This window comes from Strongylocentrotus purpuratus, unplaced genomic scaffold, assembly GCF_000002235.5.
Source record: "Strongylocentrotus purpuratus isolate Spur 01 unplaced genomic scaffold, Spur_5.0 spur5_scaffold_3, whole genome shotgun sequence".
Lineage (NCBI taxonomy): Eukaryota > Metazoa > Echinodermata > Echinoidea > Camarodonta > Strongylocentrotidae > Strongylocentrotus > Strongylocentrotus purpuratus.
This window is the reverse complement of record NW_022145609.1, coordinates 16,519,103-16,650,479: the sequence shown is the minus strand read 5'-3', so window position 1 is coordinate 16,650,479 and position 131,377 is coordinate 16,519,103. Positions and strand designations below refer to the sequence as shown.

The window sequence follows — 131,377 nt, the reverse complement described above, 5'->3', positions numbered from 1 at the left end:
TTCATTGCTACATCAATACAATTACAGTCTTGCTCCGTAATAGAGTAGAAAGTGCACCGAATGCTCGATTTAAAAGTTTGTAGGGAGAAAGGCCATGATGAGGGAAAATAGAACTTAAAAGGTAATGACATTAAATTGTTGTCTGGGTATGGAAAATGACAACCCCCCCCCCCCCCCAAGAAAATAATATAAGGAACATTTACTCTATCTTTTGAAAGGTCTTCAGGGCAAGATGCTTACATTGATAGGGGTCCAAACTCAAAAGGAACCCCCCCCCCTCCCATATCAACCAAAAACTGCTAAAAAGTTCATCAGGGGCCTGGGGCACATGGACTTCTACAATTTTGCCCAGAACCATAGGGGAAAATTACATCGTTGAGCCCTAATAAAAGAGCACCGAAGTAATTATATTATTAATTGGTTTTCCTAATTACTTAACTTTTTTAATGTCATGTACATACAATTATGGAAAGCAATTTGGGGGGAAATATAAGGGATTTTCTAGGTAGCCATGCATGGATTGCAAGTTTTAATAGGCACAAATACAGAAATGTATCATGTTGTGCAGAGGCCGTTACTAATTCTAGCCCCTAATAACTCCATTTAGCTGATAATTGGCCCAGTAACCCCCAGTTTGCTGACCTAATCAACAAGGATTATCCAGTCTGATCCTGTGGAATCTACTTTATCATTGTTTAAACAGACATATATGTATAAATTGGACATCAACAGTGCATGTTCTTGTGCACGTTTCATCTTTTCCCATCCGAACACAACACAGATAACAATCTTGAAACGCACACTTTACCTGAGAAGCATTCACACGTGCATTATAAACGTGGCTAGACAAAGGGATTACCAGTAGCTTTACAGACTCATTACAGGAGTGAATACAGTGTTCCATCCTCTTTGATGGGGGCCAATTATACCGATCTATTGAGAGCCAATGAGGCGTGTTTCCACCACGTTTAGCACCAAAGCGACTTTTAGTTACAGCCCGTTTAATACTGTCTGTGTCTGTTTCGGAGCGAGCATCGTATGATGATGGATGATATGGAAGTATTTGTATCTTCTGCTTTCAATACATGAAATATTCCACAGACAGAAATTTGAATGAAATATTGTTACAGTACATTAGCTTTTGAATGGGATTACACTTGACAATGTACATGGTAATATTCCCATGTACTGTTACAGTTTTCAACAAGCATACTGAATATCTTCATTGGTATGATGAAATGATTAATTCGTATATATTTGATGGATTTGTCGGTAACTAAAAATGCAGGCAATATGTCCATATATGATCGATAACTTGCAATTATACCTTGAATATGTACAATTTTTCAATTTTCAGAAAGGCAAAGAGTAAAATATTTCAAAAAATTAAAACCTAAGGTTATTCCATCATTATATATTCAGTTAGAAGTTCTAGCTACAACCCCTCAAAATATTTTTGTGTCCAAATTGTGGTTACTTATTATTAGGATGTGCCAGAATGTGTGACCTCACTTTTAAATTGATATGATTTAATTTCGACAGCCTACTTACTGGTTGTAAATAAATGACGTGTGCCACAGAAACTTTTCTTACCTTGTATACAAGCAAGGATGGAATTTGAACAAATTGCTCCAAATATATGTAAGGTCCACTGCTTTTGATAATTCCCAGTACTGCTTCTGTAACAAAGAGAGCAAAAGGAATTTTTTAAATCATCAAAATTTCATCAGAACTTAACTCTATTTGATGTGGGTATATTATTTTTCTTCACAATAATACATATTGACAATTTCTGAAATTTGGCGTTTATTAATATTACCGGTAGTACTGAAATAATGAGGCCACTTTTGAATGTTGGACATTGTATCGACTGAAATGTAACGTGCATGTCTTAACAAAGAATGGTTCAAATTTGTCAAGTTCCCAATACCATACAATCCTTAACCATCACGACACTTTTTGTTCAGTGCTATTGATAAGGATAGTTTGGCCAACCTCGGCCCTGTTTTATATAACTAGTTATCAATAACAAATGTTAAAATTTCTACGACAAACTAGCTCTCAGCCAATTGGATGCCATGATTTCAGAAGCTTATAAAACTTATTGTGACTTGTTATTGATCTAGAAGTTTATGAAACTGGGCCCAGATTGGGCACAATATGGAAAATACTGCTATGTAAGACAAGCACAAAACAGAAAAAAATATGCAATTTTGTAATGAACTGAAAATGAAACAAAACCAAGTTGGCTAAACTTTCTGTGTATACCTGTAAATGTATGTGTACATGTAGGTGGTTCTGGCAAGGTTTGTCATTATCTGGTTTCAATTTGTCAAGCTACCAATACCATAGTCTCACCTGACCACTACATGTACAGTATGTGGAACCATGGGTCATTGGCTCACCAAAATCTTTGGTCAAGTGATTCATGCTTCTTGGGGTAACGCAAACACAAAAGGACAATAGATTACATAACAAAGGAGTAAGTAAGTACAGGTAAGAGGTGTGAGTGAAGGGGGTCACCAAATCCCTTATTTCATATGGAGAAGGGGTATAATCTACCCCCTCTCAATGGATCAATAGGGGTATTGAATTGATATGGGCACTTTTCAGCTTAGAATTCTTCCCTTTCTCAACTCTTATTTGATCCCCTATAAGAGTTTGAAGATATTTCCGGGCAGGTGAGGGACTCTCTTGTGGGGGTTCGGCCAGATTCAGTTGTGGATAGCACATGGGTAATGCCAGTGTTCAAAATATAAGAATATGCAGTATGTCCCATGTAAATTTAGTTCTAAAATGCACAAACTGTGGGTTTTGCAAAACATGACCCTACATTAAAGGGGGATTAAAGGTATTAGCTAGAAATGGTCTTTAAAAAATGGATGGACATTCCTAGAAAAGTTCAGTTTTACAGATTTTTACCTTCATTTGACTGACGGCATATATAGTTTACACCTGTATGCACACAAAGTATTTTAGTCCATACATGTACAAGATACATGTCATTTAAAGTATTTTATACAATAAACTTGAGAGTACAAATCGAATTATTTTTCTCCAAATGACATACTGTGAACTTTACAAAACAAAACAAACAAAATTCAATAGTACATTATTACAGGTCATTCTGCTGGGCAGGGGGCCATATTAAGATACGGTAAGCTTCAAATGTAAATGGTACATTTGATAAATGTACAGTATACACATGTATTTCCACTGAAGTTCCATCACAGAAGTGGCATACAATGTTGAATCTAATCCAATCTAATCCAACATGTTTATAGAGCTGTCAAGGGTGATTTTCACGACTTATTGGGCCTTAAATTAAAGTCGATCTGTCCATTGTGTGTCATGAGCTAGGTTAGCTAACTCCTGAAATGATAGTGGGTGACAGTGGATTGACAAAACAATAATTAGCTCAATAAAGATAAGGTAATCTCTCTATTGATCGACCCACTATGAATGGGTGTGGTTTAGAGAGGGGTCGGAGTATTGATCAAGGGGAACATTATTTACCCCATGGGGTACAGCATGGGGGTTATTATAGGGGAGGTGAGTGAAGGGTCATTGAACTTTCGTTTTGCCATGTTAAATTAGGTGAACTTACATGTACTTACCAATTAACTACTGGTATGCCTATTGATCACTTCAGGTATTTAAAAAAAACCTTTTGTCAAATTTAAAGAAATCATAGATGACTTGAGATACAATCAGCTCCAATTTTCATTTAGGAATTAGGGTCACTTATATTATCGTACTTATTCCGAATACACAGGGTAACCCTGGTTGTTAACATACAATGAGCTGCCAATTTAACAGCTGAAAGTGATCAACATCCCTCATGCGCTCGTACCATGACATCCATGAGAAATTCAACTCATATCTGACATATTATTTCATAAACAGCCCCTAGATAATGATCAGTCTGTGCCCCTGTCAACATTACCCCCCCCCCCCCCATCTCTCCCTAAAAAAAAAAAAATCTTCAATAGTTCCACCAACATAAACATTGCCTCTAGGGTTTCAGCTCAGCCTAGCAGGACTGTTTCCATTATCAGACTTTCTGAAGACCAGTGAGCACTTTTCTAGGTTAGGCCAGTAGTTTGATACATGTAGTAATGATTGATGATTTTATGTGAATGGATTGGATGAGTGATCTTCAATCAAGTACCTTTAAAGGTATTACAAAGTTTCGGTATGGGATCATGAATTCGGTTCAAACGAACATATTGGAAGCAAAGGTGATCCTACAATATTCAGTGATCGTTGTCGCGGTTGAAATCGAGTCTAAAGTTATGCAATTTTAAATAATAAACTCTTTATGTTGTGTAGCTCCCTCTCAAGGCCATGATATTAATTAAGCTATAAAACAATGTTTCTTGACTAAAATCGACCGATTAGCTATTCCCGTTTGGAAATTATATATCACAACTATATATTCCAAGATTTTCATGGTCGCAGCTACATGTACCATTGTACGGCCATAGGCGCTATTTGAAATTTATCAAAATTTACCGGGAGCACCGGTAAATTTTTATATTCAATTTTTCTCAAAAGCAAAAGTGTTTTAGAGGCTAAATTTTCTGGTGCTTATAATTCATTCACATGGGCACTGAAAATATATCAAAATTGTAAAGAATGACTATCCAGCCATATTTCAAAATTTCCCAAAACTTTGTATTACCTTTAACAGTCCATTTAAACAAAGGAGATACAACGCAAGATGCATCACAACTCCTCAGTTGAAACAGAGACAATAGTAACAGTGCCTTTTTTTTTATTTTTATGAATAATTTTGAACATTTTATGCTCTTTATTACTTCACCATTTGAATGTCTCAAACAATTTTTTAAAGATGATTTTATATCTTATATGACACACAAATAATTCAAGGGGATTGGCTCCCTCTTTATGTTTGATGCAACCTTTGCCACTTCCTTAAACTTGACAGGAAAAGAATATTTGAAATAAAAAATACCAGAGAAGAAAAACAAATTCTGGATATGAAAATGCACCAAATAATAATACAATGGAGGAAAGAATCTGTTCACCCTGCATACATGTACAGTACATAATGTATATATATATTTACCCAATCTTTTAAAGAAAAGTATATCAGCAATGGAGACGAACCGCTAAACTTAAATTCCAGTCAATTGGCATCAATTTTTCTTCCATTAATGTCACGAATCCATGCTCTACCGATCAATTTCTTCACTTTCTTGCCATCAGGGAAAGGAAACAAGTTCATAGAACAACCTGATCGTTTCCATGACATCATGCTAAAGATATGCAGAGTTGGTAAATACTCAAATCCCTTGATATTTATGTCCACAAACAATCACAAAATTCCCAACAGTTTTGGTCTTTTCAAGAGTCCTTCGACCCACTTTTTTCCCATAAATGGAATCGGTTGTTTTATTTTACAAACATTTATGAAGTGAAATGTCATGTTGATCATTATAATAATAAATTTTGCTCAGAGTCATGCTGTTCTTTTCCATTAGTTTCAAGGCTATTAATCTAAATGGAGTTAAATTATGATGCATATTCCAGTAGTCTCTGGGTGGTAACATCATAAATGTGCTGGCAATGCTACTAGTGGCGAAGGAATGCTAAAGGATTTGCTCAAAAGTGAAGATGTACTTCAAACAGCGCATCTATTGTACTTTTCATTTTCAAAGATTATCAGATTACTCCATATTTGTTTTAAAGTGATTTTATGTAGACATTCATTGGTGTAAAAACTCAAAAGATACCCAAAATAACAAGTTCTTAAAATTGTTCTTATCAATTTTGCCTTTTTGAGAATTTGACATAAATGTACATGTATAAAGCTCACATCTTAAAGTATTTAACAAATGCCCTGATTCATCTAGTCCACCTTTCATTCTTGAGTTAACAAAATATACACAAAACATCAATTTTAATACAAGGTGCATAAATGATTTAGTTGTTGTAAATTAAACTGTATGTGTACTGCATATTGTAAGGTACATGTACAGAACTTCCCCCCCCCCCCCCATACAATTCAAACAGTTTGAAATGAAATCAACCGTGTTCATACCCATACTCAAACAATTCCAGTAGCATTCCTGAGGAGAAGAGAATGCATCATAAAGAGAAAGAAGAATGGGAATAGGAAGCAAAGAACAAGTGTGGGAGTGGCATACAAAAGGAGGTCCTTGAAACTTTAATAGAGCACGCTATTGCTATATATATACTTTCTCCTTTTATCAAAAAGAGTGATTTTTTTTCTGCCTATGCTTACTATATCAGGAGGATGAAGGATTGAAGGGGGGGGGGACCTTTTATGGTTTTTGTATTTTTCACATGATTTAATCACTTGAAAGTTTTCCACATTTCTACATTAAGCTTGCCTCTACATGTACATGTAAATGTACATTTTATCTGCAAACAATTCCACTATTCTCTCATTTTGGGGCCCTTTATTATTTGAATATGAGATTCTATACAACTCATGTGATATTCCATTCCTACCGGCATATCAAAGTATTTTCTGACAATGAATAGCAAACGACATAAGCCATAGAGAATAGCTGATCTTTTTACAATAACAGAACTTCCAACATGTGTAGTATAGATTATTGATTCTCTTTGAATCTATGAAAAGTCTTTTTTGAAAGAAGGAAAGGTATTAGAAGGAAGCCATTTCAGACAAGATCAGGATTAGATCAGGACTAATCTCTATAGAGTTATTGGTTACACTTGACCAATAGAGCATGTTGGCTCGTCCCAAACAATTGGCTTAACCTGTTCCCATAACACAGGGACCGGAAGTGTCAACTACTCAACTCCACTGTCAAATTCTTAATTTGTCTGAATCACTGTAATTCTGAGACAAATAAATTCAATAAATTTGAAATGAATCCAAGCCATGAATTGAAAATAAAAACTGCTCATGTTATATTTGCTTGTTCCTTTTTGTTAATGGAATTGTGAAACATCTTCACATAATGAAATGGCAAAACCGTTTCATAAATCATAATGTTCACAATTATCATACAACATCTATTGAAAGGCAGCTGTGCCTATGAATGTGCAACGTACATATTCATGTACATGTACATGCATGTGCAGTGTATTATAAGCTCTCTTGAGCATTGAATCATCAGCCATGGAATTTTCACACCAACACAATTATTTCCCATTCGTGAGAATTGGGGGCTTAGAGGCAGAGAAATAACTTGCAATGTGGGCGCCACATGTCAATTCCGTTGACCCAAAATATGTAGAGATCTCCTCCGACAGGGCACCAACCAAAACACACCAACGTCCAATATAATAATCTCAGCCAAGGCCTCATGCCAACGCCAAGACCACGAACTTAATTACTTCGTCAAGGAGGGGGGCAAAATTAAAGCGAGAGGAATAAAAAATATCAATCATAATTTAGCTACCTCAGAGCAATCAGTGAATCAGTGATGTGAATATGCCGACTGAGAATGGAGGTAATCATCGTATTTAAGATATCCACAGCAGCCCCTGGGGCTTCTAAAGACCTATGAACTTGCACAGCGGCGTTATGGTTAAAGGCCAAAAGCTAATGTACCTTTACGAAGCTACTGCCCCTGCATTCCATTGCATGTATGTTGCAATGTTTTCCTTCTGGAGTAAGTGGATGACTCAGAGCCTACTTGTAGATGTATATTACAAAAAAGGTCTGTTCACTTTTAATAATAGGCAATAATACTTTTCTTATTCGATGACACACCGACTCTCTCATGAACATGTAGTTTATGGTCAACCATCTTGTGGTCTACAAGTACGAGTATGAAGTTTGTGTTTGTTTGTATTGTAAAAATGATACAATATTCATTCCTTGATAGAAAAGGCTTATAAAATAGGAAAGGCATCTTAGGCAATTCAGCAAAACTTTTCACCCAGGGCTGTTATTGCTTACCATAATTTCATAAAAAGCAATCAACAATATAGTTGGTGGAAGATGAATAATGCAGACCTCCAAATCAATGTTTATTCCAGGGGTATGTGCATATGTACATCCTTGATAATATATTTTTTTTTTGTGGGGGGAGGGGGGGGGGGTAGGCTTTAAAAGAGATTGGGGGAGACCACATGGACAGGACCAGCATTGAGCCTTCAAACTAGGCTGTACAAAACAAAATACTTCATACATCACTTTCAAAACGACGGAGCATACTATGTAGCACTCTGACGTTGTTACAATGTACCTGTTGTTCTAATAAAAGATGCTGTAAAGTTTAATCATCTGAAAATACACAGGACAAGTAGCTCAAATGAGGTTTCTGAGGCTGCGTTCATGCTTAAATTTTGAAGGCAGAATGAGCGATCTGAAACGCTCATCGTAAACGCTCATCGTGATCGCAGTTCCACGATGTAGTGTTCATGCTTACTTCTCTGACTCCCCGGGCAATTCTCTGTGTGTGGCCTTAATTGGTCTTCCAGCTGGATTCGCAAACCTTCACTGTGCATGCTACGTAGACCCACTAGAGGTCAGTGCGTTGACCCCATTTAAACGCGTTTACAAATTGTAAACGCATCTTTTTGTGAGTTTACGATCGGCGATCGTGATCGCCGTTTTTCGGTGATTCTACAAAAGTGAGCTAAGACGCAACCGTGTTTTAAACTAAACGCGTAACAGATGCCTGATTCTGGCCGTCAAAATCAAGCATGAAGGCGCCCTTAGAAGGGCAAATCCTACGATTCTCCGACAGATTCGACAGAAGCTGATAACTATTTGATCATCAAACCATGGACCAAACACAAAAGTTCGATTTTTCTTGTTGAGAATTACAAGGCTCATTACCTCTTCACATCCTATCAAATCTTCCCTGATCCCGACCAGCTTTGATTTAAGAAGGTGACATTCTAAGGTTTCTTCCGATTCATTTGATTACTCCCAAAAGCATCGGCTATCTGATGATGTCATGTTAAATGCTTTTCATTGCTCACTTCCAAGGATCAAAGCAATCACTATCCTTTGCTTTGTAAAAGAAGGATTTGAATGTATGCTACAAATAGCATGTCTTTAACTTTTGAACAGGTTAGATAGAAGTATTTCATTCAGGAGCCCCTGTGGAAAATGGTTAGTATGGTAAACCCTATATTTAAAGGTCCTTATTCCTACATGTACATGTACATGTACAGTGTACGTATACATTGTAGAAATAAACTGCATACATATAATGTATACATGTGTACATGTACATGAACATGTATGTATGTTGTTCATTCCTTTACACACAAAAAACAGAACATTTGCATTCTACAGCTGTATAATTTAATATATTCAAATTACTGGTAGTTTGTTCTATGTGGGGGCTTTATTTGTAAGCAAAATTTGCCTTTTTGTGGCCATGGCCATAATGTTTTATGTATTCTGTCGTACTTTTATATGGCTTACACTCTTGCTTTCTTATGGTTCAATAAATTCAAATCAATTCAATACCATTTGAAGTGTGAAGCTTGGTACAAGGTGTATACAGTCGTTATATTAATATCTTCAGTTCTCCGGGCACAACGGAAAGGGAAATGCTATCTTCAGTATTACAATGGAGATACATTGTTCATAAACATGTGTATCATGGTACATCAAATAGACAATTCCCAACTTTAATACTGGGACCCCCTGAACAGAACTTCAATCTCTTAAAAGTACCAGTACCCATTCACAATCTTCAAACTTGAAATGCATCATTGTTCATAACTTGTAATTCACCCTGTCGGCCTACAGCATACCACAGTAGCAGCCTTGACATGCAAGAAGCCCTGAAAAGCCCTTATTGTGCTGTGGTTTTCCTGTGCTTTCACACGACAACAATAGATACACCTCTGCAGTCTTGACTGGTCAAGCATAGTGTATCATTGACTCAAAGTGGAAATCCTTTGTGATTCTCGAGACGACATAGAGACTCGCATAGAAAACAGCAAATGGTGTATAACTGTAAAGTATCATATTATTAATTCAAATAAATTCAAATAAATCGGAGATGTGTCCCAGTTGTATAGATTATGAATATTTATGTATTTCAATATTGAATAGTCAGAAAGTAAATTGCATACATCAGTTGTTGCTAGGTAGGACACACATTAAGGCTTTCCCTATTTAACAAAAATTAATGTACATGTATGTAATTTGCATTCTTACCATTCAAATATAATTATTTGTAACAGGTGAATGAAATAATTTGTAACGAGGCACTTAAGAAAGATTCATGCAATCAATTTGATTACATTTAGAAAATGGCTGATTGACACAACGTGCTCACAATATTAAAGCCCCATCCAGTTATATCCAATTTTCATGCATTATGACATTCATACACGAGCGAGACCCTGATTCTTTATCAAATGTTCGTTCAAAACAAAGTTCAAACATGTGTGTTGTTATACAATTTCATTACATATTTCATTATACATTCATTTAAAGACATTTGTGGGACCCCGATTTATTATTAAATTTTCTTTCAAAACGATGGTCAGACATAATATATGGTTTTCTTTATACATTTCATTATACTTTTCTGTAAATGTTTCATTTCTATATATACGATATTCAGACTAGGACATATGTCATTAGGATTTATCGTGTGCTATAGCTATAAGATTCTTGTATAGTTACAGCATGAAATCTGGTAGCCTGAACACAGCGTATCAATCTCACAGGAGAGCCTCCAACCATGGATCCAACACTGTGAATCCACCCACTAAAACACTTAACAGAAAATCAACCTTGTTTACATAGCTAGAGCTGGTTGACGGACCTGAACAAAATACACACCCATCATTGTAGTTTCAATGACTACATAGTACAGGTTGCTCTGGCTAAAAATTAGAACCACAAAATGCAAAATTTCTTTCATTATTATGGAATGCTGAGAATGCTTTTTGGCGTCATCCTGCTTGACTGGCATTCTTACAAGAATTAAGTGAAGGAAAAATAAATTTATTATGTAGTCTAATACATGTATATGAAAATATTTATTTTAATAATCATCAAATTAGGAAAATCTACTCTGCAAAGTGCAAACTTTATAGCAAATTTCCATACCAACTAGATCAAGGTTACTTTGTTGTTGTTAAATTATAAAGGAGATATAGATTTCAAAATTCCACTTTATTACGGTAATGATTTAACAAAGAATTACATGTAAATGTAGAAATATGTACATGTACATGTGTATCATGGTTTGGTGGGGAAAATAATAAAATGCTTTTAATGGCCGTAATTGTGAGGTACACCTGTAGATAATTCAACCATGAAACCATTATGATGTCAAACTGATCACTGATAAAAGAAGTGTCAATAGGAACTTGATATACCGTGTGAGTCAAAAAAAAGTTTACACATAGAAAATTGCTAATTATTTTAAAAATCATCAATGAACAGTAAATTATTTATACATCTTATAAAAGAGTGTTTAATCCCAAATCATTTGGTATCATTTTTGTGTGGTATGTGTTCACGCCAGGATGAACAGGTGGCATTGTTTGCGAGAGTGCAAAAATCGACTTGCGCCAAAGTATTAAAGTGAGAGAATGAATTGAATGTATCAAATGAGATGCATTGCATATGCTTTTTTGCAGAAGAAAAGTCACGCACACACACTCACACGCGCACAAATGTCCGTTGATATTTGATATTCGATATTTGATATGAGTGGCATGATTAATTTTGTTAGGGATGTTATTTGGATTTGCAAAGATTGAATTAATACCCAAATCCCAATTGTTTTATTCAAACATCACATAAGCAACTTGGCGCATGTTGATTTTTGCACTCTCGCAAACAATGCCTCTTGATCATCCAAGCGTGAACACATACCACACAAAATGAAAGTTGTCCAGCACTACATCGCAGTAACATTACCAATGTTAAATTCCCAGATGTATAGTGATTACAACTAAATGAAAAAATCATAACCTTCTTATTTGTTCGTCCAATTACAAACTCTCACCAATCTGCTTCTCTGAGTTTTCCATTCTGTTTCTTGAGAGCAACATGTTATAAACTTTAGATTTTCCTTTAATGTTATGGACTCTGCATGTTCAGGAAATTACCATGTCAGACCCTATGCTATACACAGAAGTCTGACAGGTATGATGGCTCAGTGGAAGAGCAGTAGTTTCGTATTAAACCGGGAGGGTCCTGGGTTTGAAACTAATTCAAATGCACTTGTGCTCTTTGGTGAGGCATTCATCCCTATTACCAAGTCCCTCTGAGAACTTAGAGCTGTCGGTCCCCCTGGTTGCTTACTAACAAGCCTACACATGTTTTCTTAGCGGTCAGGTAAAACGATCATCATATAGCATCGAGGCCTAACTACATGTAGGCACTAGGGCCAACTCAACTTTTACATATTCCTTTCAAATAATACTCATTTAGCCTAGGATGTTCCAAAACTTGTACATGTAAAGTGTACAGGTTTTTAATGTGAAAATTAACAAAAGAATTTGTGATCCCATCAGTTTGAGTTGGCCCAGGGCCAAGTCAAACTCGATCCTAATCTTCTCTACTCCCATTTCAATCATCATCATGCAAAGTCATTATAAAAAATCATGAAGATCCCAGCATTTAAAAGAACATTACTTCAAGTTCTACCCGCAAAAAAACTTTAATTGCGTCTAAGCTTTAACTTTTAAATTAGATCTTTACAATAATTTTTGTTTTAACATTAATTGTTTTTTATAATAGACTATACAAAAAAGTAAGGAAACTTTCCTTTGCAGCATGCATGACTTGAAAACACGATAACAAAGTTCAAACTAAAACTTATGCAGAAAATATAACATTACTCCAGCATAGGCATAGGTCTAGTCTACATGTAGCTTAGGTCTAGATTGATATCTTAGAATTAAGACCAGCTAAAACATAACGTTAATACAAATGAGCAGTTCATATCAGAAGAATATACCGTCATTAGACCGTAACGATATGATGTTGTTGAGTCACGAATGAAAATTCTTGGCATTTCTACACGATCAATACGATGAGGTACATGCGGGCAATTGACTATCTGGCTGTTGGCATAGCTTTACCAGCGGGGAGTTTCGGCATGACTCTCCCATGAATACCCGCTCCGTGGTTTTGACACCGACCACCCGACACATTACCGATCATTCCAGAAATAGATTGGAATAAATGAATTTAGAAATTGAAGTAAAATGATGATGAAATACCAATTCTATTGACTGTAACTTAATATACGGAATTCAGTACTTACATCATGTAAAATTCCGATGATTTTCTATGAGTCCCACTTTTACGATCGTCTTCCCCACACACGACAGCGACGACGGTATGTATGGAACGCCAGCGGTACATCATTCGCACAAAAAACAATACCAATTATGAAGTGACGTGCGATACGGTATGATACATGGCACCAAAAATATATATTTGAAGAAACAAAAAGATAATTCAATCGATCAATACATAAATAAATAAATAAATCGAAAAAATAGATAAATAAGCGAATGAATAGATAAAGAAGGAAATAAATAAATAATGATGACGATTATAGTCTGAAGAAGAAGAAGAAGAAGAAGAAGAAGAAGAAGAGGAAAAGGAGGAAGAAAACATTTATGACGAATTTGATCTAGATGGATAATTAATTTTAATTGAATTTGAATTTGAATTTATTGGTTTCTTCATCATCTTTTGTTTTTTCTAACAAATTTTTATGAGCATGAATGTCAATTTGCTACAATTTTACTAAAACTGTGTATGCTTAAAAATATATAAACAATGAAGTTATCATACTAAATCATTGCAATGAGATATTTTCCCCTTTCCTTTCCCTTTTCTTCCATTCTGTCTTTCTTTCTTACTTCTTGCTTGTAACCCTCTGTTATAACCCTTTTATAACTAGAAAGAAAGATTCACAAAGGGCATGAGGAAAGGAAAGAGTGACTTACAAAAAAAGAGAGAGAAAAAGGCTGAGGGGAAAGTGTGCTAAATTTCTGATGAAAACATATTTACACCTGGTGATGTCAGAGGATACGGGCTACTATTTTAGTTGGATTGCTATGAATAAAGCTGTGTTTGAGTAACATGATTGAATACGAAATCGAGACACATGACACAGTGATAAATAAAATTGAATCTTCCAGGAAAAAATACATCATCGAAATGATCAAAATATAGGTGAATCAATACATGCCCGTATTCCTAAGTGAATTTCAACTTAGACTCCAGTTGAAGATCCCAAAGTTCTAGACTGGATATCATGTGCAAAAAGGGATTTCAATCTTGGTTTTCTCATTACCATTAGAATTGTGTGATTCTCGCAATACTATCGAGACATGTATGGGTACATTTTCAGTATAATACAATATTATGGATTCATGCAACGATGGAATTAAATCTCAACGAATCTTGGGTAATTAGAGAAAGTCAATGGACATGAATCATTTGAAATTTAAAAATGGTATTAAATTAGAATAAACTTGAAAAAACCTCAAATTTCAAATCTAAGTCCACGTCCGAAGTGTCTGGACCAGTGTCTGACAAACATTAACATAATATAGCAAGAGGATAATGAATCAAGTTTTTGCAGAGTAGTTTTTCCTAAAATTCAGTTATTTCTAAACACAAGCTAATAATTTTTTTAACATCTTATCATTTGAATTTAAAAAAAGGTACTATAAACTTGATAAAAACCTCAAATCTCAAACCTAAGTTCACGTCTGAAGTGTCTGGACCAGTGTCTGACAAACATTGATATATAGCAAGAGGATAATGAATCAAGTTTTTGCAGAGTAGTTTTTCCTAAAATTCAGTTATTTCTAAACACAAGCTACCGGGTAATAATTGTTTTAACATTTAATCATTTGAATTTAATACCCCCCCCCCCCCCCATGACCAGTTATGTTTCCTAGATTCTACTTCTTAAAGATGTCCAGCTTACAATTTAATTTATCTATTATTGTTATATTTGTCAAGTTGCGCATGGTATCAAAAATAAATGAATTTACGTTTCACAAAATAATACGAAGAAGCATGAATACAATGTACAGTCGTGTAAATAGCGACATAGATGGCGCTATTCACATAATCGTAAATTCTAACATTGCTTTCTGAATAGACTGCTCTTGCCTATAATACCAACATTCCCGACAATGTACTAAAACTGTGAATTGAAATTGATTGCATTTTCATGATTTTGTGACAAAAAAATTGATGGATTGGAGAATTTCGTTTTTAATGACTAAAGCCAAAGCTGATGCCTGATGAAATATATAATGTTACAAGCCAAGAGTTTGTATTGGTTCTGGAAACTGCTTCTTCTGAATCTGATACTAGCGATAGTCCGTTGGATTTATCTTTTTTATTTTCTCTATTCATCATCACTTATACATTCTATTTTATACCGCATCTATAAAATTCTATGAATAAGGGAAAACGTTGTACTCATATAATTATAACTATTTTGTAGACGGATCAGGCCGACGCCAGTGAGTGATTTGCAATGTCGCCCTCTAATGGCAAAGAGGTTGTGCAAAGTACTAGTACTCGAGATAATAGTTATTAGGCCTACACTTTAGTTACTAACAATTATTGTCTATCCATCATACAAAAAGAATCGTATAAAAATGCAATTGCTATGTACTTTTTCTTCTATGAAATGTTACTTGATTTGATTAAGTAACTAATTTCTGTTATCCTTTCATATATATATATAAGTTTACTGGACACAATAATGTTAGTGATAAGCAGGGAGGTGAGACCCTGTGATAAGTTTCATTTCAATTTTCTGTTTGGGGTCATAAAAAGTTGAAAATATTCCCCACCCTTCGAGTGTGTCGTTCTCCATATATCGTTGAAATAGTAGGATAGAGCGCTGTTGTTGTTTTTGTGTTTTTTTGCTTGTTGTTGTTTTCGTTTTTGTTAATATTATTGTGAACATTGATGTCTTATGAAATGTTCAGTGCTTAATTTACGTTAACTTTTATTTTACTATTATTATTTGGTTGGGGGGGTTGCCTTCGGGCAATGATATGATTATGTTGGTTGTATTCTCGTCACAGTTTATAGTCGTTTCGTGTAAATCCACTGACTTAAAACAAAGTACGCTGTAAATCACATTCCACGTCATGGAATGTCGCCACCTATTGGCGCAATTTTTGCAGTTTTTTCGTTCCCGATTGATCCTTGCCTTTATATAATTATCTCAACATTCATCTGTGAATGTTTACAGTACACGACGTATTCTCATTTATTATATTTCAATAAGAACCTATCGTCTTTTTTATCCAGTGCATTTACTCCTAAGAAATCTGAATATGGAAATAAACATCCACTATTTTACTCTATTAGGTTGAGTAAAAGTGTATATCCGTAGTAGCAATCTTTGCCATTCATTTCCTTCAAAATATAAGTCTTGCCCATATACCATGCTTTATTATACTCCAATATGTCATGTAAATTGAAGTGATGAATGATTACTGCACAACGCCTTTCAGGTTATTAAAAACAAAGAAAAACATATTCGTGAACTTCATTTTATGTCCCAACTTATGGCTGTTTAAATTTTCTGCAGCCAAAACACCTTTGGGGATCCTTTTAGTACTGTAATGTAGATATTATCGTGTCAATATGCACAATGGGAAAGTATGCCATGAGTTCACTGTCTACATAATTTATGGTCCAATTTGTAATGTGTTGATCACATGACCAGGTTCTCAGTTATGCTATTCTATAATAACTTTAATATAATTTTGCCTGCTACATGTACTTTCAGGAGTGTCTGTTATGAAAGTATTTTTAGCTCCATGAATCGGTGCAATATGGTAGTCAACAAAATGATGTATTGTTACCAGAATTACGATCTTGAAATCCATTATAACACAAACATCGATTTATTATTAAACGTTATTATGATCATTATAGTCAAACATGACACGTATAACCATAGGTCCATGGTATTACACAATCATTAAATGAAATTCGTTTCCTTATCGAGGGCGCTGACTTTCAATGTATCGATATTGATGAAATGTATAGTTTATAAGAAGGATCATGCCATTTACCTTTTAATTTAAACCAAAACTTTATACAACCCCTGCCTTTCGAAGAATATATAACAGATTTGCTTCTTCTTTTTTTTTTCTCGATAGTTAGGGATACAAGACACCTTTATACACAAAACAGTCGTGTTGTCTGTGAGGCATTTTCAAGGAAAAGAAAGCCACGAAGCTGAACGCAATGACCACAAGATACAATCCATTGCTTCTTGACAGAATCATGGCTTACACAAAACATATAATTATCATTATTTTCTAAGAAACGTAGAATTAAAGTCAATAGAAATACTCTTGAAGATTTAACGCGCTGGGAATTGAATGAAATGTGCGGTTTTGTTGTTGATAAAATTATCACTCAAGAGAGGTCACTAGAAATTCTAAGAAAAATCCTGCACACCGCTCCTTTCCTAGTTCAGAATATGGCCTATTTAATTTTGATCTCCAAGACACCAGAGAGTTTAATACAATCTCACCTCCCTGACCACACCAGCATAATGCGACCCCCCCCCCCCCCACCCCCACCTACTTTTAGAACGCCCGGCGATAGATGGGCTGGTAAGCGTATAGTTCGTCGATAACGCCATCTTCGGCGGCTTGGATCAATTATTATTGTAGGATATAATTATTATAAAGAACCGGCCAGATTCTGGACTACTTCTTTCCATCCAAGTTTGGAGGTCATTCTTTGACGGAGCAGATAATCTTGATGATAAGTTTACCTCCGAGAATATTCATCATTGAAAAATCAATTTTTACGAACTTTACAAAAGACTAATGCGTGTCTATTTGGAGGGGAATAATTCAACCTTAAAATAAATCTTTCTCCTTGCGAAATAGAGCTTACCTCGAGAATTTCATGGAAAACGGAGTAAATGTTATAAAAAGATTTATGCCTTCCGTTTTAGCCGATAATGAAGTTTTATTGTTTCAATAATACTGGTACTTAGCGTTCCTTGTCTGGGTTCTCTCAATTATTTTTAACAGACAGGCCTACATGTTAACCTTCTGATATCCATTTCATTCTTTGATGAGGGTATACAGTCGTAAGGACAGACGGCCCACGACACCGACCTACAGCCCAGTAGACCGATGGCCCTGCCCATGAGACCGACGATGACGGTCTAACGAACTTTTTGAACGGTCCTCAGAAGGCCCACGAGGCAGACGTGAGACTGACAGCCTTTTTAGAGGGTTCATAGTTGTCGGTCTACAATTATGCCCCGCTTTAACGACTGGAAAGTATGTAAGCACTTTGAACTGTGTTATAAATAATACTGTCTTTATACGTGCAGTTCAATGATAATTATTAACGACAATTAGCAATAATACAATTTTTAATCTTTTGAAGTTTTCCGTGGTGCTTGATGAAGACAAATACCAAAAAAAAATTATCGACTTGTCCTTCACCGTCATTCAACCGTTTCAATGTCATGAGCAAGACAAATTCCAAATCATAACAAAAACTCCCACGTGAAGGGAAAATTCCCGAACACCAATTACATCGGCCACGCCCTTCCCACGACCTTCTGTCGCCTATCCTTCAAACAGCTGTATAGCAGGAATGCATCGATTTCCATGACGACATTGATCAATAGAGGCGTAGTTACATGAGGGTGCATAGGGTACGTGCCCCAGGCCCAGAGGAAGAAGGACACGTGAGAAAAAAATATTAAAAGATTCTCTACTATAATTATGGTCGAGTGGACTGTGGATCACAAGGTCCGCGGTTCGAGTCCCGACGCGGCACTAAAGTCCTTTGACTAGACATTAATCTACATTTGCCACACTCAACCCAGGTGAGGTGAATGGGTACTTGGTAGGATTATTCCTTGAAATGCACTGTGCACTGATAACGGAAGCCGGAGCTATAAGCTAGGGTAATAATTACCAAAGCTCTTTGGAAGCGCATAATAGGACGTTATATAATGTACCTATACAAGAACTGAATATTATTAGTATTAGTATTATTATACCCTGCTCTCACTTTATGGCATTGTTCTCTAGCCTTTCATCCACATACTATTTATTTTGCCCCTATAATTACAACAGGCTAGTGCACGCACCCCCTCCCAATGATAAAACACACGCTACGCCAGTACATTGATCAATATTTCAAAGAGCAAACAATGCCGACTACCGTGTGAAGAACCACTTGTACATTTCCGTTCCACTGACGTACTTTTCATTGTTTGTAAACAAACAAAGAAAACAAATATTTATAATATTTTTTTCTCTTTATAGGTCTAATATTTGCTTTTCTTATTATACCCTCGCGTGGTATATCACCTCACGGCTATGACGATCGATGTATAAAGTTCAGAGAATGGTCATGCTAATATTACAGACTATAGCGGATTTTTAAAACAATATTAGAGCAATTTGACTGTATTCATCATCTTTGAATCTCATTTCGATTTTCCGGGTTTATATACTGTTTTATTTGATTGTCAATATTTGTATGACGGCCTTAGAATTTTGGTGGTTGACAAGATGAAAATGGTTCAGAAGGTGACTCTGATCATTACTTAACGACTTTTATTGTATAAGATAGCATAAGACAGTATAATAGTTGAATGTTGGTGCTTACTAAAATACAGCTTCTTTTGTTTCACATCTCTCCTTCGGATTCAAATGATTATGATTTTATGAATTGTACCATAACTGATAAAGTGTATTTGATACAATAACTCAACGGTACTCTGCTTTATTTGAATTTTGTCATCAATTTGTTGTTATATAAGACTACCATAATTGACATGATCATTTCATGAATGTTTTATCTTATGTAAACTCAAAAGAGCATGTAAAGTGATAGCACAAAAAAGGGTAATTTTAATAAAACAATTAAATCAATGAAATAAAAATAACGTGAAGACTATAGCTATATAGCGACGGGTTGAAATGTAACATAATGTATGCACACGTGAAGTAAGAGAGAAATGATTTATTAGTATTAGCATTTATCATATTCATCGATAATTCTACAGAAAACACATTGCACCGACCAAGTTTCATGGAAACAAACGTCAACTTGCTTCACGATGAAGGTCATATCCATTTGTCAAGATAATTGCAAAGAGCCCATGTAAGGCTAATTAATTTACTCAATAGATCGCCGCATGCTCCGTTATACGAGTACATTGGTGGGATCTGTGAAGTTCACTGTACTTTTTTTGTCCGTGGCCTAGTTTTCCTTTGCCTATATTCGTGAAGCTATTTGGCGAGGCAGGCATTTTCTAATTAATGTTAGCAGCTACCTCTGACGTATGTGATGTTGTCTATCAGGTTGCATATAAGTTGTAGACCATGACGGTTACCGTTTGGATGGACACAAACAGTGGCGTAGCAAGGTTCAAGTCGTGGTGGGGGCGGGGGTGGAATTTGGCGCTCAAAATAATGGGGTGGGTCTGAGTCATGCAATTGTCTTCTCATGTATTTACAGTCCTGTTTTCTCCCTTTTCCTTTCCCTTTTGTTCCATTCTGTCTTTCTTTTTTTTCTATTTCTTCTTCTTCTTCTTTTTATTCCTATTCTTCTTATTATTATCATACTTTCCTCTCCTTTTTCTTCTTCTTTTTCTTCTCCTTTTCCTCCTTCTTCTTCTTCTTCTTCTTCATCTTCTTCTTCTTTTTTTTTCTTCTTCTTCTTCTCTACTTCGCTTCTTCTTCTTCTTCTTCTTCTTCTTGTTCTTCTTCTTCTTGTTCTTCTTCTTCTTGTTCTTGTTCTTCTTCTTGTTCTTCTTCTTCTTCTTGTTGTTGTTCTTCTTCTTCTTCTTCTTCTTCTTCTTCTTCTTCTTCTTCTTCTTCTTCTTCTTCTTAGCCAAAGGTTAGAGGGGAGCTATAGGGGAGGGGGGGGGTAAAGTGCCCCACCACATATAAGCTTCTGAATACAAGGTTAAACTCTTTCTCGCGTGCACTTGGAGCGTGACAGGTGTCTTTTACAATCATGATATTAATGTCGATACCAGTGTGATTTTTAGTCGTACCAACACAATGGTACCAACATAGTAACTTAAACTGAACGATGGATGTCAATTATTGTCAACAATAGGAATTTATTGGGGCTAATTGGAGTGTGGGTGCTTGAGGTGGGGTTGTTCATTTCACGCTCTAAATAAAAACAGTGATAATGATTTAGTTTTATTGTTATAAGAAAAGTAACATTTCTTGTGGTAGAAATACCTCCCAGGGAATGGAGATGGTGCACACAATTATCGTGTACGTGAATGACTCTGATGAACGGGATAATATATCTGTAAAGTGCTGAGAAACTATTTTGTTCATATTCTATTATTATTGTTAAACACATACAAGCATAAGTATTATTAACATTAGATTAACATGAATGGAGATGAAAATTTGAAAAGTATTGGATCAAGAGCCCGCATCTTCTTGCTCTGACGGCTGTATTATCTAACACTAATATCTTCACTAGCTGAAGACGACACTAGACTAGGGGCGACACCGTCCGTACTTGCATCTACCACCTCCAGTCAACTGCTTTTTTTTTTAGAGGCTTACTTTTGTTCACTCAGCCCCCCCCCCCCCCCCTCCCTCCCCCAACATAATCAATGCCCTACGTTTACCCTGCCCCTCTTCGGTTTAAATCCTTGTGCCGCCCCACGGTTAGTCATTGCATCTATACCCATGTTGTATTGTCATCGAGAGCTGATAAGCGTGCCAGCTATGCACCCCTCTAGCCCATCTCTATCTGGTCATCATTCCTTTGGAGTCAATACTTGTTCATGTTAATCATCACGGGGGTCCAAAGAGGGGTATATCAAGGGGTTGGGACCATATTTTCACGTTGAACGACATGCCGTCTCCATATAAATGGGGGGGGGGGGGGGAGGGGCGGGGGGGGGGGGGGGCTTGATACGAACTTTGAATGAGGATCTTCTGGCCATAAGGTCTCCATCGAGTGGGGCTAACAGGACAGCAATCACAATTACAGAAAACGATGGAGTGAAAATGAATGGAGTGTTAAAAACATAAAGATAACAAAAGGTAAAAGTCAAAACGGAAAAGGACAGAGAGAAGCTTACTATGTTGGTTAAAAAAAAATCGGAGGATGGTTAATTAGTATAAAACCAAGCAATTTAACCAGCACAAAAAACACACAAGGATATTAAACAGAACAAGGTATCTCAAAGAGAAAACTTGAAAATTATGTATCCATTCTCAACGGGTGAATGTTATTTTTATACCTTTTTATGGGGGGAGGGGGGAGTCAGATATTGTACTTCCATTCAAGAGTTCTAATTGTAGTATTGTAAATGATATTGAGTTGGCATCTCCATTGCTGTATAGGCCTTTAACCTTTAATTACTCTTGTTTATGAATCATTATCATTTCTCATCGAGTGTTGCATGCCTTATGTATAACTAATATAACAAGAGGCCGCACACTGGGTGTAAATTGATCCGGTCAAACAGGATTGATTGTAACTGATACAGTTCAAGTGCAAGACCATAAAGCGAGTCTTGCATGCGTCGCATTCTTGATTCACACACTCACCATCACCATCATGACCATAGCGCTCAGAGAGGTCGTCTTGCGGGGTTCGTGCGGTGGCGCCTCGGGACATCATCACCGGGTACGTGTCACCGCAAATACGGTAGAAGGGGGCCGTTGGTTTTGTGATAGGGGTGTGATTCATTTTCAGGATGGAGTCGGGGGGAGGATGGTTAATAAGTTTGTTGGAATATGCTTTGATGCATTTGAATTTTTCAAGAGAATTTTGAGTCTAACGTAAAATATGAGGTGACACATCTTCATCATCACCAGCATCACCAACATCCTCCTCCTCCTTCTCATCATCATCTAACATCCCCTTGCACCATAGCGAGTATCACCACAATCATTATCATCATAATATATCCACCACCACCATAACCATAACCATCACCATCACCATCACCATCACCATCATCATCTTCATCATTGTCATCATTTTCCTCACCATCGATCTCATTATCATCATAACTCTTACACCTCCCCTTTTTCAGCCTCCATCTTCTCCTCATTATCATCACCATCATTAACCCCATTATCTCTCTTCTCTTCCTTTGCATCATCATCATCATCATCATCATCATCACCATCTTCGTCACCATCTTCAGGAATACCTTAATCATTGAGGGAAGGGGCACTGCCCCCCCCCCCCCCAACATGCCCTGCACATTCCCCCGTTAATTGAAATGTTGGCGAACACGCAGATAAGTGATGATGGAAAAGCTTGAGACATCATTCATGAGTGATCAGAGTGGGGGTCTTCTGAAACATTGTTGATGTACTAGGGGCGTGGGAGGAGGAGAAAGGGGTATTATGAAAACTGATACAAAGATGAATGTGGATACTCAACTCAAACTCAAGGTCTGAACATGATTGTATAAATATCAGATGAATGACATAATAGTATCATTATGAAGAATAAAATGTCGGTTGGACCAAACATATTATCATAATGCCTTCACAAAATTTGATGACATTATTGTGATGATTAAAATGAGGGGAACCCACAAATTATAAGTAAGTTCTTTGCTTTGTTTACGTTTTTGTTTTGTTTGTTTTGTTTTGAGATGTATACAGATTGAAGATGCTCTTGAATGATATAGGTCACTTTCACCCATTGGACCAGATGGTTTGTCAGTTTCTAGAGGAAGAATGATTGAGGGCGCTGTGTTGACCTAGAACCCAGATCACAGATGGGTAGCAGAACTGAAGAGAATACCTTTCCCTGTATCATAATTCATTGCGCATCACTTGCGTGACTTTATCGCGTTTTAATGAGTCATTTACAACAGGGTGGCCGAGGTAAGGCCTATGCCCTATATCTTTATTCACACCATCCTTAAGACATGATAGTCTATATATTAGATCAATAATAAATAAATTCTGAGGATGATAAAATTATGGTCAGGGGCGTTTTTGTAATGATTATGTACAGGGCAAATTAAAGGTTAGGATAACTGGCCGTTGAATCAATTTTACACGGCTGTGTAGTATTTGCTGGGTTCAAATTTGGGTGGGGGGGGGGGGGGCAATGTTTACATAAGTCCTTTTCACTCAATGATGGATAAGCAAATTTCAACTTTTGTTATTATTGTAGAATTGTTTATGAAGGTTAAAACCCTCAAAATCACTCTAATTGATCAGTATTAAAAAAAAAATCTACAAATTGGGCATTCCTACATTAGATAACAGCCTTTTATCAAACTCATATGATTTACAGAACAAAGTAATTATTTATAACGGATTGATGTTACTCTCAGTCAATATTTTGGTCTCAAAGATGCTTATGACTCTGACATTAAAACATTGGGGAGGAATTTAATAGTGCAGATAGCAGATGAGATAGAAAAAAATCGACGTTTGTCCCAATTTATCATTTCGTACCCCTGAGAGAAAGATTCAAAACCAAAACAGTCTAGCATTTTACCACCACAACAAAGCATCCCCTCGTCTTGACCCAGTATCGACCCGTCCTACTTTCTCCCCCATCTCTCATCACCGTCTTCTCCTACTACTTCAATAGCGCCCTGCCAAGATGCTATTATGGATAGCATCTATTCTTAGCCGCGTATCGAGATGGGTAAGTGAAGACGGGCGAAACAAAGTACACTGACCTTTGGCAAGCAAGACACCCGACCTGGTTTCTGATTTTATCGCTTTGATACTTGGCTTCTTTTTATGGACATGGCCGGTCGAGACGCGGTGAACTTGTTCACATAAAACTTGCTGTACAACGAGCGATGATAAGCTACTAAAAATCGCGAATAAGATGGGTTGAGAGCAAATTTAATATGGCATGGTGGTAGTTGTTACTTGTAATGATTTTTTTTCATACATGGCCTGTGGGGAGGGGGTGTTTCACAAAGACTAAGATCGACTTTAAGTTTGACTTCTTTCATGACATCTGACATTAATATCTTCACTAGCTGGACTACATTGGAGGGGGCGGCATCGTCCATATTTGCATCTACCACCTCTAGTCAACTGCTGCATAATTTAGTATATACATTCGTTCATTGTAAACAAGCACTGTGGTATATTGGTGAATATAAGAGGATCTGGGTTTAATTCTTGCTCAGTGCTTACATCTTAGGACATGAATTAAGGGGTATCTGGTAATACAGGAGTATAATACATACAGGGACCTCAGGAAAAACAGTATGATAACTCCTCAATAGTGATACTGGGTAAATGAGATCAGATTATCATTTTCCCATTTATTTATTCATTCATGCAATTCATCCACCTAAGTTGTTTTCATTGATTCAATCTCACAATATTGTGTAAATGATTTTGATAATAAAATTCTAGTTTTCAATCTAGGGCGTGGAAACTAGATCAAATTAGGTGTTTGTAATCCTATTGTGTTATTTCTGTGAAAGTGTCAGATTCCATCGAGAAAGAACAATCAGAAATATCGATACATCACTGAGGATGGTATTCATAGAGCAAGATGATTTACACGTTAACGTGCGTGGGAAATTACGCTTGACATATTTTTAGTTTTCAAGGTTGTATTCGATGCCATATAACCATTTGGTTTGCAATATTCATATTTTCATGAAACATGTTCATTTCAATATGTTTTATTGTATATCTGTAAAGCGCTTAGAGACAATGTATTACGCGCTATAAGCGGAATATTATTATTATTATTTATTGTGATAACATAAGTAACATGGCTTTCCAAATATTATGCTCTGTAATATATGTTTTAATCTAAATTTTTCAAAGGGTATTGCAATAATATGTTTGACACTCTGAAGATACATTTGCAATGACTTAGTGAACGAATTAATATAAACTTGAACACTTACTCATGGGTAAAACTCTATACCAATTTAATGAAACAAAGTTTTAAGAGATAAGTCATTATTCATTAGATCTATCCCAATATGAGTGTAATATTAGTGCTTACATAACTGCTCTTCTAAAAATGGCGGTGGGAAAAGAAGAAAGAAAGAAAGAAGAAAAGACAAAAAGAAAGGAAGAAACGAACTTGATGACACATTATTTTCTTTCTTTTTTCTTGGTTATAGAATATTCAGAGTTGCCCCTCATTCCCCCTCACCCGTCAGAAAATCCAGCATCCGCCTCTGATGTCTAGCGCAATAATTGAACTTCATATCATTTCGCCTTTCCACCCACTCTCATTACTATGCACTGCAATACAGACGAAAGTGCGTTCACCTTTATGCTTGTAAACATGATTTCACCATCTCGTAGAATCACGGTTTCAAAACATTCCCTAGTCTTATTTCAAACCTAAAATCAGTTTCCATAAATAAGGTCTTCCTCATGACACGTTTAATTGACAATATAGACATACTGTGTATAAATGATGATGATTTTGATGTAATGAAACAGCATAAAGCTATAAGGAGTGCTGGCATGGGCTTGAATCGGCACATTAGCTCGAGATGCGCCCCTCCCCCCTCCAACAACAAAAAATAACACCCTAAAAAATGTGACAAAGATAATTGGATCGCGACGATGCCGCTGCTGATCATTTATAAGAGATACAAATACCGTGGTAACAGTAATTATGATTATGCCAACAACGACAATGGCACCATAAAGTAGCAACTCAACAATTTGGATGACGATCATGTTTTTTATTCAAAAGACCGCAATAACGGTAATTCAGATAATAATATTAATAATGATAACAGGTTCAGGATGAGAATAACATAAAAAGAGAGTTTCGGGGATCATAGACTACCTCTAGCATTCACCCAACACAAAATGATGTTAAATTAAATTCGAGAACGTTATCTGGTTACTGCAAGATCCTAATTACATTCGACGAGGCAAGAGAAAGAGAGAGTGGGGGAGAGAGAGAGAGTGGGAGGGAGGGAGAGAGAGAGAGAGAGAGAGAGCAAGAGAGAGAAATCTTTCATGCAATATTGTGTATGAAAGTGAGCTGAACAATGACTCCCGGCTTCGACCTATATTATACATCCGACAATATCAATAAGTCCTTATAAACCACTTAGATAAATAGGCCTTTCAAATAATGAGCCTGTATTCTACAAACCCTCTACACGAACCTTTTTTTTCTTCAATAAATAGAGGTTTCGGATTGAAGCTGTTTTGTTGGCAATATTAATGTTTCCCCTTGTCTGCAACCTTCATTCTGAACGCCCCTATTTTCTAAAAATCCATCAATCAAGCACGTGAGTGAGTTTGTCAACGTTTGAACTCGTCTGTAACATTTCCATACGGAATTGCAAATCTGATGTGTTTCCATGGTAACGGGATGACTCGGCGCCCCAAACACGAAGTACCTCATATCCCAAGCATACCTCATTCCCAAATCACACCGCCAAACTAACTTCGAGACAGTCGATACCTTACCCAGTACATGTAGGAAATGAATTCAAGAACGGCAAGTGCTCCTAAAGCCCCCCCCCCCCCCCCCCCAAAAAAAAAAAAAAAAAAAAAAAAATAATAATAATAATAATAATAATAATAATAATAATAATAATAATAATAATAATAATTATTAAAAAAAAAAATATATATATATATATATATATATATATATATATATATATATTACTACAATCACGCCTATATAGTAGAATGTCGGTCTCGTAACGGCCACGTGTCGATCTAGTGTTGGCCTCGTGTCGATGTTATTGTTGTGGCGTAAGTATTATTTGTTTACATTACGAAAATATTACACTGGTTGAACCTGCTTCGACCCACGGCCCACCTGGGTATATTTATTTAAAAAAAATCATCTTATCCTATGTTACTGTACATCTCGTTTGAATTGCTAATATTTACAGTCAATGTCTGAAAGAAAACCCCGCAAATCATTCCTCGTTTACGTAAATCGAGATGAAACACAAATATTAAGCCTCTTTTAATTCTTTGTTGAAAATTGTAATACTCTGTGATGGGTTATTGACTTTAAATCGCATTGCTAGCCAAGTTAAACAAAGTTTAACAGACAGATGCTTTCCGCAGGAGTACGAACTCTGTCGTGTGATATCGTCATGCGACCAACTATAAGTACGTCCATCATTGTGTTAGTCACAGGAATACAAAGTTACATAATTGTTATTACGTAATGCTGACGTCTGCAATTTAAATCAAATCTATCCATTTATCAACTTTTCAGGGGGTGTAAACTTACTCTGAAATCTATCCAAAGAATGTGGATTTTTGTAAATATTGCTACTTGGTACATAATATAAACACTCGTTATATATATGAAACGAACAAAGAAACAGACAAAGAAACAAAGAAACAAAAAAGCCAACAGTCCAAGAATAAAAGGGCATGATTATTTTCTATAAAGAGCATGTCATGGTTTAATTAATGGGTTTAACGACCGATTCAGGTACTAAATTCTTCCCAATCGAATTATAATATTAGGTGCACCTTGAAGTCAGGAAAGTTGTATTACCATAATTACAAACTTTCATGTATCATTTTGTAAAATACGATCGTAATTAATTTCATGGTGAACATGTTACATAACACAGTAGCCCCCACGTTTCTCTTTCCCATGTGATTTTTACCGTTGGTTCTTTATATCATGAGGGGCTTTGATGGGAGGGGCGGAGGGGCTGGCTAGGGGGGGGGGCGGTACCCCTCTCCGCAAATGAGTAACCGTGTATGCCTTTTTATTTCAATTTAAAGCACTTTGAAGCCCTCTTTTCCTGTCCTAATTCTTAATAAGATGGGCGTCTTCATAGTTATATCATTTTGCTGATTCAATCATTTTAAAACCAATCTATTATCTGATCTACTTTTAGAACCTATGCAGGTGCATTATTTTCTATCTGTCGATTCGCAAACATTGATGAGACATTGTTTCCCCTTCCCACAACATCATGCCATATTCTCATGGCTATACCATTTATAATCAAATAATATTTTGGCATATATCCAGATATGACGTATCTCGCAGACAATATTAATTATAGAAACGTAATTTCTTGGCACACGTCCACAGACGTCTAATACACATAATCGCCTTTTCGGCATATACGATGGGGGGAAAATGAGTAATATCGGGGCTTTACGTTAATCCTAGAATCTGTAGGAAGCTATACTCGTTACAAATGAGTTCGGGTTTATTAAGTCCCTTGGCTCCTGTAACTATGAATTACTCACACATCGAGAAAGATATGTAGGAAGGGAAAGTTCAAAATGTCACAGGGTGAGTTCTGGGAAGAAAATAATAAATTTATGAAAGCTACAGGGTATTTATGAAAAAAGGGTAATAACACTAACAGTGTTAGAGAGAAACCTCTTTTATGTAGCGCCCGTACTATTTAAAGTCTCTTGTATCCTCGCTATAATAGCACGAGGCGACAAAAAAAGAGAAAAGTATGATGACTTCATGAGGAATCACTTCGTATCTCTATGCTTGACTTGTCATAATTATATTTCATCATCAACATAATCATTAATCAGTGTAAATCATTATCACAATCATCTTCGTCGTCATAATCATTGTCGTCGTCCCCATCATCGTCGTCGGCATCGCCATCGTAATTGTCATCATCGTTATGATCACAAATCATTATCGACAACATCAACATAAGCCTATAGTTGTGGTGGTTATTTTACCTGACTGCTAAGAAAGCATAAATGCTTGTAAGTAAGCAGCCAGAGGACCGACGGTCTGCCGACGGCTTTAGGTCCTCGCCGAGTACCAAAAAAAATCTATAAAGCAATCGTCCGCAGTACAAGGATTGTATCATTAGCAATTCATGTGTATTGAAGCTGCAGTTTTATCTTCCATTCAATTGCAATGAAACTATATATATTTTTATTGCTTTTAAGAGGAGCAATGAAAGTTATGACGTGACTTTTTACACGCGTCGTTTCTGGTCTATTGAACAATAATGTCCTAATATTTTGTTCTTGCACACCCTGTAGAACGACACAGTGTTGACGTGTGAGGGCATGCAGGCCCCTCACACTCCCCCGACACACCCCCAACACACCCCCTTCCCACATCCGACATCGGAAACGATGAGCGACCGCAATGTCGCCGACAAAAACTAGTCAGAGGCGTTAAAACTGAGCAGTATGATTATATGGAGATAGGGAAGAGCTTAAAACCTCCTGAACCCCATGCTGAAATTCCTCTTATGCAGATGACTGATTAATCTGGGTTTCTGCTAATCCAGGGTTCCCTGATCATGTCGATGAGATGGAAGGTTTAACCATGGACCATGTAATTCCATGGTTTAACCCTGGATCTGTGGAGGGACGAGAAAGTGTGGTGACAAACATACAGCTAGGGAAGGAAAGGGAACAACACCAAAACAAAAACGAATCAGGATTAATGTTTTTCAATTTTATACTATGATATCACAATTGCAAAGAAATTCGAGAAATCTACTATTAAACGCTGTGCGTCATCTTTCGAAGTGTGAGAATTCAACATCACAACGACATAATATTATTACGTAATCCAAACATGATTTCTATATTGACATTCCTTGGGAGTTTTTTCTTCTTCCGATCGTTTTAAATCGTGTTAAAATAATGTACCTAAATACAAATGCATTTTTTCAAAGAAGATTGACATGCTGGCGATGGGAGGGGAGGGGGAGACATGAAACATGAGAAGAGAGAGAGAGAGAGAGAGAGGGAGAGAGAGAGAGAGAGAAAATTTGGGCAAGGAGCTAAAAACAGAGGGGGAAATGGGAAAAATAGAAGAAAGATCGAAAAAGAAAAGGAATGATTGCAAAGCTCTAAAAAGAGAAGGTTATCAGCAGAAAGAAGGAGAAAACAAATAGAGTCGAGATTCAACAAACATTGTTAGGAAACAAACAGGTTTGAATTTAATAAAATCATTTTGTCATGTATGATAAAAGAAGATAATAGTTTTTATTCTAAATAGTTCTCTTTTTTTTACCAGTCACTGGCGCATAATAATTATTAAACCAACTTTATCACTCTCAACAATGCTGCTAATTAATTGATTTATGATGGGGATTAAATAAAAACAATATTTTTAATTTGTCTTTTTGTGGCCGCATTATTTTAGGATCAATGTTGACATCTTCATTTATCGTATAGTAAAATACTCGGATATTTCTTCAATAAGTTTGGTTTTATTGATATTCGATATGAATCTAAAGAAAATCTAAAACATATTAATATCAGGCTATTCATCCCATCGCATGCGATGAAATCTTTAGCTTAAATAATGCATGATGTCTGGATAATAGTCGGTATTGTTTTTAAAGCTCACGGCAGTAATGATATAGGCGGAAAGATGCTGTCATTTTAATGTCACATTCAATTGTCATATTGATGAGTGAATGACGGGTGAGACATGATAGTCATGCGGTTTGTATTGTGTCACAGTGCTCCAATTTCCTGCTCATCAATTTCTTTTTACCTATCTAGGGCAAAATTGTGAGGAAGAAAAAGGGGGACGTTATTAAAGAAGATAAAGAGGAAAATGCCCGAAATATACAAATATATTCTTTATTTTATTTTGTTTGTCTAGAGAGTGCACGGGCATGCTATTTCATTCGAGTTCCATTGTTATTAGCTACCTCAATGTACCATTGCCCACGCCCTCCCCACAACAAATAATAATATTTAAAAATAAAAAAAATAAAAAAAAATAATAATAATATCAAACAAATATTTAAAAAAAATAATAAATAACAAACCAACAAATGGGATTGATTTTATTCTTCTCACTGTTGCTTCCAAAATATGTCGCCTATAACAAGTTAATCGATGGAAATAAAACAGAATCAAGTCAGGAATTTCTAAGAGTCTTTGATCTTTAATCGTTAAGTCTTTGACTGCAATGAGTCACAGATTGATGTTGGTTTAATGTTGGTCTCAAGACAACATTCCCCTAACAAGCTACGGGGGCCTGGTGCGAAAATCGGAAAAGAATAAATGGAACACTCACTCGACTTGTGAACTTATTGAGCATGACATAATCACAGTTGAGTGTCAAGAAGGAAATGGGGAGAGACAGGGCACGTATCTAGTGTGAATTATTCTCACCCTTAACCCTCTCAGGATTTATTTTTAGGCCCAAATTAATCACATATTGTTCTTTAAATTGGCAACAATATCCATTGCTTCATTGTTTAAATAAAATGTAATGTCTATAAAAACTATTTACATGCGTGATTATGCTTACTGATTCCTTTCCAAGCTTCTTCCTTGTCCTCCTTCTTCTTTATACTTCCTCGCCATCTTTTCATCATTTGCTTGTTTTTAATTCTCCTTATTAGTTCTGTTTTCCTCTTCTTCTTCTTCTTCATCTTTTTCTTCCTCTCCTCTTCCCATAAAAAGGACTTAAAATATCAAAAACTGTCAGACTGTCAACCAATTCAAAACTTGCCTCATGACACATTTTATTCAAAATTGCTTTTGATGATTAATTTACTCGGTTCATATTGATGTATAGTATTATAATTTGTAGGTTTATTTGTAATTCTTTGTTTTGTTTAATATGTAATTGTTTATTACTTTATTTTGTTTGTTATAGCGACTGTTAAAGACTTCGGTGGTAAACGTTAAAGCACCGTTTTTATTATTTTGTTTTTTTATGTATCTTTTTTCTTTCTATAGTACATTCATCTTTAATTTCGTTTTTTGTTTTCTTTTAGATCTCCTTCTCCAAACATACACGTCTCCTTCTCCATAAAAGGAGACCCTTTTCTTCAAAAAGCATGACAGAGACTTTGTTAGTCATCAGCAACCAACTCGTATGGCCTGAATTATATCCAGGTTAAAAGTTCAGAACAATTTGCCTTATCCGTCTGTTTTATTTTCGATTCTGACAACGTCAACTTCGTAAAACGAATGACCTAATCGTCCGTAACAAAAAAGGGAATTAAATGTTTGTTATACGTCTATTTAGTGAGAAACGATGACCCCATGTGAAAAGGAGGCCACGTAAAGTGACTCAGTAATATAACCGTTAACAAAATATTTCTCAGTTCCCCAAAAATGAAGAAGAGAAAACGCTCAGTGTGCGATTATGAAACTTATCTGATAAGTCTTTCTGAAAAGTTAAATCTTAAGAGAAGCAATGATTTTAGAAGAAGTAGGAGTAATATAAGTAGTGGTAGTAGTAGAATATGTGATTTATAAATACTTTTTATTATAATCATAGTTGACTTTTTTTATTCGTTTTTAATGCATATCTATCTTTAATTTGTAGAAGGCAACCTGCCATGAAATATGAACAAAACAGGGGGGGTGCTTAAATCTAAAATTCTAACTTATTCTCTCTCTCTCTCTCTCTCTCTCTCTCTCTCTCACTCTCTCTCTCTCTCTCTCTCTCTCTCTCTCTCTCTCTCTCTCTCTCTTATGTTCCATTTCTTACACTATAGCTTAATTCACAATGTTATTTGTCATATCTAGGTGACAGAAACCATTAAATCCTGTTCCTGTCAAAGAGGTAGTCATTAATATACAGTACACAACAGATTTTGAAATTTAGTCAAAACACGCCAATAATCGTTTGCAGACAAGACAACAAAAAAAGCTACCAGCATGGTAATGCTTTGAGGTAGTTGAAAAAAGATTGAATTACCAAAAATATGATGGCCCATGATGATATACAAGTATCAAGTGTCATTTCCTCGAAGAAACGTTATACCGTGGTAAAACGTGATCCCCATATACATAATTATATATGGATGCTTCACTATGTACAGATTGTCGTTCTGTTTTTTTTTATTTGAGAAGTTTTATAATACTGAAATGACACATAATGGGATCGACTTTTGTTAAACTGTAAGCGCTTTTGAAGGGTCGGGTTTACCTTGTTACTGGTATAGATCGCTTTACAAAAAACATGTATTATTTCTATTAATATTATTTTTCATTTATTTTCATAATAATAACAAGTCGAACATTAGACTGATAATGACGATGACGATATTAACAGTGACGACATTATAGTTATGGTGATCATACATACATCATCATAAAGTTATATAATAAAATGGAAAGTCCAGTTTTATTGAATTATAATTTAAGGGTACTAAGTACTAAGCAGGGAATATTTAAAGTTATATAGATGAAATATGATAATGTTCGTCCTTTCTGATAACCAGCAAGATGATCGATGGTCGACCTTAGTTTCTTCCTTGAAAAAAATGTCACCGTCTCTCTCAGTGTAAAATACTAATCGCACTGAATAACTGCTGGTTGTCGATTAATGTATAGTATAAATAACTTTGTGAATGATCGACTCACATAATGTGAAATTTAACGATCAAACAGACTATTGGAAAACGGAAGAGAAGAGAAAAGAGGTGAAAAATTAAGATTGAAAGTGAAAAGAAAAGAGAAGAAGAAATGTGAAAAGGAGGATAACAAAACAGACTGAAAAGAAAGTAAACGAAAAGAAGAGAAAACAAAAAACAAAGACAGTAAAGAAAAGAATGACATAAAGGAAGTAAAAGCTGAAAGGAAAAGAACCAGCACGATTTGCAAACAAGAATCCATAAACCGTGATAAAGCAAAGTGAATGACCTTACTATCATCAAGTTCATACATTTGATATCTTTGTTTACTGACTGTCTTTACTTATAGCATCGTTGTTGGTACGGCATATCTTCATCAGTCTACATAGTTATCATACATGATAAGATATACAATTCTTATCACAGTTTGTCTAGGGTCTTGTCTTAAGTAAACATCCTCAACTAAACCAGGTATTTCATTCATAATTATTAATATCGTTTGACTGGTAAAGCCTGATGCAATACCTGCCTGAATTTGATTACCGAATGATCTCTAAAGACTAAAATGGTGATGTAATTACGACAGAAATAAGCAATTATTTCTAAGAGATTCAGGCGATCAAAGTCCGAAATTCAGTCATTCGAGAGAGAGAGAGAGAGATTAAAACAAACGAAATACATAAAGACTAGACAAAAATATTCAAAGATTATCATTTATAGTTACATTGAGTTAAATATTATTATCCTTAAGATACAAACTTCTCCGTTAGAATTGAGGTTATTATTATGCTTCGGTACGAATTTATTCATTATCAGTAATATCACTGATCTAATTGTTTTAAACAAAAAATATTGTTACTGTACTGCAGTATTCAAAACATTACAAGATAAATCCAAGAACTTCAGAAAATCTCGTTTGTTCTTAGACATTGAACGAGTGAGTCACTTGCGCCATCTTCAGTTTCGCGTGTGTAAAATATGCAGACGACACCGCCATTCACATTTTATGCCGTTTTACGCACATCGTATGTACGTGGGGAGGGGGGGGGGGGGTCCTCTCTACGACTGGCCTGTTCCATTCGATAGCGGGGGAGCATGTGTGCTTAGCTGTGACTGGCCAATCGACGCACAACGTGGAGCCAATTCATGAGTGGAAATTTCCACAACTTCGTAGTGTAGTATACTATACGACGAAGGCCCAGACACCGCGTGTCTCAGGATAGCGGCGTAAATGCGAGGTCAAGACCATTCTTGCGGATACTGTGTTAGTCTTCGAACACAGACCCAATTTTAGCATATTTGCCCACGAGGCATTTTTGTTTTCTTTCGACAAACTGCATGCAAACAATAATATTTACCGGTACACCCACGGTAAAATTGCAGCCAGCTATGTTGCATCGAGGCAGAGGATAGAAGAAATATTTGATGTTAATCTTGAGATAAGTAAAATAAATTATGCTGAAAATCACCCTCAAAGTAGTGACCACGAGGCACGAGGTCCAGTATAGATGGAGTGTGGAGGGAGGGGGGGGGGGGGGGGGTCATGCCGGGGGTAATACAGTACTAAGGGGGAATTACCGCAAAGTAGGCCACCTTGGCTTTCGAAGAATTCAGCAACGCGGGAAAAATACCACAGAGAGAAGGGGCAAGGAGCATATGGTTTTCTTGTAAACGCAACAATGTAAACAAAGGACTCTGTAGAAGCATCAATCGCAGTGTCATGCGAAAGCGTGCATTTCACTGTATACATGATCTATCTTCTATTACACGAGGCTAAAATATTGAATAGAGCTTTTCAAAATATAATTCCGACCTTCCCATTTTTAACGTTCTTTATCATAACTTAAAGCCCGGATATTCATTGATAAAGTGTTCAATAGTATGCTGAATAGTGGCATTCATCCACATTTTTTTTTCTTTATTGAAAAGGTTAGTCTAACTGATCAGGGCTAGTTATTATACTCTTGTAAATGACCGAGCCCCTTTACGCCTAAGGAACTATATCATTTTAATTTCCTTATAATAATGATTTACTGACAATCTTTCATGACTGAATTAATAACGATTCGGGACTAATAATTTCCATACATAATTACCTCAGAAAATGATTGTATTAATCAGAATAGTATTATGCTCTGTTCTTTTTGCAAAATTGAATAAAAACAACCAATCAATCAACAAATCAGTTTTATTGTATATAATTTTATTATATCTCAATATAGGATCGATACTACATGGTGTACCAGTAAAGATAGTGATCGGATAATGATGAGAATAGTTATGATAATTATAACAACTAGTAATAATTATACTACATCACCAACACTTATGATAATAATGATTATAATAAGTAATAATCATGATAATCTTCATAATAATAATAATTATGAAAATATTAATAATAATAATAACAACAACAAAAGTGGTAATGGCAAGCCTATCCACCATTTACTTAGATTTAGGAAATTATCTTCAAGAACAGAAGGAAAATGAAAATGGCTTCAATTAAACTACAAGGACATGGATTTGGCACCTACATGATTATGATATCAGTATGAAAGGAAGGAAGGAAAACATTTTCCTGTCAGGAAAAGATTGATTTTCCTTCACCTAGAATTTCCTTATTCACCCCATTAATCAATTACAAGTTTTATAGGCAACATTAATCATACAGGACATGATCTGTGTATACATGACAATATGATACACCGTCAGTCTTTTGAAGTCTCTCTTTTCTCATGAGGCTCATCGGTTTCATTTTCTTATGTTTTGCTTTGTCTTTTGTTTCCTCATTGTATTTCACTTTCTACCTGCTTTCTCGTTTAATATATTCATGAGTATTTTATCCGCTTATACTTAATGCTGTATTTATTTTAATCTCCTCTCTCTCTCTCTCTCTCTCTCTCTCTCTCTTCCTCTCCTCGTATTTCATAAAAAACATCTCCCACATCATTCATCACATCACCAATCCTATAAAATGGTCTTTTTCTCTTTCTCTCCGCTCGCTCCTATTTTATGGCCCATGTCCAAAACTCCTTCTCAGTTTCTCCGAATCTCTATATACAAAACATAGAATTTAATTTTAAGCATTCACCATGAAAACACGGCTAATAATAAGCCTTGATGATTTTGAGAAAATTCGCTTCTCGATTCGCTTCTTGATCATTGAGGCTTGAAAACATAATCAAAGAAACGAAAGAGGAAAGTGTGATTGGTCAACAGCTGTCAACAATACTAATAAAAGGCATCTAATCCCAATCGTTTTCTTAATTACGTTTCTGAATGTTTCAAAGAAGAGACACAATGAGTTTTGAGCGTCTTAAGGTTTCTCCATGGAAATCTTTATAATATAATGTGGCTTTTGCCTTAATCGTCTCCGTCTCTTTTATTCTTAAAATCACCCCAGCATGCATTTCTTGGCAAAGACTCAATTTTAGGCATATAAAAAAGGGCTGTACTTAACACATCGACTTCTGAATTCCGTCATTCTCATAATATAGGCCAAATTTTAAAAAAACACATGCCTTTTTGAAAAATAGGAAGGAGGAGGCCCTTGTTTCCTCTTTTTTTCCCTTAAAATGGCCGCTCGGTACATTCTTCCTGACAGTCGGGCTATTTTTAAAGATGGCCGCCGGCATTTTTTATTTATTTTTTAAAAATCAGAAATAGGCCTTGATCATTTTAGAATTTAAAAAAAAAATAAAATAAAAATAAAATATATATATATATATATATATAATTATATACAATTATTATATACATTAAAAAAAAAAAAATTTAAAAAGGAGGCCGCCCCCAAAAAGGAAGCGGGCGGGGACGCTAAACATGAATATTGTGTTTTAGTGGCCTTAGTATATAGTGCAGGAGCCACCTGCACTTGACAATGGGCTCTTTAAAGGGAAAGTTCAGTTCTAATAAGGTGAAATATAAATTGTGCGCTTTCCCGTTCTTTGTATATCAGTTGAGAAGAATAATCATTCAGAAGAAAATATATCCCCTTAAAAGAATTCCTCTATGCAAAATAATATCATCGCAATAATAATTATCCAAAGTTTGGACTAAAAACTCATGGCACTCGTTTGTGTTTTGTTGTGTGTTGCAGTGCATGAATTTCAGTCTTTGATTTCAGCATGACAGAGTCCGTTTCTCATATAGATTTCAAAACCCATAGTACCACATCTTAATAAGTATGTATTACGTAATAATCCTATATACCCGGTTGCTTCCAGTTCCATTCCAGTTCTTCCACAATAATGATCCCGTGCATGCCTAGAAATCCTTATTATCAACAAAAAAATGCAAGTCATTTATTGTCAGAGTCTTTGCAATAATTTTCAAATGGTATGCGTAAATACGAACTGTTACAGCGCTAAGAGAATGCAAGACATAATTATTTTGTAGCGAATCATTATCATCATGTAAAAAAGAGAAAGAAAACAAAAAAGGCAAGGTAAGGAAACCCAAAATGTCAACATATTAATGCAAGTCATTCATATTCTTTGCAATAATCTTACCAAGGTATGTGTAAATAATCATTAATGTTTGCTGCAGTGCTAGAAAAGAATGCTCACACGTTTTAAAGGTTAAATGAAAAGAAGAAAGAAGAAGAAAAAAAAAAAGCGCGTGAGGAATCCCATGTACAGCAAAAATGCAAGTCACTTTTACGGTGATCTTATTACAATTGTAAATTTTATTGCCGATTACTGCGGTATTTAGAGAATGCTGTTTCTTTGAGTTAGAGAGAGAGAGAGAGAGAGAAAGGGAAAGAAAGAGATAAAGAGAGATATAGAGAGAGGGAGAGAGAGAGAGAAAGAGAGATAGAGAGAAATAAATAAATCACATTTGAAAAAAAAAACTTGTTGTACAATCCAAGGCATGAATAAATGGAGGTCATTTTATTGCCATTTCGCAAAATGGAAAAAACCTTACCAATCTATTATTCTTAATGCTGTGTAAAAGTTGGGAAATTGATTATAATACAGCCTCTTTGTTCATTTGCACCTTACCGATACAGGTATTACATCGATTATACCAATATCTTTTATTTAAAAAAACTATGAACCAAATAAATATATATATACCAGTTGTTTTATTATGAACTTTCGTTCACGAAGATCATTCGTTATAATACAATAACAGCGTAAAACTTTCATGCATGCAAACAGTATAATTTTGTAAATATCCTGAATATCGTATAGACCGAAACAAACTCTTATCCGTAGCTTAATTATAAATTATGTTAATGATATTAGAATAAATTAGTTTAAGACAAATTATCTTTCACATACATCTCACAATAAGCGTTATTATTTTAAAATGCTCATAGTTCACCATCGCCATGGCATTGTTTACTACATTTCCTATCATCGGATCTTGGTCATCATTGCATGCCGCATCTTCAAGTGCATGACTGTGGTGTCCGTATAATAGCGGCGTTGGAATCGAACCAACCTCCAACCTCGTCAACATGATGAATAATTGCTCACTCACAACTATACATCTTCTATTAATAGACCATGAGCTTTCTATTTTATTCTGTCCGCCGTCTCGAGCCGAAGGCAAATGACTCAAAATCATGCATTTCACGTACACGTAGAAAGAACGTACGAGATGCATTGCTCGAGTAGAGGAATAATAATAGCACGCTTATAGAATGAGACGCCGTATTCTGTGACGTCATTGGCTATATACCGACTAGAGTGAATACAGACAATGATGATGGGGTATTATACTACGTGTATCGTTGGAGTCTTAAGATTTTCAACGAAAGCTAACTTTTATTGTAATGAAATGCATGAAACACCTACTTATTAAGCCAAATTCCTCGCAAGCTAACGGATTGTGTAGGCTGCAAAGTCTAATACCAAAACTTAAAGGTATTACAAAGTTTTGGTAAATTTTGAAAAATGGGTGGATAGTGATTCTTTACAGTTTTGATATATTTGGATGCCCCTGTAGATGTTTTAAAAGCACTATAAATTTTAGCCCCTAAAACACTTCTGCTTTCGAGAAAAATTGAATATAAAGATTTACCGGTGCTCCCGGTAAATTTTGATAAATCTCAAATAGCTCCTACGGCCGTACAATGGTAGCTGCGACCATGAAAATCTCAGAATATGTAGTTGTGGCATATAATTTCCGAACGGGAATAGCTAATCGGTCGATTTTAGTCAAGAAACATTGTTTTATAGCTGAATTAATATCTTGACCTTGAGAGGGAGCTATTCAACATAAAGTGTTTATTATTTACAATTTCATAACTTTAGAGTCGATTTCGACCGCGACAACGATCACTGAATATTGTAGGATCGCATATGCTTCCAATATATTAATTTGAACCAAATTCATGCCCCCATACCAAAACTTTGTAATACCTTTAATAATACATGTATTCAGAAACACCCCAAAATACGTGGGGCATAATTTTTGTTTGTGTGTTTTTGTCTACTAAAAAATAATGTCATGTATGTTTTGCTTCTTTCCCCGCTGTCTTGCAGATCATAGAACTACTTTGATCATTTCCTATAAGAATGATCAGATGATATGTAATCAAGATTAAAAGAGAAAACGTCCTGATGAAAATCTTTGTTCACTGCTATTAATCACCACCGCTGATAATGTTAAGTACATGGCGCCATTAACAGACAAACAACTTTAAAGTTACACAGTGTAGACCCTTATTTCAAGGATGAAACATCGAAAATTTAGAAATAAAGGTTCCCTGTATAATTTTATAAGATGATTAATGTTACGCATTTGTCAATGGCGTGTAATGGCATATTCCAGTAAAATAATATTGTTTCACAATGAATAATGACAAAAATATGATAAATAATAATCATGCAGGTTTTAATAATCACTCAATCTGTCATTCATGCAGTAACTGTTACTGTTAATCAATCAATATATCGATCTATATATCAATACTCAACGTCGAATCGAGCTAAAGAACAAACCGCAACCGTACTTAAAGTGCATGAGTATAACATAACTTTTTTCTCCATATTTTTCCCTCCACAGGGATTTTATTGATTTTCATTTGCAACGATTATTAACAAGTATAATATTCAAGGTAACTTACATAATACAATTGGCTTCTCAAGATACAAGTATTGTTGAACGGTTGAGTTAACAGAAACCTAACAAATTTTCAATAATTCATTTCTGATTTTCATGGAAAGAAAAAAGTACAGAAAAATATCGTTTTATGTAAATAAATTCCTGAAATTGAAACCATTTTCTTGTGAATTTATTATTTTTACAATTCGAATCTGCAATATACTTTTCGTTTTTGAAATAATTATATTAGAAACTCTAATAATATTATCAAAGTCGGGAATTTTTTTATTTTTATTTTGCAAGTATACACCATCTGTCGCAACACAATCAATATACAATTCAATGCATAATCATTGGAACCTCTTAAACCAAATAATTTATCTTGTAATGAAAATGTTAATTTATTAAATATGTTTAACATGCGTACAATCACATAGCAGATGTACTATTTCAATCTGTTCATTACAAAATGTACATTCTTTTCTTAGGACTAAATTAATTTTAAACAGTATAGATCGTTCGTATATAATATGCGTTGCAAAGCCTTAAATTGAAACCATCGTAAGCCATATCAATGGTACAATTAAATCCAATGGAACAATATGTTTCCCAACTCTTATCTTCACGGGTCGAAAATGCATTTCCATTTAAAGCTTATCTGCCATAGTTTACAGGAGGGATTAGACCACCCTGCAAGGTCACTGGACAGGTGGTTATCTCATCAACTCAGCTCTCAGTTAACATAAGAAAAAGAGGATCATGGGGGACCAATGGTCACCGATTAGGCATTGTTTGTTATAAAGAGGGCACAAGTAGCTACAAGTAGTGCAGTGGGCCTTTAAGAAAACTTTTACATACTCCTTTTCTTCTCTTTAACAAAATTGCAGATATTGTGTACATCCTTTAATACGTTTCATAACAAATGCCACTGTATCTGGGAAAAGGGGTTGTGGCACCTTGTTAAAAATAGTTATTGTTAAACCCTCGTCTATAATTGCAACGCATAATCCACGATAAAAAAGAAAATTTATTTGAATATTATACTTTTCTTGGAAATGTTCAAGAGAGAAAGAAAAAAAATCACCATTAATTTTGTCTCTAAAATATCGTTGACAAAAACAAACTCTCTTTTACACAATTTTTAACTCATATATTGGGCTATTGCCTATTTCAATATAATCATTATTCCATAAGGGTTGGCAAGAAATATTATCATAATGCATGTACAAGAGCGTACTATAAGCCATGAACATTTCATGAGTAACATAACAGTGAGGAAGAAAGCATATAGATTATACGCAGAAAGATGGGATTTGGAAAAGGCATGATTATTGAAATAAAATAGAATATGCTCAGATAAACACTGATATTTAGAGCACTAATCTACTAATCCTTGAGCGATTATATAATGTGAATGACATTGAACCCATATTCGTGCAAAATAAGTCAAGTCGACGACATCGATGTAAACATAACGATCACATGGTCACGTCGGCTGCTACATGATTGTATTTCAGGCATCACCCTGATTGTAAACACTGCTATATCGCTGCATAATGAGATGACGTCATTCGTGACGCATTATTGTGCAAACGCAGCTATGAAGGCGCGGATACTCCACATCTGTTACCATATTCGGCAGAGTGGTATGATGCGATTTAAAAAAATATATAATAAAAATATCTGCATGCAATACGAACTCTTGACCCGACCCCCTTTCCCCTCGTCGTTACCAATAGCCGTATCCCTTACAATATTGATGGTATATCTTTCTGTCTAAACATTGGTATCAACATCGTCTCTCATCCCCCTTCCCCCTTTCATCCACGGCTATACAGCCTTCATGCAGGCATTCCCCTAAATAAGATGACATTTAATTTAAATCGATGCATTTTTCACCAAGTCCACAAACGTTTAATTTTCTCAGTGTGTATTCGATTTTTATTTAATTAGTGCTATCAGTATCACCAGTTCTTGTTTTATATATAGCATCTCTCAGTGGCTTATAGCCGACTTTTTAAATTTATTTTTTTATTATTTATTTATTTTAAATAAGTCACAATAAAGGACCATGATTATGCATGCTTGCTATACATTTAAACACACTCTAGGAGGTGTGCGACTTTGATCAAATATCTCTCCTTTTTGAAAGATTTTGAGATTTTAGGCATACAAATTAATGAACAATTTCACCTTCGCAAATATTTTGGACACAATTGACCCCAAGCAAAATTTTCAAATCAGTGCAATTAAGTACACAATCACAACTTGACGAATACTTGGATGTATACCACGCACATGGATCTATTAATATCACATTGATCCGCGTCTTCCTCGCTGTGTAATGCAAGTAATAACCATGGAAACGACTTCCAATCGAAAATAATTTTAATTTAGCCAAACAATTTTATTGACGCAGCACTGACTTTGTCCGAAGAAGCCATCGCATGTCGTTGCCTTGGTGATCTTATTAGCCCATTTTTCATAGAAAATTGGAAGATAGTTGTGTATGGATGATATTTATGACGCATTGTTATAATTTCTCTTGGCTTCTCTGCATGCGTGCAATATTAAGACCTACATAATGTTTTGTTTTTTTTACTGGGGCAATCAAAATCATAATTTCAATTTGTGGGTATTTTATTCAGTTATAATTATTGTTGATTGCTTGAATGATTATAACACTGGCGTCATATCAAGTTTAGTGTTATTATTTAATGAATAAATTACAATATTTGAATAATTTTTTCCCTCTTACAGCTTGATGCCACAGTTGCGTGTCGTGATATCAACAACAATTTCACTGATTAAAAAAAAAATCCATTCTCTGCCACATATTCATAACTAAATCATAATTTTGGCTGCCCCTGGACTTCATGTCAGGAGTTCCGACGATGTTCAATTTTTCAATTATTACAAGGATTTTTTTGTTCAGGTAGTGTTTAAAAATACTGGATATATTACTCAATGCAAAATAAAGTGTCTGCTTTTCCACAATGTTTGTTTCTTTATCTTGATAATGAATAGATTCCTGACAAACAAAAAGTGAAATGATAATGATGATAATAACCCAGAGCAAAGCAAGTGTCTTTTTTTGTATTATTGACTCAATGATGTTATTCAATAATGACTCTATATGATGTGATGTTATGATAGCGATGTTCATTGTCAGATGATATCATAAACGTTTTGAAAAAATGACAGATGTTGTTTGTCAAGACAACATGTAATAATTGAGATAGATATCCCTAAACAAAGATAACCCATTTGATGTTCGAATAATTTCGAAAACATCTGCTTTCATTGTCATCAGTGGTCATTATTTATCTGTATTCTATGTTGTACAATGATTACTTGCCTGTACATTTCATTTCCATGGCTTTGATTGTGTATAATTTGTTTCCATCTTGTTCAATTTTCTTCGAATTATCGTTGTTATTATTACCTTCATAAAATACTTTTCGTAGTCAGGATAATAAAAGATTGATGAGCAGTCACTTGTGGATTTTCATAAAGATAGATTTGATTACCGTTTTAAGAGGGTGAAACCTCCTCCGCTTATGAAACAAGGAAAATATAATCCTTCATAATGTCTTTAAAAAAAAAACATTCTAGCGCTAGTATCGATGCTTAGTTACATTCTAAGTTCACATCAGATACTGATGTGTAAGAAGAGTCTTTACTGTGGTTGGAGCGAACATGAGAGAGAGTGAAAGAGAGAAAGAGAGAGAGAGAGAGAGAGAGAGAGAGAATGAGAGAAGAGAGGGAGATTTATAGAGAGAATGAGTGGAGAGAGAGAGAGAGAGTGAGAGAGAAGGGGAGGGGGACTGCTGTTATCTTGAGTGCTTTGTTCTCGAGAATAACCAATTTAGACACTATTACATAACACCAAACCATGGGGAAATGGCGAGCAGGGGGGGGGGGTGGATATCATTTACGGAGTTACAGAGACAAGACAGGAATTAAAGGTATTACAAAGTTTTGGTATGGGGGCATGAATTTGGTTCAAATTAATATATTGGAAGCATATGCGATCCTACAATATTCAGTGATCGTTGTCGCGGTCGAAATCGACTCTAAAGTTATGAAATTGTAAATAATAAACACTTTATGTTGAATAGCTCCCTCTCAAGGTCAAGATATTAATTCAGCTATAAAACAATGTTTCTTGACTAAAATCGACCGATTAGCTATTCCCGTTCGGAAATTATATGCCACAACTACATATTCTGAGATTTTCATGGTCGCAGCTACCATTGTACGGCCGTAGGAGCTATTTGAGATTTATCAAAATTTACCGGGAGCACCGGTAAATCTTTATATTCAATTTTTCTCGAAAGCAGAAGTGTTTTAGAGGCTAAAATTTATAGTGCTTTTAAAACATCTACAGGGGCATCCAAATATATCAAAACTGTAAAGAATCACTATCCACCCATTTTTCAAAATTTACCAAAACTTTGTAATACCTTTAAGATACTGATAAAAATATGGACGGTTCCGTGAGAAATCATGATGATGCAATACCGGGTATGAGATGACAAGATGATACTTATACAGTAGGCTTGCGGGTGCACCATGATTGTGTGAGGAGTCCTGAAAAAGAACTCTCGGTAATCTTTCTTGAGGGTGTGTAGTCCTCAAGGGTGTGTAGATGATACTTGATGATCATAATTAAACCATTATTTTCGGAAGGCGTAAATATTAGTGAGCGTCTCCTTGGGCTTATGCCTTGTGCCTATATAGTGACACGTCGTCTATGTGAAGTTCTGAATGTGTTTCATTTCTTGTCCTAAGAGTGTACTCTGTTATCTCATTAGTGATCAATCATTCTCGTCAATGAACAGCTACCTTCTTTTTTAAAAATTATTTTGATTGAAATATACTTAGTTTTATTTGATGTTGAGAGGCGACATGGAGGAAACAACTTGAGTGACGGGAAACGGCCTTCACAATGCAATCTCACAAAATAATAACTGAATAGGGTATAATATTAAAATAGGCCTATCATACAATCGTCCAAATAAATATGAATTAAGATGAGCCAGCTCAGGAGCAGATTTCTATAACATGTTTGCCTTATAAACACACCATGATCTAGTTTTCGTTCTTTGTTATTGAGATGACAAAGAATAGAATTAGAAGTGACCGGAGATTGACCTGTGACAATAGTCCAAAGATCATGACCCAAATACGTGGACGGGTGTATAAGCACTCCTCCTTTGTATACGTCATCGAAATGACCCAGCCCCATAAGGGTGGGGTATGGTGAGGGGGGGGGGGGGGGGGGTGTGCTCTGGACATTCCAGGGCAAATTCGTGACACGTTGGTTCGCTGACTCAATGCGCATGCGCGGTGAACTATTGCCCGAAAGCCATAATATTTTGGTCATCTCGTTGTCCGCGCTGTTGGCGATCTTGCCCTAGCGCGGGAAAGAACCGAGCATCGACGCTACTTCTTTTCGGCATCCTGCTGTTTCTCATCCTGCTCGCCGACGAAGTTGCAACCGATATATGGAATATGGAACATGACCCCACCCCAAACAATATATCGTTGGACATGTGTAGTTTTGTATAATTTAGTTTTGAAAGGAAATAACCAACTCGACTTTCGTTTTCATGGGTGTATGCACTATGCTGTTCAACGACTGCTAAAATAATCAGTAGCCATGCCGCTTATGAACGGAAACAAATAATTTATCATTTTAGCAGACGAGTTTGAAAAACTTCCTGCAACTTACAGAAACCCAGCCATCCATACTGTCCCGTTTCATTCGATACTTCCCTTTTTTACATGCTGCCATTGAAAACAATAAGATAAAGACTCTCAGTAGTCGGTACTTCCAGGGGAGGTAAGGCTGTTCTCCTTGGTACTACCATAAACTATACGTTCCATAAGTTCATGGTACTTTACTGTAGCGAATAATGTTGCACGATATTTGGAAACTGACAGAACTGATATAGGCTGCCATAAGGCTCCATTTAAAATACCAATCGCCTTGCTGGTCCTGCAGTAAACAAACTCATTATTAACATCGGTGCATAATTATCGTTCTTGCAAATCTTATTTCTTGGTTTAAATCAAAGACTATAGGATGATATCAATTTACGTGACCCGGCAGTATAAATGAGTTCACCAGACAGTATGTGGTACGGTATAATGAACATGGGAACGCGCGGGAAACCGACATTTTCGCTTTATTATGGTTTTGCAATCGGTGTAGTCTCAGTTTCCAAACGTGCGATGATTTATAGGGATGAGGGTTGGGGCGGGGTGGCTTGATAAGTTTATCACTTTCATACTTTCGCGTGTGTGCGTGTACTACCATTTAGAACTATTGTTGTTATAATGTAATTATTAATGATAAACGCCCACCACTCTATTAATCATTTGACGAACGCCGCATAATTATGGACTGTCTAAAATTGAAACATTTTCTATAGCTACCATATCATTTTCGATTACAGACCCTTTCACGTACACTAAATCATAACTATTAACTTCATTATGACGTCACAATGGTGGGAGGCGTTACGATTAGTATTATGTGAGTATTAGTATATGTAAGCATATACAGATGAGAACATGGGTGAACTTGCAAGAGGAATCGCATCACATTCTACCCTGAAAACGAAGCCTATTTGAGAAGTGTAACATCTCTCTGGTTAGAGCAGCATGATCATTTACCATCATCATGAGCAGGAGGAGGACAGTGAAAAGGTCAAGGTCAATGTGACAGAGCTAATCTTCACATGAAATGGAGATGAGATGAAAAGAAGCCATCTTCCCCCATGTAGATAAACACGCCGGGCTATGTAATACACGCAGACGTAAACATAAACAGACCCGAAGCCGTATATTGGGCACTGTATAGGAAAACGTAAGCAAATAATATTCGTCATTGTGGGATATTACAGGATGGATGGAGCAATACTTTTTGTGTATTCCATTGATCAAGAATCAATCAAGACTCTTAATCAAGACTATAATCAAGATACTATGAAAAGTTCGGTTCTGTTTCATTCTTATCGGTACTAATGTTGAATAATAATAACCTCGATCTAAACTATAAATAATCAAGAGTATTTGTCCTTGCTATAACTATAATCAACACCGGATGAGTATTCATATTTGTACCATTAGTTTGACCAAAGCTTATTATGCTAAAATGATAAAAAGCAAGAAGCACTCGAAACATGATCTCAAGTTTTCGGAAGTCAGGAAGGCTATACCATGTATGCGGGTCATCGGAGGCTATGAAGAGTGCCACGGGATTGTTCAAGAAGACCAGCAGAAACTCTTTCAACGCACTAAAACCAGAAGAGTGCATTTCCAAAGTGACGTCACAATAGGGCACAATATCAGCTGTTTTGACAATAGAGAGGGGTCAATATTTTGCATTTTGATTGTGTGAAACTACGTTTTGGGATCATTGCTATTATGTTTTCTCCCCTACCCAGGTGGCTCCATTTACCATTGTTATGTTTGATTATTGTCATGCTAAGATACAAAGTGACCTGAATTTTTGTTAATAAAATAATGAAACAAAATGAACCAAATGTGACGTCACAATAGCGAACGATGTTTAGCTGTTTTGTAAATAGGAAGAGGCCAGCAATCATGATCATAACCTTGTTTCTTAAAACTTGTTATTCAAGTTACAATAACTGTTATAAATAATTATAAGCTACTGAAATCGTATGGCAATTTCATTAGATTGGCAGAGAGCAAATTTGTCACAGAAATTAAGCATTATGTTATCGATAACAGGTTTTATTAAAACAGGGCCCAGATTAATGACGTAAAACGTTTTGAGATCATTGCCACATTACTTCCCAAGCCCTTTGATTCCAGTCATAATTATATAGGATAGGTCCATACTAAAGTAACAGCTCTAAGTTTGGTCCATTGGTATAATTGAAACATTCAGCACTGTATTTCAATGATATCTTGATTCCTTTCACCATATCTGATGTTGTATATAGTATGTATCTTATCCTGACTGTTAACGCCTTATAACATCGTTATGCACAAACGCTAAAGTATGAAGTATGAAAATAATATAAACTTTATACTTCCTCATATCTATAGACACTTGACTTTATCATACACCATACGGAGTACTGAGAACTATCCGCCCACGATTCTAACCGCAGAATGAGGAGTGGTGTATATATATATTATTATTATTTCTTTACTATGATAAGCGAGATCTCGTTTGTTGTATGCCGAACTCTTTGAAAGGCATTTATGAATGGGGAAAATCAAGATGCAAAACGGAGCAAATCTATGACTACGACTATTTGCATCAGGCAAACAAAATTATTATTTCACCATCGTTAACGTTTTTACAAGTTTTTTTCTTTACAATTATTTTATTCTTTCACAAAAGCTTTTCACCCACGCGAAACATATTCACGATTCTTTTTTATATGGATAAATCATCGCTGTGCAGATACATTAGTAGTAATTTTGATCTAGTTAAATTTACCAAGACGGGACCGACACTGAGAGAGATGCAGAGAAAGAAAGAAAGGTGACGGGAAAGAGAGAGAGAGAGAGAGAGAGAGAGTTAGACAGTCAGACATTAGAAAAAGCTGAAAACGAGCAAAAACATCATGATCACATACTACAATGAGGATTTAAAATGAGAGATTATTTGTGACAAAATCATTAGCACTCAAGATGCTGATCCTCACTAATCCATCCTCATTTTAAGTAGGGGTTTGTAAGAAAATTACAATTATTAAATCATTCATCTTTAAGCTAAGCGAGAACAAAAAAACAACAACATTTTTCATCTTTTCACAGTACATTCTGCACACTATATTATATTTATTTGGACAGAATAATCATCGTTTTCGTAAATTGGTCCAATAATACCCATTATTAACCAGGATAATAATTTGTATACCCCTGCACAATCTGAATGTTGCTATAATGGGCAAGCTTCGGGCAACGTTTTGGGTGGAAGGAGGACAAAAATTGTTTATATTCCTGTCATGAATACACAGATAGTGTTGTCTTGTTTGCTTGTTTATCTGTTTGTTTGGTTTGAACAAGAAGCGAGCTTCGATCTGATTCTGTAATACCCCTTTCAAACTGGCCCGATTTTCATCGGATGCATCCGGACGCATCCGATGAAACGGCCATATAGTCGGAAATGGATTCACGCCGATTCATTTTTTACCGAGGTCATGTTTTGTGTATGGGAGGGGGGGGGGGAGACAGACTTATCAAGGTCAATACGGTCATCTAAATCATATCGTGACCTCATAAGTAGATCAGGACCTTCAGCAATTATTTGTAAGACTTCTAAAATTATGAACCATGATAATTTTGAGACTATTTAGTTGTGAGGGAAATTGATATTGATCCCCCTCAGACATGAGATGCAGTAATACAGTTCGGTCATCCCTTCCCCGATGTGTACGAGAAGCCCCCGATTCAATTATTCATGGATATCCCTTATTATAGCAAGAAGTTGTAACGGCTGCATAACAAAGTGATGTTAAAGGTAAAGACCAGTATTGGAAACGCCCCAATTTCAAAAAATGAAATGGAAGCTCTCATTACCAATTGTGAAAGAATATGTTTTGACTAATACATGATGATACAAAATTTGCCGGGAAACCGCCTACTAATTCATATATTTGGTAAATTTGTTTCTCTCATGGTCTGTGAGAGATAGGGTAGTCCCATATACATCTTTCTGTGTATAGTGCTTGTAACTTTACGAAGAATGGGCCAAATTTCTTATCATTTTGATGATTCCAGAACCTTGCAGATGCTAGATGCTAGATGATCAACCTTTTCTGATCGATTCCACAACGTTTCTTTCACAATGCAATCGCATGACCATAACTGGTCTTTACCTTTAAAGTGAACTTATACAATTTTCAAAGTGAACAAATAAACAAGAGAAGTATGATGGAAGTTATTACACATTGAATCTAAAATGGGCATTTTTTTAATAGTTTTATTGTCGAATTTGGCTTTGCACATGGGATTTGAGCGTTTTTTTTGGGGGGGGGGGGGGGGGGGGGGGGGGGGGGGGGGGAGGGGGGGGGGGGGAGGGGGGGGGGACTGCACACTATACTGGTTAACAGATTTAAAAAATTTCATAAGATATCAATGATTCTGAAATGAACAGATATCAACTAAATTTGTGCATCAAAACTCTAAAGAGAGAGAGAGAGAGTGTGTGAGTGTGTGTGTGTGTGTGTGTGTGTGTGCATGGGGGGGGGGGGGTCTTAATTATTTATACGCCTTCTTAAGGGGAATGAGGCGGACCCACTTTAGGCTGGATACACCACCCGATAACAAATTTTTCATTCATTTCTATGACCTTGGTATTATCTCTAATTTGCTTTCAAAATCATCCCCTTCGGTGTTGACCTTTGTTCAAATACATTACATTTTCACCTCATAAAACAAGGACTAAAACTATTTTATTTCAGAGTGCAAATCTCTGTGCTTTGGAGCGCCACGCGCTTTGATCGTTTTCACAATTCAACCGTGCATCTATTGTCATATTATTGTTAAATGTTTGCAGGAAATGTACACAAAGAAAATCAAGCTCTGTTAATCATCCTTGTCTATTATTCCACCAAGCACAGCCAGTTAGAACCTTTTACCTAGGAATATCCATCGACTATAATACTGAGAGCAGAAGGCACAAATTTTAATTCTCAAGTTCATCATATGACCTAAAAAAGAGACACACTGCAGTGTTTCTTTGCAAACGCCAGAATTTCATTCTTCCCGATTCAAACTTCAGGCATTTCCACACAGAGATGTCTGGATACATAGCCTTTCGATATTAAAACACTAAAACAGATTGCAGAAGCAAATGAATTAGTAACTCGCAGTCGATCCCGAGTCGATCCCTTTAAATCTGCGCACGTTCTGAATTGGGGGCATGCATACAGAAAATAATTTCACGGGGACCATAAATATACACCCTGATAAAAAGACACAACTTTAGAGGCATTTCGTACAAATGCAAAATAGGCTTTTGTTCTGATGTGTGCATTGCCCATACCAGGTATTGTTATACTTTGCACCGTTTTGCACGTATATAAAACCATACTTATTTTGTCTTGTTCATCAATACTTACATTTTGTACCGACATAGCAAAATGATACATCCAAATTAGCTTCCCAGTCTAGTCCCTTTTCAACAGGTCAGTGACTGTATAAAATAATACATCTTGTAATATATATTACTTTGCTGGTCTAGTCTGATCTTAAAGAACAATTCTAGTGTAGGTAGCAAGAAAGCAAAACAAATTGAATAGCCATGTAATTGGCAGGTGTTTGCAACAATGAAGGTTAATGCATGGTTAATGCGTGGTGCCTGGAAACATTCAATCGTTTATTTCATTCATTCTATTATGTAATCAGAGGTCAACTTTAGGTCAGATATAGGCCATCGACTCGTTCGGCAAAAGAGAACAATAATAATTATTATAGTACCTTGGTCAACGACTTGTGATACAGTTTCTATGTAAGTAAAATAAAAATTAAACAAAAATAAAATTAACAGATAAAAATGTAGGCCTATAACAAATAAATAAAACTGCTACAGACAACAAGCTTCTTCTGTTTAGAAATGTCCTCAAGGTCATGTGTTCCACTGAAAGATTGAATTGTGGATATAATAAAAAGAACGAAATTGTACATTAGGGCATGGACCTACTACGAAGTAGGTCCATGCTTTATAGGGCAAGTCCATTATTTAGTTACTCTGTGAAATACCAAGTACAGCTGTGTAACATGCAAATTAGGAACATAATGTTGCAATTAAATTTTGTGACATCTTGAATCTGAAGTTGTCCTTTATAACATTTTAAATCTAAACATTTCCTTTATAAAATTTTGTCTGATCGCAGCCAAGTTAGTATCATCAGGACGTCGAAATGGTTGCAGCACATATTTAGGTATTGGAAACAATTTAGTTTCATATACGGAACGACACAAACGTAGGAGGGATGGGAGAGGGTGGGGTGCATGGTGTATGGAGAAGGGAAGGGAGGGGTGGGGGTATTCACGGGATGACGGTGGAAGAAGGTGATGACGATGACACCAATGATTAGCACAGTAGAAGATAGAGAGGATCAAGGCAGATGATGGTTGCAGCCCATAAATGTATTGGAAATAATTCAGTTTCATACGCAACGATACAAACGGTAGGAGGGATGGGAGAGGGGATTGTGTACGGAGAAGGGAGGGGAGGGGTGGGGGTATTCACGGGATGACGGTGTAAGAAGGTGATGACGATGACACCAATGATTTGCACAGTAGGAGACAGAGAGGATCAAGGAGGTAGCTACTTGACTTGAGAAGATGAGAAGATGAAATTAGGTGGTATAAAAAGGCAATGGATATGCCCAGCTTGCGGTCTTCAATCTGCAAAGCCTTCATTTTGACTCTCAAGCTCATGGTGTTTAATAGACATGGTGTAATAACTCCTTGGTTTATAGGCTCTTGAGCTTGTCTATGCTGCCAAAATGGTCATGATAACAGCCAACTCTATTACTGGTTTACTGGAAGAAAACTAATATTGATGTCATATAGGCCTATTATTGATATGTTTCATCTGGAAAGCAGGTCCGGAAATGGACTTGAAATGAGCCTATGCCCCGTTGAAATGAAAATGATATAAATAGACACTTACCACCACCACTACCACCACCACCACCAACAACAACACCACCACTAACAACAACAACAACAATAATAAAACAAGAAAACCTGAAACAAAACAAAAAACAAGAACAGCGTCATGATCGCGATTGTCATAATAATAATGATATAAGAAGAACTTAAAATGTAGCTCCACAAATCCTCTTAACTCGAGGTATTTCACATCAATTTACTTATACATCGTGTATACGCCCATGTAATCTGCAAGACTTCCTAATCCTTTCCCTTTCAACATAAGATTATCACATTTCCAGAAGAAGAATAATAATAAAGAAGAATATAGAAGAAGAACAAGAAGCAGGAGGAGGAGGAGAAGAAGAAGAAGAGGTATTGTGGGTCGTTAATAAAACATTAAAATTTTTTTTTTTTAGATAAAGTATAATATAAAGCATGTTTTAACAAAATGGCAATTAAAACATGCACTGATGTAGGAATAATGTACTGTTCTTAATTTTAGATACCAAATGAAAAAATGTAATAAGTGTTTCTATATCAATCTATGATAACTGAATTTAAAGCTAAAGACCAGTTATGGTCATGCAATTGCATAGTGAAAGAAACGTTGTGAAATCGATCAGAAAAGGTTGATCATCTATCTAGCATAATTATGTACTGCAAGGTTCTGGAATCATCAAAATTATAAGAAATTTGGCCAAGTCTTCATAAAGTTAGAAGCACTGTACACAGAAAGATGTATATGGGACTACACACACGTGCGCGACACGTGCATTTGTATCTCTCAACAGTATATAGATATACTAATTTACCAAATATATCAATTAGTAGGCGGTTTCCCGTCAAAATTTTTATCGTTATGTAATAAATAATATTCAAAACATATTCTTTCACATGATCGGTAATAAGAGCTTCCATTTCATTTTTTGAAATTGGGGCGTTTCTAATACCGGTCTTTACCTTTAAATAGGGCAGGTCTTTGAGCACTGTATAGACATGCGATGGAGATAATCATTCATGATACGTGCATGGTGCATTATTTCCAGAACGATAAAGAGGACATGCACTCGAGACATGCAGCGCTAGATACTCGAGAGAAAGAGTTGTGACGTATATGCCTATGACGTCATTCCGTGTATGCCTCGCATACTGTAACAAGATGTCACAATCATGCATCGTCGATGTCTCAAAGAGAAAGAGAGAGAGAGAGAAAGAAAGAAAGAGAGAGAGAAAAAAAGAGAGAGGGATAGAGGTACATGGGTATTAGGCCTAATGGGTATCAGGGCGAGAAACATGACGACTTTTTTTGGTAATCCCATCATGCAGGTGTGAATGTAATAGGTTGGGGCATAACGCCCACATATTATCTGACAACTAAGATAATAATGACAACAACAACAACATCAACAATAACAACAACAACAACAACAACATGAAGATTCATACTTCTAAATGTACTTCTACTGATGATGATAATGATGATGATGACATGTAATTCAAATCACAACTGAAAAATTATTTGTTTTTTTCGTTGTAATTATTGCAATATTCTAGTTTACTTTATCTACAGGAGAATTTCGAATTTCGTTTTTTGTTTTTCTTTCTTATGTTTGTTACATGTATTTTTCTCTAAGCGCCATGAGCACAGGAATGTGGACTTGTGCGTTATTATACATGTATAGCCACTATTATTATAATTATTAAGAAAAGATGATATTGATAATAATGATAACAATAATAATAATAACAACAACAATACTACAACAAGTAGTAATAATAATAATAATAATAGTGGGTTCTTGTATAGCGCTCATGTCAGTCAGATTTGACCCTCCTGGCGCTCCCGATTATTACCCTAGTAATAATAATAATTTTAATGATAACCACCAAAACAACAACAGATAAATATAACAGTTATAAGGATGGTATTTTTCATAAGTTGATCACAGGCATATAAAAAATATCTCAACATAATCTACGAGAAGCAAACGCCGAAGCAAAAGTAAATTGGTAAACTTCAAAGAGCCGAAAAAAATCAGAAAAGGCGAGGGTTGTCTCCTTAAGTAGATAATTCTTTTTAAAAAAAGATGAAGGAATTCAGTAAAAAGTATCTTGTCAATCGCATCACTAAACACAATAGTGCATATAATCACCGAGCATGATGGCCAAGCCTATTATATTAATCACCTGCAAGTCAGGAAGGTAGAAAACGTGCCTGCATAATATAGGCTAACTCAGGGAAATGTGAGTTTATCTCCTTGGCTAAACTGTTATGTATCTCCTCGCATAATGGCGCCTTATTATTTCTCCTTCCAATTCCAGACAGTACATGGTCAAAGTAATCAATAGAAGAAAAAAGTTTGACCAAACTTTGCCCGCATGGGAACATTGGTCAGACCATGGTCAGACCAAGAAGTTACCAGACACCCGTGAAACAGGGATTGCGTGTATTGTCTGTAATGATTATGTAATGGCAATCGCCTTAGCACGCGGTAACGGGGAACCGTTATATTCACGATGTCCTAGCGATATGCAGTGATCCGAGGCCCGATAAAGGAAGGATGTACTTTCTTTGGAGGTGGTGAGTCACATATTTCGCATAGTTTTAGGCTAATAAAAGTGTCATAAATGAGGTTATGAATGCCCCGAGAGGTTAAAGGGCCCGTGCATAAATGGCTAAATCACTACTTAATGTTAATTCATATGTGGCAGGGGCGTCGATCCACGAATTGGGGGATGCATTAGGGGCGAATATGGGAGGGGGCGGCAAACCGGCGTAAAAGCATTCGATTGCAATATTATAGGGCGACTGCCCACGTGACTGTTGTCCCAAGCAGCCGAATAGAAGCTCCCCCCCCCCCGCTAACAAAATATTGTATAAAGATTCCTATCTTAAATTGACAAAAGGGAGCATGCTCAAACTGATCGAATCCTGAAAAATGTAAATCAAAGTTGAACATTTTATTCAAAACGTTTTTATAAACGTTAATCATGATGGAATGTTTCTTTAACAACAAAACAAAACAAAACTAAACAATACAACAACAACAAGACAAAATGGAAAAATACACATTCATTTCATGATAAAGAAACACTGAAAATTATTTAAATTAATATTGATGAACGAAACAATTCAGAAAACCGTACAAGATCGTGGAGACAAGAATTATAAGGAGGTGTTATAAAAAATATAGGGCATTCTTTCTCGAGAACTTACTGTTGAGCCGAAATAAAAGAAGAAAGACGAAAAAAAAAAAAAACATCAGACACCTAACGAGATGTTTCTGAAATACAACCATTTTGACAAACAAAATACTATAATTAAAAGCGAGGAATAATTTTCTTGAAAATAAAATTATGATTATAAAATGTAAATTAGTAGTTTTGGAACTTAATATGACAGACTTAAGAGCTTATCTTCATTAAAAAGCATAGATCTTTAATAAGAACAATCCATATTGTTTTCTGATTTCCTTAAACCAAGTAAATGTTCATCTTATTCTGTGTCAGTTAAAAGCAAAAAGTAAATAGGGGGCAGGTCCTTTTGAAAATCAAAATCAAACTAAGCATTCATGCTTATAAAGTCACGGTATTGAACTTGTAGATCAATTCTAATGTGAAATAAAAATGAAAGTAAGAGATTAATAGATCTGTACAATGTACATTGTCACTTAATCATAAAATAGCGTACTCAATTTTGTGTATATTTACTTAAATTACTTCGTCCAAAACAAACTCTCTATTGCGCGAATTCTTTGGTGTTCATTGATCTGATCGGGAGTCGTAGAAGAAAATAAAGCGCGAAAAAAAAATCGGTATGATCAATAAATGTTCACTTCCTATCGATTTTCTTGTGCATGCTACTGAGTATAAACAGTTCGAGAATGCCATTATTTGTTTTGTAGGATCCATTATGGAAAATCATGGTGCATGCATGCAGGGGCCATGCTCAATGGGGCTATTCCCATGAGAACTTTTTCAGAAGCTTAATGGGGGGGGGGGCGCTCTGAAGCAATATCAATTTGGAAATGTTTTAGATACTGTCGGTGCAATTAAAACACCAGCGCAATATATAATTTTCATCATTTTCTAAACTTTGGAGTGGTTATAATGATCATGTCTACATGAATATGGCACAAACGAGAATGACGAACAACAACAAAACTATACAATGGATTTGTTTCATTTACATTAAAAAAACACAAGACAACAAAGTATCAAACTTCACCTAATCTAATAAATTTTTCTAAGGTAACCAGAATACAGAGATTATGTCGCAGAGAGTCTATTTTTAATAATTTATTAAATAATTGTTTAATTTTTTAAATAAAACTTCCTTTTTATTTTCATTTATTATTATCATTATTGTTATTATTATCATCATCATTATTATGATTGTCATCATAAATTATTATCATTATTATATTTATTTATTATCTTTCTTATTATTATCATATAAAATAAATATATATATTTTTTGTTGTTGGGGGGGGGGGAACTTCAGTCTAACATGTTTCTCCCTCGATCTACTCGGTTACCTTGCTTCTATTTACTGATGCATCACCGTGAGCTACAAAAGTCGTCGCCACCCCCCCCCCCTGCCCTTCCCCAACCACCACCACCACAACCATCACCAATTTTAACAAAATGCCAATGCCAATGCGGTACGGGGGGGGGGGGGGGGGGGGGGGTAAAGGCAGTGTCCTACCCTCCTCAGCAGAATAAGCATCTACTGCATACTTGTATATTTACTTGTTCCCCCGACACCAGGTAAAAATAGCGATAGACAAAAGTAACGTCTAACTTTCAAATTCCTACCAGGACGAGCTAACTAGATTATTTTCTAATATGTTTCATATTTTGTTATGTTATGGCGTAGCCTTCCTCAAGTTTCTCTGACAGTCTCCGATTTGTTTTTCTTTTTTACATTGCACTTAACTAAAAAAAGCTTTCCTCAAGATCGGAATCATTTACATTTTGTTTTACATGTTTATGCATTCACAAAAAATGCTATCAACAATATGTTGTTAGTTAAATGCCCCTCCTCAAAATAATATTAGCAATATACACATTGAGCTAGCCGCTTGTTTACAGTAATCTCTTCCGTAGGCCTAGATGTGTAATTAATAATAGGAGTTAATAATTAATGTTAATTGTTAAGGTTATGATCTTTAATCTCTTTGATCACTCCTATTCGAACAAGTCGCGATTCGACCAACGAAATTTATCGGAAGAAACACATTAGAACGGAAGTGAAGGTAGATCGTTCCAAGGAGTTACTACACCTTGATCGTTCAGATCGTCGTGTTTGTATACAAACCGAAAGCACGTTTCCCGCTTGTTCTCGCCATTACACGTAGATGCCTGGCGTATGTTTATGTTTTGGTCCAAACCATTTTTGACAGGGGTGGTAGACTGAATATTTGATAGGGTTTTATGCAAGTATTCTATATCTAGTTCTATTCTTACAAAAACATGTGTGATTTTTCTTGTTTTAATAAATTCAATGGTGTGGCAGTAATTTTAAGTTCAAAGTAGAAGAAAATCTTCCCTTTGAAAATGAGAATACATGCATACAGTAATTATCTTTCTGAGATAGGCTGATATGACCGCTGTTTAACCTTTGCGAGACTTTCTTAATATGACCTGTCCATTTGTAAATAGGGGTTTTGGAATCGAATTATAGTTTAAACAAAATTCAAGGCTCAATTTTTCAGAGCATTTTTATTAAAAAAATTGTCTAACCAATAATTTAATAGCACTAGATTTCTACTTATTTTCAACAAAGTCATTATTTTATTATAAAGAAGCAGAGCAATATATTATGAACACCCCATCCTCTCATAGAACTGCCATGAATGAAATTCATACATATTCATAAACTATACTACTACACTATTGTGCACATGCGCTCTCGTTGTACCGGTGTTTTCCATGCAAAAAGAAAATACAGAGCTCATCTTTCTTAGCGACGCCTTTGAGTGAAGGTGGAAAAATTATTACACAATTCTATATTGGAAGAACATTCAGGAGTCATCGGTTCAAGAGAAATCATGACTTCGTCACAGACATCAAAAGGGATGGAAGCTGTAAGTAATATTATTGATATGATATATCTTTTCACGATTTAGAAATACCAATTTTTTAAGTTAAAAGATGACAGACGACCATGCCACGTCTGCACAAGCTCAACTGAGCATGCTGTCGGTGTTGTTACTGTTTTTTGTTGTTGTGATGAAAATCCTCTCAGAGAATTATTTGCCCACATTGTATTTACTGATTTGGCATTATCTTAAGACGTATTTTCAGTAGGCAAACTGCCTCTTAGTAACTTCTATTTCAGTTACTTATATTGCTGCATCATACAGCATATGGCGCAAAAATGCAGACCATGCTGGATTCTTTTATGCAACCTAGAAATCGTGCTCTGTGCATTGTTTGTTAGCCGGTTTGCCATGAGGCGGGAGGGGATTCTATGAAGCGTGGCCGCCAAGTATAGCAGCATATCACGCATGCATCGCGCGGGAAAATCGCCCGCACTTTGCCTTGCCTAACAATTTGTTAGCATGTGCTCTTCTCTTTGAATTTTCACGGAGGACAGTTAAAATGTTGTTCTTCTCTATTTCAATGGTCTTTTGTTGATTGTTGTTAATGTATTTAATGTCTGATCTTTGCATTGATTGATTCATTGAAGTTTGAACAAAGTTGTGGCAATGCCAATGCCAGGGAATTTGCTTTTAATTTTATTCAAACTTCAACTTGCTTTTTCATGTTCTGTGTTATTGTGAATGTGATGTTTGGTTATGCCATGGTAATTTCATGAGTTGACAAATTTCCTTTGAAGAACGAGATTGCAATCATTTATTTTGAAATGATGTAACATTTTAGAAATGTCTAGCCCTAAAAGACTTCAAGTGATTTAGATTTGTTTCATGAATGTGATCATTCAAATTAAAGTCTTAATCTTATCTAGTATTCTAGACTCATCTCTAGATCTTTTGTTTTGATTGATCAAACCAGAATCAGATGGGTATGTTGGTCCTGATCTGACTTGATATTCATCATTTTGTCTTGGAAATTGGCATGTAGACTTTTTTTCTAAAATTTGTTTTCCCAAGGAGGTCATGTAGAAGGCACTCCTGTGCCACAGCTCGGTCAGAAGGATCAAATTCCCTTCTCCCTTTCAAATCCATCCCCAGCCCTGCCAAGATTTATGGGAGAGGGGATGAATGAAAACTGAGTTAGCCTATGACCGGTTACTGTAGAATAGACAGTCTACTACGTTTGCAAAAGTGAAAATGTCTCCTTTCTGCTCCATTTGTATAGAGTCTAGTAGGTCTCCGACTTTTAGAACAGAATTGTTTTAATTTTACTCCCGATTGTTGTATGAATGCATCCACTTCATCTTCCTGTGCATGGTAGAAATAAAAGTAGCCTAGTCTAGAATTGGTTGATCTTTCTTGGAGTTTGTTTTCAAGCTTACAATGACACAAATTACATCACCAAAGGAAACAACATGTTTCTTTAAATAAAGGTATCTCTTATGCACCTAATGTACAAAACTAAAGAACAAAGGGAGGAATTGTAAATTTTTCAAAGGAAGGGATTGTTTGAATGATTTGATGCAAGTATATGAAAGAAAAAGCTAACCGAAAGCCCGATGTGGAGCCTGTATTGTGAAGACTAGTTGGATAGTAGTGCGTGCGGTACCGATTGACCATAAATGGAAGCGAGAGCCCATCCCATTCATATTGGCCAAGTACTGAACATGTTAATGAGCCAGACATATGAAGTATACTGCATGCCAGGCTCCCGGTAAATGGGCTGGGCCTAGCTAGGCTTGTCTGCAATGTTTAGAAAATGATTGTGATTGCGTGCACTGCATGCTTGTGGTAACTTTTGCTACAGTACTATTTCTCTGCTACCCCCTTTTTTTCCTTCTAAACCTTGGGTTTGCTTCATGTTCTACCCTGGCAAAAGGAAAGTTGGTTGGGTTTATTGAAAATCTTTTGATTCTTTTCCATGATCATAACAAAGGAACTTACATGTAAAACATAGCATCCAATACAAACTCTGTTAGAACTTAAAAGCCTAGAATTTAGTTGATCATATTACCGGTATTCAAATATCCAGCTTATAGGAAACTCCCTATGATTTAAGCAGAAATAGAGAGCTGAGAAAAGGTATTCAATGCAATGTTTTCTTCTAATTAAAACAAATAATGTAATTTCATTCACAGTCTGTCTGGCTCATTTCTGCTATCTTTCTCTGATCTGTTTGCTAGCTTGTGATCTCCAAAGAGCTAATTAGTATATAACTGTTTGCCTGCCCAGAGATAATGAGAGATAATGAGATCTAGAGGTGTTAGTAGACTGATTAATGACACCTAAACATCAGTAGTTCAACTTTGAGGAGATTAAGTCTGTCTCTTTGTGTGTGTTAATCTTCTTTCCCCATTCTCATTCTGATCCTGTGCTTACAGTTTAATAGGTAGGGCCATCACATGGATTTTTAATAAAATGGAATACTCAACATCAAGAGCATGCTGACAGTGGAGTTATGCCTCCCTCTCAGTTGAGAGTGTTTTTGTCATATTTTTCTATAAATCATAACGATATGGTATGTTGTGAAAATGTTTAGCCCTTTTGGAAATATGCACTACAGTAGGCTATGCTGTTTGAGAAATGGGTGGAAATGTAGCTTGCTACCTCAATTTTGCCACAATATTTGGAAGGGGTAAACAAATGAAATCTTTGAAATTTAATATTTCCTTGTCAAAAGGCATGAATGATGTATTGATTCTGATGTAAAATGAAAGTGATGCAAACTTGCAGAGGATACAATGTCCTTATAGGGGATGCCATTCTATTACATTGTGGGAACTTTAACATGGCACACGGTGGCACAAATTTCGGAACCATTCTTGCTGAGAGGGCGAATCTTTATCAGTTCTGCAGAATAATTACCTCCCAATTTAAGCATAGATTAACCCCGCATGGACACCCAACGCAACAAAAGGGGAGAGAAAGAAAGTTCAGCGTATTGATTTTGTGACGCAGATGAAAAAGGAGTCCAAATGTATAGGCTTTGTGTGGAGCCCTGTTTTGAAGCTCCGAGATGCATTCCTTTCTTAGTTCTGCCTAACAAGCCTCCTTTGTTTGATAATCCTGGGGTTCTTATTCCTTGTGTCTCTTATGCAACTTATGCTATCTTCAAACATAAAGTATGGGACGTTCAACCTTTAAAAAAGATGCCTCTATTGATACTTCAGCCACCCCCCCCCCCCTCCAGTTCCCTCCAACTTTCTCTTTTGGAGGGGGATCAGTAGTTCCTTTATATTGTATCGTGAAATAAGTGATGTGAATATCAGCAAGTTCTATTTTTGTATCTCCTACATCAAGAGAAAGGAATAGATTTATCTTGTGTGGGTAAAATATCAATACATATCAGCAATTTGTAACGCAACCAATTCTGACTTCCTACAAGTACTGCACAAGGATGTGCTGGTATTAAATGAAGGGGAACAGATTGTGTGCAGTTTTGATAACATATTTCTTGGAAACCACGAGGCAGCATTTCCTGGTTTATTACAGGGTAGTACTAGAAAGAAGAGGAAAGGAGATTAGTCTTGATCTACCAGTCTCCACTATCAGGGTGACAGATTAGACAGTAAATGAGAATAAATCTTTCTAGACATCATATTTGGGGGGATCTTTTCCCTGTACTAAAAGGTTCTTGTTCACATGTGTCTTCCTCTTTAGGGGGAAAAGGAACTATTTTAGAAGTAGGTACTTGTGAAAAGGCTCTTAACAAAAAAAAAAATCAATGTCTGGGGCTCCCTCGTTTTTTTCTTCTTTCTGTTTCACAATTGTCCTCTTTGATATACAAAATACCACAAAACAATTCAGATCTCCCTTTATCTATGGAAATGGATCTTTAAAATAATTATTTGCTGTCTAGTAGTAGTAGTCATTCTAAATCCATTGGCCATTGAAGTTAACCAGCCTTGGTTTTCTTCCTTCCTATGACTAACTAGACGTTCTCCAGGTACCCCCCTCCCTCCCCCCTCTTGCTTTTATGGAAACCGCAAGCTAATTTTGCTGGATTTACCGACGGATCTTTGACAGACCGATGGTGTCATTTCCCCTGCACCTGCCAAGAGTGTAGGCAATGCGGCAACTAAGAATGTAATTAATTGCTGGCTTATACACCCTTGGCTTACCAAAATTAGCATAGGTCTAAAAAAATAAATCTGTTTGTTTACATCCCGTCCGTTTTCTCTTTTTCTTCAATAAAGATACAAAAAAGGATTCGGGGAAGGTTTTATAATGCACCATCATTGAATGTTGAATATAGATGAGAAATGTATGTTGTTAGCATGGAAGTAGATTTGATGAAATTAAGTATTATATGAATATTCTAATATCAGGGTTTTTACCCTAAAAGTTTGTTACATTTGAACAAGGGTGTTTACCAATTCATGGCGCTTTAATGTGCACGTAACATGCTACGACCAAACGAGACGTCTGTTATTATTTTTTACCACCCAAGGCCATCTCAGCGCTCATCATTGCCACATCCCCACATCCCGGCGAGAATCATGCATTTTTCATTAGCAGTGCGCAGTCGTCACTCTGAGGATGTAAACAAATGTCTTTGACGCAGGTTGAAATAGAGTGCGTTGGGGGATGGGGATGCCTGTGTTACATGCATCTGTACGTTATGTCTTTGGAAGATTATTGATTGTAAGGGAATGCGTGTGTATCGATGGACTGCATATGGCGGGCAACTGGGTTTGTTTTGTTTCGTATTCCTGCACTATTGATTGCTTTAAAAGCAAGCTACTTTCTACAGCACATGAAGATAAACAGTATAGTAGACTTGGCAGGGTGCCCTTTTGCTTCTCTCTTTTGTTCATGTTCAGGCGAGCGTCATAACCAGACACTTGTTTTTATTTCGGCAGCCAATCAGCTTGCAGGATATCGTCACACCTCCCATTGAGCTTGAACCTCAATCTACAAAAAACTCGTCCGTCATCAGTGGATGAACATTAATGCCGAAATATGAAACCGAGTCACAAGTCTTTTAGTTAAAGATAGAACCCTTTTCCGCTTACGGCTTTACTCCCTCCTCCACATTCTATATTTTAGTGCATGGAGGACAAACCATTGCCGTTGAGCAGTCCTTGCAGTGTGCCTTTTTCAGAATACCCGGCATTGCCGATCAGAAATCGAGACGTGAAGCTCTGACTGCACGAGCGATTGTTCATTCCTGCTTTTGTTGCTTTGTGAAACATTTGTGAAACAAGAAGATTTGATTATTTTGTCTTGGAGATTTGAAAAGTTGAGATCGCAGATAGAGAGATGCTAAAGCTTAATCTCAGATCAGAGAAGGTAGGATTAATTAACTGATTTCATTTGATTTGCCTGTAATTGATGTTCATCATTTATTGAATACTTCATTTTCAGTCTAGAACCTTTTATTTTCTTTCTACATGTGAGCTATTTCATAGTGGAACGTGTCCCGTATGACACATGCCATTTATTTATTCATTTCAGAATGAAAATCTCTTTATGCCCATTTACCAACCATTTTTCTTTTCTTTCTGGTATATTACTAAACATATATCAAGAGATTTTTTCAATTCTGGATGAAATTTATGGGAAAACTGTCACATGTCTAATAGGACACATTGTACAGACCCCCTCCCATGTTTGTAAACAATAGGATGAGGGGGGGGGGGGGAAGATTCACTTCACAGCATCTAGTCACATGCTAGGTCTGTTTTTATTGTTGCTTGAGCAACTCTCATCTACCCATACCTCAATTTAGGAGCACAAAAGAAGCTATCGTTTGTTGCTTTAGAGTAGAGTTGAGATGCTAGCGGTTTGGCAGTGAGCCAAATTCGTTATGCGGTATAGGCGCCTTTTTATTTGGTTCAAGCAATACAACATCCACACTTCTTCACACTGTATGTAGGCATGTCCCCTTTTTAAATCCTTTCTTTGAATGCAAAAGTGAAACCAAAATTTAAGGAATTCCAGTGCTATTGTAACAAAAACCTGTGGTTATTTCCAATTTACATTGAAATGCATGGTCTGAAAAGGAAAGCAAACCACCTCAGAATCTTTGTTGTCAAACAGAGGAGAGATCTTGTCCTCCCCTTCAGTGTAAAGAGACTAAAATAGTAGACTACTATGCTTGTAATTTGGCGCATTTTCCCCTAAATACACAAACCCCCATAGCACTAGGGTTTGTTGTGTGTGTGTGTCTGTGTTTTGAGTAGTAAGCATAGTGTAGTGTGCCAAATATGGAAGTTTATGTGGTGTGAATGGAATGAAAAGGGTGTGGTAGGAATAAATCCTCAAATTCCCCAATATGTTGTGAAAAAGGAGGTGGCAGAAACACAGGCAAATGGGGAAGGATTGCTCAAAATGCAGAGTTATTTACTTCTGCAAAATATACATACAGATCTTGGTTAATCATGTTTTGAGTTGACCAAGTAGTAACGAGCTTACATCTGTTATGTGCTACATGTTGATTGTGTATGATAAACGAAAGTCCATGACGAATTTACTTTTCCACAATTCCTCAACGGATAAAAAATGGACACGTCGGTCTATGTTTTCCTTTTTTAAAGTCATATTTCATGCAGAAGTAATAGGGATGTTCAATTATTCATATGTACACAGTAACACACAGGCGGTCGGGCCATGCTCGATGCAAATTTCCTCTCTTGATTTGCATATGAGTCAGCCTGAGTCTCGTCTCGTCTCCTAAGGGGGAGGAGGCAGATAGCTGGTGTATTATCAAACGGATTGATGGTGATCAAATTAGAGAGAAGGAGAGAAGGGGGAAGGAGACGAATCAGGGATGCGGGGGAAGTAACATGAAGGGAAGAGATTGATAAATAAAGACTGGAAAATCCAGAAGACAGGGGGTTTGGGGTTAGGAATTATTGATGCAGGAGAAAATGTAATGGAGCAAAGAGGGGGAGGGAGGGAGGATGTAGATTATAGTAAATGGAGGGGGGGGGGGGGGGGGTAAGGGCAGATGCTAGGAGGACACAGAATCTTGCAGCAAGAGGATGTTGAGTCTAGTATTTTTCCAGGGCGGGTTCAGGAGGAGGGCACCCGCTAGAGAGGTTTAATCCACTGGGATTTACGGCGACATAATACATGGCGGAGATGGCATACAGGTCTTTTTTTCAGTGAATGAAGGAAGCTTCCAATTGTAGGGCTGGATGCTGTGTTGACAGTCGTGACTGGGCTAAAAAATTATTACTACGACAAGAGTAGTACGAGGTTGTAATGTTTACACACTTTTTCCTCGCAAAATCCCCACCCTCTTTCTGGTTGATTCTATCGTTTGCCCACTCGGTCACAGGTACTTGATAGAGGCCTGGCAAAAGATAACGAAACACGAAAGACGTCCTTCATATTAGTCCAGTGGATTGTTGGGTAAATTTGCGGACCAAAGTAAAGTTTAACAACCAATGGTAGATCGGCCCATGAATGGGTAATTCCTTGAATCTTAAAGTATATTGACATTTTTGGGGTCACAATGAACTTGACTTTTAAGTGGAAGAAAGGAATAATTGCACCAAGACTTTTTCCAGAATGAAATTCTTTTGTCATTCAGTTATAAAAGTTAGACTTTCATTTGTCTACAAAATGAGCATGACTTTTTGAGGCGATGGAAAGATGGCCCATCAATTAGCTTCTGGTTTAAAAATGTATACCTCCCAAAACAAGAATCTGATCCAATTAATAAATGTATTAATGTTGCATGTGAAATGACAGTTGCTGTAGGCATCAATTTAGGGTTAAACTTCATGCAAGGAAGGAATATGACATGTGGAACCTGTATATAACAGGTGACAACAAACATGGAAGGAATGTACTCTCTCTTGTCAGGTTTAGGACACAAACTAGATTCTTTTGAGGTGAACCTGTCAAAAGTAATATTTCTTCCTTTCATAATAGGGTCACATTCAGGCAATTGACGAGGTTAGAATTTTGAGCCGCAACCTGTTAAGAATATATCATCCTGGGGACAGGAAATTCTTCCCGGCCTGATCCCGATGCAGAAAAGTAGCACATGCTTCTCCGAGGCCCCGAGCTATTCACATAGGATGTACAAATTAAACCGAAGAACCCGATTGGTTAACTTGAACTCTACCCAGGGTAGATGACTTTTTAAAAGTTAAGATTGGCTCGGCAGTCTGTGAATGATCCGACAAGTAGGTGTGGAAGCACTTGCAAGAACTGCTGCACTTTTACGCCGGACTCGATCAAGTTTCAGAGGATACCATTTTGTAATACTTTCTTCTGACAGGCACTTTCAGACTCCCTTGTTTTAGGGGCAGAAAGAGAACTGTTTACCTTGATTTCCAGTGGCAATTTGTAATTTGGATTTAATATTTTGTGACTATGTGGACACACTTGAAACAGGAGGATGAGATAGAGCTAGAGCCTGTAGGGGTACAGGAGGTACAAGATGTAGAAGAGGTAGAAGAAGAGGTATGAATTGATTGATTGATATCATATCTGCTATTATAACTTTTCCCTTCTCAATATTGACTTCATGCTCGTACTGTTTAACCAGACACTGTTCCGTGCATGAAACTTTCAAAATTTGCAAGTGGCTATGATTCTGAAGTTTCCTGCTACGAAAACGATTGTCCATAAACAATTCCAGAAGTTTGTAGTTGTATGGTAGCCTGAAATCTGAGCTTTTGAAAACGGGGAATTACGTAATGATTGATCCTTCAAATTGCGTGAAGGGAAATTGCTGAATAACCTTTTGTATCTGATAGGTTGATGGAAAGGTTAATCTGAAATTAATTCACATCATTATATATGGTCTTTTATATGTCTTACGGTTCGGTTTCATGCAATTCTAAGAACCCTTTTCCTTTATTATTCTAAAGTAAGGCAAGGCAGGTTATGTAACGGGAAATATGTGGGTAAGCTGGGTATTAAACTGTGGCAGAAACTCTATGAAATTCAGTGAGCGTTTTGCAGTGTGCCCAGACCAAAGTGACTCGAGCTCGTTTGATCCATATTATGTAAACAGAAATGTTGTATTTTTCCATAACAGAGATTGGGGAGGGGCTTCTGGTTGTCAATCAAAAGAAAGAAAAACCATTACTCTCTGATTGAAATAAGTCTAGACACATTAAAATCTTTATAATCTCAATAGATACTCCAAAATCTCGACCAGATACTAAGAGAGTTTAAAGCGAGGGGTTGATTAAACAAGAAATGAACTTGGGGATGTGCTGAATATTGCAGCTTTTGTGGTTTGTGTCTATGTTTATGTGAGTGATTTTGATTATGTAATGTTTAGTACACAAACAGTCACAAGCATGCTGGAGTTACTCATAAGCTTAAGAAGGTCTGGATTAAAAAACCCCCTCAGACCTGGATTATGACTCGTTAATCTTATTAATCCGTGTCTGCATATAGCTGCCTCATTAACAACCATAACATGTCTGGCGATACGAGGGCTCTATGTCCTTGAGGGAATGCGACCAACTGTTCCTATTCTAATTAAAGGTTAATACCGAAGCACTGAACTAAATTGCAATGTGATGAGGTTCGGCGCATTCTTACTGATCATATTCACCTTGTTAACAATCGGCGCTGATGCTGAAAGCTTTTATTTGCAATTGTTTCAATTGCATGGTTAGTCAATCAAGTTAATGTAGGCTGAAATGATACTTGATTGTTCTATTAACTCTCATCATAGCGATATTTTAATGATCAATTAATGATTGAAATTTGTTTTCAATGTCAGGATGAATTTGCCTGAAGGTCATGCATTAATTATCTCACATTGGTTAAATTCTAATCACTGGCATGCATACACATGAATGCTTTTCTCCTAGAATAATTGTTATGAACGATCTTCATTGTATACTGTGTTCATACATGTACATTGATAGTTTCTTATTGAGCTGTGAAACCGTGAAGGCCACCTGTTTTAAAACGTAATGAACTTGTTTTCATCACAACAGTGATGGTTCCAGCTGTTACAGGACCACAAGGGTCACTTCAAACAATTTTAATGTTTTTGTTTTGATCGCCTGATGGGCAGGCTGTACTTTGATGCGATGAATGTTCTTTCGTGACGGTATTTAATTTTGTACAGCTTCTTGCCAATAGATTCCTCATTCTGTTTGTAAAACAACGCCTAGAGCCGCTTGCTATTTGTCTCTTGTCTTTGCGTCATCCATCTGATGTCCCAAATAGCTTTCTCTATCTGACTATGACTGGAGGCTCCATAAGATGATCTGCTACAGATTAAAGATGAAGCCTTTTGGAGGCCTAAAATGTACAACCTTGCATAAAATTAGAATCTATAATCTAATGTACTTCAAAGTAAATGACAGTTTCACATATGATTCATGTTTTATTTTGAGTCAAGTGATGAGTTGATCACACAATTAAGCTCTTAACAAATAATAGCTCATTTCCTCATTTGGTACTTTGCTTTGCTGGCTTTCCAATTTTGGAACACTTTCAGAAGTTTATAACAAAGCCATCATTTAGTTAATTTGCATCGTTATGCTAACAATAGCAAGGGATTGTTCCCATGCTTGAGATACTATAACCTGTAGAATTCTTTAATGTATGACAAGTTTAATGACCCTTTTTTGTTGATTATAAGTATGTTAACTTGATATGGGGAAACTACACTTCACTATTATGGACCTGTTGTCTCTAATTCATGAGGGGAATATTTGCAGGTTTCCCCGAAAGTTCCTTTTCCTTGGACTGCAATCTATACGCATTAAAAAACTGTAGGTTGTGAGAAACTGAAACATATAACGCTCTTTCATCTCATAACAAGGAAATTGAAGACGGAGAAACACGATGTTATCTTCAACATTTGTCATGAGATATACTCGTCACTTACATCCTTATGCATGGTCTTACCATTAAACATTCTTTGTTTTTATTTTTATCTCTACAGGGTGAGGTTACTCTGCCTCTGAACGGAGTGTTATCTAATGGGAACGCCCCCTCGGATGATGTAAGTATACATGTAGACAAAGTACCTTCCTTTCACACTAACATGAAACCCTTCAAGTTGACAAGTGATTACTTTTTTTTTAAGGAGGATAAGGAAGTAAGGAGAAGGATCTTACATTGCAATTGATATTTGTAAGGATGCTTCAAGTTATTTCAAGATATTGTTTATAATGGGAACTTTTATCAACAAATACCTCTTCCTCGTTTACGAGTGCCAAAACAAAAACAACATACAGTCAAACCTGTCTACAGCGACCGCCCAAGGGAAACACAAAAAGTGGCCTTTGTAGACAGGTTCCTTTAGTACATGTTTCAATGAGAAACCATTTTCAAGGGAAACAAAAAATGTGCTTGTTGTAGACAGGTGGTCACTAAAGCAGGTTTGACTGCATAATGATGAGAGTATAAACTGAATCTTATTTTGGAAACAGATTCTAGATTCACATGGATGATTGTTGTGTGATCATTGTTATGTGATATGTTTATAATTAAATGAAAATCTCTTTTGTCTTCCTTCCAGACCTCCAATCTCGGGAATATTTCGAAGACCTCCAAGAGTTCCAAGAAGGAAGATGAGAATGTGGAGCGTGGTAACTGGTCCAACCATCTGGACTTCATCCTCTCCTGCGTGTCCTACGCCGTGGGCCTGGGCAACGTCTGGAGGTTCCCCTACCTCTGCTATTCCAATGGAGGGGGTAAGAAACTTTGTCTCTTTCTTCCTTGTTAGTTCGAGGGGCAAGTCCAAGCTACTTGTCCCATACCAATAATGATGACGAATTCAAAGAATTTCATTGACCAAAAAAAAACACCATGCAAAAATATTGAAATGAAAGAAAAGACAAAACATATTACATCAGAAAACAGTTTCAGATTAATAATTACCATACTGTTTAAAAATTGTCCCCAAAACAAAAACAAATTTATATCCGATGACTGAATCAAACCGATAGCCCTACTAGAGCTTATAATTATTCAAAGCTAAACATATTTTAATGTCGATGTGTGCATGTATGTTCACAATTCAATGAAACAATTTTTTAAAAGGTTATGTATGGGACATTGGACTTTTTCATAAACAGTTTGGGAATTTTGTAATCGAGAGCTGTGGATGTTTGAATCTATCTCTGGATTGTACATGACCTACTATTCGAGAAGTTCATGCGAAACTAGCACAAGTCCTCTATTTTGATGTTGTCAGCGAATTCTGCAGTAGAAAGACTGCATTCTCAGACTCAAGAGTACAATGCCCATTTACGCTTGGTGATGAATAGGAGTGGCTATTTTTAAGGTTTTTGCACATGGAAAGTTTTTTTTGGTAAATGCTGAAGATGCACTTCTCTTTTTTAAAGTTCATTGACAAAGAGTTTGTAGATTTAGGAGAAATATCAACAATGTTGTAAAGTTCAAAGTCAGTTGAGTTGCACAATTAAAATGGGTCACGGAAAGATTGTTAATGCATATTTCTCGGTTTGGGGGGAAAAGAATGATCTAAAAAGAGTTCCAAAAGAAAATGATTTATGATTCGGTAGTAAAATTCCTGACTTCGTCATGTTTGCCTGGGTGGTGTGATGAGAAAACACAAAATACTACCTCGTGAGGTGCTTTCAATCTGCTTTCAGTCTGCTTTCAGTTAACAAGTAGAATTACAGGCACTTCCTTCTTCCATTGAAGTGGTTATGAATATTCATTAGGGGAAAAGCAGTTATGAAATGGGCTTGGTCGTTGCTAGTCTGGTGGCACAGACTCATGTGCTGAATGTTGAGGAAGTGATGAATAGGGGGGCTGAGGTAAAGACTAGCTACATGTAACTTTCATGTGACTCTACTTTACATGTAATACCATTGTATGTTTTTTTCCCAACAATGTACCCCTTATGGCTTTTCTTGCTTCCAGTAATTCTTTAAATCTCATTCAAGCTCACTTGGGATAATCAAATAAGGTTTACACCTAAAGACTAATTACACACAAAAAAGAATCCTTTGTTTGATATTGATTTGTGGAGTAGGCGGTGCTTTCTCTGGGAGTTGCCGCGCTTTTGTTGATCTCTATAGCAGCCGTGTCTCTCGCTGTTGTTCTGCTCCTACAAACACTGTCTTAGATTCTGGTCGCAATTGCGTGGATCTCGAGGATTTGGTCTATTGGATGAAAAGGGAGGGAAAGAGAGGAAAATAAACAACTGTCTGAATTTATTTGTTAGATGTTTGTTGTGAAATGAAGGTGTGTGTAGGATGCAGGATTCTTACATGTAAATAGAGCAAATTTCTATTTATATCAGGTTTTATCAACCATTGCTTCCCTATGTTTCCTTTTCATTGACTATCCTGAAAAAGAAAGATCAGTTGTTAACCTGAACAATGGAAAGGAATGTCCATGTGAACCAGTAGTTAGTCCCATTCTATTCACCAACTTGAATCTATAAACCCTGAGAATTTATGTCCTAGCTTAATGTAACATTCAAGAACTAAACATTGGTATGGAAATGGGCATTTGAGGAAGTGCCGTGTCTTATATTGTCAGTTATGAATAAAACGAACACAATATGAAATGTAGGACGTGCGTATCTCATGAATCTTTTGTTTGGCTCGCCTAATACTACACTTCCTGCTCTAGTAGTTTTCACTACAGGTTCTAGACATTCCACAACTATAGTTTCATTTCATGAAAATACTACCTCATGTCCACACTCCAGTTCGTTCCTGCGCACATCCAAACAAACTACCAATATCACAAAGACACTATATTGTATAAAGTTGAGTTAGAGAAAAAAAGTAGGATGTGAATTCTTATGTTTGTACTCTCATACCCCAAGAGAGGGTCGATCGAGTCAATAAAATCTTACAATCTCAATCCTGGAGAGCAAAATAGAGCACAATGCACATCATTTTAACCTTTAAAAAACACACACAAGAAAACAAACAAATAAAAAACAGACAAGTGCATTTTGCTAGACAAACAATTTGTTTACTTACAGTGCCACATGGGGTAGTAGCACCAGATGGGGCATGCATTCATAACAGAAGCACATGGCCCGGCAGAATACTAGCATGAACATTCGGACTGACAGAGAAAGTCACCTTCACACTCGGACGCACATGCCATGTGGCATCAGATGCTGGGTCCCAGTTGGTAAATTCAGAGGCCACTCACAAAAAGAAAAAAAATGGTAATCTCTGATTCCAGGTAGAATGTGACAAAGATAGATTTAGTTCGATTGACCCCCTCAATTGTCCAGATGTGAATAGTGCTGGCAACGGAAGGGAGGAAAATGACTTTAAAAAAGTAACCTTTTTATTGAGGGGGAGAAATCCTTTGTGATATGAGTTCTTTAGATTGGGTGGAGCGAGGTACTAGTAGACAATGAATGGATAATAGGGCATACTTGGCATACCATGCCCTGGGTCAGGCAGTCAGGAGTGAAGATTTTACTTGCTTAAAGATTACTTGATCTTTAAATTTATTTCATCAAGGGAAATGCATCAATTTACATGTACTGTATGTACTATATAGGCTCTACATGCAAGAAGAGAAAGCAAATCAGGTGCAAAATGTTAATGATGGTTTATTGGTAGAAGTAGGCACACAGTTTTGAAGGCTTTTATTGATACAGAGAAGGGGAAAGTAAGGAAGAAAGAAAGAAAGAAAAAAGTTATCCTCTGTAGTTTTCCTTGAAATTAGGAAATACATCATCTGGAACATCATGTTTATTGTAAATACGGGGATAGATTAATGGGAATTTAGAGCAATTAAAGATTTATTCAAAAAATAAGAAAGAATTGTATCATGCTTGGTCTGGAATGAGATCATGTCATTAACCTAGGATGTGACCCTGGAAAGGGTCAACCTAATGATAGGTCAAGCGTCTGAAAATTTTCCGCTTCCAGCTACCCAAGTCTTTTCACTCTCTCAAGGTTTCAACTCCGAAAGGGATATTATATAGAGGAGGTATTATGGAGAGGGGAAGATATTGAATAGTATTGGTCATTGATTAAGTGTGTGTTGATGAGGGAAGTGTAAACTGCAAAGCCAATTTTGGAATGAATGACTTGGACATAAAATGTTCAAAGATTAGAAGACCCCCTTTTTTGGGGGGGGGGGGTTGAAAATAATACTTAAGATTGATTCTGATTGCATTTGAGCTTTGAGAGTTCTTGGGAGAGTTTATTTCATAAGTTCCATTGGCACTAAAAAAATGGACTCTCTTAAAATTGTATTTGAAAGTGCTATTTCAATTACTATGTTAGGGAAATGTTAGGAATCGTAAACATTTCAAATATTGAGACTTCTCGCTATCGGTGCTGAAAGGAATGCTACACCACCATACATGCTGATGCTATGTGCCTATCAGTCAGGAATGCTAGCTAGTCATGTACCAGTTTCGTAACCTGTCTCATGATCTCACAGTAGATTACGGACAGGTATAACAGTTGAAATAATAGTCTAGCAACAAGTATTGTCCTTGTCGGCAAGGGGGGCAAACATGAGGGGCAAATATACCTAGGGTGAATACTTATGTAATGCCCATTTGAACTAAGCCTGCTTTATTCCTAGCCCCATGTATACCTTGGGGTAGGCCCTCAAGCCTCCTCCTGTGAATTGAACTGCAGAAATCAGAGCGGGCTTTATCATTAGCCAAGGCTGTCTGGTCAGGTCTAGCCCTGCCTAGCCCTGCTCCTTGTGTGTCCGGCCAGGCCAGGCCAGCATGATATTCAAATCAATCAATTTATTTATAGTCTCAAGTTGGTGTGGATAACTGGATATGCTTTGGTTATTTTCAAAGAATCTGTCTGGGCATTCATGTGGCACACTGCCCTGGTGGTGGAAAGTGTTATTTGCAGTAGGACCGCAGTATTATTTCTTGCTCCATTTCCACTTTATTGAAAGCAAGTGATATGAGACTGAGAGACCGACCTTGCCCTCTGCATACCTGAACACAAATATTACACATTTTTGGAAGTTTAGTTTAAAAAAAACCCACCAACATCAAGACATCCTATCTAAAAAACCAACGGATTAGTACATTTAAAAGTTCAAACCTTGATCAGTCCTGCTGTGATCTTTTCAATCATGCAGTTGCAATCAAACAGGCCTAATAAAGAATGAAGATTGAAACATTTTTAGAGATAAATTTTATTTGAGGGGAAAATGAATAAAACTCAAACTTTCTAAGCCACACATGCATTGGTAGAGACTTTGTTTCCTATTTCCTCAATCTGAATATGATTACAGAGTGAGGGTGTTAGGGTTGCTGAGAAAGCAGAAAGCACTCCATGCAGTTGGTCTAGAAATCGGTGAACTCGTCCAGATTTCTACTCTCTTTTTCGGTGTCCTTGAGAGAAAATTGTTCTAAACGAAACTCTTTTACAGGAGATGTTGAAAAAACGTCAAAAATCTTATTTGGCAAGCACAGAAATGTATCTTTCTACAACAATACCAAACATAGAAGGTAATGATCTTGAACATTTTGATTGGGAATCATGATCTAAAATAAGAATAACAATGCTGATTGTTTAGGATTCAACCTGCAGTCTGTAATGTGAGACTATCCACCATAGAGCTAAGTACTTTTCCACCATCTGCCCCGTCATGGTATGCTAAGACAATTAAGACTCACCCAGTCAAATTGGCTACATGTCTTCTTCCATGCCCCGATTTCGAAATGCAATTTGGGGCAGTTTACGATAAACACAAGTGTAAAGCATGAACATGTATGCGCAGGTGACGTTTTGACTTTGAACTGTCTAATGTACATTCATGACTTAATGCATTATCTTTATGACATGTCATGTTATACAACTCCATTAAGTGAAGGAAAAAGTAACTCTTCCGGTATTAAAACAACTGGCTGCTATTAAAGTTATAATTAGGTATTCAAACTCGTTCAAAAAAAGAAGGATATTTTATGCAGTTATGAAAGATTTCTATAGTCTTGTGTATATTTACTCCATCAGGGTCATTTGAAAGTTGGTTCAATCTGCTGGTATGATATTGCAATATTCTGTGCCTCCTTCTCTATCCAATGACAGTATCGGGTTATGTTTTCAGAGGTCATCCCCACTCTTGTAAGTACAAGAGATGCAGAAGAACCTGCATCTTTGCTGTAGTGTTTCATCATGTTACAGTCTTTGTAGACGGTCCATTCGCTGTGCCAGACATGGTGCAGATATTCATGTGTTTAAGTAAATGGGAAATAAGTAGAAGAAAGGCAATAGACAATAATTGAATATGCACTTGTGTGTCTTTCATATCCTTCATAGAAATTGGATTAGAGAGCTTTTATCACGTTGAATAGGAATACACAGAAAGAAAGCTAGTAGACAATATGTTACATACTTGAAGGGACTTGTATGTATGCCCTACTTCGACACACAAATTATGTTCTGTCTGTATGGCTGGGGAAAGGAGTCCCATTTGAATCCAGTAACACACAAAATGTGTCTGTGATACGAGGTGCTTGAAAGGCATCTAGTTGTAAACAAGGGCATCGGAGCACTCGGCTAGATGCCTTGTGAGCACTCCTTTCTCAGTTGCCCCTCAGGCATCCTGAATCGGGGACGATGACGTATGAGGGAGATTGCTTGGTGAAATAGTAATGAGAATGAGAGGGTGCAAGTGACATTCGAGTCAGATACAACTGTGAGTGTGTTTGTCAGTGTGAGTGTGTGTGCGCGATGTAGATGCATCTCAGTGTGATGTCGGTCAGTTGACTGCATTATGACAAGTGCTGATGCAAGACAGGAAGCGAGAAGTGGAGGAATGACTTCACATATTTTAAATTATTGATGAGGTCCCGTTTGTCTAGCACCACCACCGGCGGAAAGTGGACTTTGGAAGAGAGGTTGGGGGGAAAGAAATGGCGCATATATGGCGTGTACTCTAACAGACTGGGAGAGAGGTTGCTAATTATTCCATCGGGTGATCTTGCCTCTGTCGAGCAGTGGTGCTCCTTACCCGCCCTGCTTCTGTTGTTGAAGTGTTGTAGCAGTGTCCTCGAAGGGCACTTGGGCTAGGAAATCATATTCCATTATATGCAATGTATTGATGAGTGGTATGCCCATGTCCTATGCAAATCCCAACAAATCCTCAAGGCATTTGCCTTTGACATTTTTACCTACTGGTTTTTGTAATTACAATGCAAAACAATTTCATAACAGTTTGCTTCTGTTGATTGTTTTGTTATACGAACAATGTTTCATCTTACAAAACATGCATGCATGCAAAAAAAAAAATTCTAAAAAAACTTTCCAGCTCCATGAACTAAACTGCAATTTTTTTTCAGATTTATAAAAAATACAAAATTATATAGAAATGAATATACCGTACAGTGTAAAATAATATAAATTAAAATGTACACGAAAAGAACAAGCAAAGATATCGGGTCTATTTCCATGCTGCGGCATTGGCTCTCGAATTTAACCATGTATGACTGTATGAACGTACTTCTGCCTCGGGTGAAATCAATCGTACCCATATTTTATAACTCTCCTTTCTCCATTCTCTCTGTCTTTGCAGGTGCTTTCCTCATCCCCTACATTGTGATGCTTCTGTTTGCTGGCCTGCCCCTGTTCTTCCTGGAGTTGTGCTTTGGCCAGTACTCTAGCAGCGGGCCCATCAGCGCCTGGAGGTCTGCACCCCTCATGAAAGGTCAGTATCCCATTTATATCCGCTCCTTGTGATGTTTGAGCCCTTTCTGCCTCTTTTTGTGACAAAAGGGAGCATGAGACAATTTGTACAAAATATCCCATCTGCTGTAGTAAAGATACGGTAGCCTTTCTAAAATGTAAAGTATTTGCAATCTTCAATGTAAGAACTGGACATGCCTTTCTGAATAATTACTCAGCATACCCTTACTTTCCGATTCTCTAAAATGGCTGTCATATTGCAATACAGGTAGTGATTGTTCTTTTATTAAAAGTAGGGGGGTGGGGATATCCTGGCAGCATCACAGGAATGTTTTGCTGATTCAAGTCACTTGCCCGCTGGCAAGGGCAACCCAATGTTTCTCACAGTCCTAGTGCATGCCCATGTAGACAAGTGATCTGTATGTAACCTGTTGCCATTTGCCCCCTTCGCTCCTCCCTACAGGTGTTGGGTACGGCATGGTGGCCGTCTCAGCCTGGGTGGCCATCTACTACAACGTGATCATCAGCTACACCATGTTCTACATGTTCAAGTCGATGACCACCTCCCTGCCCTGGATCGGCTGCCACCACGAGTGGAACACGCCCTACTGCAGCGAGCTGGTGGACGAGTGCATGGAGGCGGGCGGGATCATGACCCTCAACAACACCTGCGTCAGTCTGTCCAACATGACCCTGGAGGAGATAGACAGCTACAACGTGACCACCGACGGCAACGCCACCGTCTCTTTCCTTGACCCCCTCCAGGAGTTCAGGAGACGCCCCAGCGAAGAGTATTACAGGTAAGCGCCGCACCCTTCACTATCTCTCTCGTTAGGTCCAGGACTTTTGTAAAATACAGTCAAACCTCCTTAGTGACCATCTGTCTACAAAGACCACATTTTTTTGTTTTCCTTGAAAATGGTTTCTCATTGAAACATGCACTGGACGAACCTGTCTACAAGACCACTTTTTGTGTTTTCCTTGGGCGGTCGCTATAGACAGGTTCGACTGAATGAATAATAATCGGTTATTCATCGCAAGCTCTCTGTTGATTATGCATCCAACTTCAACGGAACAGGGTCGTCGTAGTGATTGGAACTTAGTTTAGGGCCTCTGAACATCATTTATTATTTGAGAACTTGAAAAACAATAATAATAATTAAATCAAAAGAGGAAGAACTTCTTATGGAAATGCCTATCATGAATTATTTTCCTGTATTCATTACGTTTTTCCATCTATTTATGACGTTCTACTTTCTTTCATCTAGACATGGTGTTTTACATGACTCCGGTGACATGGGATCATTCGGCTACATCATCTGGCCGCTGGCCCTCTGTCTTCTCCTTGCCTGGACCCTCGAGTTCATCTTCCTCGCCAAGGGCGTCAAGTCCTCCGGAAAGGTAAGTCTTGCCACCACCGTCTGCTCCCTCCCTCTCCGCCCTTTGTCCCCCCCCCCCCCCACTCCTTCCTTCCCATGCCATCCCATTATCACTAAGATCTTGAAATTGGCAGCAGATGTATTTGCAAACTATCAATGCAAGATGGATCTTACTCCTACCGATGGCATGACCAAATATCTCAAGATCTAAAAATTGGCAGCAAACCTGTTTACCAACTGAAATCATACATGTGAAATGGCAATACTTTAGACAAATCTTGCCCCTCTCCCCTCTGTCCCCTATCCATGACACCCCCCAAATCACTAAGATCTGTAAATTGGCAACAGACCTGTGTTCTAACTTATTCATAATTTATGTACACTTCTATAACGAGAAAGAGAGAGACAGAGTAGAAGAAAAAATCCAAAAAATTATAATCACAAGTCAGATTCAGAAACTTAGAGAATTGAATACATTTATAAAATTCTTCTCTTTCATGCTCACTCAAAAGCTGTAGCTGACACCCACTTGTCTGCAATCCTTTCCGATTATAAACACAAAGGGAGATATTCAGTCAGGTTGGGTATAATGCGACAAAGTTGTACTCCTTTGTGACACAGTTCAATGCCAGTCCCCTGCAAAGAATCTCTGCAATCCATTGGTGTCATATCCTATTGAAAACCACCGTGCGTGACAAACTCGTAGTGCGTCATTGACGTTCTCGTCCCCTCCCAACCAAGCGTCGTCATGACCATATGTTCCTCCAATCTTTCCTATTGATTGAGTTATCGTTTCACACTTTGAAGAGAGAAAGAAAATATTAGTTTGTAAATCTCTTCATGAACAATAATACCAATCAGTGCAGAAGGGGTTACTCTACCCTTTTCAATGTTAGAGTTTTACTTTTAGGATTTCTCTTTTAACCATCCAGTCTCTCACTAAGTGAAGAAAACAAACGATAAATCAGGTGTTAATACATAGATAGATAGATCGATTGACAGACAGATAGATTGACAAGACAGACAGATAGATAGATAGACTGACATACAGATAAATGGTTTATTATAAAAGGAAATCATTGCTGCAAACCTCACTTGTATGATGATTTTACAATGATCAAAGCGCATACAAAAAATTGTAATCAGCATTGACAACTATAACGGCTAACAATGAAAAGTATTTTGTATCATATCTCTTAATTAATGACAGAAGGAGAAAGTTGTAATCCTTCTCTAAAACCGTTTTTCACTTTCTTTCTCTTTCCATTCCCAGGTTGTATACTTCACTGCCATTTTCCCCTACATTGTCCTGTTCATCCTCCTGATCCGCGGAATGACTCTGCCAGGCCACATGGACGGAATTCTCTTTTTTATCAAACCGCGATGGGAGCTACTGAAAAATCCCAAGGTAAATATACAACAATATTCAAAGAATATATATATATCTGTCCTTTTCAGTTGTGTTGAATGGAAGTAGAGAGTTGAGGCAAGGCACTCCAAATTCAGAATTGAGTTTTTGATACCATTACCCACAAGTGCCATCTGCATGATGTGAAGTTTTGTGGCTGTAGAACCTGTAGTAATGCAAGAGTTGAATAAAAACACCTTGAAATGTCCCTTTGAGTTATGAAATAGAAAGGTTTTGATTCTATTTGCTCTTCTCTCGATTACACTCACGCAGGTGTGGAAGGATGCTGCCGTTCAAATCTTTTTCTCACTCAGTGCATCGTGGGGAGGTCTTATTACTCTATCGTCATACAATCGCTTTAAAAATAACTGCATGAGGTAAGTTTATCTCCAGTCCTATCTCAAAATCATCTTATCAAGATGTTTTGTTCGGAAAGAAAATGTTGAGATATCAACCAGTACAAGTTTGACACAAAAACACAGGACAACCACAAGATATACTGAAGTATGCATGTAATCCAGATCCTCTTTCACATTTTGATACAAATTGAGTGAAACTTTGCCATCAAATCATTGGCGAATTTGGGGCTCCCAACACTTTAAAGGGGCTTTGAAATATACACCAGATCAGATATCGTATTCACAGTTGCAAGTTGCAAAGACTCAAGTTGGGAAATAATCATGACTGTTGGTATAAAACCCCTCCCAATAAATTTCTCTCATGTTGTATCATCGTTCCAGGGATGCCCTCATTGTACCTTTACTAAACTGCGCTACCAGCATCTTCGCCGGTTTCGTCATCTTTTCCATCATGGGCTACATGGCTCATGAACTTAAAAAGCCAGTCTCCGAGGTGGTCGACGAGCAGTTCGGTCTCGCTTTCATCGCCTACCCCGAGGCAGTCGCTAGGTTACCAATCTCGCCACTTTGGGCCTTCCTCTTTTTCTTTATGCTAATCACACTGGGTTTGGGATCACAGGTAAGTCATCTTTACTTTAGTTTAAGTAGGGTAAGGGGGAATAATTTCAACTTAATTCTACTTTTAACGGCCAACATTACTTGCGAAACCCTTGCTGATTTGGACAACGAATAGACAAATTGATATTAATGTAAATTTTCCTTGAGTATAGTACAGGAGGAATCATTATTTCAGAAAGAAAAATTTACATGTGAATTTGATTCTAAATGTTTGTGTGTGAATTGATGTTTGTAGTAAGAATTGATTTTCAGATTTCTCTGCTTTCTAACTTTTTCATAGTAAAAAAAAAAAAGAAGAAGATTCATAAGAACAAAGATGGTTCATAAAAAGACAAATTTAGAATACAAGGACCAACTTGTAATAGAATATTCGCTTGTGGAGGATTATTCTAGCTTCATTAGTGTGGAGATTTCTGCACCAATGCCAACGTTTAATGATGATTTCATTCTTTTCATTCCATTTTTTACAGCTCTGTATTGTTGAAACTGTTGTTACGTCGATTGCCGATGAATTTAACCTGAGGAAAAAGAAGATCTGGGTTTTGGCAGCATATTGTATTATTGCCTTCTTCATGGGCTTAATATGTGTTACACAGGTAAGCTACAAAATCATTTTATTCCATCTGTTAAAATATAACACATTAATAAACCCCTCAAAAAAACGTTCTGCAATTTAAGTTTAATACTATTATATCTTCATATTGGACATTGGTATCATTGAAAAAGCCTGTTTATGAACAATGATGCCCCATTTGTAATGATTTTGTAATTGTGGACTGTACATGAGGATTTCAAATTAGCCAATTTTGGTAGTGGATGAAAATGTCCTGTATAAACCTTCGGCCTCATGTAATATGTATAACTTATATTTCACATTGATGGTAATTCTTCCAAGACTTTGGATTTAGTACTGGCACCATTCTGCATGTAACGTTCCATTTCCTCTTCTCTCTTTTCTCCCTCTCAGGCGGGTAATTACTGGGTGATCCTCATGGACAAGTACGCCGCCGACTTTGCCCTGCTGATCTTCGGCATGTCCGAGTGCATCGGTCTCGGCTGGATCTACGGAGTCAAGAACTTCACCAACGACATCAGGTCCATGCTGGGCGACAGGATTGTTGACAACGTCCTCTTCAACTGGTGGAAGCTCAACTGGTGTTTCCTGACACCTGCTGTGCTATCAGTAAGTGTTAACAATTTTCCTTTTGCTCGAGATATTCCCACATGATTGTTCCTGTTGTAGGTCCTTCTAGCCCCCTTCTGCTTGCCTTCATGCTTTGATAGAGCTTTCATATTGAGATCATAGGTCCCGTCTTGGTTTCCAGACCTTGTGGTATCGTTGGGCACTGTGTCTTTAAAGCTTCAAACCTGACCTAAAAGCTAAAACTCCCCGTCTTTTGAAAGAAATATCCACCACACCTTCTAGTAGGAATCTAAAGTGAAGGGGTAGACTTGAAGCTCTGTATGATTTTATTTTATAACTGCCTGGATGAAGGGTTCTCTGACTAATTATCCTCGAAAAAGCTGCTAACTTATCTAATGGCCCTCTTTTGTCTTTGTCTTCTGCTCCACAGTTTGTGATGCTGTTCAGCTGGATCTCCTGGGAACCCCCTATGGCTACCGAGACCTACCCCTTCCCCACCTGGGCCCACGCCCTCGGCTGGCTCCTCATCCTCACCGTCATCATGTGGATCCCTCTCTACTGGATCTACGCCTTCTGCAAGGCCAAGGGCGACACCTTCAGGCAACGCCTTAAGGCCATGGCCACGCCCGAAGACTCCTGGGGACCCATGGTCATGTCCAACCGCCGACACGCCTGGGAGACGCATAATCAGAACGGAACCAGCATGGGCGGTCAGCTCCATCTGGACGACGAGGTCAAGTCATCGCCAGGACTATCCGCCGTCTACGTCCCGACCAGCACGACGGAATCGGTTTAGTCACACTGAACAAACTTGGGTGACTTGAACAAAACACAGACTCCAAACTCTCAAGACAGGAACGAGTGCCCTTGTACTTTTATCTTTGCAATTGAAATAGTGGAATGGGAATTGGAAGTTTATTAACTGTTCAGTTATATGTGAGGATGCGCTGACCCTATTATTATACCTTCTGCTGAATCTATGGAAGGTGAGACGCAAGACGGCTCATCGCTCGGCTGATCGATGCCCAGTTGTTGCCGACATTTGCCGAGCTGTTGTGATCAGGAGAAGCCACGTGCAATGATTCGCAAACGGGAAGAAACGGTGAATACAAAAGTTGGAAGATATTGTCCAAAAATGGAAGCAACAATTGAAGCTCTTTTCATCCCTGGTCCAACCAGTAAGCTTCGCTGTGCTTTCGGTCGAACCGAACCGCTGGGTCGTTTTTAAGCAGGATGGAAAAATTGCTTCTCGGCCAGTATTCATTACAGGGTTTTGCTACCTCTTAGTTTTCTCTCATCATTGTATGCTTATTTGGTAATGATAATATACCAAATCTTACCGAATGGAGCTTTCATCTGCTTCTTGATTCAACATTAAGCGATCCGCTACCGCTAGACTGGCCGTGTCGACCTGCCGTAAGTGACCTGGCAGGAAGCAGTCTGGAAAAGATCAACTCATAATTACAAGAGCAGGAGAGAAACTTTGAAATATTTTGAGCAGGGTGATTGTAAACAATATTTATTTTTCCAATTTTTATTTCAATTTTCTTCATTTTGTGTGCGATAATCATTTGCCCCCTGAAATTTATATCCTACATTTTCTTCTGTAAATAAGTATTATGAAGAAAATTTCCCCTCCTTGACTTTAAACAAAAAAATATAAGTGCCTCTTTTATGTGGTAGCATTCATATTTTTCTATCATTATACTTCGCTTTTATTAGTAGCAAAGTAGTATTGGAGAAGAAAAAAAGGTTTAAACATTTAGATACAGTTTTTAGTCGTGAAGCTCAGTTGCATTGCAAAAAATAGGTATATCGAAATTGTTCCTTTGCATGTTGCTTGTGTTTGAGGCAAATGCTTATTTATTGGAAAAGAAAATTATGGAATTGAGAAAAATTATATATATATATATTTATATATATAAGACGTAGAAGGATGAAAGAAAATCCCTCCATACATTCCAAAAGAATTGTAGTTCTGCCATCTTTTCTGGTTTTTAGCAGCCTAGGTATGGATTTGAAAATAGTTTTAAGGAAATGATTAACCTCGAGATTCGAGAAGGAAAAAAATAGAAGAAAAAAAATGTCCAAATAGAACATACAAAGTTACACATGTAGGATGACAGTGTGTGTGCCCATTTGTAAATAAGTGTATTATATTGTGAATAGTTGTATATAGAAACATGGCAATTTTGCTGCGAGAGATGGAAGAATACTTACGCTCAGGTTCATTATTAACAAAGAATATGAAACATGAAGTCTTGTTACATGTCCCCATCTGAAAGCATTGGGTATTCAAGTCGCTACTCATCATTTATTAGATCGAAAGGATGCCAAGCCATGTGGCTCATCCCTGTATTAATTTGCAATACAACCATCCGGCATCAAGCAGCTTTTCACGCAGTCCAAAACTTAAAAATATTTTCATGTCCAGTTTTTTAGCAGTTACTTTTAGATGTACGTGAAGAGTAAATTTGAGCAGGTAACGTGATAACCGATTTGGTTCGTTTTCCATGAAGAAAATGTATTGAGAATCGTGCAGCTCTTGGTTTGTTGTAAAATGCAAATGTAAATGCTGCTTATCCATCAGAGGGGTCGAAAGGTCAACGGTTGGTTAGAGCTGAATCGTTTCTGATTTACAGCTTTGCATGGCCAATTTGCTGGCCATCACCTTATAGCGATTTTCAACCTTCCGCTATCTTACCAGGTGCCTTATTTTGCATGTGGCCATTTGCGAAAGGTTCTGTTCTTATTTTTGCTCGGTCATTCAAACAATGCACCCTGCAGCTGAAAGGAAACAAAAAAAGTTTAATATGTGCATTGGGGCCCTCTGTGAGTGCAACAGTTTGTAGAAATTGTAGGAACCATGATGTGACCGCTAATTGCTAACTGTTGGCATGTTGGGCTGCGTAACATATCTGCACCCAAGAACAGACAATGTTTATACAAGCATATAATGCTCAAGAAAAATTGTAAATATCTATTCAATATGTTTGGCTAAAAAGTGGCCAGACATACGTGTATATTACATCTATGAAAAAAAGAAAAAAGTAAAAGAAAAAAATAAATATACATAAAATATAAAAGAAAAAAAAACACAAACATTAAAAAAATGGAGGAAAAAAAAATTAGTTTAGATGCTGTGAGTTATTATTGAACACACAAAATGACAATTATGGATAAAAAAGGAAGATGAAAAGTAAATTTTTTATTGTAATTACTTTGACAATACTTGTTAGCAATGCATGAATGAATAGTTCTCTTTTTCCTTGTCCTTTTATAAAAGTGTGCTACCTATTCAAGTTACCTACCCTGTTCATTTTTTAAAATTTCCTATTGATTGGCATTGGTGAAAATGGACTTGGTCGTTCTTGAATTCTTCATTTCGACTTAACCAAATTCAAATGGTTGATATTTGTGTAATATGTTTGAAGTCTGACTTTCATCGAATGCCAAGGTGCATGAAATCGAGCCAATGGTGTGCTAACAATGCTATTTATGAAGACCTGTATCATTCGCTGACTTATTGCACCAAAGAGCAGGCTGATTTTTCCCGTTATCGTTGCTTAAAACGTGTCATTTTTCTGTTGATTTATATAACCACTTCAACATTTCAAAAAGAAAAAGAAAAATCTGAACTTTCAATCGATACCTTGTGTTATTTATATATTTACCAACATACTATGATAAATAATGCAAAATCCTTCCAAAAGTCGCAAGTGCACAAAAGGGTTACTTGTAAAGTACATTGTGTAGATATAAATAGCTTGTACATAGTATGCAGCATTATATCATGTGTGATTTGAAGCTTGGTCGGTTAGCAAATTGATGTCTTGGCCAAACCATTGCAATGCATTATGTATCAATGCAAACTTAAGGAAGTGGAGAATAGGATTATCTTCTTGTAAAGAGTATATTTGTAGGGCTGATTAATTCTTTTCGAAGCCAAGATGTAGTCTGCATGTTCCGAGAGAACACAGTTACTCACGGAATCAATCGTTTCTCATTTTTCTACTGTTTATTTACTACTAATCTTGGTCTTCCAAGTCCAGTTTTTACAGGGGTATGTTTGAGTATTTAAAACAAAAAAGCCTGTTTAATAGTGGTACTGTAAAATGATTTTTCTTTTTTAACCAGCTCTGTTTTCGTGCTTAGATAAGTTGTAAAAGCTTAAGGGTGATGGAATGAAAATTATATCAAGGTTCTTTTTAAGTTCTAGAGACATGTTTATCAGGTATTGGTTGGTTTTCAGAGCAATAAGCAACAAGTGCTGCTTTAGCCTGGGAGAAAGATTGCATAGAAATGCTTAATGAGTTCAGCAAATCTTCCCAGGAGGTTTAGTTGGAACCGCCTACGATCAGGCGCAGGTCACTTTGAAGCAATCACAAAGCTCTGGGGTCTCGAAGACTCTGACCCATGTCCATGCGGTCAAATTCAGACCGGCTTAGCATATAATGGGTGTGCTGTAGCAGGACTTCATGTCCCCTATCTGATATCGACAACCCACAGCTGGTGTCGTATCTAAACAATTGTCGGTTTTAAATAGCTATGGTTGATATAAGAAATAATAATGATGCATTCCATTTTGATAATGGCTTTCCTTACCTTACATTCAGTTTGTTTGGAACTTTTGTGTAATGTTCAATGTTTGTCACAAGAACTGAACCAATCAAAAGAAAGAACAAATCGCCCCACACTGCCAAGAACGCAAAGACTCTACCAAAAGTACAGTATTACGATCATCAAAAGATTGTGATAGAATGAACATATGCCAGTGGCCAAAGAAAGTGATTTTGCTTCCGATGTTGTTGGCTGCCAAGTTTTGTTTGGAAAGTTTTTTTACACTCCCTAACAGTTCCATTGTAGAAAAGCCACAACAACCCTTTGAAAATTGTATACGCAAGTATTTTGTCCATGCAGCTTGGTTGAAAGAAAATGAACAAAATTCAATTTTGCTCTTCATTAAATTTGTAATGCCATATAACTGTACAGGTTTGATGTATTACCGTACATTCAAAATCAAAGTAGAGTTTTCAAGATACATGTATATGAAAGTGAATGGATAGAGAATGATTACCGCGCATGCAAATCGCGCTTGTGATCTACAAATGCTGCTATGTGAGATATACCTGAGGTGTATACGCAGTTGAGTCACTGTACAACAGTTCAACTGTTGGTCACATTGTGAGCGAGTGTTCTTGTACAAAGGATATCAGTTTGCAAGATCTTACATACAAAGTGTGTGAAGTTGGCTGGGATGGCGTGAAGTAGCACCGACCTGTAAATGTAAATTCACCAACTTTCCTTGCTGGTCGCTTTACCTCGACTTGATCAAGTACATATAGTGGAATTATCTATCAATTTATCAATTGTAAAAAAATTGAAAAAAGTGGTATTTATGACGCAACGGCCAGTGGTCTAAATATACAGGGTCATAAATGATACTATTGTATGTAGTGCTGTAACTTATTTGATGGAGTTGACTTATCATGTACATTTGTATATTTCCATTTATATAAATGTATGGATGACACAGTTCTAGACAAGTAGAAATTCATTTTTCCTTTCTTTCACATACCGAGTAGAATACAGAGTAGTGTATAAATGTCTTGTAATTACTGGTAGAGTATTTCTTTTGTTGATATTCTTTTCCTATTTCATGCAACAAGTAAGAAAATAAAATTTTATCTTTTTGTCTTGGAAATTCTTCATCTTGAGAATAATTTTTGTTGCGTCTTAAAAGATTTTGAAGATGGTGTTGATTGTTGAAAGATTTTTGTGATGATCGTGGTAGTGGTGGTGACAGTGATGATGATGTGAAGCCGACGACCATGATGATTAAAATAATGATAATGGTGATTCTGATATAAATAAAGTTGATGGTGGATGGTAAAGATGCTGAGGAAGATGATAAATTGATGAAATACAAGGATGAAGGCGACAATGATGATGGTGGTGATGATGATGATGATGAGGGTGGTGATGATGATGGTGGTGGTGATGATGATGAGGGTGGTGGTGATGATGAGGGTGGTGATGATGGTGGTGGTGGTGATGATGGTAGTGATGATGATGGTGGTGATGATGGTGAAGATGAAGGTGGTGCTGAAGATGATGGTGGTGGTGAAGATGATGGTGGTGATGATGGTGGTGGAGGTGATGATGATGATGTTGGTGGTGGTGGTGATGATGATGATGGTGGTGGTGATGATGATGGTGGTGATGATGGTGGTGGTGGTGGAGGTGGTGATGATGATGATGGTGGTGGTGATGATGATGATGGTGGTGATGATGATGATGATGGTGGTGGTGGTGATGATGATGATGGTGGTGATGATGATGGTGGTGATGATGATGATGGTGGTGGTGATGATGATGATGGTGGTGGTGAAGATGATGATGGTGGTGGTGAAGATGATGGTGGTGGTGAAGATGATGATGGTGATGGTGATGGTGGTGATGATGGTGGTGGAGGTGATGATGATGATGGTAGTGATGATGATGATGGTGATGGTGATGATGATGGTGGTGGTGAAGATGATGGTGGTGGTGAAGATGATGATGGTGGTGGTGAAGATGGTGATGGTGATGATGATGATGGTGGTGGTGATGATGATGATGGCGGTGGTGATGATGGTGGCGATGATGAATGATTATGATAATGGTGATTGTGAAAATAATTGTATTGATGGTGAATGATTGAAAATGATTGTGCAATTGTCGATAGATGTCGGTGCTGTGTTTGTGGTGATAATGAATATAGCAATGATGTTGGTGCTGATAAGATGTTCACGATTATGATGACAACATGAACAAGATTGACAACGGCAATGTGATGATGATGATGCTGTTCCATGGTGACGGTGATGGTGATCATCGAATTAATGGTGGCAAACTGGATGATGGTTGTAATGATGGCGATGGTGCTGATAGGTGTTGGTGCTGTGGTGAAATTAATTGCAATATTGGTGATGATGATAAAGATGGTGATGATGATGATGATGATGATAAAGTTGGACATGAGAGAGGGTCCAATACTGAAAAGATGTTTGGAATGTTGATGACAATGACAATGATGGCCATGACAGTTTTAACAATTATTTCAATGATACAAGATCATGTATTAAGCTTGCAACAACAAAAATTTGCAAATCTGTCGATACTAGTAGAATGGTGAAGATGTAAAATGCGTATGCTTTTTGATTACGAGATATTATTGATGGTGAAGGTGAAAAATACCATGACAATCATCAAGATGATGCGCTGATGCCGCTCAAGAGGATGGTATTGTTGGCAAAAATCATCACTATCATAACCTTCTATTTGGGATTATTACCATTTTATTTGAGAATCATAACTTCCTTAGAGACCTTTAAATCCAAGATGAAATCTTATCTTTTTAAAGAATACCTGTACTTGGCACTATGACACTCATCCAAACTCTCTCATTCTTTCTATTTTTCTTCTGCGTCTTGGAATATAATTGTCTAGATAGACGGCGATATATAAATGCCTATTATTATTATTATTATTACTATTCAAAGATAAGTTTTCCAAAATAAGTACACGCACGGCCAAACGTTTCTATCTGCGACTGTGTCATGTATGGACTACAGAGGGCAGTAGTCCTCTATCTTATGTGGAATCCCTGATTTATCATATCCCCCCTTCAATCTTTGTTTCCTTTTCGAACGATTCATTGCATCTATTGCCAAAGGCACCTAACCACATCACCATCATCGTTTGTCATTGTGATAACTATATGCATGCTGATATTGATCTTCACCATTGTCACCTTCATCATCACCACCACCATAATAATCATCATCATCACTGTCATCATCATCATCATATCGTAATCATCAACATCACAACTAATATCATCTTTGTCATCATCATCATCACCAAAACAAATTCGACTATCATCATCACCATCTTCATCATAGTATAATCATCACCATCACAACTAATATCATCATTGTCATCATCATCACCATCATCACTACTACAACAATTATCATCACCCCATCATCACCTTCACCACTACCTCCGCAAACACAACTATCATCACCACAACTACCATCAAAACCTTCATCATCACCACCAACACAGCTATCATCATCATCATCATCACCGTCACAAACATCATCATCACCTCCACCATCATCAGTTCAATAACAATCAATCCCTGTCCCTGGTTCACATGGTACCCATTCGATGAATAGTTGTTCTTTATATTAAAGATAAAGACCATTTATGGTCGTGCGATTGCATTGTGAAAGAAACGTTGTGGAATCGATCAAAAAAGGTTGATCATCTAGCATATAAGGATTGGTGTGTAATGCAAGGTTCTGGAATCATCAAAATGATAAGAAATTTGGCCCAGTCTTGGTAAAGTTACAAGCGTTGTACACAGAAAGATGTATATGGGAATACGCGACCCGAGCGCGATATCTATCAGGTCCAAATAGATATAATAATTTACCAAATATGCCAGTTATTAGGCGATTTCTCGGCAAAATTTATATCATCACATATTAGTCAAAACATATTCTTTCACATGATTGATAATAAAGAGCTTCCATTTCATTTTTTGAGAGGAGGGTGTTTCCCAAACTGGTCTTTACCTTTAAGAACTAGAAGGCTATCTCTAATACAAACATACAATGTATTAGGTAGTAGTTGTAATTGAGCATCGAGTAATGGTCAGTGTGGGTCAGTGTGAAGGCAATGTCAAATAAATAATCATAACAGCTTCTCTTGTTGTATAGAAAAAGAAAATAAGTACTGTTTATTTCATATATCTGTAAACAAATTACATAATAATTAATCACATGAACAATTATTTAATTTAAATCTACAATGTAACTGATTTTAAAAATCAACTCTTGTTGTATTGCACAATCATAGCTCATTCGATAATTCATGCTAAGTGAGGAAAATCCAAATTTCAGGTTTTCATCAATATTTTCATAATAGATTGCAGGACACATTCAAAATAATTATGTAAATACAAGTATACTCATTAAGATTAATTATTTGATCGCACAAAGTGTAGAGAAAGAAAATATTGTTTTTTAACAGCCATTACGTCTAAAATATTAATTTTGCTCTAAAAATTCAGTTTTTACATGTGCCTTGATATTCTAGCACTCTGCAAGGATCACTGCCATTTCATTCCAGTACAGAGACATTGAATATGAAGCACTCACGATTACAGTTCAACTCACAAATTCTTTCCTTTGCACCAATTGAGTTTTTTTCTGGTAATTATTTGAAGTATAAAATCTGACGATCAACCTGAAAGACATACATTTCATTGATTTTAACCAACGATGAGTGTTATCTAACGACCTATGAATTTCAGCATGAACAATAATAGCTTATATCACCATAGCCTCATCAGCATCAAAGGGAAATCCAACCTTAACAGACAACATCTCTATTAAAAAGAACGCAGAAAAATCAGAGAAGCAGGCTGGTGAAAGGCCGACTATGGCCAGAAAAATAATTCGCCAGGGGTTTTTGCCTGAAAACTGGCATCCCTGTTATACAGGCAGATGGCATGTTTGCAAGATTTTAACACATAATGTCCCATAGGAAAGAAATGAGCCTGCCGCATACTCCTGCGGCAGACTTGCCGCAGATCTGCAGCAGACCTGCCGCAGACAGTCATCTTTTTCACATGCAAATTAGTTTTGCCGCAGACTTGCCGCAGACTTGCCGCATACTCTTTCAGTATGGTGAAGAGTCTGCGGTAGGTCTGCCGCAGACTTGCTGCAGACCTGCCGCATACTCTTTCAGTATGATGAAGAGTATGCGGCAGGTCTGCCGCAGACTTGCTGCAGACCTGCCGCATACTCTTTCAGTATGATGAAGAGTCTGCGGCAGGTCTGCCGCAGACTTGCCGCATACTCTTTCAGTATGATGAAGAGTCTGCGGCAGGTCTGCTGCAGACTTGCTGCAGACTTGCCGCATACTCTTTCAGTATGATGAAGAGTCTGCGGCAGGTCTGCCGCAGACTTGCTGCAGACTTGCCGCATACTCTTTCAGTATGATGAAGAGTCTGCGGCAGGTCTGCCGCAGACTTGCTGCAGACCTGCCGCAGACTCTTCGTCATGAATATTCATATCTCATATAGACCTGCTGCAGACCTGCCGCATACTCTTTCATATCCAGTACGTGGCAATAAAGTATGCATGTAGAAGAACCAGTGATAAACTGATTGATACTTCATAATCGATATTGGCAATATCGATATTACCAATTAGGTAATACCAATATGTATGTCGATATGACCAATTAGGTATATTCTATTCTCAATTGTATTAGCTTCATCACATTGATCATTTGAAGTGTATTCAAGAGTAACATTTAAAGTGACACAGGCTCGTACACATATATATACTAAATATGTATATTGTTTCTTGGTTAGTAATCATAGTTTCTTGGTTAGTAATCAATATATCTATTGCTTAAACGTGAATGTAATTGTAACATGATCAGACAAAATAATCTATTGGTTAATAATGGCAAAAGGAAAATAGAAATCACAAAAATGATGTGCATTGTCTTAATTTGCTTAACAAATCATGATAAATGTATTTTTCTGTCACACGTGTAAAGTAATAATGAATATGCATGAGATGATTGGTTTTAATTGGCCCTATTAGACTTTAATGGGATTTCCTGTGGCAGACCTGCCGCAGACTGTTCCAGTAGCGTACTGGTATGCGGCAAGTCTGGAGCAAAGTTTCGCCCTGCCGCAGATCTGCCGCAGACTTTTCCTGCGGCATACTAGTATGCAGCAAGTCTGGAGCAAAGTTTCATCCTGCCGCAGATCTGCCGCAGACTGTTCCTGTGGCATACTAGTATGCGGCAAGTCTGCAGCAAATTTCATCCTGCCGCAGATCTGCCGCAGACTGTTCCTGTGGCATACTAGTATGCGGCAAGTCTGGAGCAAAGTTTCATCCTGCCGCAGATCTGCCGCAGACTGTTCCTGTGGCATACTAGTATGCGGCAAGTCTGCAGCAAAATTTCATCCTGCCGCAGATCTGCCGCAGATTGTTCCTGTGGCATACTAGTATGCGGCAAGTCTGGAGCAAAGTTTCATCCTGCCGCCGATCTGCCGCAGACTGTTCCTGTGGCATACTGGTATGCGGCAAGTCTGCAGCAAAATTTCTTTCTGCCGCATACTTCGGCATACTCTTTGCCGCAGACTTTTAGTCTGCGGCAGGTCTGCGGCAGATCTGCGGCAGGTCTGCGGCAGGTCTGCGGCATACTTTTCACTTTCCTATGGGGTACGTTGAATACACAAAACAGGTTTTAATCTGATAGTAACAATCTTACATGATGAGCTGTGAATCTGTGCATTTTCCAGGTTTACAACTTTCTCTACTACTGGAGGAATTCAGCTAAAGAAGAAAAAGAAGAAGATGATTGAAAAAATGCTCACTCCCCCAACCTCCACAATCTTTCTGATCGCACCTATTAAGTGGGCGTGTCAAGCTGATAGCGTTTGGTGGGCGGTTGCGTTCCCTTGATGGTGGTCCTGTGGAGGACCCTCAGCCCCGCCTTCTCTACCGCCTCCTGCGTCTGGGGTGTGGCCTCATGACCCACGGCCAGGTTGTCTGAGATAATGAAATCACCAACCTGCCACTGCGATACATGATCAAAGGTTAAAGGAAGATGCAGAGTTACAAGCAGGGCACGTCCAAAATATAACTTATATTAAATCTAATATGTACTGGACTACTGGTACATCTTATCAAATAATGAATGGAAACTAATATTTTAAAAAAGTACATTGTAAGTATAGAGTGGTGAAGTGTGACGTCATCAAAAATCTATTTTTAGAATTTCTCAATGTTTTCTTTATTTTCTGAAAGAGCATAAAAAATAATGTCCAAATGTAGAAAATCAATTGAATATGTTAAGTATTTGTTCAGATGGTCATATCTCAGCCAATACTTAACATTTTCAATTGATTTTTGACAGTTGGACATGATTTTTTATGCTCTTTTTGAAAATGAAGAAAAAGTTTAGAAATATTTGTTGGTTTGGTTTTGGTTTGTTTATTTAACATGACTGCTAAGTAAGCATGTGTATGCTTGTATGTAAGCAACGAAGGAGACCGACTTGGTAATAGGATTAATGCCTTACTAAAGGGCACTGGCGCATTGAATTGAATTGGTTTCGAGAAAACATCAGTAAATGAAAGTCACATGACTCTCCTTTCTTCCGTGTATCGCATGCAGATCAGCAAAAAGTTGCGCATGCGCACTACTCACAAAAAAATCGGAATGAGCGTACACCAACAGTTTTTTTATGGGTTCTTCCAGCAGTGTAAATTGCAGTCAAAGAAATCAACAACTTTCCAAAATAATGTTTGGGCGGTGTAAATGGGCCTACAGTCTCCTTTGTGGTTCATTCATATTCGGTCAAATATTTTGTTTGGGGTTATAATCTGATTACCTTGTGGGAGTACTGAATGGCACCATCGTCCTTGACAAACTCATGACGGATCTCGTTCAGGATCTGCTGGGTCTCTGAGGGGTCTGTCATCCTCTGTCCCGGTGTCCCGTAGTCCCATGTGAAAGCATCAGTCATGCCAAGATGGAAGCACAATGTCTAGAGGAAAGAGGAAGACAGCAAAGGGAATAATTGTTCAATAAACCATCTGCTGGGTCTCTACAGGGTCTGCATGTCATCCTCTATCCTGCTGTCCCATAGTCCCACGTGAACGCATCGGTCATACCAAGATGGAAGCACATCCTCTGGATGAAAGAGGAAAGACAGCTAGGGTATTATCGTCCAATAAAACACAAAGGTAATGAAAGGGAGAAGAAGGAAGCACTGAAAGAAAAGGAAAACGTCAAGAGAACAAAAATATCTGATGGGAGAAGGAGGAAACACTGAAAGATTAAGAAAACATCTAGAGAATAAAAATAACTAATGAGATGAGGAAACACTGAAAGACAAAGAAAACATCAAGGAAATAAAAATAACTAATGAGAGAAGTAGGAAGCACTGAAATATTAAGAAAACATCAAGAGAATAATTATCCAAATGACCACAGCGAAGGGAGTAGTCTCTGGTAAATCAACAGAATAGACGACTCTACATTTTAAGGGAAAGAGAGGAGAAAACTAGATGGAATTTTGACTGCGCGCAGTCGAAAATGATGCCTCCGCCATAGAGCAATTTAAACAAGTTTGGAGTTTAAATCTCCAGTGGTTCTTGAGATATCATGATAACAATCTCAATGTATGGAATTTCATAAGTTGACCTCTGTGACCCTTGACCTTTGACCTACGTGCTCCAAAATCTAATCAGATTGTCTTCCTATGGTGATACACACTATCATTAAGTTTGAAGTTTAAATCTCCAGTGGTTCTTGAGATATTATGATATGGTGATACATACTATCATTAAGTTTGAAGTGAAAATTCTCCAGTGGTTCTTGAGATATCGCGATAACGATCTCAATGTATGGAATTTCATAAGTTGACCTCTGTGACCCTTGACCTTTGACCTACGTGCTCCAAAATCTAATCAGATTGTCTTCCTATGGTGATACACACTATCATTAAGTTTGAAGTTTAAATCTCCAGTGGTTCTTGAGATATTATGATAACAATCTCAATGTATGGAATTTCATAAGTTGACCTCTGTGACCCTTGACCTTTGACCTACGTGCTCCAAAATCTAATCAGATCGTCTTCCTATGGTGATACATACTATCCTTAAGTTTGAAGTTTTTACATCTCAAGTGGTTCTTGAGATATCATGATAACAATCTCAATGTATGGAATTTCATAAGTTGACCTCTATGACCCTTGACCTTTGACCTACGTGCTCCAAAATGTAATCAGATTGTTTTCCTATAGTGATACACACTATCACTAAGTTTGAAGTTTAAATCTCCAGTGGTTCTTGATATATCATGATAACAATCTCAATGTATGGAATTTCATAAGTTGACCTCTGTGACCCTTGACCTTTGACATACGTGCTCCAAAATCTAATCAGATCGTCTTCCTATGGTGATACATACTATCCTTAAGTTTGAAGTTTAAATCTCAAATGGTTCTTGAGATATCGCGCTAACAAACTCAATACAAGGAATTTCATAAGTTGACCTCTGTGACCTGTGACCTTTGACCTACGTACTCCAAAATCTGATCAGATCGTCTTCCTATGGTGATAAATACTATTCCCGAGTCTTAAGTTTAAATCTTAAATGGTTCTTGAGATATTGTGATAACGGTCAAACGGGACGGACATACGGACGGACAACCCGAAAACATGATGCCTCCGGCACCACCTTCGGTGGCGGAGGCATAAAAATATATTTTCCTCCAAAATCCTGAACCACCCCGGCCCTTACCATTTCGGCCTGAAATTGGTGTTTATTCAAATTATCACAATATTTGCCCCTACGCCCCTATCAAAGGGATATGGGGGTCAAGATCCATCTAATGGCATGTATGGACATTCATTGTGGGGAATAACCTATTAAAAACAAAACAAAAAATTTCCTCCAAAATGCTGAACCACCCCGGACCTTCTAATTTCGGCCCGAAAGTTGTGATAATTCAAATTTTTACAATATTTGCCCTTACGCCCCTTTCAAAGGGATATGGGGGTCAGGATCCATCTAATGGCATGTATGTACATTCATTGTGGGGAAAATAGCCTATTAAAAAAAAAAAAAAATTTCCTCCAAAATGCTGAACCACCCCGGCCCTTACAATTTCGGCCCGAAAGTTGGGATAATTCAAATTTTTACAAAATTTGCCACTACGCCCCTTTCAAAGGGATATGGGGGTCAGAATCGATTTAATTGCATGTAGGTACATTCATTGTGGGGAAACTAGCCTATTAAAAAAAATATATATTTTCCTCCAAAATCCTGAACCACCCCGGCCCTTACCATTTCGGCCTGAAATTGGTGTTTACTCAAATTATCACAATATTTGCCCCTACGCCCCTTTCAAAGGGATTAGGGGTCAGGATCCATCTAATGGCATGTATGTACATTCATTGTGGGGAAACTAACCTATTCAAAAAAAATAATATTTTCCTCCAAAATGCTGAACCACCCCGGCCCTTACCATTTCGGCACGAAAGTTGTGATAATTCAAATTATCACAATATTTGCCCCTACGCCCCTTTCAAAGGGATATGGGGGTCAAGATCCATCTAATGGCATATATGGACATTCATTGTGGGGAAACCAACCTATTAAAAAAATATAATATTTTCCTCCAAAATGCTGAACCACCCCGGACCTTCTAATTTCGGCCCGAAAGTTGTGATAATTCAAATTTTTACAATATTTGCCCCTACGCCCCTTTCAAAGGGATATGGGGGTCAGGATCAATCTAATGGCATTTATGTACATTCATTATGGGGAAACTAGCCTATTAAAAAAATATAATATTTTCCTCCAAAATGCTGAACCACCCCGGCCCTTACAATTTCGGCCTGAAATTGGTGTTTACTCAAATTATCACAATATTTGCCCCTACGCCCCTTTCAAAGGGATATGGGGGTCAGGATCATCTAATGGCATGTATGGACATTCATTGTGGGGAAACCAACCTATTAAAAAAATATAATATTTTCCTCCAAAATGCTGAACCACCCCGGACCTTCTAATTTCGTCCCGAAAGTTGTGATAATTCAAATTTTTACAATATTTGCCCCTACGCCCCTTCCAAAGGGATATGGGGGTCAGGATCCATCTAATGGCATGTATGTACATTGATTGTGGGGAAACTAGCCTATTCAAAAAATATAATATTTTCCTCGAAAATGCTGAACCACCCCGGCCCTTACCATTTTGGCCTGAAATTGGTGTTTATTCAAATTATCACAATATTTGCCCCAATGCCCCTTTCAAAGGGATATGGGGGTCAAGATCCATCTAATGGCATGTAGGTACATTCATTGTGGGGAAACTAGCCTATTAAAAAAATATATATTTTACTCCAAAATCCTGAACCACCCCGGCCCTTACCATTTCGGCCTGAAATTGGTGTTTATTCAAATTATCACAATATTTGCCCCTACGCTCTTTCAAAGGGATATGGGGGTCAAGATCCATCTAATGGCATGTATGGACATTCATTGTGGGGAAACAAACCTATTAAAAAAAAAAAAATTTTCCTCCAAAATGCTGAACCACCCCGGACCTTCTAATTTCGGCCCGAAAGTTGTGATAATTCAAATTTTTACAATATTTGCCCCTATGCCCCTATCAAAGGGATATGGGGGTCAGGATCCATCTAATGGCATGTATGTACATTCATTGTGGGGAAAATAGCCTATTAAAAAAAAAAATATTTTCCTCCAAAATGCTGAACCACCCCGGACCTTCTAATTTCGGCCCGAAAGTTGTGATAATTCAAATTTTTACAATATTTGCCCCTATGCCCCTTTCAAAGGGATTAGGGGTCAGGATCCATCTAATGGCATGTATGTACATTCATTGTGGGGAAACTAACCTATTCAAAAAAAATAATATTTTCCTCCAAAATGCTGAACCACCCCGGCCCTTACCATTTCGGCACGAAAGTTGTGATAATTCAAATTATCACAATATTTGCCCCTACGCCCCTTTCAAAGGGATATGGGGGTCAAGATCCATCTAATGGCATATATGGACATTCATTGTGGGGAAACCAACCTATTAAAAAAATATAATATTTTCCTCCAAAATGCTGAACCACCCCGGACCTTCTAATTTCGGCCCGAAAGTTGTGATAATTCAAATTTTTACAATATTTGCCCCTACGCCCCTTTCAAAGGGATATGGGGGTCAGGATCAATCTAATGGCATTTATGTACATTCATTGTGGGGAAACTAGCCTATTAAAAAAATATAATATTTTCCTCCAAAATGCTGAACCACCCCGGCCCTTACCATTTTGGCCTGAAATTGGTGTTTACTCAAATTATCACAATATTTGCCCCTACGCCCCTTTCAAAGGGATATGGGGGTCAGGATCATCTAATGGCATGTATGGACATTCATTGGGGAAACTAACCTATTAAAAAAAATATATATTTTCCTCCAAAATGCTGAACCACCCCGGCCCTTACCATTTCGGCCTGAAATTGGTGTTTACTCAAATTATCACAATATTTGCCCCTACGCCCCTTTCAAAGGGATATGGGGGTCAGGATCATCTAATGGCATGTATGGACATTCATTGGGGGAAACTAACCTATTAAAAAAAAATATATTTTCCTCCAAAATGCTGAACCACCCCGGACCTTCTAATTTCGGCCCGAAAGTTGTGATAATTCAAATTTTTACAATATTTGCCCCTACGCCCCTTCCAAAGGGATATGGGGGTCAGGATCCATCTAATGGCATGTAGGTACATTCATTGTGGGGAAACTAGCCTATTAAAAAAATATATATTTTACTCCAAAATGCTGAACCACCCCGGCCCTTACCATTTTGGCCTGAAATTGGTGTTTATTCAAATTATCACAATATTTGCCCCTATGCCCCTTTCAAAGGGATATGGGGGTCAAGATCCATCTAATGGCATGTAGGTACATTCATTGTGGGGAAACTAGCCTATTAAAAAAAATATATATTTTACTCCAAAATCCTGAACCACCCCGGCCCTTACCATTTCGGCCTGAAATTGGTGTTTATTCAAATTATCACAATATTTGCCCCTACGCTCTTTCAAAGGGATATGGGGGTCAAGATCCATCTAATGGCATGTATGGACATTCATCGTGGGGAAACAAACCTATTAAAAAAAAAATATTTTCCTCCAAAATGCTGAACCACCTCGGACCTTCTAATTTCGGCCCGAAAGTTGTGATAATTCAAATTTTTACAATATTTGCCCCTATGCCCCTATCAAAGGGATATGGGGGTCAGGATCCATCTAATGGCATGTATGTACATTCATTGTGGGGAAACTAGCCTATTAAAAAAAATATATATTTTCCTCCAAAATGCTGAACCACCCCGGCCCTTACCATTTTGGCCTGAAATTGGTGTTTATTCAAATTATCACAATATTTGCCCCTACGCCCCTTTCAAAGGGATATGGGGGTCAAGATCCATCTAATGGCATGTATGGACATTCATTGTGGGGAAACTAGCCTATTAAAAAAAAAAAATATTTTCCTCCAAAATGCTGAACCACCCCGGCCCTTCTAATTTCGGCCCGAAAGTTGTGATAATTCAAATTTTTACAATATTTGCCACTACGCCCCTTTCAAAGGGATATGGGGGTCAGAATCGATTTAATTGCATGTAGGTACATTCATTGTGGGGAAAATAGCCTATTAAAAAAATATATATTTTCCTCCAAAATCCTTAACCACCCCGGCCCTTACCATTTCGGCCTGAAATTGGTGTTTACTCAAATTATCACAATATTTGCCCCTACGCCCCTTTCAAAGGGATTAGGGGTCAGGATCCATCTAATGGCATGTATGTACATTCATTGTGGGGAAACTAACCTATTCAAAAAAAATAATATTTTCCTCCAAAATGCTGAACCACCCCGGACCTTCTAATTTCGGCCCGAAAGTTGTGATAATTCAAATTATCACAATATTTGCCCCTACGCCCCTTTCAAAGGGATATGGGGGTCAAGATCCATCTAATGGCATGTATGGACATTCATTGTGGGGAAACTAACCTATTAAAAAAATATAATATTTTCCTCCAAAATGCTGAACCACCCCGGCCCTTACCATTTCAGCCTGAAATTGGTGTTTATTCAAATTATCACAATATTTGCCCCTACGCCCCTTTCAAAGGGATATGGGGGTCAAGATCCATCTAATGGCATGTAGGTACATTCATTGTGGGGAAACTAGCCTATTAAAAAAAATATATATTTTCCTCCAAAATGCTGAACCACCCCGGCCCTTACAATTTCGGCCCGAAAGTTGTGATAATTCAAATTTTTACAATATTTGCCCCTATGCCCCTATCAAAGGGATATGGGGGTCAGGATCCATCTAATGGCATGTATGTACATTCATTGTGGGGAAACTAGGCTATTAAAAAAAAAAAATATTTTCCTCCAAAATGCTGAACCACCCCGGCCCTTACCATTTTGGCCTGAAATTGGTGTTTATTCAAATTATCACAATATTTGCCCCTACGCCCCTTTCAAAGGGATATGGGGGTCAAGATCCATCTAATGGCATGTATGGACATTCATTGTGGGGAAACTAGCCTATTAAAAAAAAAAAATATTTTCCTCCAAAATGCTGAACCACCCCGGCCCTTCTAATTTCGGCCCGAAAGTTGTGATAATTCATATTTTTACAATATTTGCCACTACGCCCCTTTCAAAGGGATATGGGGGTCAGAATCGATTTAATTGCATGTAGGTACATTCATTGTGGGGAAAATAGCCTATTATAAAAAATATATATTTTCCTCCAAAATCCTTAACCACCCCGGCCCTTACCATTTCGGCCTGAAATTGGTGTTTACTCAAATTATCACAATATTTGCCCCTACGCCCCTTTCAAAGGGATTAGGGGTCAGGATCCATCTAATGGCATGTATGTACATTCATTGTGGGGAAACTAACCTATTCAAAAAAATAATATTTTCCTCCAAAATGCTGAACCACCCCGGACCTTCTAATTTCGGCCCGAAAGTTGTGATAATTCAAATTATCACAATATTTGCCCCTACGCCCCTTTCAAAGGGATATGGGGGTCAAGATCCATCTAATGGCATGTATGGACATTCATTGTGGGGAAACTAACCTATTAAAAAAATATAATATTTTCCTCCAAAATGCTGAACCACCCCGGACCTTCTAATTTCGGCCCGAAAGTTGTGATAATTCAAATTTTTACAATATTTGCCCCTACGCCCCTTTCAAAGGGATATGGGGGTCAGGATCCATCTAATGGCATTTATGTACATGCATTGTGGGGAAACTAGCCTATTAAAAAAATATAATATTTTCCTCCAAAATGCTGAACCACCCCGGCCCTTACCATTTCGGCCTGAAATTGGTGTTTACTCAAATTATCACAATATTTGCCCCTACGCCCCTTTCAAAGGGATATGGGGGTCAGGATCATCTAATGGCATGTATGGACATTCATTGGGGGAAACTAACCTATTAAAAAAAAAATATATTTTCCTCCAAAATGCTGAACCACCCCGGACCTTCTAATTTCGGCCCGAAAGTTGTGATAATTCAAATTTTTACAATATTTGCCCCTACGCCCCTTCCAAAGGGATATGGGGGTCAGGATCCATCTAATGGCATGTAGGTACATTTATTGTGGGGAAACTAGCCTATTAAAAAAAATATATATTTTCCTCCAAAATGCTGAACCACCCCGGCCCTTACCATTTTGGCCTGAAATTGGTGTTTATTCAAATTATCACAATATTTGCCCCTATGCCCCTTTCAAAGGGATATGGGGGTCAAGATCCATCTAATGGCATGTAGGTACATTCATTGTGGGGAAACTAGCCTATTAAAAAAAATATATATTTTCCTCCAAAATCCTGAACCACCCCGGCCCTTACCATTTCGGCCTGAAATTGGTGTTTATTCAAATTATCACAATATTTGCCCCTACGCCCTTTCAAAGGGATATGGGGGTCAAGATCCATCTAATGGCATGTATGGACATTCATCGTGGGGAAACAAACCTATTAAAACAAAAAATATTTTCCTCCAAAATGCTGAACCACCTCGGACCTTCTAATTTCGGCCCGAAAGTTGTGATAATTCAAATTTTTACAATATTTGCCCCTATGCCCCTATCAAAGGGATATGGGGGTCAGGATCCATCTAATGGCATGTATGTACATTCATTGTGGGGAAACTAGCCTATTAAAAAAAATATATATTTTCCTCCAAAATGCTGAACCACCCCGGCCCTTACCATTTTGGCCTGAAATTGGTGTTTATTCAAATTATCACAATATTTGCCCCTACGCCCCTTTCAAAGGGATATGGGGGTCAAGATCCATCTAATGGCATGTATGGACATTCATTGTGGGGAAACTAGCCTATTAAAAAAAAAAAATATTTTCCTCCAAAATGCTGAACCACCCCGGCCCTTCTAATTTCGGCCCGAAAGTTGTGATAATTCAAATTTTTACAATATTTGCCACTACGCCCCTTTCAAAGGGATATGGGGGTCAGAATCGATTAATTGCATGTAGGTACATTCATTGTGGGGAAAATAGCCTATTAAAAAAAATATATATTTTCCTCCAAAATCCTTAACCACCCCGGCCCTTACCATTTCGGCCTGAAATTGGTGTTTACTCAAATTATCACAATATTTGCCCCTACGCCCCTTTCAAAGGGATTAGGGGTCAGGATCCATCTAATGGCATGTATGTACATTCATTGTGGGGAAACTAACCTATTCAAAAAAAATAATATTTTCCTCCAAAATGCTGAACCACCCCGGACCTTCTAATTTCGGCCCGAAAGTTGTGATAATTCAAATTATCACAATATTTGCCCCTACGCCCCTTTCAAAGGGATATGGGGGTCAAGATCCATCTAATGGCATGTATGACATTCATTGTGGGGAAACTAACCTATTAAAAAATATAATATTTTCCTCCAAAATGCTGAACCACCCCGGCCCTTACCATTTCAGCCTGAAATTGGTGTTTATTCAAATTATCACAATATTTGCCCCTACGCCCCTTTCAAAGGGATATGGGGGTCAAGATCCATCTAATGGCATGTAGGTACATTCATTGTGGGGAAACTAGCCTATTAAAAAAAATATATATTTTCCTCCAAAATGCTGAACCACCCCGGCCCTTACAATTTCGGCCCGAAAGTTGTGATAATTCAAATTTTTACAATATTTGCCCCTATGCCCCTATCAAAGGGATATGGGGGTCAGGATCCATCTAATGGCATGTATGTACATTCATTGTGGGGAAACTAGCCTATTAAAAAAAAAATATTTTCCTCCAAAATGCTGAACCACCCCGGCCCTTACCATTTTGGCCTGAAATTGGTGTTTATTCAAATTATCACAATATTTGCCCCTACGCCCCTTTCAAAGGGATATGGGGGTCAGAATTCATCTAATGGCATGTATGTACATTCATTGTGGGGTAACTAGCCTATCAAAAAATATAATTTTTTCCTTCAAAATGCTGAACCACCCCGGCCCTTACAATTTCGGCCCGAAAGTTGTGATAATTCAAATTTTTACAATATTTGCCACTACGCCCCTTTCAAAGGGATATGGGGGTCAGAATCGATTTAATTGCATGTAGGTACATTCATTGTGGGGAAAATAGCCTATTAAAAAAAATATATATTTTCCTCCAAAATCCTGAACCACCCCGGCCCTTACCATTTCGGCCTGAAATTGGTGTTTACTCAAATTATCACAATATTTGCCCCTACGCCCCTTTCAAAGGGATTAGGGGTCAGGATCCATCTAATGGCATGTATGTACATTCATTGTGGGGAAACTAACCTATTCAAAAAAAATAATATTTTCCTCCAAAATGCTGAACCACCCTGGCCCTTACCATTTCGGCACGAAAGTTGTGATAATTCAAATTATCACAATACTTGCCCCTACGCCCCTTTCAAAGGGATATGGGGGTCAAGATCCATCTAATGGCATGTATGGACATTCATTGTGGGGAAACTAACCTATTAAAAAAAATATATATTTTCCTCCAAAATGCTGAACCACCCCGGACCTTCTAATTTCGGCCCGAAAGTTGTGATAATTCAAATTTTTACAATATTTGCCCCTACGCCCCTTTCAAAGGGATATGGGGGTCAGGATCCATCTAATGGCATTATGTACATGCATTGTGGGGAAACTAGCCTATTAAAAAAATATAATTTTTTCCTCCAAAATGCTGAACCACCCCGGCCCTTACCATTTCGGCCTGAAATTGGTGTTTATTCAAATTATCACAATATTTGCCCCTATGCCCCTTTCAAAGGGATATGGGGGTCAAGATCCATCTAATGGCATGTAGGTACATTCATTGTGGGGAAACTAGCCTATTAAAAAAATATATATTTTACTCCAAATTCTGAACCACCCCGGCCCTTACCATTTCGGCCTGAAATTGGTGTTTATTCAAATTATCACAATATTTGCCCCTACGCCCTTTCAAAGGGATATGGGGGTCAAGATCCATCTAATGGCATGTATGGACATTCATTGTGGGGAAATAACCTATTAAAAAAAAAAATATTTTCCTCCAAAATGCTGAACCACCCCGGACCTTACAATTTCGGCCCAAAAGTTTTTTACAATATTTGCCACTAAGCCCCTTTCAAAGGGATATGGGGGTCAGAATCGATTTAATTGCATGTAGGTACATTCATTGTGGGGAAACTAGCCTATTAAAAAAAATATATATTTTCCTCCAAAATCCTGAACCACCCCGGCCCTTACCATTTCGGCCTGAAATTGGTGTTTTACTCAAATTATCACAATATTTGCCCCTACGCCCCTTTCAAAGGGATTAGGGGTCAGGATCCATCTAATGGCATGTATGTACATTCATTGTGGGGAAACTAACCTATTCAAAAAAAAAATATTTTCCTCCAAAATGCTGACCCCCCCGGCCCTTACAATTTCGGCACGAAAGTTGTGATAATTCAAATTATCACAATATTTGCCCCTACGCCCCTTTCAAAGGGATATGAGGGTCAGGATCCATCTAATGGCATTTATGTACATTCATTGTGGGGAAACTAGCCTATTAAAAAAAATATATATTTTCCTCCAAAATCCTGAACCACCCCGGCCCTTACCATTTCGGCCTGAAATTGGTGTTTATTCAAATTATCACAATATTTGCCCCTACGCCCCTTTCAAAGGGATATGGGGGTCAGAATCGATTAATGGCATGTAGGTACATTCATTGTGGGGAAACTAGCCTATTAAAAAAAATATATATTTTCCTCCAAAATCCTGAACCACCCCGGCCCTTACCATTTCGGCCTGAAATTGGTGTTTACTCAAATTATCACAATATTTGCCCCTACGCCCCTTTCAAAGGGATTAGGGGTCAGGATCCATCTAATGGCATGTATGTACATTCATTGTGGGGAAACTAACCTATTCAAAAAAATAATATTTTCCTCCAAAATGCTGAACCACCCCGGCCCTTACAATTTCGGCACGAAAGTTGTGATAATTCAAATTATCACAATATTTGCCCCTACGCCCCTTTCAAAGGGATATGGGGGTCAGGATCCATCTAATGGCATTTATGTACATTCATTGTGGGGAAACTAGCCTATTAAAAAAAATATATATTTTCCTCCAAAATCCTGAACCACCCCGGCCCTTACCATTTCGGCCTGAAATTGGTGTTTATTCAAATTATCACAATATTTGCCCCTACGCCCCTTTCAAAGGGATTAGGGGTCAGGATCCATCTAATGGCATGTATGTACATTCATTGTGGGGAAACTAACCTATTCAAAAAAAATAATATTTTCCTCCAAAATGCTGAACCACCCCGGCCCTTACCATTTTGGCCTGAAATTGGTGTTTATTCAAATTATCACAATATTTGCCCCTACGCCCCTTTCAAAGGGATATGGGGGTCAGATCCATCTAATGGCATGTATGTACATTCATTGTGGGGAAACTAGCCTATTAAAAAAAAATAATATTTTCCTCCAAAATGCTGAACCACCCCGGCCCTTACAATTTCGGCCCGAAAGTTGGGATAATTCAAATCTTTACAATATTTGCCCCTACGCCCCTTTCAAAGAGATATGGGGGTCAAGATCCATCTAATGGCATGTATGGACATTCATTGTGGGGAAACTAACCTATTAAAAAAATATTATATTTTCCTCCAAAATGCTGAACCACCCCCGACCTTCTAATTTCGGCCCGAAAGTTGTGATAATTCAAATTTTTACAATATTTGCCCCTACGCCCCTTTCAAAGGGATATGGGGGTCAGGATCCATCTAATGGCATTTATGTACATTCATTGTGGGGAAACTAGCCTATTAAAAAAAAAAAATATTTTCCTCCAAAATGCTGAACCACCCCGGCCCTTACCATTTTGGCCTGAAATTGGTGTTTATTCAAATTATCACAATATTTGCCCCTACGCCCCTTTCAAAGGGATATGGGGGTCAGAATTCATCTAATGGCATGTATGTACATTCATTGTGGGGTAACTAGCCTAATCAAAAAAATTAATTTTTTCCTTCAAAATGCTGAACCACCCCGGCCCTTACAATTTCGGCCCGAAAGTTGTGATAATTCAAATTTTTACAATATTTGCCACTACGCCCCTTTCAAAGGGATATGGGGGTCAAAATCGATTTAATTGCATGTAGGTACATTCATTGTGGGGAAACTAGCCTATTAAAAAAAATATATATTTTCCTCCAAAATCCTGAACCACCCCGGCCCTTACCATTTCGGCCTGAAATTGGTGTTTATTCAAATTATCACAATATTTGCCCCTACGCCCCTTTCAAAGGGATTAGGGGTCAGGATCCATCTAATGGCATGTATGTACATTCATTGTGGGGAAACTAGCCTATTAAAAAAAAAAATATTTTCCTCCAAAATGCTGAACCACCCCGGCCCTTACAATTTCCGCCCGAAAGTTGGGATAATTCAAATTTTTACAATATTTGCCACTACGCCCCTTTCAAAGGGATATGGGGGTCAGAATCGATTTAATTGCATGTATGTACATTCATTGTGGGGAAACTAGCCTATTAAAAAAAATATATATTTTCCTCCAAAATCCTGAACCACCCCGGCCCTTACCATTTTGGCCTGAAATTGGTGTGTACTTCAAATTATCACAATATTTGCCCCTACGCCCCTTTCAAAGGGATTAGGGGTCAGGATCCATCTAATGGCATGTATGTACATTCATTGTGGGGAAACTAGCCTATTAAAAAAAAAAATATTTTCCTCCAAAATGCTGAACCACCCCGGCCCTTACCATTTGGCCTGAAATTGGTGTTTATTCAAATTATCACAATATTTGCCCCTACGCCCCTTTCAAAGGGATATGGGGGTCAGAATTCATCTAATGGCATGTATGTACATTCATTGTGGGGTAACTAGCCTAATCAAAAAATATAATTTTTCCTTCAAAATGCTGAACCACCCCGGCCCTTACAATTTCGGCCCGAAAGTTGTGATAATTCAAATTTTTACAATATTTGCCACTACGCCCCTTTCAAAGGGATATGGGGGTCAAAATCGATTTAATTGCATGTAGGTACATTCATTGTGGGGAAACTAGCCTATTAAAAAAATATATATTTTCCTCCAAAATCCTGAACCACCCCGGCCCTTACCATTTTGGCCTGAAATTGGTGTTTATTCAAATTATCACAATATTTGCCCCTACGCCCCTTTCAAAGGGATATGGGGGTCAGAATCATCTAATGGCATGTATGTACATTCATTGTGGGGAAACTAGCCTATTAAAAAAAATAATATTTTCCTCCAAAATGCTGAACCACCCCGGCCCTTACAATTTCGGCCCGAAAGTTGGGATAATTCAAATCTTTACAATATTTGCCCCTACGCCCCTTTCAAAGAGATATGGGGGTCAAGATCCATCTAATGGCATGTATGGACATTCATTGTGGGGAAACTAACCTATTAAAAAAATATTATATTTTCCTCCAAAATGCTGAACCACCCCCGACCTTCTAATTTCGGCCCGAAAGTTGTGATAATTCAAATTTTTACAATATTTGCCCCTACGCCCCTTTCAAAGGGATATGGGGGTCAGGATCCATCTAATGGCATTTATGTACATTCATTGTGGGGAAACTAGCCTATTAAAAAAAAAAATATTTTCCTCCAAAATGCTGAACCACCCCGGCCCTTACCATTTTGGCCTGAAATTGGTGTTTATTCAAATTATCACAATATTTGCCCCTACGCCCCTTTCAAAGGGATATGGGGGTCAGAATTCATCTAATGGCATGTATGTACATTCATTGTGGGGTAACTAGCCTAATCAAAAAATATAATTTTTTTCCTTCAAAATGCTGAACCACCCCGGCCCTTACAATTTCGGCCCGAAAGTTGTGATAATTCAAATTTTTACAATATTTGCCACTACGCCCCTTTCAAAGGGATATGGGGGTCAAATCGATTTAATTGCATGTAGGTACATTCATTGTGGGGAAACTAGCCTATTAAAAAAATATATATTTTCCTCCAAAATGCTGAACCACCCCGGCCCTTACCATTTCGGCCTGAAATTGGTGTTTATTCAAATTATCTCAATATTTGCCCCTACGCCCCTTTCAAAGGGATTAGGGGTCAGGATCCATCTAATGGCATGTATGTACATTCATTGTGGGGAAACTAGCCTATTAAAAAAAAAAATATTTTCCTCCAAAATGCTGAACCACCCCGGCCCTTACAATTTCCGCCCGAAAGTTGGGATAATTCAAATTTTTACAATATTTGCCACTACGCCCCTTTCAAAGGGATATGGGGGTCAGAATCGATTTAATTGCATGTAGGTACATTCATTGTGGGGAAACTAGCCTATTAAAAAAAATATATATTTTCCTCCAAAATGCTGAACCACCCCGGCCCTTACCATTTTGGCCTGAAATTGGTGTTACTCAAATTATCACAATATTTGCCCCTACGCCCCTTTCAAAGGGATTAGGGGTCAGGATCCATCTAATGGCATGTATGTACATTCATTGTGGGGAAACTAGCCTATTAAAAAAAAAAAATATTTTCCTCCAAAATGCTGAACCACCCCGGCCCTTACCATTTGGCCTGAAATTGGTGTTTATTCAAATTATCACAATATTTGCCCCTACGCCCCTTTCAAAGGGATATGGGGGTCAGAATTCATCTAATGGCATGTATGTACATTCATTGTGGGGTAACTAGCCTAATCAAAAAATATAATTTTTTCCTTCAAAATGCTGAACCACCCCGGCCCTTACAATTTCGGCCCGAAAGTTGTGATAATTCAAATTTTTACAATATTTGCCACTACGCCCCTTTCAAAGGGATATGGGGGTCAAAATCGATTAATTGCATGTAGGTACATTCATTGTGGGGAAACTAGCCTATTAAAAAAATATATATTTTCCTCCAAAATCCTGAACCACCCCGGCCCTTACCATTTCGGCCTGAAATTGGTGTTTATTCAAATTATCTCAATATTTGCCCCTACGCCCCTTTCAAAGGGATTAGGGGTCAGGATCCATCTAATGGCATGTATGTACATTCATTGTGGGGAAACTAGCCTATTAAAAAAAAAAAATATTTTCCTCCAAAATGCTGAACCACCCCGGCCCTTACAATTTCCGCCCGAAAGTTGGGATAATTCAAATTTTTACAATATTTGCCACTACGCCCCTTTCAAAGGGATATGGGGGTCAGAATCGATTTAATTGCATGTAGGTACATTCATTGTGGGGAAACTAGCCTATTAAAAAAAATATATATTTTCCTCCAAAATCCTGAACCACCCCGGCCCTTACCATTTTCGGCCTGAAATTGGTGTGTAATTTATCACAATATTTGCCCCTACGCCCCTTTCAAAGGGATTAGGGGTCAGGATCCATCTAATGGCATGTATGTACATTCATTGTGGGGAAACTAGCCTATTAAAAAAAAAAATATTTTCCTCCAAAATGCTGAACCACCCCGGCCCTTACCATTTTGGCCTGAAATTGGTGTTTATTCAAATTATCACAATATTTGCCCCTACGCCCCTTTCAAAGGGATATGGGGGTCAGAATCATCTAATGGCATGTATGTACATTCATTGTGGGGAAACTAGCCTAATCAAAAAATATAATTTTTTCCTTCAAAATGCTGAACCACCCCGGCCCTTACAATTTCGGCCCGAAAGTTGTGATAATTCAAATTTTTACAATATTTGCCACTACGCCCCTTTCAAAGGGATATGGGGGTCAAAATCGATTTAATTGCATGTAGGTACATTCATTGTGGGGAAACTAGCCTATTAAAAAAAATATATATTTTCCTCCAAAATCCTGAACCACCCCGGCCCTTACCATTTCGGCCTGAAATTGGTGTTTATTCAAATTATCACAATATTTGCCCCTACGCCCCTTTCAAAGGGATTAGGGGTCAGGATCCATCTAATGGCACGTATGTACATTCATTGTGGGGAAACTAGCCTATTAAAAAAAAAAATATTTTCCTCCAAAATGCTGAACCACCCCGGCCCTTACCATTTCGGCCTGAAATTGGTGTTTACTCAAATTATCACAATATTTGCCCCTACGCCCCTTTCAAAGGGATTAGGGGTCAGGATCCATCTAATGGCATGTATGTACATTCATTGTGGGGAAACTAACCTATTCAAAAAAATAATATTTTCCTCCAAAATGCTGAACCACCCCGGCCCTTACAATTTCGGCACGAAAGTTGTGATAATTCAAATTATCACAATATTTGCCCCTACGCCCCTTTCAAAGGGATATGAGGGTCAGGATCCATCTAATGGCATTTATGTACATTCATTGTGGGGAAACTAGCCTATTAAAAAAATATATATTTTCCTCCAAAATCCTGAACCACCCCGGCCCTTACCATTTCGGCCTGAAATTGGTGTTTATTCAAATTATCACAATATTTGCCCCTACGCCCCTTTCAAAGGGATATGGGGGTCAGAATCCATTTAATTGCATGTAGGTACATTCATTGTGGGGAAACTAGCCTATTAAAAAAAATATATATTTTCCTCCAAAATCCTGAACCACCCCGGCCCTTACCATTTCGGCCTGAAATTGGTGTTTACTCAAATTATCACAATATTTGCCCCTACGCCCCTTTCAAAGGGATTAGGGGTCAGGATCCATCTAATGGCATGTATGTACATTCATTGTGGGGAAACTAACCTATTCAAAAAAAATAATATTTTCCTCCAAAATGCTGAACCACCCCGGCCCTTACAATTTCGGCACGAAAGTTGTGATAATTCAAATTATCACAATATTTGCCCCTACGCCCCTTTCAAAGGGATATGGGGTCAGGATCCATCTAATGGCATTTATGTACATTCATTGTGGGGAAACTAGCCTATTAAAAAAAATATATATTTTCCTCCAAAATCCTGAACCACCCCGGCCCTTACCATTTCGGCCTGAAATTGGTGTTTATTCAAATTATCACAATATTTGCCCCTACGCCCCTTTCAAAGGGATTAGGGGTCAGGATCCATCTAATGGCATGTATGTACATTCATTGTGGGGAAACTAGCCTATTCAAAAAAAATAATATTTTCCTCCAAAATGCTGAACCACCCCGGCCCTTACCATTTTGGCCTGAAATTGGTGTTTATTCAAATTATCACAATATTTGCCCCTACGCCCCTTTCAAAGGGATATGGGGGTCAGAATTCATCTAATGGCATGTATGTACATTCATTGTGGGGAAACTAGCCTATTAAAAAAAAATAATATTTTCCTCCAAAATGCTGAACCACCCCGGCCCTTACAATTTCGGCCCGAAAGTTGTGATAATTCAAATTTTACAATATTTGCCCCTACGCCCCTTTCAAAGGGATATGGGGGTCAAGATCCATCTAATGGCATGTATGGACATTCATTGTGGGGAAACTAACCTATTAAAAAAATATTATATTTTCCTCCAAAATGCTGAACCACCCCGACCTTCTAATTTCGGCCCGAAAGTTGTGATAATTCAAATTTTTACAATATTTGCCCCTACGCCCCTTTCAAAGGGATATGGGGGTCAGGATCCATCTAATGGCATTTATGTACATTCATTGTGGGGAAACTAGCCTATTAAAAAAAAAATATTTTCCTCCAAAATGCTGAACCACCCCGGCCCTTACCATTTTGGCCTGAAATTGGTGTTTATTCAAATTATCACAATATTTGCCCCTACGCCCCTTTCAAAGGGATATGGGGGTCAGAATTCATCTAATGGCATGTATGTACATTCATTGTGGGGTAACTAGCCTAATCAAAAAATATAATTTTTTCCTCAAAATGCTGAACCACCCCGGCCCTTACAATTTCGGCCCGAAAGTTGTGATAATTCAAATTTTTACAATATTTGCCCTACGCCCCTTTCAAAGGGATATGGGGGTCAGGATCGATCTAATGGCATGTAGGTACATTCATTGTGGGGAAACTAGCCTATTAAAAAAAATATATATTTTCCTCCAAAATCCTGAACCACCCCGGCCCTTACCATTTCGGCCTGAAATTGGTGTTTATTCAAATTATCACAATATTTGCCCCTACGCCCCTTTCAAAGGGATTAGGGGTCAGGATCCATCTAATGGCATGTATGTACATTCATTGTGGGGAAACTAGCCTATTAAAAAAAAAAAATATTTTCCTCCAAAATGCTGAACCACCCCGGCCCTTACAATTTCGGCCCGAAAGTTGGGATAATTCAAATTTTTACAATATTTGCCACTACGCCCCTTTCAAAGGGATATGGGGGTCAGAATCGATTTAATTGCATGTAGGTACATTCATTGTGGGGAAACTAGCCTATTAAAAAAAATATATATTTTCCTCCAAAATCCTGAACCACCCCGGCCCTTACCATTTTGGCCTGAAATTGGTGTGTATTCAAATTATCACAATATTTGCCCCTACGCCCCTTTCAAAGGGATTAGGGGTCAGGATCCATCTAATGGCATGTATGTACATTCATTGTGGGGAAACTAGCCTATTAAAAAAAAATATATATTTTCCTCCAAAATGCTGAACCACCCCGGCCCTTACCATTTTGGCCTGAAATTGGTGTTTATTCAAATTATCACAATATTTGCCCTACGCCCCTTTCAAAGGGATATGGGGGTCAGAATTCATCTAATGGCATGTATGTACATTCATTGTGGGGTAACTAGCCTAATCAAAAAATATAATTTTTTCCTTCAAAATGCTGAACCACCCCGGCCCTTACAATTTCGGCCCGAAAGTTGTGATAATTCAAATTTTTACAATATTTGCCACTACGCCCCTTTCAAAGGGATATGGGGGTCAAAATCGATTTAATTGCATGTAGGTACATTCATTGTGGGGAAAATAGCCTATTAAAAAAAAATATATTTTTCCTCCAAAATCCTGAACCACCCCAACCCTTACCATTTCGGCCTGAAATTGGTGTTTATTCAAATTATCACAATATTTGCCCCTACGCCCCTTTCAAAGGGATTAGGGGTCAGGATCCATCTAATGGCATGTATGTACATTCATTGTGGGGAAACTAGCCTATTAAAAAAAAATAATATTTTCCTCCAAAATGCTGAACCACCCCGGCCCTTACAATTTCGGCCCGAAAGTTGGGATAATTCAAATCTTTACAATATTTGCCCCTACGCCCCTTTCAAAGGGATATGGGGGTCAAGATCCATCTAATGGCATGTATGACATTCATTGTGGGGAAACTAACCTATTAAAAAAATATTATATTTTCCTCCAAAATGCTGAACCACCCCCGGCCTTCTAATTTCGGCCCGAAAGTTGTGATAATTCAAATTTTTACAATATTTGCCCCTACGCCCCTTTCAAAGGGATATGGGGGTCAGGATCCATCTAATGGCATGTATGTACATTCATTGTGGGGAAACTAGCCTAATCAAAAAATATAATTTTTCCTTCAAAATGCTGAACCACCCCGGCCCTTACAATTTCGGCCCGAAAGTTGTGATAATTCAAATTTTTACAATATTTGCCCCTACGCCCCTTTCAAAGGGATATGGGGGTCAAAATCCATCTAATTGCATGTAGGTACATTCATTGTGGGGAAACTAGCCTATTAAAAAAAATATATATTTTCCTCCAAAATGCTGAACCACCCCGGCCCTTACCATTTCGGCCTGAAATTGGTGTTTATTCAAATTATCACAATATTTGCCCCTACGCCCCTTTCAAAGGGATATGGGGTCAGGATCCATCTAATGGCATGTATGTACATTCATTGTGGGGAAACTAGCCTATTAAAAAAAAAAATATTTTCCTCCAAAATGCTGAACCACCCCGGCCCTTACAATTTCGGCCCGAAAGTTGGGATAATTCAAATTTTTACAATATTTGCCACTACGCCCCTTTCAAAGGGATATGGGGGTCAGAATCCATCTAATGGCATGTAGGTACATTCATTGTGGGGAAACTAGCCTATTAAAAAATATATATTTTCCTCCAAAATGCTGAACCACCCCGGCCTTACCATTTTGGCCTGAAATTGGTGATGTATTCAAATTTATCACAATATTTGCCCCTACGCCCCTTTCAAAGGGATATGGGGTCAGGATCCATCTAATGGCATGTATGTACATTCATTGTGGGGAAACTAGCCTATTAAAAAAAAAATATATTTTCCTCCAAAATGCTGAACCACCCCGGCCCTTACCATTTTCGGCCTGAAATTGGTGTTTATTCAAATTATCACAATATTTGCCCCTACGCCCCTTTCAAAGGGATATGGGGGTCAGGATCCATCTAATGGCATGTATGTACATTCATTGTGGGGAAACTAGCCTAATCAAAAAATATAATTTTTTCCTTCCAAAATGCTGAACCACCCCGGCCCTTACAATTTCGGCACGAAAGTTGTGATAATTCAAATTATCACAATATTTGCCCCTACGCCCCTTTCAAAGGGATATGGGGGTCAAGATCCATCTAATGGCATGTATGGACATTCATTGTGGGGAAACTAACCTTTTAAAAAAATATAATATTTTCCTCCAAAATGCTGAACCACCCGGACCTTTAATTTCGGCCCGAAAGTTGTGATAATTCAAATTTTTACAATATTTGCCCCTACGCCCCTTTCAAAGGGATATGGGGGTCAGATCCATCTAATGGCATGTATCTACATTCATTGTGGGGAAACTAGCCTATTCAAAAAATATATATTTTCCTCGAAAATGCTGAACCACCCCGGCCCTTACCATTTCGGCCTGAAATTGGTGTTTATTCAAATTATCACAATATTTGCCCCTACGCCCCTTTCAAAGGGATATGGGGGTCAAGATCCATCTAATGGCATGTAGGTACATTCATTGTGGGGAAACTAGCCTATTAAAAAAAATATATATTTTCCTCCAAAATCCTGAACCACCCCGGCCCTTACCATTTCGGCCTGAAATTGGTGTTTATTCAAATTATCACAATATTTGCCCCTACGCCCTTTCAAAGGGATATGGGGGTCAGAATCGATTAATTGCATGTATGTACATTCATTGTGGGGAAACTAGCCTATTCAAAAATATAATATTTTCCTCGAAAATGCTGAACCACCCCGGCCCTTACAATTTCGGCACGAAAGTTGTGATAATTCAAATTTTACAATATTTGCCACTACGCCCCTTTCAAAGGGATATGGGGGTCAGAATCGATTTAATGCATGTATGTACATTCATTGTGGGGAAACTAGCCTATTCAAAAAATATAATATTTTCCTCGAAAATGCTGAACCACCCCGGCCCTTACCATTTTGGCCTGAAATTGGTGTTTATTCAAATTATCACAATATTTGCCCCTACGCCCCTTTCAAAGGGATATGGGGGTCAGAATTCATCTAATGGCATGTATGTACATTCATTGTGGGGAAACTAGCCTAATCAAAAAATATAATTTTTTCCTTCAAAATGCTGAACCACCCCGGCCCTTACAATTTCGGCCCGAAAGTTGTGATAATTCAAATTTTTACAATATTTGCCACTACGCCCCTTTCAAAGGGATATGGGGGTCAAATCCATCTAATGGCATGTAGGTACATTCATTGTGGGGAAACTAGCCTATTAAAAAAAATATATATTTTCCTCCAAAATCCTGAACCACCCCGGCCCTTACCATTTCGGCCTGAAATTGGTGTTTATTCAAATTATCACAATATTTGCCCCTACGCCCCTTTCAAAGGGATATGGGGGTCAAGATCCATCTAATGGCATGTATGGACATTCATTGTGGGGAAATAAGCCTATTAAAAAAAAAATATATTTTCCTCCAAAATGCTGAACCACCCCGGCCCTTACAATTTCGGCCCGAAAGTTGTGATAATTCAAATTTTTACAATATTTGCCCCTACGCCCCTTTCAAAGGGATATGGGGGTCAGGATCCATCTAATGGCATGTATGTACATTCATTGTGGGGAAACTAGCCTATTAAAAAAAAAAATATTTTCCTCCAAAATGCTGAACCACCCCGGCCCTTACCATTTTGGCCTGAAATTGGTGTTTATTCAAATTATCACAATATTTGCCCCTACGCCCCTTTCAAAGGGATATGGGGGTCAGAATCCATCTAATGGCATGTATGTACATTCATTGTGGGGAAACTAGCCTAATCAAAAAATATAATTTTTTCCTTCAAAATGCTGAACCACCCCGGCCCTTACAATTTCGGCCCGAAAGTTGTGATAATTCAAATTTTACAATATTTGCCACTACGCCCCTTTCAAAGGGATATGGGGGTCAGAATCCATTTAATGGCATGTAGGTACATTCATTGTGGGGAAACTAGCCTATTAAAAAAAAATATATTTCCTCCAAAATCCTGAACCACCCCGGCCCTTACCATTTCGGCCTGAAATTGGTGTTTATTCAAATTATCACAATATTTGCCCCTACGCCCCTTTCAAAGGGATATAGGGGTCAGGATCCATCTAATGGCATGTATGTACATTCATTGTGGGGAAACTAACCTATTCAAAAAAAATAATATTTTCCTCCAAAATGCTGAACCACCCCGGCCCTTACAATTTCGGCACGAAAGTTGTGATAATTCAAATTATCACAATATTTGCCCCTACGCCCCTTTCAAAGGGATATGGGGTCAGGATCCATCTAATGGCATTTATGTACATTCATTGTGGGGAAACTAGCCTATTAAAAAAAAAATATATTTTCCTCCAAAATCCTGAACCACCCCGGCCCTTACCATTTCGGCCTGAAATTGGTGTTTATTCAAATTATCACAATATTTGCCCCTACGCCCCTTTCAAAGGGATTAGGGGTCAGGATCCATCTAATGGCATGTATGTACATTCATTGTGGGGAAACTAACCTATTCAAAAAAAATAATATTTTCCTCCAAAATGCTGAACCACCCCGGCCTTACCATTTTGGCCTGAAATTGGTGTTTATTCAAATTATCACAATATTTGCCCCTACGCCCCTTTCAAAGGGATATGGGGGTCAGAATCCATCTAATGGCATGTAGGTACATTCATTGTGGGGAAACTAGCCTAATCAAAAAATATAATTTTTTCCTTCAAAATGCTGAACCACCCCGGACCTTCTAATTTCGGCACGAAAGTTGTGATAATTCAAATTATCACAATATTTGCCCCTACGCCCCTTTCAAAGGGATATGGGGGTCAGGATCCATCTAATGGCATGTATGTACATTCATTGTGGGGAAACTAGCCTATTAAAAAAAAAATATATTTTCCTCCAAAATCCTGAACCACCCCGGCCCTTACCATTTCGGCCTGAAATTGGTGTTTATTCAAATTATCACAATATTTGCCCCTACGCCCCTTTCAAAGGGATTAGGGGTCAAGATCCATCTAATGGCTGTATGTACATTCATTGTGGGGAAACTAACCTATTAAAAAACTAGATGGAATTCGACTGCGCGCAGTCGAAAATGATGCCTCCGTCATAGAGCAATTTTACAAACCGAAACGGAAGAAATTTTTCAAATTCAATTCATTGTAATCCATTAACATGTTCTCAGAATATGTGATTACAAGCAATTTCTCATATACATATATGACCCTTTGATCTTTGACCTCATGACCCTAAAATCTACTCAGTTCATTGGCTCTGCAAGATTTCTGAGTTAAATAGTAATCCATCTGTCAGTTCTAATGAGAATGCTCCACAAGCTATTTTTGCATACATAATGAGCCCATGACCTTGATCTTATGAACCATTCATTGGCTCTGCAAGATACATAAATGATCTAAGTTTGGCAGGAATCCATCAATCTGTTCTAATGAAATACGATCACAAGCTATTTTTGCATACAAATGAGCCGCATGACCTGACCTTTACCTCATGACCCCAAAATCTAATCAGTTCATCAGCTCTGCAAGTAACATACATGACCTAAGTTTGGCAGGAATCCATCAAATGGTTCTTGAGATAAGGCGATCACGAGCTGTTTTTGCATACACAATGTGCGCTGTGACTTTGACCTCGTGACCCCAAAATCTAATCAGTTCATTGGCTTCTGCAAGTAAATACATGACCTAAGTTTGGCAGGAATCCATCAATCGGTTCTTGAGATAAGGCGATCACGAGCTGTTTTTGCATACACAATGTGCGCGCTGTGACCTTTGACCTCGTGACCCCAAAATCTAATCAGTTCATTGGCTTTGCAAGATACATACATGACCAAAGTTTGGCAGGAATCCATCAATCGGTTCTTCAGATAACGCGATCACAAGCTGTTTTTGCATACATAATGAGCCCTGTGACTTTGACCTTTGACCTCGTGACCCCAAAATCTAATCAGTCATCAGCTCTGCAAGATACATACATGACCAAAGTTTGGCAGGAATCCATCAATTGGTTGTTCAGATAACGCGATCACAAGCTGTTTTTGCATACATAATGAGCCCTGTGACCTTTGACCTTTGACCTCGTGACCCAAAATGTAATCAGATTGTTTTCCTATAGTGATACACACTATCACTAAGTTTGAAGTTTAAATCTCCAGTGGTTCTTGAGATATCATGATAACAATCTCAATGTATGGAATTTCATAAGTTGACCTCTGTGACCCTTGACCTTTGACATACGTGCTCCAAAATCTAATCAGATCGTCTTCCTATGGTGATACATACTATCCTTAAGTTTGAAGTTTAAATCTCAAATGGTTCTTGAGATATCGCGCTAACAAACTCAATACAAGGAATTTCATAAGTTGACCTCTGTGACCTGTGACCTTTGACCTACGTACTCCAAAATCTAATCAGATCGTCTTCCTATGGTGATAAATACTATTCCCGAGTCTTAAGTTTAAATCTTAAATGGTTCTTGAGATATTGTGATAACGGTCAAACGGGACGGACGGACGGACGTACGGACGGACGTACGGACGTACGGACGGACGTACGGACGTACGGAGTACGGACGGACAACCCGAAAACATGATGCCTCCGGCACCACCTTCGGTGGCGGAGGCATAAAAATAGTATTTTCCTCCAAAATGCTGAACCACCCCGGCCCTTACAATTTCGGCACGAAAGTTGTGATAATTCAAATTATCACAATATTTGCCCCTACGCCCCTTTCAAAGGGATATGGGGGTCAAGATCCATCTAATGGCATGTATGGACATTCATTGTGGGGAAACTAACCTTTAAAAAAATATAATATTTTCCTCCAAAATGCTGAACCACCCCGGACCTTTACAATTTCGGCCCGAAAGTTGTGATAATTCAAATTTTTACAATATTTGCCCCTACGCCCCTTCAAAGGGATATGGGGGTCAGGATCCATCTAATGGCATGTATGTACATTCATTGTGGGGAAACTAGCCTATTCAAAAAATATAATATTTTCCTCCAAAATGCTGAACCACCCCGGCCCTTACCATTTCGGCCTGAAATTGGTGTTTATTCAAATTATCACAATATTTGCCCCTATGCCCCTTTCAAAGGGATATGGGGGTCAAGATCCATCTAATGGCATGTAGGTACATTCATTGTGGGAAACTAGCCTAATCAAAAAAAATATAATTTTTTCCTTCAAAATGCTGAACCACCCCGGCCCTTTAATTCCGGCCCGAAAGTTGTGATAATTCAAATTTTTACAATATTTGCCCCCCTTTCAAAGGGATATGGGGGTCAGGATCCATCTAATGGCATGTATGTACATTCATTGTGGGGAAACTAGCCTATTCAAAAAAAATATATATTTTCCTCCAAAATGCTGAACCACCCCGGCCCTTACCATTTGGCCTGAAATTGGTGTTTATTCAAATTATCACAATATTTGCCCCTACGCCCCTTTCAAAGGGATATGGGGGTCAGAATCCATCTAATGGCATGTAGGTACATTCATTGTGGGGAAACTAGCCTAATCAAAAATATAATTTTTTCCTTCAAAATGCTGAACCACCCCGGACCTTCTAATTTCGGCCCGAAAGTTGTGATAATTCAAATTTTTACAATATTTGCCCCTATTTTCAAAGGGATATGGGGGTCAGGATCCATCTAATGGCATTTATGTACATTCATTGTGGGGAAACTAGCCTATTAAAAAAAATATATATTTTCCTCCAAAATCCTGAACCACCCCGGCCCTTACCATTTCGGCCTGAAATTGGTGTTTATTCAAATTATCACAATATTTGCCCCTACGCCCCTTTCAAAGGGATATGGGGGTCAGATCCATCTAATGGCATGTATGGACATTCATTGTGGGGAAACTAACCTATTAAAAAAAATATTATTTTCCTCCAAAATGCTGAACCACCCCGGCCCTTCTAATTTCGGCCCGAAAGTTGTGATAATTCAAATTTTTACAATATTTGCCCCTACCCCTTTCAAAGGGATATGGGGGTCAGGATCCATCTAATGGCATGTATGTACATTCATTGTGGGGAAACTAGCCTATTCAAAAAGAAATATATTTTCCTCCAAAATGCTGAACCACCCCGGCCCTTACCATTTTGGCCTGAAATTGGTGTTTATTCAAATTATCACAATATTTGCCCACTACGCCCCTTTCAAAGGGATATGGGGGTCAGATTCATCTAATGGCATGTATGTACATTCATTGTGGGGAAACTAGCCTATTAAAAAAAAATAATATTTCCTCCAAAATGCTGAACCACCCCGGCCCTTACAATTTCGGCCCGAAAGTTGTGATAATTCAAATTATCACAATATTTGCCCCTACGCCCCTTTCAAAGGGATATGGGGGTCAGGATCCATCTAATGGCATTTATGTACATTCATTGTGGGGAAACTAGCCTATTAAAAAAAAAATATATTTTCCTCCAAAATGCTGAACCACCCCGGCCCTTACCATTTCGGCCTGAAATTGGTGTTTATTCAAATTATCACAATATTTGCCCCTACGCCCCTTTCAAAGGGATTAGGGGTCAAGATCCATCTAATGGCATGTATGTACATTCATTGTGGGGAAACTAACCTATTAAAAAAAAATAATATTTTCCTCCAAAATGCTGAACCACCCCGGCCCTTACCAATTTCGGCACGAAAGTTGTGATAATTCAAATTATCACAATATTTGCCCCTACGCCCCTTTCAAAGGGATATGGGGGTCAAGATCATCTAATGGCATGTATGGACATTCATTGTGGGGAAACTAACCTTTTAAAAAAATATATATTTTCCTCCAAAATGCTGAACCACCCCGGCCCTTCTAATTTCGGCCCGAAAGTTGTGATTATTCAAAATTTTACAATATTTGCCCCTACGCCCCTTTCAAAGGGATATGGGGGTCAGGATCCATCTAATGGCATGTATGTACATTCATTGTGGGGAAACTAGCCTATTCAAAAAATATAATATTTTCCTCCAAAATGCTGAACCACCCCGGCCCTTACCATTTCGGCCTGAAATTGGTGTTTATTCAAATTATCACAATATTTGCCCCTACGCCCCTTTCAAAGGGATATGGGGGTCAAGATCCATCTAATGGCATGTAGGTACATTCATTGTGGGGAAACTAGCCTAATCAAAAAATATAATTTTTCCTTCAAAATGCTGAACCACCCCGGACCTTCTAATTTCGGCCCGAAAGTTGTGATAATTCAAATTTTTACAATATTTGCCCCTACCTTTCAAAGGGATATGGGGGTCAGGATCCATCTAATGGCATGTATGTACATTCATTGTGGGGAAACTAGCCTATTCAAAAAAAATATATTTTCCTCCAAAATGCTGAACCACCCCGGCCCTTACCATTTTGGCCTGAAATTGGTGTTTATTCAAATTATCACAATATTTGCCCCTACGCCCCTTTCAAAGGGATATGGGGGTCAGAATTCATCTAATGGCATGTATGTACATTCATTGTGGGGAAACTAGCCTAATCAAAAAATATAATTTTTTCCTTCAAAATGCTGAACCACCCCGGACCTTCTAATTTCGGCCCGAAAGTTGTGATAATTCAAATTTTTACAATATTTGCCCCTATTTTCAAAGGGATATGGGGGTCAGGATCCATCTAATGGCATGTATGTACATTCATTGTGGGGAAACTAGCCTATTAAAAAAAATAATATTTTCCTCCAAAATCCTGAACCACCCCGGCCCTTACCATTTCGGCCTGAAATTGGTGTTTATTCAAATTATCACAATATTTGCCCCTACGCCCCTTTCAAAGGGATATGGGGGTCAAGATCCATCTAATGGCATGTATGGACATTCATTGTGGGGAAACTAACCTATTAAAAAAATATATATTTTCCTCCAAAATGCTGAACCACCCCGGCCCTTCTAATTTCGGCCCGAAAGTTGTGATAATTCAAATTTTTACAATATTTGCCCCTACGCCCCTTTCAAAGGGATATGGGGGTCAGGATCCATCTAATGGCATGTATGTACATTCATTGTGGGGAAACTAGCCTATTCAAAAAAAATATATTTTCCTCCAAAATGCTGAACCACCCCGGCCCTTACCATTTCGGCCTGAAATTGGTGTTTATTCAAATTATCACAATATTTGCCCCTACGCCCCTTTCAAAGGGATATGGGGGTCAGAATCCATCTAATGGCATGTATGTACATTCATTGTGGGGAAACTAGCCTAATCAAAAAAAATATAATTTTTCCTTCAAAATGCTGAACCACCCCGGCCCTTACAATTTCGGCCCGAAAGTTGTGATAATTCAAATTTTTACAATATTTGCCCCTACGCCCCTTTCAAAGGGATATGGGGGTCAGGATCCATCTAATGGCATGTATGGACATTCATTGTGGGGAAACTAACCTTTTAAAAAAATATAATATTTTCCTCCAAAATGCTGAACCACCCCGGACCTTCTAATTTCGGCCTGAAAGTTGTGATAATTCAAATTTACAATATTTGCCCCTACGCCCCTTTCAAAGGGATATGGGGGTCAGAATCCATCTAATGGCATGTATGGTACATTCATTGTGGGGAAACTAGCCTATTCAAAAAAATATAATATTTTCCTCAAAATGCTGAACCACCCCGGCCCTTACCATTTTGGCCTGAAATTGGTGTTTATTCAAATTATCACAATATTTGCCACTACGCCCCTTTCAAAGGGATATGGGGGTCAGAATCCATCTAATGGCATGTATGTACATTCATTGTGGGGAAACTAGCCTATTCAAAAAATATAATATTTTCCTCCAAAATGCTGAACCACCCCGGCCCTTACAATTTCGGCCGAAAGTTGTGATAATTCAAATTTTTACAATATTTGCCACTACGCCCCTTTCAAAGGGATATGGGGGTCAAAATCCATTTAATTGCATGTAGGTACATTCATTGTGGGGAAACTAGCCTATTAAAAAAAAATATATATTTTCCTCCAAAATCCTGAACCACCCCGGCCCTTACCATTTCGGCCTGAAATTGGTGTTTATTCAAATTATCACAATATTTGCCCCTACGCCCCTTTCAAAGGGATATGGGGGTCAGGATCCATCTAATGGCATGTATGTACATTCATTGTGGGGAAACTAGCCTATTAAAAAAATTATATTTTTCCTCCAAAATGCTGAACCACCCCGGCCCTTACAATTTCGGCCCGAAAGTTGGGATAATTCAAATTTTTACAATATTTGCCACTACGCCCCTTTCAAAGGGATATGGGGGTCAGAATCCATCTAATGGCATGTAGGTACATTTGTGGGGAAACTAGCCTATTAAAAAAATATATATTTTCCTCCAAAATGCTGAACCACCCGGCCCTTACCATTTCGGCCTGAAATTGGTGTTTATTCAAATTATCACAATATTTGCCCCTACGCCCCTTTCAAAGGGATAGGGGTCAGGATCCATCTAATGGCATGTATGTACATTCATTGTGGGGAAACTAGCCTATTAAAAAAAATATATATTTTCCTCCAAAATGCTGAACCACCCCGGCCCTTACCATTTCGGCCTGAAATTGGTGTTTATTCAAATTATCACAATATTGCCCCTACGCCCTTTCAAAGGGATATGGGGGTCAGAATCCATTAATGGCATGTATGTACATTCATTGTGGGGAAACTAGCCTATCAAAAAAATATAATATTTTCCTCCAAAATGCTGAACCACCCCGGCCCTTACAATTTCGGCACGAAAGTTGTGATAATTCAAATTTTTACAATATTTGCCACTACGCCCCTTTCAAAGGGATATGGGGGTCAGAATCGATCTAATTGCATGTATGTACATTCATTGTGGGGAACTAGCCTATTAAAAAAAATATAATATTTTCCTCAAAAATGCTGAACCACCCCGGCCCTTACCATTTGGCCTGAAAGGTGTTTATTCAAATTATCACAATATTTGCCCCTACGCCCCTTTCAAAGGGATATGGGGGTCAAGATCCATCTAATGGCATGTAGGTACATTCATTGTGGGGAAACTAGCCTAATCAAAAAATATAATTTTTTCCTCAAAATGCTGAACCACCCCGGACCTTCTAATTTCGGCCCGAAAGTTGTGATAATTCAAATTTTTACAATATTTGCCCCTATTTTCAAAGGGATATGGGGGTCAGGATCCATCTAATGGCATGTATGTACATTCATTGTGGGGAAACTAGCCTATTAAAAAAAATATATATTTTCCTCCAAAATGCTGAACCACCCCGGCCCTTACCATTTCGGCCTGAAATTGGTGTTTATTCAAATTATCACAATATTTGCCCTACGCCCCTTTCAAAGGGATATGGGGGTCAAGATCCATCTAATGGCATGTATGGACATTCATTGTGGGGAAACTACCTATTAAAAAAATATTATATTTTCCTCCAAAATGCTGAACCACCCCGGCCCTTCTAATTTCGGCCCGAAAGTTGTGATAATTCAAATTTTACAATATTTGCCCCTACGCCCCTTTCAAAGGGATATGGGGGTCAGGATCCATCTAATGGCATGTATGTACATTCATTGTGGGGAAACTAGCCTATTCAAAAAAAATATATTTTCCTCCAAAATGCTGAACCACCCCGGCCCTTACCATTTTGGCCTGAAATTGGTGTTTATTCAAATTATCACAATATTTGCCACTACGCCCCTTTCAAAGGGATATGGGGGTCAGAATCCATCTAATGGCATGTATGTACATTCATTGTGGGGAAACTAGCCTAATCAAAAAATATAATTTTTCCTCCAAAATGCTGAACCACCCCGGCCCTTACAATTTCGGCCGAAAGTTGTGATAATTCAAATTTTACAATATTTGCCCCTACGCCCCTTTCAAAGGGATATGGGGGTCAGGATCCATCTAATGGCATGTATGGACATTCATTGTGGGGAAACTAACCTATTAAAAAAATATAATATTTTCCTCCAAAATGCTGAACCACCCCGGCCCTTACTAATTTCGGCCCGAAAGTTGTGATAATTCAAATTTTTACAATATTTGCCCCTACGCCCCTTTCAAAGGGATATGGGGGTCAGGATCCATCTAATGGCATGTATGTACATTCATTGTGGGGAAACTAGCCTATTCAAAAAATATATATATTTTCCTCCAAAATGCTGAACCACCCCGGCCCTTACCATTTCGGCCCTGAAATTGGTGTTTATTCAAATTATCACAATATTTGCCCCTACGCCCCTTTCAAAGGGATATGGGGGTCAAGATCCATCTAATGGCATGTATGTACATTCATTGTGGGGAAACTAGCCTATTAAAAAAAATATATATTTTCCTCCAAAATGCTGAACCACCCCGGCCCTTACCATTTCGGCCTGAAATTGGTGTTTATTCAAATTATCACAATATTTGCCCCTACGCCCCTTTCAAAGGGATATGGGGGTCAATCCATCTAATGGCATGTATGTACATTCATTGTGGGGAAACTAGCCTATTCAAAAAATATAATATTTTCCTCAAAATGCTGAACCACCCCGGCCCTTACCATTTCGGCCTGAAATTGGTGTTTATTCAAATTATCACAATATTTGCCCCTACGCCCCTTTCAAAGGGATATGGGGTCAGGATCCATCTAATGGCATGTATGTACATTCATTGTGGGGAAACTAGCCTATTAAAAAAAATATAATATTTTCCTCCAAAATGCTGAACCACCCCGGCCCTTACCATTTCGGCCTGAAATTGGTGTTTATTCAAATTATCACAATATTTGCCCTACGCCCCTTTCAAAGGGATATGGGGGTCAGGATCCATCTAATGGCATGTATGTACATTCATTGTGGGGAAACTAGCCTATTCAAAAAATATAATATTTTCCTCCAAAATGCTGAACCACCCCGGCCCTTACCAATTTCGGCCGAAAGTTGTGATAATTCAAATTTTACAATATTTGCCCCTACGCCCCTTTCAAAGGGATATGGGGGTCAGGATCCATCTAATGGCATGTATGTACATTCATTGTGGGGAAACTAGCCTATTCAAAAAATATAATATTTTCCTCCAAAATGCTGAACCACCCCGGCCCTTACCATTTCGGCCTGAAATTGGTGTTTATTCAAATATCACAATATTTGCCCCTACGCCCCTTTCAAAGGGATATGGGGGTCAGATCCATCTAATGGCATGTATGTACATTCATTGTGGGGAAACTAGCCTATTCAAAAAAATATATATTTTCCTTCAAAATGCTGAACCACCCCGGCCCTTACCATTTCGGCCCGAAAGTTGTGATAATTCAAATTTTCACAATATTTGCCCCTACGCCCCTTTCAAAGGGATATGGGGGTCAGGATCCATCTAATGGCATGTATGTACATTCATTGTGGGGAAACTAGCCTATTAAAAAAAAAATATATTTTCCTCCAAAATGCTGAACCACCCGGCCCTTACCATTTCGGCCTGAAATTGGTGTTTATTCAAATTATCACAATATTTGCCCCTACGCCCCTTTCAAAGGGATATGGGGGTCAGGATCCATCTAATGGCATGTATGTACATTCATTGTGGGGAAACTAGCCTAATCAAAAAATATAATTTTTTCCTTCAAAATGCTGAACCACCCCGGCCCTTACAATTTCGGCCCGAAAGTTGTGATAATTCAAATTTTTACAATATTTGCCCCTACGCCCCTTTCAAAGGGATATGGGGGTCAGGATCCATCTAATGGCATGTATGTACATTCATTGTGGGGAAACTAGCCTATTAAAAAAAAATATATTTTCCTCCAAAAATGCTGAACCACCCCGGCCCTTACCATTTCGGCCTGAAATTGGTGTTTATTCAAATTATCACAATATTTGCCCCTACGCCCCTTTCAAAGGGATATGGGGGTCAGGATCCATCTAATGGCATGTATGTACATTCATTGTGGGGAAACTAGCCTATTCAAAAAAAATAATATTTTCCTCCAAAATGCTGAACCACCCCGGCCCTTACAATTCGGCCCGAAAGTTGTGATAATTCAAATTATTTACAATATTTGCCCCTACGCCCCTTTCAAAGGGATATGGGGGTCAAGATCCATCTAATGGCATGTATGGACATTCATTGTGGGGAAACTAACCTATTAAAAAAATATAATATTTTCCTCCAAAATGCTGAACCACCCCGGCCCTTCTAATTTCGGCCCGAAAGTTGTGATAATTCAAATTTTTACAATATTTGCCCCTTTTTTCAAAGGGATATGGGGGTCAGGATCCATCTAATGGCATGTATGTACATTCATTGTGGGGAAACTAGCCTATTAAAAAAAATATATATTTTCCTCCAAAATGCTGAACCACCCCGGCCCTTACCATTTCGGCCTGAAATTGGTGTTTATTCAAATTATCACAATATTTGCCCCTACGCCCCTTTCAAAGGGATATGGGGGTCAAGATCCATCTAATGGCATGTATGGACATTCATTGTGGGGAAACTAACTATTAAAAAAAATATTATATTTTCCTCCAAAATGCTGAACCACCCCGGCCCTTCTAATTTCGGCCCGAAAGTTGTGTATAATTCAAATTTTACAATATTTGCCCCTACGCCCCTTTCAAAGGGATATGGGGGTCAGGATCCATCTAATGGCATGTATGTACATTCATTGTGGGGAAACTAGCCTATTAAAAAAAATATATATTTTCCTCCAAAATGCTGAACCACCCCGGCCCTTACCATTTCGGCCTGAAATTGGTGTTTATTCAAATTATCACAATATTTGCCCCTACGCCCCTTTCAAAGGGATATGGGGGTCAGGATCCATCTAATGGCATGTATGTACATTCATTGTGGGGAAACTAGCCTATTAAAAAAAAAAAAATATTTTCCTCCAAAATGCTGAACCACCCCGGCCCTTACCATTTCGGCCTGAAATTGGTGTTTAATTCAAATTATCACAATATTTGCCCCTACGCCCCTTTCAAAGGGATATGGGGGTCAGAATCCATCTAATGGCATGTATGTACATTCATTGTGGGGAAACTAGCCTAATCAAAAAAATATAATTTTTCCTCCAAAATGCTGAACCACCCCGGCCCTTACAATTTCGGCCCGAAAGTTGTGATAATTCAAATTTTTACAATATTTGCCACTACGCCCCTTTCAAAGGGATATGGGGGTCAGAATCCATCTAATGGCATGTATGTACATTCATTGTGGGGAAACTAGCCTATTAAAAAAAATAATATTTTCCTCCAAAATGCTGAACCACCCCGGCCCTTACCATTTCGGCCTGAAATTGGTGTTTATTCAAATTATCAC

At 37.7% G+C, this 131,377-nt stretch overlaps 2 protein-coding genes across 3 annotated transcripts; one reads left to right on the top strand and one right to left on the bottom strand.

Annotated features, from left to right (window-relative positions):
• Nucleotides 1–59,911: 59,911 nt before the first annotated feature.
• Nucleotides 59,912–89,236, top strand: LOC577731 (sodium- and chloride-dependent glycine transporter 1). Of its 2 annotated transcripts, none has more exons than XM_003729194.3 (12): nt 59,912–60,055; nt 70,947–71,006; nt 71,526–71,700; nt 78,515–78,646; nt 79,088–79,424; nt 79,893–80,025; nt 81,277–81,411; nt 81,685–81,788; nt 82,152–82,389; nt 82,859–82,984; nt 83,356–83,571; nt 83,963–89,236. In XM_003729194.3, the coding sequence occupies exons 1-12, from the start codon at nt 60,020–60,022 to the stop codon at nt 84,326–84,328; spliced, it is 2,058 nt and encodes a 685-aa protein (XP_003729242.1). In that variant the 5' UTR covers nt 59,912–60,019; the 3' UTR covers nt 84,329–89,236. The 2 variants fall into 2 exon arrangements, with proteins under 2 accessions (XP_003729242.1, XP_783036.2); XM_777943.5 differs by lacking the exon at nt 59,912–60,055 and adding an exon at nt 64,856–65,359.
• A 5,776-nt stretch (nt 89,237–95,012) lies between these two features.
• On the bottom strand, nt 95,013–96,608 carry LOC105438746. Its single transcript, XM_011666943.2, has 2 exons — nt 96,007–96,608; nt 95,013–95,190 (listed from the first exon to the last, which is right to left on the bottom strand). The coding sequence occupies exons 1-2, from the start codon at nt 96,139–96,141 to the stop codon at nt 95,023–95,025; spliced, it is 303 nt and encodes a 100-aa protein (XP_011665245.2). The 5' UTR covers nt 96,142–96,608; the 3' UTR covers nt 95,013–95,022.
• Between the last annotated feature and the right edge of the window lie 34,769 nt (nt 96,609–131,377).

What these genes read in the sequence shown, in the direction of transcription:
- LOC577731 (XM_003729194.3), top strand. Translation starts at nt 60,020, where the DNA reads ATGACTTCGTCACAGACATCAAAAGGGATGGAAGCT. An exon ending in GCGTCAAGTCCTCCGGAAAG is followed by an intron (nt 80,026 to 81,276) that starts GTAAGTCTTGCC and finishes TTCCATTCCCAG; the next exon opens with GTTGTATACTTCACTGCCAT. An exon ending in GCTTAATATGTGTTACACAG is followed by an intron (nt 82,985 to 83,355) that starts GTAAGCTACAAA and finishes TCTCCCTCTCAG; the next exon opens with GCGGGTAATTACTGGGTGAT.
- LOC105438746 (XM_011666943.2), bottom strand. Translation starts at nt 96,141, where the DNA reads ATGACTGATGCTTTCACATGGGACTACGGGACACCGGGACAGAGGATG. An exon ending in CCATTCAGTACTCCCACAAG is followed by an intron (nt 95,191 to 96,006) that starts GTAATCAGATTA and finishes CATGTATCGCAG; the next exon opens with TGGCAGGTTGGTGATTTCAT.